The sequence below is a fragment of the Equus asinus genome, chromosome 16 (assembly GCF_041296235.1).
Source record: "Equus asinus isolate D_3611 breed Donkey chromosome 16, EquAss-T2T_v2, whole genome shotgun sequence".
NCBI classification, from domain to species: domain Eukaryota; kingdom Metazoa; phylum Chordata; class Mammalia; order Perissodactyla; family Equidae; genus Equus; species Equus asinus.
In genome coordinates this window covers 8,602,663-8,746,841 of record NC_091805.1, presented here as the reverse complement: position 1 = coordinate 8,746,841, position 144,179 = coordinate 8,602,663, and the positions used below count along the sequence as shown (strand labels likewise).

The 144,179-nt window shown below is 38.7% G+C and overlaps 2 long non-coding RNA genes and 1 pseudogene across 2 annotated transcripts; 1 reads left to right on the top strand and 2 right to left on the bottom strand.

The window, feature by feature from the left end:
• Positions 1-50,517: 50,517 nt before the first annotated feature.
• LOC123277664 (uncharacterized) lies at positions 50,518-84,377 on the top strand. The gene is made up of 4 exons (XR_011494810.1): positions 50,518-50,763; positions 50,853-51,034; positions 59,653-59,788; positions 83,536-84,377. It is a non-coding gene; the product is annotated as an uncharacterized lncRNA (long non-coding RNA).
• On the bottom strand, positions 51,029-127,411 carry LOC123277665 (uncharacterized). Its single transcript, XR_011494809.1, has 4 exons — positions 127,197-127,411; positions 125,360-125,445; positions 53,251-53,336; positions 51,029-51,955 (listed from the first exon to the last, which is right to left on the bottom strand). It is a non-coding gene; the product is annotated as an uncharacterized lncRNA (long non-coding RNA).
• A 3,519-nt stretch (positions 127,412-130,930) lies between these two features.
• LOC123277563 (nucleosome assembly protein 1-like 4 pseudogene) lies at positions 130,931-131,965 on the bottom strand (annotated as a pseudogene).
• Between the last annotated feature and the right edge of the window lie 12,214 nt (positions 131,966-144,179).

Sequence of the window (144,179 nt, the reverse complement as noted above, 5' to 3'; positions counted from 1 at the left end):
GAGGAGCTAACAGTTTCTGAGTAGTTTCTGTGTGCCTGGTACTGTTCAAAGTGACTTACGTGTGTTAACTTTTTGCAACAATCCGATAAGCACTATTATTATTACCATGCTGTAGAGAATGATATTGAGGCATAGAGAAATAAGGATACACGGCTTTAGTAATCAACAGAGTGTTTGTCACATTAAATTATAATTGCAATTGTAATTATCTGTTTCTCCTACTAGACTAGAACCTCTGTGAGGGCAAGGAGAGATCTGTCTTACTTACTGTGGTGTTCCTAGTACCTAACACGCTGCCTTATTGGTAGCTGCCTAATAAACACTTTTCTTCCACTGAATTGATTTGAGTTGAATTGTCACTCTGTGCTCTGTTCTCTTCCTCCCGTTTGGGAACTTCTCTTCTAAACACTTTGTTGACTCTTTTTCCTCTTTACACCCTATAAATGTGGATTATTTTTATCCTCACAGCTCTATATCCTTCTTTTTCTCTCTACATACACTCTCTCAAAAGGATTTCATCTTCTGACAGTGTCAACCATCATATCTATTCAAATTACTCCCAACATGTAATTCTGACCACTCTCTCAAAGGCAGGTGCCTTTCCACCTGCCTACATGCTAACTTTAGGGGGATGTCATATTACATCCATGCCTCAGTTACAATGTCCAAACTGAAATCTTCATACTCTCCAAGGCACCTTCTTAAAGGCAGCAGTACTCTCTCATTCACCCAACTTAATACCTGAAAATTAATCTGAATTCTTCTTGGTAGCCTCCTCTAGCCAACCAGCTGCTTGTCGTATAGGTTCTTCCTCTGCAACACCTCTTCCGTTCATGCCTATTTTCACTGTCTAGTCAGAACTTCATTACTTCAAGTCCAGACTTTCCCATTGGCTTCCTAACTGGACTTTCCCCCTCCAATTCACCCTCGCAATGCTGCCAGATTCCTTCTTCCTAAAGTATCAGTCTGATTACGTCACACCTTTACTCAAAGCATTTACTGACCCTCTACTCAGATGAATTACAGATTACTTTTTCAACCTGGCATCCACAGCCTTCCTTGTCAAACGTCTCTGCTCATTGGAACCTTTTACATTCTCTATCCTGCAGTCATTCAGACCCACTCTTTGCTCCCAGGATACCCCATACTTTCTCACTTCTGCTCTCCTGCAGCCTAGAACAGACTCTATCCCCATCTCCACCGGTCAAATTCTATTACGCCTTCAGACCTTAAATGCAAGCTCCTCAGTGATATCAACTGAATATGCTTTCTCCTTCTGTTTAAGTTTTGAACTGAAATACCTCTGGGTCACTGTCATGTAAGATACTAAATTTTGCTTTATACTGTATTAGATTTTCTTACATATTTGTCTTGTCTGCCTATTTATTGTAGGCTCCTTATGGGAAAGAATTTTATCTTGCTCAACTATAGGAATGAGCACAATGCTTTGCGTGTGTGAGATACTCAAAAAATAATTGTTAAATTGAATGATCATAGAGCTAGTGTAGGAAGCAGGAACCATCAGCTTCTACAAAGAAGCTGACTTACTTTCTGCAATCCTGTTTATACTAACACTTACTAAAAGAATCATAAGCAATCAACCTACGATTCTTCCGGATCCTCTACTTACAGGACTGATCAGTACAGTTGACTTTACTTTATGTGTGTGCAGGGGCAAGAGTAGGAGGAGGGCCAGAGTCATAAGCATTTTTTGAAAAGATTCTCTCATGTAGGGAGAGTTTGTATTTTAATTTCCTGTATAGGATTCAGCATTAAACACCCAAAGCAGAACTTCTTTCAGCCAGAAGGTAGCCATTTTTCAGAAGAGCCCAAGGACCAGTGTCCCTGGAGCGTCCTGGTGTTTGATTCAGTTCTATTTCTGAAAGACCGCAAAATCGATCTGATGTGAGGGACTCTGAAAACAGCATAATGAGATTTAACCTTTTGTTGCCTGGTAACGAGAGAAATGATCTAAGCCAAGCTTCAACTAACTCTTCCAAAACAAAAAAAAAAAAACCCAGAGAACAAAAGTGACTATTAAATAGAAGTGTTTTGCCTGAAGAGCCCCTTTTGGCGGTACTTATGAAACCCTGGCCTGCCACAGCTTCCTGACCCCCTGCACTCAAGACCTAACCTCCATCTCACTCCTCACTCCTTCATTAGAATCATCAATGGTTGTACAAGGGCTTTGAAGCCTGCTTAATTCTCTAGTATAAGATAATTTCGTAAGAATTAACAATTGATATCTAGACCTCTTGGGGAATATGAGAGGAGAACATGCTGCTCACACTTACCCCACCCCAGGAAACTCACAGTCTCAACCCCCAGGCCTGCTCCCACTCCACGTAACTGGTTCCTCAAATATGCAGACCTATAAAATGCTTGCTTTAATCATAGCCTTAGTTCCAAATCGTTTGTCCTGATCCAATTCCCCCATGATTTTTACTTATGCAAAATAAATCAGAGTTGCTATGGTTGGATCAAATGCTGATTGGCCAATGGTCTTCTCTTCCTTAATGTCTAGATATCCAGGGAGATCAGGGTCTTTGGAGGGTCTGACCCCCTCAGAGTCAAGGGATCAAGACCACAGCGGGACACAGCTGCCTTTGAGGGACTCCCAAGCTCAGAGAGCTCTGGTCAGCACCCTTAATTTGATAACAACTATGCTGACCAAATGCATGTTTGCCTTCAAATATATTCCTTGTCCTTCCTCTTGCCATGCTCCATTCAATGGGCCCCCTTGTCTTTTGGTTTCCTGGTAAATTCATCCAGTGGGAGGAATTAACAGAGAATTGGAGGGCAGCAATAGAGGAAAAGTCAGGCTAGCTCTCCCCTCCTCCTCTCCTTCCTGTGGGTCTCTGGTAGCAGCCATGTCTCCTTCATAACTCCAGCAGCCCTTCCCTTGACAGCTCAAGCCTTACGAGGCAGCCTCCACTATGGTTCTACTTCCAGCAGAATCATCTTGGGTTCCGCCATTGACACTCCAACCCCACATGTGGTAGTGGCTCTCTGCTTTGCAAATCTCTGGATTGCCTCATTATCCACTTGCCTTCTCATTCAACTATGACCTGGACAACTCCTTCTTTGTCTGAATTTCCTTTGCTTTGAAAGATATAGCGTGGTTTCTGTTTTCCTACATGGACTATGACTAATACAGGTAGCATTCCAGTGGTGTAAGATAGATTAGGTTGCTTTGAATGATGATGGCTTTACAGTGGACTGGAGTCATTGCTACTCCCAGATCTAAGATTCCTAACCTGGGATGAACATCCAAATCACCTGAAGAACATTCTCAATATCTAGATTCCTGGCCCTTGTTTAAGATCTCTGGAGGAGGAACCCCAGACATATACGATATTTTAAATCCCCACAGGTGCATCTGAAGGGCACACCCTGGTTAGGAATCACTCTTCTAAGGATATGGTAACAATTTAAAAAAACCCAAAAAACAATCTTCATCATGTTGATAGAATAGAAGATAGAACCAAACTACTGAAATGGCTTATGCTAGATAATTGCACTTGCCATCTCCCCTCCATATGCCCATTGTTTGCGCTTCTGTGTTCTGCTCTGTGCTTAGGTTGGATGATTTCTATGAGCTCATCACTTAGGATCCCTTGTCCTCTGGCTTCTGGTTTAGTTTGGTTGATGGGAGGGACTGGCTGGAAGTCAGAGGTGAGAAGAGAGAGAAATGGGGGTATTTGTTCACTGCATGCCCTCCCTGCCTGGCCTGGATTCTGGCCACAGTTGCAGTCTATGCTTGTAGTTCCTCTCTTTCATTGCTCCAAACAGTCTTTGGGTTCCATAACCCTGTTGATTTCCCTTGCCCTTTCGGGCCTAGTGGTGGTAAATAGCTTCCGCTAATCCCTGGGCATTTTGCCACCCCTGTGGGTTCTCTTCTCTCCATCTCAGGCTGTAAACAGATCCTTCATTAACCTCTGCTTAGCTAACCCCTCTGAGTATACATTCTTTCCTCAGGGATTCTGGCAGGGATTCTGCTAACCCAGAAATCTTTATTTTTTTGGTGAGGGAGAGTGGCCCTGGGCTAACATCTGTTGCCAATCTTCCTTTCTTTTTTTCCCTCCTCAAAGCCCCAGTACATAGTTGTATATCCTAGTTGTAAGTCTTTCTAGATCTTTTGTACGGGATGCCACCACAGCATGGCTTGATGAGCAATGTGTAGGTCCAAGTCCAGGATGCGAACCAGTGAACCCCGGGCCGCTGAAGCAGAGTGTGTGAATTTAACCTCTACGCCATGGGGCCAGCCCCTATAAATCTTGATTAATATAATTTTAAATTGTTTTAAAAATCACCACTCTCTATAATATTGCAAAGGGGTTAAATAAATGCCAATATCACTGGATGATCCTTTATATCCTCTTCTAAAGTGTACATGGAAGGAATTTCATTTGGTTCATAGTATTAGAAAATTCATTAATTAATACAAAATGTCAAAATGGGATCTCTACAATATTTCATGTATTTCCGACAATGTTTTAAAAAATCTTCTATATACATAACAAAGCTTCTTTTATGAGAGTTATTTTAATAATGGTGACAAAGAGATTTGTCGTCTGTCTGAGCTCATTTGGTAGACTTCAAGCCATTCTGTTCCCTCCTTGCACTAATTGTACATTTTGGATCCATCTTGATCCATTTGCACTTCCCCACGGCAACCTGCTGTTCCTCTGAAGCCTGCGACCAGCTTATCTGATCTTTCTCTCCACTGTCTGTGCGAAAGTACTTCATCTCTTTCTAGCCCACGCTAAAGTGATTTCAACAAAGTGCTATGCCAAGAGCTATGCTGACTAGATGGTGAAAGAAGTGGAAAGAAGAAACAGAGGGTACAGACCATAGATGGATAATCACACAAAAAGAGAAGAGAGATAACAGAGAAGAGAGAACAAATGCCCTGGCATGCTACCATTTCATTGCAAATGGTTTTACTTGCCTAGAACTTCCATACAGAGCCCTTGCTGAACAAGCTGCCAACTGCAGTGCGATCTTGGAATCTTCAAAACTGCTGGACTTCTTTCCAATGACCCTTCACAAGGTAGTGGTCATAAGCAGTCTCACTGAAGATGGAAAGAAGAAAGATGGTGTAGGAAAAGAAAAGATATGTGCAATAATGTACTAATCATTAAGGCGCATATATAAGTGATGCTGAATTCAGAACAAATATAAAGAACTGGCATGAGTTTGGACTCTTCATTTGATTACCTTGGACTACCTCTTTCCATCACATTTCCAACGTTCTCCTCAGATCTAAGTGTCATCAGCAGTTGAAGTTTACTTGACATTCTATTTGGTTTCTTTGTCTAAACTAATCGGTAATTCTATATAGTTACTTACTTGAGTCATATATTTTCACGCTTTATTTTCTTCTTTGAAATCTAATCATTTCAAGCCTATGTCTAACAATTTCCTTATCCGAAGTCCTTTCTCGTCTGTTTCTAGGGCTTGTTGGTTTTTGCTGGGTTTTGTTGTCTTTTTCCTTGTATGCTTACTTCCTCTTTACTTCAAACCACTTGTGGGAACTTTTGAGGGCTTGGGTAAGAGTGGGTTCCTTGCAGAGGATTTGTATTTACTTGTGCCAAGCTACGGAGGCACTAAAAGTTTACAATCAATTTTCATTTAATTTTCAGCATGACATTTTCTAGAAGCCTCATAAGCAATGTGATTTTGTCCTACAAACCAAATAGGGCCAACTCATGGTTCCAAATTCCCAACAGTGTATTTTCCCCACTCTGTTCAAAGCCAAGATTTGAGATAGTCGACTAGCCTTACAAGTTGCCTGAGAGACAGTTCTTGCTATTTCATCATGTTATTGAGAGTGAAGACCTTTGGTGTCCTAACTTTATGCAAGTATAATTTTCAATTACACTCCTCATCTTGAGAAACCCTGGGTTTTTCTCTTGTTCCCTGTACCCTATAAGGGCATATAAAATCAAGCCCAAGTCCAAGTTGCAAATGTTCTCAAGGCGAAAGCCAGCTCTGGGCTCAGTTTACTTCTCTCAGTGTCTATCCTTACAAGGTCACCCATTTGACAATTCACTTACTTCCTTACTGGTGCATCTATGCTCTTTAGAAGATGTTTTATACCCTTTCCCATGAGTTTCAGTTATTTTCACGGTGGGATCCAAACACTTAGACCACCAGCATTCCAATAGGAATCTAGGAGGAGCATTTTTATGAATCTGGGCTCTGAGAAGACTTTTTGAATGAGTGTTTTTGCAAACAGTACATTGAGTGACTAACCAATTTCTTCAAATGCAGTTGTATCTTTGAAAAAGCAAAGGCATTCTTCAGGTGAGTATTTCCAATGTTACGACTCGGTAAAAGCTAAGAGCATGAAGTTTTCAGCACACCTTTGTGAAGGAAGTCCCCTAAGGAGCCAGAGGAAAGTTATACAAGGATGTTGTTTTAGGGAAATGAAGTTTTGTATTCTGGATAATTAGCCCCTCAATATGTCACAATGAAAAGAATTTTGATTAACTAAGTCTGAAGAACATTGCACACTGTATTATCCATACTATATTATCTCAGAGATTGGTAAGATACATTAACATAGGAAGGCTGCAAAGAGTTCTGAATAAAGAAATCTGTTTTTCGGAAACTTATGTGAACTTGAAATTCTTCCCTTTTCTACAGAAGCGGAAACTAGCATGCCATATAAAATACTTTGTGAACCTTGCCTAAAGATGAGTTCTGGCATTATATTATATATTATTATATTATATATATATATTATATATTATATGCTAAAGCTTGGAGAATTTTCATAACAGAATACGTAATATTTCCCTCGCACTACATTTCTCAATAAATTTTTTAGCAGATGAATGGCAGAGAAATAAAGATTAAAAGTTTCTAGCAAGACTCAAAATATCAAGTATTCTATGCTTCCTCTTTCCTTCTTGAAACACCGTTTTCACTTAATTTCCTGAATAGTATACTCTCCAGTTTTCCTTCTGCCTTACTGGCTGAACATTCCCAGGTTCCTTTGCTAGTTACTTCTATCTACCTAATGTCCTAATTGTCAGGCCTTAGATATCTTCTCTACTTATGTTCACAAACATGGTAAACTCCTCCAGTCCTATAACTTAATTTCTATATGCTGAAGATTCCCAAATATATATCTCCAAACCAGGCTTCTCTCCAGAACGCAAACTTCCTATGTCCAGTTGTCCACTTGATATCGACCCTGATAGCGGTTTCCCTACATTAAACCCAGCATATAGGAGGTTAAAAGCAAAGCACTCTTTCCCCTCTTACTCCCTGGCTTCCTGGCTCCAGAACCCACTATCCTCCATGGAGACAGACACCACCAAGGATAAGCACCTGGATTCATTATCTCCTTCCCACAAAGAGATACAGGCTGGTGGGAAAGCTGCTGACTAGCAAGGTCATGGGCTCCCTCCTCTCTGCAAGTAGTCTCAAGGCCAAAGACAGGCTGGTGGGAAAGTTCCGACCAGCAAGGCCATATGCTCCCCCTCCCCTACCTAAAACCCCCCAAAAAACCCTTCCTTTTATCTTTTCAGGGAGTTTGGGATTTCAGCATTAGCTGCCCCTTTCCTTGCTCAGTGCTATGGAAAAATAAAATTCCTACTTTCTTCCCCTACACCCAGTGTGAAAGTTTGGCTTGCTGCACAACGAGTGAGCAAACTCACTTCAGGTTCCATGTCACACTTGACATCTCCCTTGGATGTCTCAGACTAAACATGTCAGAAACGGAATTCCTGAGCCCAAAACCTGCTTCTCCCACACTATTTCCTGTCTTAGCATTCTTTAAGTCATCATATTTGATTGCTCTCTTTTTCTTACAAATCCAATCCATCAACAAATCCCATTGATTCTACCTTTAAAATATATCCAAAATAAATCACTTTTCTCCTCTCGCAGAGCTCCATCCCTGGTCCAGGCCTCCATCAACTCTTACCTAGATTATTACAATAGCTCCTCACTAATCTCCAAGTTTCCATCCTTCTTTGCCCATTGTACTAGTCAGGCCTCTCCAGAGAAAAAGGACCAGTTGGAAATACAGATATAGACATATACATAGATATAAACATAGATTTAGATATATAGACAGAGAGAAAGAAGGATTTATTATAAGAAATTGGCTCATGCAATTATGGAGGCTGACAAGTCCCAAGATTTACTTTCAGCAAGCTGGAGACCCAGGAGAGCCAACGGTTTGGTTCCAGTCCAAGTCCAAAGGCCTGAAAACCAGGAGAACTGATGACACAGTTCCAGTCGGAAGGCCAGCAGGCTCGAAATCAAGGAAAAGCCAACGTTTTCGTGAGAAAAAAACAGTGCTGCTGCTCAAAGACAGTCAAGCATTGGAAATTACCTCTTATTTGGAAGAGAGTCAGCCTTTGGATCTATTCAGGCCTTTAACTGATTGGATGAGGCCCACTCACATAAGGGAGGGCAATCCACTTTATTCAGTCTATTGATTTAAATGTTAAGTTCACCCAAAAATATCTTCACAGAGACACTCAGAATAATGTTTGGGCAAATATCTGGGCACCCTGTGGCCCATTCAAGTTGACACATAAAATTAACCATCATACCCCCTATGACCAATGCTCATCATAACAAAGGTCATTCTGTTAAAACAAAATTCAGATCACGTCATGCTCCAAATTCTTCATTGCCTTCCCATCTCCTTATAACGATTTGTAAGCCCCTCCCCAATGTATATCTCACTACTCCTCATTTCTTCTCTGATTTCACTTCCTTCAACTCTTCCTTTTTCTCCTTCAACTCTAAGCACACAGATATCCTTCCACTTCCTCCTGCTCCCCACTCAGGGGCTTTGCACTTGCATTTCCCTCTGCCTGGATTATATCTATCTGCCTCACTAATCTCCATCAAATGTTTGCTCCAATATTATTTTCTCACTAATACCTTCTCTGGCCATGCTATCTAAAATTGAGCTTCTGTCTCCCATAATCTTTATTTCCCTCCCTGCTTGAAACTTTTCCCCATGGTGTTTATCATCATCAAACTCACTAGTTAATTCACTTCTTTATTTTATTTTCTTGTTTCCATCATTGGAAGATAAGCTCCAAGAGAGCAGGGAATTTCGTCAGCTTTATTCACTGTCAGATCCCTGGTGCCTAGAAAATTCCTGGAATGTAGAAAATGTTTAATAAATATTTTTGAATGAAGGAATGCTTTCCATCTTCACATTTACTTGTGAAAGCAATGTTTCATTTGGAACATCTTAAAAATCTGATGCTTTTTCTCACTTTAAATAAAGACTTTCCCAGCTGTACACAGAAAGGCTGCAAAAGTATCTGTAGGTTGAATTTCTCAAAGAGGAGCTCCTGCTTTGTTCGTGTTCTTAGATCAGTGGAAGCCTTGTAATTTTTATAAGAAATGCCTAGAAAACATTCTCAAATCATCTGGAACAGAGAACCCTAGGTCTGGGGTCTCAAAACATTTCTTATAGTCTCCAAGAGGCTTTATCCATGTTAATTTTTCTCAACCTTTTGATCACCATCATTTTCCTAATATACATGAAAATCAACTGCAGAGCAGTGATATCCAGAGACTGGATTCTCCATTTGAGGGTAATATGATCACTTTTAATCTGCCCCCAAAGTTAAATCCAACATGGAGATATACAGGGTAGATCTAGTTATTAAAACATCAATAATGCTGGTTCCTTAGTCAGACACATAAGGGAAATTCCTTCTCCATTTAGTCCATTGGATAACATGGAAAAATAATATTTTACGAGGCCAGCCGGATGGCATAGTGGTTAAATCTGGTAGGCTCTGCTTTGGCAGCCTGGGTTCGTGGGTTCAGATCCCAGTCACAGACCTACAACACTCATCAGTCATGCTGTGGCAGTGACCCACATATAAAGTGGAAGAAGATTGGCACAGACGTTAGCTCAGGGCTAATCTTCCCCAGCAAAAAAATAAAAAATTATGATTGTGGATAAGTTTGCTCAGCTTTTGCTTTTCTGTGTGAGCTGACCTTCCATAGAGGCTTAGCACACACAGTAATTGTCTTAACCTAGATCATCTATAATTAAAATTATCTATGATAGTCATTCTTAATCCAGGTATTTCAGTTACCTGTAGTTATTAAGTCAGCCAAGTTTCAAAAGGTCAACAAAGATGGAAAGAAATTAATACTTATTGCCTGCCTACTTTGTATCAGTCACTAAGCTGGGCAATTGTGTGTGTGCGTGTGTGTGTGTGGTTGATTCGTCATAACAGACACATGAGATGGACAATGTTCTATCCATCCCCACAGGTGAAATAATTTGATCAAGGTATCAGCTAGTAAATGAAAAAAGATTATAGGCATTTATAATTCAAAACAAAATTCCATTTGTGACCCTTTCTTGATGTCATGTTTTTACATGAGGTTTATAAGATTTACGGCAAGTAAGTATAAGACTAACTGTGTCAATGGCTTTAAGCTGAACCATTGCTTTCATGTCCCGTGAACTTGGAGAGATCCATACTGGTACATAAGGTGGGAGGAGTGGTGTCTTTCCTCAGCCAACCGGTTGCACAGCTGCCAGTTTCTCTGAAACCTATGGAAATTAATAATCACATAGATCTTGGAAGAGAAAACTTCAGCTGTAGGTTGCAATCTATTCTCAACACAGCAGCCCAAGTAATCTTTCTTAAAATATAAGAAGGTAGATCCTGTAGCTCCTCTGTCCAAACTCTCCGGTGCCTTCTCAGATAGAAGCAGCAGCCCTTGCAATGTTCTACAGGCCCCACGTGGCCCGTTGCCTCTCCAACCCACTCTCCTATTATTCTCCTCCATGCTTCTCTAGATTTTTCCCACCATGCATGCTCCCACCTTTCACTTGCTGCTCTATCTGGAAAGCTCTTCCCCAAATAATGACATAGCTCACTCCATCACTTTCTTCAGGACTTTACTCAAATGTCACCTTGGGAGAACCTCCTTGACTCTCTACCTTAGCCATGTCCACCATCACCCAGTGCATCCACCATCTCCCACCATTTCTACACCTGGCACCCATCACACTCCCAGCACTCCCTACCCTGCTTCCTTTCTTCAGTTTGACATGCTATATATTTTACATATCTATATTGATTATTTTCTGTCCCTCCCCTCCCCACATGAGAATGTGACATTCACAAGGGAAGGATTTTGTGTGTTTTGTTAATGATATATGCAATGTCTATACCAGTATTTGTGTATACAGTACATGCTCCATAAATACTGGTTTAGTCAATGGATGAATTTAAAAGTTGAGGATGCAAAATTTTCTTGACTTCTGAAAATAACCAATTTGGTTCCAATCAGTCCTTTTACACAAGTTCAGATAGTACCTGATGAATTTTCACTAGAAGGTGTAGCATGTTGGACAGTAAGTGAGTTTTAAGCTATAAGAACCCAAAGCCTTTATCATTTTGCAACTAAGACCCTGCACTATCAGCCTGCCAGGAAAAGGCGCCTCAGACACAACATTCTTCAGATTTAATTCTCTATCACTTGTTTTCTGAACACTGGAGATTCCAACATCTGAGCTAGGACTCCCTGATGTTTGGCCTGTCACTGAGAGCAGTAGCAAGAATTTCCCAGACATTCTTAAGCAAAATCCAATTTGACAAGATGACAACAGCTATATGAATATTAGGTCCTTCAATTGCTAGCATAGCTGAGAAATTAGACCTAGAAACCTCCAAAATTATCAGATTGTGATTTATTAGGAATGAATTGAAATATATTTTTAAAAAGGTACTAATCCTGAGGCCGATCCGGTGGTGCAGTAGTTAAGTTTGCACGTTCTGCTTCGGCGGCCCGGGGTTCACAGGTTCGGAATCCCGGGTGTGAACATGGCACTGCTTGACAAACCATGCTGTGGTAGGCATCCCGCATATAAAGCAGAGGAAGATGAGCATGGATGTTAGCCCAGGGCCAGTCTTCCTCAGCAAAAAGAGGAGCATTGGCAGCAGATGTTAGCTCAGGGCTAGTCTTCCTCAAAAAAAAATTTTTTTTCAAAAAAAAGGTACTAATCCAGTTTTATATGTTTTATATTTTTTCCTTAGACTTTTATACCATCCTCTCTTCTGCCTTCCCTAAAAATAGACATATATTTAATTCCACCTAAATGAATCTTTAAATCAAAAAGTTTAAAGTAGGAATGTTTCCTTCAATTTTGATTTGATTTTAAAGGCAAAGAAAAGAACAATGCTATTCTGCACAGCCCCCACCTCACAGATCTGAATTTAACACTGTGAGAATTCAGGAGAAGCCCGCGGCCTTTCAACTCCTATTTAACACCAAATTCAACAGTCATGACTCTTGCACTGAGCAAAAGCATTTTAAGCCTCCTAAATGAAGAACATACCAACCACCAGCCTCAGGTATAAAGACGCCAGCTCTCAGGGAGAAGAAGGAGAAGGAAGAACTACAGAAAAAAGTTCAATGGTAGCAAATACAATACCTTTTCTAACGAAGAACTCTTCCCTGTTTCTGTCTCTTTCTAAAATCAGCCCCCATCAGGCACAGCACCAGTCACACCATAACACCAGATTTCAGCTTCAGACATTGAGACGATTTTGCTGCTTTTCTTTTCCCAGTTCTTAGTAGATACACAATCTTTTTTCCCATACACCCCAATAAAGAGAGTTGACCCAAGTCATTATATGTATGGCTTGCTTATATTGAATTATAGGTCTTTATATTCCTCAAAAAGGTGTGAAACTAGAGTCATGCCCTAATTTCTAAAGCCTATTTAATGCAGTCCTGCATCACTTAGCAACAGGGGTATGTTCTGAGAAATGCATTGTCAAGCGATTTCATCGTTGTGGAAACATCACAGAGTGAACTTACACAAACTTACTACACACCTAGGCTATGCGGTGCAGTCTCTTGCTCCCAGGCTACAAACCTGCAAGGCATGTTACTGTACTGAATACTCTAGGCAACTGTAACACAAAGGTAAGGATTTGTGTATCTAAACATATCTAGAAATAGAAAAATATAGTATAAAAGATAAAAAATAGTATACCTGTATAGTGCCCTTATCATGAGCAGATCTTGCAGGACTGGAAGTTGCTCTGGGTGAGTCAGTAGGTGAGAGGTGTGTGGATGTGAGGGCCTAGGGCATTACTGGACATCCTGTAGGCTACGAACGCTGGGCACTGAGGCTACACTAAATTTATACAAAATATTTTTCTTTCTTCAATAATAAATTAACCTTAGCTTATCATAACTTTTTTACTTTATAAACTTTTTAGTTTTTTTTAACATTTTGATTCTTTTGTAATATCATTTAGCTTAAAACACAACCACATTGTACAGCTGTACAAAAATATTTTCTTTCTTTATATCCTGATTCTATAAGCTTTTCTCTATTTACATTTTTTTTTTTTACTTTTTAAATTTGTTTGTTAAAAACTAAGACAGACACATATTAGCCTAGGCCTATGCAGAGTCAGGATCATCAATATGACTGTCTTCCACTGGAAGGTCTTCAGGGACAATAGCATGCATGGAGCTGCCATCTCCTATGATAATAATGCCCTCTTCTGGAACACCTCCTGAAGGACCTGCCTGAGCCTCCTCTTGAGAAGGTTTCACTCTTTTCAGAAATATGTCCATGGTGGTTTCCTTGGTTTGCATCTTTTTTTTTTCATCATAGATTTGCTTGTAACTAGATAAAGCACCATGAACATTCCTCTCTATTAGTGAAAACCTTTCAGTGTTGGAGTCCATGTTCTCAAGCTTTATAAGGAGCTGACTGAGGTCTGCAAAAGGTACTGCTAAATTTGTTCACTGTGAATTTTCTTGGGGGTTCTTCTTCTTTGTCTTCTCCTGCAGTTTCCTTTTCTCTTGCCTCTTCTTCAGCTAAGTGTTCCTATTTCAGTTCCAACATCTCCTCACTCATGAGTTCCTCAAGAACCACTTCTAGGAGCTCCTCAATGTCACTCTCCTCCACAGCTAGGGTAAAGGTGTCCGCCATCTCAAAACAATTTAAGTGACTTTTGCAGCCTCCTCATTCTTATCCAATCCTTTGAAGCTATGGGCGAACCTCCTCAGTGTCTTCTCCCAGATGCCATCCATATCCTCCTTAGTGACAGCACCCAAGCCCAAGCAAGGTTCTTGATGCAGTCATAGATGTCATAATCCTTCTACAACTGCCTCAGTGTCTTCTCAGTGTCTTCCTTAGTTGCAACAATAGCCCGGGGAAAGGTCCTCCTCAGATGGTAGGTCTTAGAAGCTGCTATCACTCCTTGATCCATTGGTTGGATCAAAGAGGTGGTGTTTGGAGGGAGAAATGCTGTTTTGATATTGGGAGGAAGACCGCCAATAAAAGGAGGATGTCCAGGAGCTTTATCAACAATAAGCAAAATCTTGAAAGGTATCTTATTCTCCACACAGTACTTCTCCATTCCACTGGCATAGGAATTCAGGAGGGCATTTTGGAAGAGGAGCTGGGTCATCCATGGCTTCCTATTGCTCCTGTAGTACACTGGCAGTGTGTGCTTATTACTCTGATAACAAAATTTTCCTGCATAATCAGCTTATTTAGAATTTCTAAAAATTCCTCAGCTGCTTTTGCATCAGCGCTTGCAGACTCACCACTCATTTTCACAGTATGTAATGAATAATGATTCTTGAATTGTTTAAATGACCTGAGCTACCAGAAAATTCAACATAATAGTTGGATCCAGCCTTTTCTTTCAACATTGCAAACAAACTTTTTGCTTTGGCCGTGACTGTCATGGTACTGAAAGGGACACACCTCTCTGTCTGGTCTTCAATTCAGATCATTAGCAGTTTCTCCATGTCTCATATAGGCCCTTCTCAAATTTTTGTTAATCTCATTGCCTTCAAAGAAGCAGATCCTTTAACAGCTTTTGTCACTTTGTTCTTATACTTTAAGATTGTAGATATGGTGGAAGGGGACGTGCCTGACAGGTGAGCAATCACCATCACTTATTTTCCACCTTTGTAGTCCTTAATCACTTTTAATTCCATTTCCAGGTCAATCACTTGACACAGTCTCTTGTTGGCAACATTAACAGTGGATTTGTGTGCTTAAGGGCCATGATGAACAAGACAATATGAGATTAAATTGAACATGACAGATTCAATCAAGACGTGGTAAACACAGGATGTATGAGGCTGCTGCTGGCATAACACAACATACTGTTTTACAGTAAACTTTTTTTAAGTAGAAAGAGTGCACACAAACAATAAAAAGTGTAGCATAGTAAATACACAAACCAGTAACATAGTCATTTATTATCGTTATCCAGTATTACACACTGCACATACTGCATCCGCTATATTTTTATGACTGGCAGTGCAGTAGGTTTGTTTACACCAGCCTCACCACAAACACGTGAGTAATGCATTGCACTATGATGCTACAATGGCCATGACATCACTAAGCGATAGGAATTTTTCAGCTCCATTATAATGCTATGGGACCACTCTCGTATTGACGGGATGCACGCAAAAGAAATCTTTATGAGTATAAAAGAGAAGAGTGTATTGATGTCAAGATCACATAAATAAACTTAGACAGGTAAACTCTTCATTCAAAAGGGAAACAGCTCTCTGGCCTAAACACTGTGATATTCACTTGCCATCACCTGCTAGCACACATCTGGAAGAACAGGAGTCTGGATTGATAACATCGTTGGAGGCATTTATTCCTTGCTTAACATTTTATTAATCTGTCCATGCAAGCAAATCTACTTAGGCCGTCGAAATTGTTTTTGCTTTCTTCTGAATTTCTGTGAAATGGTTCTTATTTTCTTCTGAACTGTCAAGGATTTTCTCACGACTTTTTCATAACTATTTGCCTGGATCAGAAAGTAATATTTTGTATAGAAAATGCTCAAAGTAACAAAAAGAAGAAATACTCTCTTTTCTTATGACAGCCTAACTCTACACATATAGAGAGAAATATATTGGGCTCCTGTGGCATGTTGGCTTGCTGAGCAGAAGCTAATTTATTATTTCTATGAGGTCTTCCAGTCTATTTCAACTGCATCTCAAAACTACATCACCTGAATTTTTCATTTCTACCTTTTTCCTTTCTGAGATGTATTGGTTTTCATTTTTACAAAAGAGATTTTATTTTGCCTTATTTACAGTCACATAGTGTTTGCAGAGCCTTAACATTAGTCTATAGTCCTAAAACTGATATGGCTTTGGGGATGGGGTTGTTGTGTGAGGGGGGAAAATTCATTACCAACCTGGTGCATATTATGACTCCGGTCGCCACAAAGTATGATGTAAATAACTGGATTTGAGCCAGCGTGAGAAGATAGAATACATTTCAGTAGATGTCAGGGAAATCACATCCTTGTGAGAAAATATTTCCATCAAGAACATAAATCACAGGTAGAAGTGTATGGACCAACTAATAGATGTTTCCAGACAAAAAGGAAGTCCCTTAGGCAATTAGATTTTTATTCCCTTTAGGGAATGCAGTTTAATGTCCAAATTTGCAGCAATGCCCTGAATATTCCCCTCCTCATCCTTGATTCTAATGATTTATTCTGTTTAGTTCTGTTACCTGTATACACGGCAAATTTACTTTCGCACATAAAATTCCATGAAAAGATGCATAAAGTACCTTTGAAAGTCTCTGGTATTTGTCTCATATTGTTTGTACAAGTAAAATAATTTAATATTGATTATGCTGAAATGGTCACTTTTTATACTATGTGCTTGTATGGATATTTGAAGCTATTAAGCATTTTTATTAATAATTATGATCAAGTGTATCATTCTAATGTTCTCTTGAATGACTTCTTTGGAGTGGACTGATTTTTTAAAGCATTTTGCTCATTTGCATCTTTTTTTGAAATTCTTATGAAAACTTATAAGCTTCAATGATTCATGTGAGGAATATATTAGAGGACTGACAAGGCAAAATTTCTAATTCTTGCACCTGCTCTTAAAATGACAACTGCAACTCAATAGGCCTTAAAAGGCCACCACTGAATGAGTGCTCACATCACACTGTATGCTTTTTAGCTTTTTTATACTCTCTCTAATGCTAGCAATGATCTTGCAAGGTAAGTATGAATTACAGCCTATTTTACAAGCGGAGAAACTAAGGCTTGAAGAAATGAAATAAGTTGCTGAAGGTGACCCTGCTACTAAATGGCAAAGCAGGAATGTGGAACTCAGTTCCCACACTTGCCATGTACCTCATGGCAAGCTTTTGCAAAAGCTATCTCGATAAATATAACCAATTACTTCTACAGAGGTCATGCCTCATCTTGAATTTGTCCCCAAGTGAGTTCCTAGCTTTTCTAGAATTTTACATTATGGTCAGTATTTAATTTCCCAGCAGCATCCTTTTTACCCTCATTCACCTCTAAATGTCATCTGGCATAATGTTTTAGTTTAAATAAATTTACTTTTTATACTTTTTCAAAAATTTCACGAAAGTATCATTAAGAAATTGAAGACACTTTGGTGTGCTACAAACAGGACTAAAATTGCTGACAAACAAATTCACATTTTTAAGACTTTAGTTTCTTTCATTTCAGAAATCATCATTTGGATTGTCTACACTTTTTGATTTATTAATAAAAACAATTTATCTTCCCTTTAATATTTCTCTCTCTGTCTCAGATAACAATATCTTTTTAATTTCAGCTAATCAATGTAGTAATAATTTTTTATTCATGCTGTGCATTGCACATACAATGTATTCATAAACAGCAAATAATACAGATTCATAGTAATTATTGGTAAATTATGTATATTATGTTAGTTTTTAAGGTTATAAATGATATTATACTATAATGTGCTTCCTTCTATGACTTTTTAGTTTTATTTAAATGTTTTTACTTGAAGTTACAATTCTTTAAATTATGCTGGATGCTTCTCCCCTTAGAATCTTCTAGGGGAAAGTGTCATCATTTGTACAAATGATTTGTTGAGCATCTAAAATAAGCTTTAGAAAATTCAAACTGGTCCTTGACCTTTGAGAGTTTATAATAGAAGACAACATGACTTGCTTTTTATTCATCGTACCTATAGCACTGAAATACATAATCAAGAGGTCATTTATTTCAGCACAACAACTCTCTGAAACAGAGCTGAAAACTAAAAGCAGAAAGAAAGAAAGAAACCAAAAAATCCTTAGAGTATGTTATTGCTTGGGAAGACCAAATTGATGGCACAAGCCTGCAGCCCATGCTCTGGGTCACTGTTCTCTAATTATGGGAGACCCTCAGGCCTTAGAGCCGATTGAATCTGACAGTAGACATAATTCTAACTAGCTTGCCTCAACCCTCTCGCTGTCCTATGTCTCTCTCCTCCCCAATACATTCATTTGGGATCTTTCAGTTTTACCCCCTTGCATATCTTGGCATCTGCAGTGCCTCTGCCTAAGCTCAGGTCTTCGTTCTATTTCTCTTGGCCATGGATCCACCTCTCCAGTAGCTCCAGGCGTACCTCTCCTCTCAGATGGCCTTCACCAAGGTGGTCCCGCTCTGAAGCTAATGGAGTTGTATCATCCTTCAGTTTAAATCTTTAATGGACTCCCAATTACCTACAGAATGACTATGAGCTCCTTAGCAGGGCGTACAAGGCCCTTCATTCGCTGCCCCTGATGCCTGGAGACCGAGTGAAGAAGAGCAGCCCAAGGGCTGGGAGCCACCCCTTAGACTTGTTCACCAGTACTGTCCAGTCAGGGGCTTTGCACAAGGTCTAACGTGGTGATGGCCTTCAGGGACTCCTGGATCTCTGGTCTCAGACTTTCGAGAAGGTGAAGAGTCAGCAAGATTAGGAAGAGCTGTTCTTTCTTGGCCTAGCGTGGTCCTTTAATTGATTCAGTTGAATTGATTGAATGTCTATTATTTTTAAAGTGTGAACTTTTTTCTATTAAGTGTAAATTCATGAGAATCTTTTCAGTCTCCAAAATTCAATAATTTTCATTGCTTTAGTAGAAAAAATATTGCATATGAGTATTTTGAAAATCGTATTCTGGTACCTTAAACTAAGGATCCTATTGAGTTTTCTTAGGCTTTTATTGAGACTTTATTAGAAGGATTTTTAAACATTTTATTACATGAGTTTTAATACAGGTAATTTTCAAAATGACAGCATAGAACATTTAAAAGCTCAGAAACAATTTGAATCAAGGTTTAAGCAAAGAAAATCATTTGGTAATATCATTTTAGCCGAATTGTTGTATTTTTCTCCAAAAGTACAATGTCATTCCTTCTATTTTTCATTGTTTATTTTTAAGTAGACAGATGCAAGAAAGATAAGCATCTGAAGGTGATATTCTGAAGATTCTCTGTTGTTCTAGGACATGTTCCTGATTAGATTAGGGGCTTATTTTATCATATTTCTAAGGCAGATATCTTATGTCAACTGGAGATTTTTCATGGACTGCAAAATAGGTGAAAAAAAAAAAGATATATGGCAGCTCCATCTTCTTGCAAGTCACATAGAAGGCAGTGTGAGAGGAGTCAATAGCCTGTGGGTAAACTTGTACTTTAGGGATCGACAAAGGGATTAGCAGTGACTTAAATTTTATGGAAATTCTGTGTAAGAGTAAAATAAAAGTCAGATTCTTGTTTTGAGGTGGGTCGTGGGGCTGAGGGACTCAGCAGCTGCCCGATGGAATTTTCTCTCTGATTTTTCTAGTCCTTCCTTCAGTCTGGTCCAAGATGGACTTTGCACCATGATTACAGTATAACCATAACTTAACACAATACAATACAATCATTATATTGTCGCAGAAAAGATGTCACACATATAAAATCACAATCACAGGGGTCTTGCCCCGGGCAGATAGTAGGAGCACCTGTCCTTCCCTGTCAGGCACTTCAGCTCCAAGGGGCAGAATAACAGTGAAAGTGGTTCAACAACAGGGATTTATGGTCATACAAAGGAAGCCTGGTGGTACAAGTTCTCAGGGAAAGGTCAGCAGCTTCAAAGACGCAATCGGGGACCCAGGCTTGTTCTCTCTTTTTCCTCCACCATCACTGGAATATCTGCAATGTTTCCTTCCATGATTGCAAAATTAACGTTATGCTTTTAATTCACACGTGACAGTACACAAAGAAAAGAAAGAACAATTCTCTCTCTCTCTCTCTCACATACTATCTCTCTCTCAGTAGGGTGCATGGCCTAAAATTAAGGCCAAATGCTGTGTACCAACTCGACATCTGGTGAAATTAGGAAGCCCTCCTATGGTTGGCCTACTTAAAACTCCCCTCCCCAAGTTGTTCCCACAGATAAAGCCCCAGAGCTAAACAACCTTCCTTTTCAAGGTGACTCATACAGTTCCTGCTTATCCTTAAGTAGCAGGTTTCAGTTCTCTGACAGCCCATGGAATTATTCAAACAAGCCAATTGCATCCTCCGACAGGAACCAGGGTACAGCCCCCACTCTCTTGATACTACAAAGCCTGCCCCCCACAGCTCCTGGCTGTTCACTCTGTTCCCAGGTGTAACCCCCGTGTGGCCCTGAAGGCACGGTGTCCTCCTCCTGGGGCTGTGAGCGTGTGTGATTAATAAACTGCTGTCAGTCTCATCTGTCCAGTGTCACTGCCATGTGTTCAGCCATCCCCACAGCCCTAGGCTGGGAATTCCTCCCTCCCTGGCCAAAGGAGTGAATTGGAGGCAATTAAAACAATCAGGGGAGGAAATCTTTCCCCAAATTTCCTCAGAAAATTTCATGTCGCATCCACTAGAAATAAATCTCACAGCCACCCCTGAACCCTGGTAAAGAGGACTGTAACAGCCGTGCCTGGCCTGGACTAGTCAGGCACCATCCTCTGCGGCTGTACAGAGCTGCCTAATTTCGGGACAAAACTGGAGTTCTGTTAGCCAGGAAGAGGAGGCTAACGGCATTGGGGAATCAATCACAGCATCCCCACAAATATTTTGTCAAAACCGTCTAACCCCAGGGTCAGTGTTACCAGGATTGTCTCTACAAAGGGGCAGCACTCTCAGATCTGCTTCTAAAAGCGGAATATCCGGTACTTTTTATTCTGCCTGTCCCTCCACGAGGTGTAGCAATAGGTCAAAAGGCTAGTGGCTGCCAAGCAAATTTAATCCAGCCAAACTCTGTGTGCGAAAGATATTATTATCCACATCCCACTGACGGAGGGTTAAGGCTTCACAACAAGTTCAGAGACCACATACCAAGAGGTGGGTTTGGGAGTCAAATGTGGGTCTGTCTGACCACACAGCTGAAGCTCCTTTGTCACTGCACAGTTCAGCCTGGCTGAGGCGTGACTCTCAATGTCACAGGAGGCTGCTAAAGTGAAGAGAATAAGCTGCTGACACCATAAAACTTGCTCTGTGGGCATGAGATCTGAGTAAATGAGGCCCTGGGGGGCTTCTTCAGGACAGGGAAATAAAGACCCGCAAGGGCAAAGCGAGTTTTCCCAGATAGACGCATTGGATTTACGGTCAGCTCTCAGGCATCTGGGAACTGATTAAACAGCCTGAGGCCTCGAGTTCATCTCTGCTTCCTTTCCCACTGGAGTCCTACATGTTGATTGTTCTCCTAAATAGAAGGGAAGCAAATGAAAATATGATACTCAAATCAGTCACCTTTGTAGTTCATTAATAGATTTGATAAATCGCCCTGAGAGAAAAGCCTTAATGTAAGAGCTTTGAGGGTGTCTGTGGATTCTGAATCATAATGTTTTGAGAGCAGTTGTAATGTGTTTATTGTAATTCAACAATTCCAGGTCTTATGTTCCAATATTTCAAAACATTTCCTGTTCAAGGTTCTTACTTGAATCTATTTTATAATAGAATTAACAAGGTAAATGAGAAAGCAAAGAAGCATGCTGTATAATCAAACTAAATGATGTATCATGAAAAACAAAACAAAAAAAAAACAAATCTGAGTGTGGTCGACTAAAGAATGGACCCCAAAAGTACGCCCATCCTACCCCCCGGAACTCGTGAATGTTACTTTATTAGCTAAAGAGACTGCAGATGTGACTAAGGTAAGGATCTCGAGATGAGAGATTATCCTGGATCTTCCAGGTGAGCCCTAATGTCATCACGTGTCCTCCTCAGTGGGAGGCCGAGGGATACTTGACTACTGACGAGGGAAGGGAAGTGGATGATGGAAGCAGAGACTGGAGCGACGTGCTTCAAAGATGGAGAAAAAGGTCACGAGCCGAGGAATTCAGGCAGCCACTAGAAGCTGAAAAGCCCAAGGAATCAAATTTTTCCCCCAGAGTCTCCAGCAAGCCCTGCCGACACCCTGTCTTCAGCCCAGTGAAACCCGTTTCAGACTTACGACCGCCACAACTGTCAGAGAATAAGTTTGTGCTGTTTTACGCCACCAAGTTTGCGGTAATTTGTTAGAGCAGCCATAGAAACAAACATACTGAATTTTACTATGTATTAATTTTTAAAGAATAATTTCTAAGAAGATAGAAAAAGAAATAGACTTGAAGATGAGCAAACTGATGTTGAGTACCAGGTCCTCCAACTGTTAACGGTGTGATCCTGGATAGTTCACTGTTTAGGAGGCAAATTGTTAAACCTCTCTGAACCTGTTTACTCGTCACAAAAGGGATAATAACTACTGCATTCGAGTTCTTCAGAAAAACAGAACCAACAGAATCTACATATACAGATATATATACACACAGAGAGAGACACAATTTGAGGAATTGGCTCACGTGATTGTGGAGGCTTGGCAAGTCCAAAATCTCCAGGGTAGGTCGGCAGACTGGAGACCCAAGGAAGAGATGCAGTTCAAGTCCAAAGGTAGGCTGCTGGCAGAATTCTCCCTTCCCCTGGGGAGATCAGTGTTTTTCTATTAAGGCCTTCAACTGATTTGATGAAGCCTACCCACATTACGGAGAGTAACCTGCTTTACTCCAACGCAACTGATTTAAATGTTAATCTCATCTAAAAAATACCTTCATAGAATCATCTAAAATAAAATTTGACCAAATATCTGGGTACTGTGGCCTAGCCAAGTTGACATAAAATTAACCATCACAACTATATTATGGGATTATATGAAATTAAATGAGAGGGTATGTGCAAAATATAAAGCAGGACACAAATGTGATACTATTGAAATTACTGCTCATGAAGAGGTAACATAATGGACTACAAGGGGCATGAATTTTGGAATCAGATAACTCTGAATTCAAATTTTAACTCCATCATTTTCTGCCTCTATGTCTTTGTCAAGCCTAACTTCTTTGACAATCAGCTTCTCCATTTATAAAACATGATTAATAAAACTTAGTTCATTAGGGCACGTGAAGGTTAAATAAAAAATTCAAAGAAATAATAAATTCTGCTGGGTGGAAATATATGTAAATGTTCCTACCATCTCTCTTTTTCTTCCATCGTCGTCCTTCCTGCCCCTCTGCCTTCTCTATACCCTGCACCTCTATGGTTTCCAATGATGCTGCTGCTCATCTGAAGGGACCTGAGAAGTAGGTGAGCAGAGAGGTGAGCAAGGTCTAAATGTTTCCATTGAGTGTTTTCATGAAAACACCACCCTCTGGAAAATCCTATTTTAGTAAACAGCATTTTGACATAAGATTCCACTTCATGAAGTGATTCTCATATCCTGGCCAATGACCCACACTAGCAAGGATTGGCTGATCTGGTTTCAACAAATTCTACTAAGAAAAAATGCTATAAGGAGATGGATTCCCAAGACTGTGCATGCTGAAGCCAGCCAATTTGACAATTACATTGTAATTTTCCTTCCATGTTTATACTTTCTACTGTAACTAAATGTGTCCAGCAAGATTTCAGTGAAGTTGAAGAACAGACGAAGTGGAAAGAACACTGGCTCTAGGGTCATTCTGAGCCTGGTTTGGATCCAAGCTCAGCCACTTTTGAACTCTGTGACCTTGGGCAAGGTTCCAGGCCTTGATTTCCTCTTTTTAAAATGGAGATAATAATAGTGCTACTGTTCCAGGGGTTGGAAATAATGGCTATAAAATATCTGGCACATAAAAAATAAACGTTTGGACAATATACTATTGTCATTATAGGGAGTTTTCTAGAGTCTGGAAAAGACCCTAAGCAATAAGCTCGAGTTATGGGGTATCAGAAAGTCTCAGTGAGCTAAAGAGTGAAGAATTAGAGACGGAGCTCAGTGGACAGAGCAGCAAATGAAAATGAAACAAGCAATATCTCTCCCACCGAGAGAGAGTCATCTAACTTAAAACCAAATTAGCAAAGCATGTGCGACACTCTCTCAAGTTTATTATGCTACAAAGTCCTTGATATGTAAAGAACTGAAAGAAAACTTCAGCACTTCCTGGGTTTTCCAAGTTTGCTAGAAAAGAACGTCTTCCCTCTACATCCAGGGAATCTGTGTCATGGGGAGAGACGGATCCAGACTGGGATTGAGGACTTTTCGCTTATGCTCTGCCAGAGAGTTACCGTGGGATGGGACAGACAACCTTCCAAGAAAAGAGAGTAAACAAAAGATAATCGGAATCGCTTTCCCAAGGATACATGTATCAGAATTAGTTTAACTATAAATAACAGGAAATGCAAAGTATTGTTGGTTTAAGCAAGATAGAAGAAGTGGTCAGTTCAGGACTTGTTTCATGACTCCCCAGTCAGCATCCTTTCCATTTTTTATGTATTTATTAAAATTATCCATTTTATGTATTTCATTCTCAAGATTGCTCATGGCCTGGGATGTCTACTGGAGAGCCCATCATTGTGTTCACGTTCCAAAGAGCCGAAAGGAGGAAAGGGCAGGTGTGTGTAAAGAGTGCACCTTCTGTTGAGCCAGTGGCCTCCCAGAACTTCATCATGTGGCCAAATCAACCTCAAAGAGACATAATATATGAGCTTTTAGACAGACACATTGCCTTTACAAATAATATTGGAGTATAATTACTAAGTAAAAGGGGATAAAGAGACATTTGATGGCGGTCCAAGAAAGAGATAGGAAATAGGCTTACAGCTTTTTTTACTCCATGCTTAAGTGGTGTGGTGGTTTTAAAATGTGTCCAAAACTTATCTGACACTCCTCTTTTTGAAAATTGGAGCCTAATTCCCCTTTCCTTGAGTATGGACAGTACCCAGTGATTCTAATGAATAGAATGTGATGGAAGTGGTAGTCTTAGACCTCTGAGTCTAGCTCATAAAAGGCATTGTGGTTTTCTCTTTCTCCTTCTCTCTTTTGCTTAGAGGAATAAGCCAGCAGCCATGTCATGAGGACACTCAAGCAACCTACAGAAAGGCTCACCTGGTAAGGAAATGAGATTTCCTGCCAACAGCTCTGTGAGTAAGCCATCTTGGAAGGAAACCCTGGGGACCCAGTCAAGCCTTCAGACAACTGCAGCCCCTGCCAATATGTTGATGGCAACCTCATGAGAAACCCTGAGCTAGAACCACTCAGCTGAGCCACTCCCAGATTCACGACCCATAGTAACTCTATGAGATAGTAAATACTTGCTGTTTTAAGCTTCTAAGATTTGGGGTAATCATGCAACAAGGATAACCAATACCAATGACTAGAATATCTAGAGACCAAAAGAGATCCTCTCATGTTTAGTCCATTTTTCTATCATTGAATATTTATTGAATGCCTACTATGGACCAGGCACTATCCTAGATACTGAGAATACATTCTAGTAGACAATAAGCAAACAATCAAGTAAATAATATGTGAGACACCAAGAAAAAAAATAAATGCATGCTATCAGTCAGAGTCTTAAATGCAAACAGTAGAATCCACTAGTTGTCTCAGTAGGAAGGAATTTAAGGGCTAATAGAAAGCTCACACAACAACCACCCACAGAACTATATTACAAAACTGACCTCATAGGAAGCTGCTGCTGCTACTGATCTTTGCAACATGCTGCCTTCGCCATAGTCGGGAGGGCTACTTTTCCTCCTGCCAAGCCAGGAGCCCATGGCTTCGGCTACACTTGCATTAACACAATCAATGCCCATGTTCAGCCTATGTGGCACGCAGCTGCCTTCCAAGTCAAAGCCTTCCATCTGATTGGTGGTATCTGCATTCCACTGTCAAGAGAGGCTGGAGATTCCAGATTTTAAAAAAATTCTATGTCAGAAAAATTAGAGTCCATATTGGATTCACAAGAGAGAAACTATTAAAAAGAGAAGAGGATGTGCAAAACATTTGGGGGAATCACGAATGACATGTAGCCACCTGCAGAGTAAGAGGGACTGGAGAGTAAGGGGTGCTACTTTAGAGAATGTGGTCAGGGAAGACTCCCCTGAGAAGGCGATACTTGAACAGGGACCTGAAGAAAATAAAAGAGCAGGTGCAAAGGCCTTGAGTATGAAATAGATATTTGTTATTTGAGGAACAAAAGTATTTTTTCTATGTTATTAAATCTTAAATTACATAAGCTGTATGTCAGAGTGGAGAATTTCCAGAGGTGCTAGAGTTGGCAGGTGGCCACTACAGAAGCTCCCCTGCCTGCTTGGGGAGAAACTCTCCCATGCCCCTTTGCCCTGTGAAGCCACAGAGAAATGACCTCAAGACTACAGCAGGGTCGAGCTGTGTAGATTAGCTAATTGGCAGATTTCACTTAGAGATGAGACTTGAGGATCAACCCAAGCCAGGGAATTGGGTGCCGAGTGCCCTCAGCATTCAACCCCTAGGCTGTTGGGTCCATGGTAAAGGGAGACTTGCAGCCCCCAAAGCTTCTCATTCATACTCAGGCCTGGCAGGAAGGGCCTGAGGCCAAGCAGCTCCTGTCCCTAAGGAGGGAAGGGACACCAGAGGTCTATTTACAGAAGATGCCAAGGAGTCTCTAGCAGAAGAATTCATTCTAAGGAAAGAGAGTCAAGGCACACTAGATAGATTCAGAAAAAAGTAAGCAAGGTGGGAGGGAGAGGATGACTTAGATACCATCTTGACAAGCGCACAGATTCTTCTTAGATTGAACCACTCAAGACTTATCTGTACTCTAAGGCAAACCACTAAAAAAGAGTGAAAAGCTCAAAGATCTGCGCTGGTACAGGATGGCAGCATGCTGGTCTCAGCAACTTATGCAGTGGTGAGCAAGGACAGGAATGACCACTGAAGAGCGAGAAGATGAGTGTTCCAGAAATGGACATTGGCAGTTACTAAGAACAGGTTCATTTTTAGCATGCCATATTAGAGCTGCCTCTTTTGATATTGTTAAAAACAGAAGAAATCAAAGGACCTAGTGCAAAAAATGAAAAACTTGGCTAATGGGAGGTAGCAAATAAGACCAGACTATGAGTCAGAAACATGATCTGTGTTTCCAAGTTCTACTTGGAAAAAATATAAAAACTGTTGGTTTTCAATGAATGGGAAGGAGTGAAGCCAGAAAAGTGACAATGATCTTCAACCATTAAACATTAGAATCATTCCTAAATATTGGAACTTAGAGCAATTCCTTTGTGATTTAACAGTATGTTTTGGATATGCTTTTTTTTGAGGAAGATTAGCCCTGAGCTAACATCTGCCACCAATCCTCCTTGTTTTGCTGAGGAAGACTGGCCCTGAGCCAACATCCGTGTCCATCTTCCTCTACTTTATATGTGGGATGCCTGCCACCACATGGCTTGACAATGGTGCGTAGGTCCACACCTGGGATCCAAACGGGCAAACCCTGGGCCACCAAAGCAGAACGTGTGGACTTAACCACTGCTCCACCGGGCTGGCCTCTGTTTTGGATATTTTTGTGGGAAGAAGAGGCTAGTGTAAAAATAAAGTTGGGGGTAGGGATGGGGATTGGAATGGTGTTATTAATATCCTGTAGCTAACCTCAGTTGCCTTGCTTCTTTCTCAAAGGAAAGTTATTCAGTTCCCAAATCTATTAACAACTATGTAGACAGGTAAAGGCTCCATAAATAGTTGTTGATGTTGTGCATTATGTAAAGACACCACATCTAAGAAATACACTTCATGCCAGTCCCAGCATTAAGAATTTGTGTTTTGTAACTCTTTCTGCTATAGTTAACACATTGCTCGGAGGTAAAAGTCATTTTTTCCTATGTCTAAGAATTTGGTTTGTATATGGGATAAAGAAGTGTAAACTAAAGCCAAATAGCTATCAGGCTACCTTTATACTGAGTAATGGTCTTTCGGGGCTTTCTTTGTTCCAAGGTAAAGAGTGTATTTGGCTCAACTTTCCCCTTTCATGTCACAGAGGCAGGGGGCAACTTAACACATCAAAAATGATGAATTTATGTCAGTGGTCTCTATTCTATCCAGTAGGCTTCCATCAGAAAAACCTCCTTTTCCAGTGCTCACCACTTTTACTACTCAAAGTACCAGAATCCCCAGGGCACAACACCTGCTGGGAAAACACTGGGAGCTAAGAAAACAGGAATCCAGTGAATCCTCTGAATCATAAGGGACAAGTCTGTCAAGGGGCACTCCTTCCCAGAGTCTTTATATTTTTTCTGTGATTCCAAGTGAAGCCTTGACCCCATAGAACATCATGTCCCAGTAAATACACTGAGCATGAGGCACTGGAATGCTTATTATTTAGTCTCCTAATGCTTGGAGTTTCAAGACTCCAGGTCCGTTGCTCAGAAACATACCATTTGAACACTAAACAAATATGTAGTATGTTGACCTTCTCAGGCCTGTGACGTTATTGGATCTCATCCTGGTCAAGCCCCTTGAATCAAAAATAATCAATTCAATTATGCCCTTTGTCTGTGTCATCTTCAGACAGTGGGATAAAGCCAACATTCCAGACTATTATCCTCTTGTTCATTCTTGCTTTGTTTTCCTTATTCTTCTTCCCAAAGTCTTCCAACCTCAATTCACAGGCAATTTCATCATCTTCTACATTTAACAACCTAACTTCAAAGTTCTGTCTATTCTTAACTCCAGTAAGATTTATCCACACCCCTCCTCATCTGCCTAAATTTCTTGACTTCACTGCATCCACATTTTATAAATAACTCCTTTTCTAAATTTCCTTCAGATACCCAGTTTGAATATATTATCCATAGTCCACTGAAATTCTTTCATTCTATGCACTATGCATCTTAAATTCTCCCTCATATTTTCTATCTCCTTATTTTTCCATGTTGTAGTCTGAGTACTTTCTTCAGATACATCATCCAGTTTCTTAATTCTTTCTTCTGCTATGTCTAATCTCTGATTTAATCCATTTGATGAATTCAAAATTATACATAGTTTAATGCTAGAATTTGTTTATTTTTAAAATATACCTGGTAATTGATAATCTATCATTGTTTATTCATCTATGTGATTATATTTTCTTTGTACTGCGTAGGATAAGCCTGGAACTATATTTCTCAGGATCCCCTTCTTCATATAGTTCTGGTTTGGAGTCTACAAATGGGAAGCCCTCACACTAAATTTTGAAGGTGGGACAGAAGGAGAAGGTTCCATTCTCTGAACTCAGCTGAAGCTAATGACTCCTCAGTGACTCTGAGATTGACAGTAATTTCCCAGATGACTCTTAAGAGTCACCTACTTCACTGCTGTGGGTGGGATAGTTGATAGGAGCTCCCTAGACATTGTGAAAAGTTATAATGGCTTCCCAATGAACTCCAGAAAACCACACACTCTGCTGATTCAGACTGAGAGCATTAGTGGCAGTTTTAATAAATTATAATTCCTCTTTTCTTCCAAAGATATAAAGCCCCTAATTCCTTGACTTGATTTTTCAAAACTGGAATATGTGGACTAGCTTTTGTTGTTCTGACTGAACCTTAACTGATAAACCCAGGAAAAAGTGACCACTCCCATCTTTATGCCTATACTTTAGCATACACAGACATTGATCATATTATTTAAAAGAGTTTATTGTATTTATTTATTAATGCATCTATATACCTCCCTTCAACCTCTACTCAGCACACTTTAAACCAGCGGGTGCTTTTTAAACTTTTGTATCCCCAGTGTCTAGCATGATCCCCGGAATAACAGGATTAAAAAGAAACAGTTTATTTTTAATCCATGATCCATAATTATAATGGTCAGGAACCATCATTGTAAATCAGGTCAAAGATGTTTTTCTTTGAGATATTGAGGAAACAAAGTACAGGACATTGCCCACTTCCCACAATAGTTAATTTTTAAAACTTCTCATGCCTAGTAGCTCCTCTTTCCAGGGTTTGTCCTGGCCTCTAATCAACAGCAAAGGGAAAAGTAGACTGACATTCTATGCAATGCCTGGGGAGTCTGTCCTCTTCTACACACATACAAACACACACAAACACACTTTTGTTATTCATATTTAGCAATCATGTTTCATCAGTCACTCAGGCTACTGTCTCAGTTCGCTACTTCGCCTATCACCAGAAAATTCAAAATTTGCTATCTTTCCATAGCAATTGTATAGAAATTTGTTATATAGATATTTACATAACATTTTTTAAATGTTAAAAACTCAGACTCAGAGGATTACTTCAGTGTATAAGCATTCCTGATCATTCAGTCTTGCCTAAAATAAAAATATTAGTTGTCCTAATTTGGCAGACAGCAATGTTCAGCTTCTGTTTGGCTATGCTGGCTGGCATTGATCCTTCCAACTTCTGAGGAACTTGTCAGCCCTGATGGGAGTCACATTGCTTGAGGAGGGTAGGTATCTCTGCAGTGAGGCCATTCAAATATTCACAATACCTACCTCACTGGGGTTACTCAATAATTGCCTGTTGAATGAATGAACAAATGAATGGGAAAACATCAAACACATCAGCAACTTCATGCGGTCATAAGACACACTGCTGAGAGGTAAATAAGCCACCCATTTAACAGTACTGGCTATGATTTTTATCATATTTTTGTACATGTACAAACATTACATATACGTAATTATCCAAATATACACAGACAGACACTTACAAAGTGTGTGTGTGTGCATATATGTATATACACGTACTTTAAAAGTCTATCTTGCTGTGCCAAGAAGAGCAGAAGAGAAATGAGCATTTATTGATCTCTACTCAGTGGTAGTTGTTTAATCTACCTTATTTCATCCAACAGCATGAAACAGATATCATCCTCGTCATTTTAGCAATGAGGAAGGCGAAGTTCAGAGAGGCTATTTACACAGCTAATAAACAACAGAATTGGAATTTTGACCTAGATCTATCTGGCTCAAAACTCCAACTTTTCCCATGATAACTGCTTCATTTTTTAGAATTTCTTTTTCAGAATTTTTTAGAATTCTCAAATTTTTAGAATTTTTTAGAATTTCTTTTGAAGAATGACCTGCCAAATAAGGCATGTTACTTGTGACTTCCAGGTTGTAAAGGTATCAGATATACCCTATTTGTCAGATGATGCTCAGAGTTTTCAATGAGAGAATGGCCCATACTAGGCATTCTAAATACTTATCAAATATATTAAATAAATAAGAAAGTAAGTCTCATTTTTATACGTAAACTAGAAGTAAAGATCACAAAATGGAAAGATAAAGCACATGGGATACATATCACCATTTTTTTAGATCATTTTAGTCATTGATATAAACTGCATTTCATACATATTATAGTTCCTGGTCCAAAGGCCACAGGTTATCATAGTAACAGAGTGCCAGTGACTTCATGCAGGCATAAGGCACACAGAGAAGAGCTCATTAAGCTAGCCAGATAACAAAACTGGCTATGGTTTTTATACAGTCTCCCTTAAGTTATCAAATAACCAAAGTGAAGTCCATTGCAGTCCATTTGACCCATGAGTAACTATAAAGCCAAAACAGATATTCTGAACTTCGCCTGCAACAAAATTCTCTTATGAGTCAGCAACCAGTAAGCATATAAAACAGAAGGTGCCAACGTCCTTCTCATTATGCCAGCTACAACATCCTATTATCTTTGTTCCTGGGCATAAATAAAAAGATACTAATGTTTAACGATGATGGTAATGGTAGCTAAGATTCCTAACCAAGTTGTACTTGACCTGCACTATCTCATTTAACCATCGTTTATAAGGTTCTCTCATCTCAATTTTACAGACAGAGAAAAGTGAGCTTCAGATTTTACCAAAGTCAGACACACAATAAATGTCATTCCCAGTGAGCCCAAACTGAAGCAGTCTTATTCTCACGGAACTAGCCTTCACAGTTTCATCAGCAAGTTGAGTGATTTTCAAAGTCTTGTGAACAACTACAGAGAGAACATTAGAGTTAGAAGAGCTGAGTTATGGACCTCACTGGCCAAGTATTATTGTGCAAGTAACTTGATGGAATAATAATAATACATTAAATACAATTTTTTTGTTCATTGTCTATCTCTTACACTGGCGTATCTGTTCCATAAGGGTAGAGATCTGGTCTTTCTTGCTCAGAGCTGAATTAGGCACCTACCATTGTGCCAGCCATAGAGAACGTGATTGATAGTTGTTGAATAAGAGAGTGAGTAATTGAACAAATGTTGTACTATTAGGAATTATAAATTTATGGAACTACATTTGAATTTTTATTTTAACTCATTAATGATACTCTTTGTAAATGTATGGCTTTTTAAACGTTAGAGAATATTAAATATATCTTAAAATGAAAATTTGCTTTTATTTATGTGAAGGTAACATTATGTAGAACTTCATTTATCATAAGGAAAATATTCTTATCAATGGTTAGCATAATTTTACATTTCAGTAAAATTCCAAAAATGTTACATTTTTAATATTCATATGACAGGCATATAATTGCTAACATCTTATTTATAAAGTATAGACATTATTTTTAAGACCAACCAGTCAACCAGCCATCTGCTTAATCAGCCTTTCATAAAAGAAAGTTCATTTTATAGCCAAAGAACTAGGCAGGACTTAATCTCAGAATAAAAGATAAAGCTTTCCAGAAAAGAATAATAAGTAATCATATTCACAAAACTATGTGACATTATTCTTATTTTTCTCAATTTCCTGAAAATGAATGGAATCTCTGACATGGACTGGCACTGATCCACCAATAACTTTTTATACTAAGCCCTTAAAAATTACTAATCATTTGCAATGCAAAATCCATTAGTTCATTTTCTTACAAGTGTAGTTGAGATTCAGGAACTCATACTGAACACGGGGTGCCAGGTACTTTCACAAACATTCAGCCCTACTCAAAATGCTTCGAGGCATGTATTAGCTCCATTGTGTGAATGGGAAAAATAGCACTGAAATAAAAAAGAATTATACAAAGTCACACATAGACATCAACTGTGCCTACTGCTCTGTCTACGTCACATCTGCCTCACCTTTCAAGACGTACATGTCAATGAGATCTTTTCTAGCTACCTTTCTCCTCACTTCTCCCTCTACAAAAAGGGAAACATCACTCTCTTCCTCTCTTCTGCCTTCGTGCTACCTGGTACTTACTTCTACCCTACCATCTCTTACTGGCCTTGCATTTACCATGTCTGTCTCCCAGGACCAGACTGTGAATTCCTTGAAAGGTAGAGACAATCTTATAGTCATTTAGTATCTCCAAAAGCAAACATAGTCATACCTGGAAAGCATCTCAGTAAATTTTGATTGAATAAATAAATGTCTCATTTTTCAGGAAAAATGAAGCTTAAATCATAAACGGCCAAATTGATGTTTAAGTGTATACTTGCCAGGAACCAGCCCACACAGTTTTCCAACCATGGCAAAGTATACAACCTCATTTTAGCAGATTCTTTATCATCTAATAAATGTATATTTTCAGTATAAGGCAAAGGAGGGTTAGCTTTAAAGAATTTTAGAAATTAAAGAGTCAAACAACATTCATTTACAGTTGGAGAAATGGAGCCCAGAATGGTCAGGTGACTCAACCACTCATGTAACTGAATGGACCATCAGAGGCCACACCCTTATCTCCAAACTCCCAGGCTAGTCGTCTCCCTTCTACATCATGCCATTTAAGTAATACTCACATTCCTAGATGATTATCCCCAACTAGAACTAATTCAGCCTTGATATTTATAATTAATTAAATACACTCTGCCTGGATTAAAACTCTTTGGTATTATGCTCTTAAATTTTAGTTATACAGAGCATAGATGCCTCTTCTGACAGTCTCCCTGTGAATAAATAACACACATGAAAAATCTACCCCTGAAAAGACCTATTGCAAGTATCTTACAATGCAGTCCTGAGGGAAAGGAGATCTCCATTTTCAAATTTAGTTAGTTGTCAACATTTGAGCGCCTACTGTGTAAAAAAGATTGGTTTTCATCTCGGTGATGACTACTGATAGTTAACAAATATTAGACAGTTTGGCCTTATTCCAGGTTAATAGTTCATTAATTCATAGGATTGCCAGATAAAATGTGGGCAGCATTTGGGATATACTTATACTAAAAAAATTATTTGCTTTTATCTAAAATTCATATTAAACTAGACATCTGGTATTTTTATTTGCTAAATCTAGTAACTCTATTAGTTCAAAAATATTTACTGGGAGGGCTGGCCCCGTGGCCAAGTGGTTAAGTTCACGCGCTCCGCTGCAGGCGGCCCAGTGTTTCATTGGCTCAAATCCTGGGCGCAGACATGGCACTGCTCATCAAACCACGCTGAGGCAGCGTCCCATGTGCCACAACTAGAAGGACCCACAATGAAGAATATACAACTATGTACCGGGGGGCTTTGGGGAGAAAAAGGAAAAAAAAATTTTTTTTTTTTTTAAATATTTATTGGAGCCTTACTATGTACCAGGTCCTTAGAATATGAACTAAATGAACTAAACAAAACAAGCCCTTGCTCACATGGAGCTTAGATTCTAGGTGGGGTGTTTTATTACTGATAAATAATGCATCGGGTGGAGACAAGTAATATGAATATGCAGAAGTGAGACATGCAAAGAGGGCAGCTGCTTATCATAAAGGTAGGAGACATCATTCACATTCCACGCAGGCAGTATGGCAGCCATACAGGCAAATAACTGAGGAAAGAGTGTTCCCGAGAGATGAAATAGCAAGGGTGAAATTCCTGGGGTGTATATAATCTTGAGGTATTTAAGAATCATGACGTAGATAAACAATTGAGAGGAGAACTGTTAAGAAATCAGGTTGGAAGAGTAGTCAGGAGACAGATCATGTGGGTATTTGTAGGTGATGGCAAAGTCTTTAGATTTTAGTCTAAATGTTATGGGGAGCCATTGGATGATTAAAGCAGGAAAGTGACACAATCTGGCTATAGAAGTAGGAAGACAAGTCAGGAGGTAGGCGTTCAATCAGGAGATGGTGGTGGCTCGGACTCTAAGAAGTAAGAAATGGTCAGCTTTGGAGAATCATTTTCTAACTGAGTTTGCAGCATCAAAAGAAAGAGAACTGAGATGATTCCAAGATTTTTGAGCAATGCAGTGATTCAAATGCCATTTACTACAATGGGGAATCCTATAGGAGAGTAGGATTGAAGGAGGGTGAGCAATCAGTTCACTTTTTAGACACTAAATTTGAGATGCCTGAGAGACATCCTATCAAGGAAGGAGAAAGTGAAAAACTATATCATGTGCTCTTGAAATGAGGACTGAATGTTGACATTGACTTCAGCCACATGGAGGTCTTGGGCAACCTTAATAAGAGCTGTCTGAGTGGAATGATGGGGATGAAAGCTCGATTGGAGTGATTACAATAGAGAATGGGATAGCATCTACACTTTAGATAGAGTCTACAAAAAACTTCTTCAGGAAATTTTTTATAAAAGGAGAAACCATGGGATAATTGCTAGAAGGATAAATGGCATCTTGGAATGGTTTTTTATTTAAGATAGAAGATGTTATATTACGTTTTTATGCTGATGGGGAAAATTGATTATGTGGGAAGGACCGCGGATAATTATAGAAGCAAACTCCATGAACAAGCAGAGGGAATTGGATACAGTGTTCAAGGGGATGGACTGACCTCAGATGAGTACATTGACAGCTCCTGAAACACAACAGGAAGGGAGGCACTGGATAGGAGGCGGAAGCATGCAAGTTAGTGGGATTGTGGTAGGATAAGGAAGTTTTCTTCAGATTGCTTCTATTTTCTCAGTGAAATCAGAAGCAAAGTCACCTACAGAGAATATAGGAGGAAAGACAAAGGATGAAGGACAGGAAAAGTCTTCTCTGGAAGTTGAAGAGAATCATCTAGAAAAATGTGGTAGGATTCACATTTCAATGTTTTATGCAAATCAATAACTTTTCATGGGAAGGTATATATTTAGCAAAAAGATGAAAACACCTGGGAATGAGCTAAACTCTATCTGTTCCAGTTTCTGAATAACCTAGAATGTGAGCTCCATGAGCGAGGAGACTGCTGTCTATTTGTTCACAACTGTCACTGCGCATAGAACATTGCCCATACAAACCAGGTGCTCAAGCAACATTGGGTGACTGAATTAGTAAGGGAGGAGCCGCTCTATCTTTAGCATTTTTGTTGTTACAGATGATCTTCTCACCCGCATATAATTTACCTTCTTACCTCCTCCTGGCACATTTTTAGTAGCACTTTCTCAATTGACTTTTTTTTTAAATGTGGCCATTTTTGAGAAAACCTTCTGTGGTTTACATTCACCTATTTTTAATTCTCCAAAAAGCTGTTCCACAGTATCTAATGGGAGTGAGAGTTTAAAATCTTCATGAACTAAAAGGCACGTAGTGCCAAAATTAAATGAACTAAAAAGAATGAAAAATTTGGACAGAGTTTCGAAATTTTAAGCTGTCAAAGAAAAAGAATGCACAAAACGAGGTTTTAGTTTCTCATATTCTGATATTAGACACATAAAATTCAATGGTCCAGACTGGATTAAAGGAACAAAAATTTTAGGACGAACTTTCAAGTGTGAAATGTTCTAAAAGACTCTTAAAACAAAATCTCACTAAATAGCCCACCTGGCAACCATATATTTTTATTTCAATGTGTTTATTTATGTATAGAAACAATAGTAGCAATTTTAGCTATTTCTAATCATGTCACAGTGATGGCTGGCTTTGTGTGCTTATTGAGAGAGAATAGAGGACTGACATTCTTCAACCACTGGAGGGTATTACTCTTATTCTTTCACACAAAACTGGTTAATAAACATGTGGAAAATATACAATTTGCTAGCAAACCTAGAAATGCACATAAAAGCACTAAAACAGCATTTCACCTACTGAAACACTGATAAATATCTCTATGCATGTAGGTTTCCCATATTTGCAATGATCTTCTTAGGATAAATTCTCCAGTATGGGATTATTGAACAAAAAGCTATGAGCAATTTTATGGCTTTGAAAATGTATAGCAAAATTACTTCAGAAAAATGTGACAAATTACTATACTGAAAGTACAAATTTTACAACTTTCTGCCAGCATTGGTTTCTTGGAATTTAAAAAGAATTTTTTACTTAATATACAGCAAAATTCGCTCTTCTTGGTATATGTTCTCTGAGTATTGACAAATGTATAGGGTCATGTAACCACACCACAATCAAGACACAAGACAGGTCCATCACCCCTAAAAGTGCCTGTTTGTAGTCAATCCTGTCCCCACTCCAGCTCCTGGAAACATCAATTTGTTCACCAGAATGTCATACACTGTAGCATATACACCATGAAGTCTTTTGAATCTGGCTTATTTCACCTAACAGAAGGCATTTGAGAGTCTTCCCTATTGTTGGGCGAAAATGTCTGTTACTTTTATTGCTGAGTAGTGATCTGTCGTGTGGACGCACCACAGTTTGCTTATTCATTGATCAGTTGGGTTGTTTACAGTTTTTGGTGCCTATAAATGAAGCTGGTATGAGCATTTCTGCACAAGTTTTTATATGGATTTAATATTTATTTCTGTTGAGTTCATTGACTTTTTTGTCTTTTTAATAATTATTTATCCTATATTTATTCTGTGACTTTTAAGTTCCCTTGGTACAAATTCAAGTTCTCTCGGGAGAAACTGGTACCCTAGTTTGAGTAACATGGCTTTAAGTAAAGCCATATCCAGGACAATGTACTTAGCACTTAGCTAAAAAAGCTAAGTAAAGCTCTTAGCACTTAGTTGAAATTCAGAAAATACTAGATACTTTCATAAATAAAATTGTGAACCTTTAAAACATTCAGACTACATAACGTGGGGTTTTTTTTTTTCATTTTAAATAATGTTTTCAACTTTCAAAACTTACTTTGAATGCTTCTGCTGGTTATGTGGAAGTGTAAGAAGATGCTAAAACTTCTCAAATTTCAAGTTCCCTGAATAACTTGAAATCTGAATGATCTGCGTCAATTTCCAACAATCTTTTTAATTCTAAAAATAGTAATAATTGTTCTTGCCCAGGAGGAGTTTACAGATTCACTAGAGAAGAGTATCTTGTGTCTGGAGAGATACGTAACAATCCGGGACAAAGGTGAAGGATATCAAAGGAGTACAATAGCCCGTAAGTACCGACAGAGTTCAGGGTTGGGAGCTGGGGACAGACTTGTGGGGGGAAAAGGTAAGGGTGACATTTGCTGTGCCTTGAAGGAGGGATAGGACATTTCATTTGAAGTTGTAACCTTCTTCTATAACTGGTACACCTTGGAGTGTGAAGGCAATTTAGATAGGCTCTTGGCACTGATTCTTCCCCCTGTCCTTGTACAGAGCTATAATGAGTCACAATACCACCCAAAATAATTAGAAACCCCTGTGGCACCCAAATAGCAAAATATTGTTGTCTGTGTATCCAGAACACATCGTTAAATGTCCTCTTATAAATCTGATATCATATGATAGATTACATAACTATTACATTTAGAGAACATTAACAAAGAAGGACAAAAGACTAATGAGTCATCCCCAAATAAAGCCATCTGATTCCATTTGTGCAACAAACTAATCAAAGTCAGATGTAGCTAAGCCTCAATTCACATATAATTTTGCAGGCAGGAAATAGTAGTGTCTTTCTGTAACACCAAGGAGAATACACTTGAGCAAGTTTCCCAAAATGCGCCCACTTAGAGCACCATATAAAAAAAATTATGAGTTCATATAAAAATATTTTTTTCACAAAAAAGTACATGAACAAGCACATATCCCTTTCCATTTTCCACCTCTTTCTCTCTTTCACAGTTTTCTTCCTTTCTGCCACTTCATCCCCACCCCTCTCACTCTTCCCTTCCTAGAGACACATACCACAAATGCGCACAGTCATTGGGGAAGCATATTTACTTTTAAACTTAGAATATTTGGTTCCCAGACATCTAATTACCAAGAAGTACAAAACTATTTGTTATTAATTACTATATTTTACGTATGAATAAAGTGCATATGTACAAATATATGTATATATAATTAAGCCATGAATGTACTCATTAATAAATATGGCAAATGGTAATTACATGTCTACCATGCACTAGGCACTAAGAACACAGAGATGAAATATGCAAGCCTGCCTCCATTGGGCTCAGAGTCTAATAGTGGAGACAAAGAGATAAAACACAGCTGTAATATATTGCAATGTGCAATGACAGAGGAGAAGTATTGCCCAGTGTGCTGTGTGAGCACAGGGACAGATCACTCAACCCAGACTGAGTTAGTAAAATCTCTGCAGGTGATAATCCTTGACCTAAGCCTTGAAAAAGCAAGTAGAAGGAAGCCAGATAAGAAACCCTACCTTCTCTGAGGGGTCCTGGCCTTGCTGTATGGTGCCAGTCAGGGATCCCTCCCCCAGGAGGCCTTCTCAGCAGAGCCTGCCAGTGCTCCCCAACACACCTTTTCTCCTCTTTGTCCTGGACACACAGCTAAATTGTATCCCGTAGCCTCCTTGCCAATAGGTTAACATCGTGAAACTAAGTTCTGGGAAAGTGGAACGTGGACAAAAGTGAAGTAGTCTGCTTCCAAACCTGGCCTGTAAAAATCCCCCACACTCAAAACTCCATTCTCCCTCTCGTCATTCTACAGTGATCTAAGATATTGAAGGTGGCAGGACCATGGAAGGAGCCTGTGTTCCCCAACAGCTGTTTGGAGCAGAATCCCTCCACCCATCTACACTGGATTGTGACATGAGTACAAAATAAACCTTTGTTGTGTTAAGCCACAAGGTTTTAGGATGGTGTCATTATAGCAGTTAACCTGATCTCAGAGTGTCTGTTCCATCCTCTAACCCTATACTCTCCAGTATATGTATTGTTGACTTGGCTTTTCATCATTAGAGTACATCAGTATACTGAACAACGTGACTAGTTTTTACCACTTTCTTTATAGGTGCCTGCTAGACTCATCAGCTCTATACTGACTGATTTGAACACTGAAGTGCTCTGTCATACTATACACCTGCTCCGGACAAGAAACTCTCTTACTTTCAAGTCCTAGGCCCTTTCAGGAAGGAAAAAATATCTCCTAAAAGTGTATTTACAACTTATTCAGACTGCTAGAAATTTCTTCCTGGATGTCGTTTATTATTTTTTTTAGTCATTTGGATATTTTTTCCCCATCTTTCTTTTCCTCTTCATTTCTTTATGATGATCTCATACTGTGGCTTCCTTCCATCAGAAAGCAACTTTTCATTACACATTTAGCACAGTAATCAGCCACTTACAATTTGTCAGGCTACAGTTTAATACAGGTTAATTATTTTTAACCAGAAAATAAGCATCTTAAACTTCTATATTTAAATTGTTTCTATAAGAATAAATTTAATAATGAAAATATCAATGCTTGTTGTAAAACATGAAAAAAACACAATGGCATTTATGAAAAAATAAATAATATCATCTCTATTCCATCAAATTCCTACCAGGCACACCAACTTAAACATATTAGTTTTACCTTCAAAGTTCACTTTCCTAGATTTTTTATTACAAAAGTTATAAATGCTTGCTGAAAGAAGTGAAGCAATACAACAGTATATAAATATAATCATCTTTCTTTTATCCGCCTTCCAATTATATCTCCTGGGATTAGCTGTGTTAATAGCATACTGTTTATCCTCTCAAAGTTTTCCAAGATCAAACAACAAAATACAAACTTTTAAAAAATTTTTTATAAAACATGGTCCATATTTTTCTCTATAACTTGCTTTTGTTACTTACTTTAGATCCTAGATACCCCTCAAGGACAGGAAATATAGATCTAATTCATCCCTGAAATAGTGATGTCATATTCCACAGTAGGAACGAAACAAATGCTTTCAACCATTCCCCTATTGATAGATAGTCACTTTTTCTACAGTTCCCCGTGCGTGTGTGTGTGTGTGTGTGTGTGTGTGTCTGTGTGTGTAGAGAGGAGTGTAGGAAAAAGGATCACCACTACAAACAATACGGCCATAAGCACACTTATACATAGAAATTACATTAACAATATTTAATGTCTGGAGTGGCAAAGAAACTAATTAGAATTGATATGCAATCAATCAGCTGGTACACTAAGCCATAATGTGACTATCAGCTCTGCTTTTGCATTCTTTCTTTTATACTGCTGCTTGCATTTCTATAGTTTGTTTCCTCAGAGATTATTGTCCAGGTTCCAGTTGTCTATTGCTGCATGATAAATCACCTCAAAACTTAGCTGCTTAAAATAACAGCAATTATTATCTCACAGAGTGCCCATGCTCTGGAATTCTGAGAGGGTTCAGCTGAGAGGTCCTGACTTTGATGTCTCAGGCAGTTAGAGTTAGACCGTGACGGGCACCAAAACAAGAGGCTAGAACTGCTGAGGGCTGGTCAGACCTCTTTCTCTCTTCACGTAGTCTCAGGGCCTGTCCATGTGGTCTCTAGTATGGGCAGGTTTATACTTGCTCAGAGCATAATGTTCTTAAAACAGTTGAGTTGTATATGGGGTAGCTGAAGTCTTCAAAAGCAAGTATTTTAGTGAACAAGGAAGAAGATGGATGGCGTTCTATGACCTAGCCATGGAAGTCATGCGGCTGCACTTCTGCCACATTCTCTTGGTTACTAGTGAGTCACAAGCCAGTCTCGATTCAAAGGGAGACTCCATGTCCTGATGGGGGAGTGGGAAGGTTCTGGAAGAACATTTGGGGACAGGAAATATTATTACACCCATCTTTGGAAAATAAAAAGTACCACAGCTTGCCTTCTGGCCACAACAACTCACATCCCTTCCACACACAAAATATGTTCAAGCTCTCCAAAAACTCTTCAAAAGTTTCATCCCATTATGACATCAGGCTCCAGATCTAGAATCTCACCACCTAAATTAGATCCAGGAGCAAATGAGGTTACCTGTGTGTGACTCCTCCTGCGTAGATTGTTTAGTATTCTTCCTTTCTATCTGAAGACCTGTGACCTGAAGAGAAAAGCCATCTGCCCCACATGCTCCCAACATCCAAAGGTGGGAGAGTCAGAGGATAACCACTGGAGCTAACGCATTCCAACAGGGCGGAGTGGGAGGCACACAGCAGGCACTGGTGAGCACCAGCTTTGAAAGCCATACAGGTGCCCTGCTGCCAGTTTCCTGATTAAGACCCAGTACTCCTCCTCGAGACAAATTGTCTGCAGCTCTAGGCTGTGCCCTCTACTCTCTGGGGTCTTAGTTCTGCCCTCTGAGTCATCTTTTTTATTTCCTTCCCATAAAAAGTAGCCTATATTTTCAGCTAAGCTGAATAGTTTTCTACTAGTTTATCTAATTTCTATTAGTTTATCTAATAGTTTCTATTAGTCTATCAGCTAAGCTAATAGTTTTCATGTCAGCTATTGTTATCTTTATTGTCATGTAGTCTAGCTGGCTTTAGAAGATAAAATATTTAGAAAGCATTTCATCACAAGTGGCTAAAATATACATCAATTGGGGATGAAAGAAGTACCCTGCAGTTATTTGAAAAATGTACTTATGTGGAATTTCTCATTCCAGCGAAGCGGGACTAATGATAAGTTAATGCCCCCATTTCAGAGACAAGGAAGCAGACACAGCTGAAATGAGGAGCTGAAAGCCCCTCAAGGGTCAGTCCTGAGTTCCAGAACTCCTGCTCACTAATCCGGGGAAGGATTTTATTGTTTTGTTTTGTTTTCCCCCTTCTGCAACATCCTTTCTTGAATGGTGTCTTTGAGTACCACTTCCCCAGCTGCTCTTTCTGTTGCTGTCTTCTTACATCCCTGGAGCAGGCAAAATCTCCCTCAGTTTGTGATTCACGGTGTTCTGACATTTCTTCCACTTACTTGGGGGACATTAAAATCAAAAAGCTTACAATCCAAAGATCAGAACAACTTTCCAAATAATCATTTGGAGCAGTTTCTCAAACTTTGAAGATCCTAAATCTCTTTAACAATCTATTGAAACTATTGCCTTTTTCTCCATTAAAAAAAAAAATGCATGTATGCACTTGTGCGTAATTTCAGGGGATTCATGTGGATTTCCCGTAAGCTATTAATATATCAGTTAGAGTTTAGGAACTTTTGACATCAATGCCTCAGTAAGGCGTGACTTCCTAGAGAAGCAGAGTGTATTTTTTCCTAATAGGGTCGTCTTCTTCCTAAAAATCATAAGCAGAAATGATTGCTAATGTAACATATCCAGTTTATTTCCCCTGGAGCTGAGCCAGAATCATCATCATATGCATCTATTTTCCCTAATCTATGTGTTTCTATAACTATTCTTGAATTATCAAGGCATTCTTAAATTTGACCCTCATGTTACCGCAAAAAGGGCATGATCTGCTGGCGCAGGACAAAAGCCCGTCATCAAGCGGCAAGATGGTGGCAGAGAAAGGGCATTCATTAAGCAATAAGATAGCAAATTGGAAGATGGGGGACTAGCATCCTAAAGAACCATCTTAAGGGGGACACAGACTCTTGAAGGAGTTATATAGGCCAGTGGGTTATGGGGAGAGGGTTAGGAATGTCGACCCTGTGGTGTTACAGACGGGGAGTCACCACACTAGATCTTTCAGTTGTCGTTGATGACGGCTATCAGCATAGACTCTCTGTCCAGGGGTCACCACATTTCCAAGAAACTCAAAAGGACAAAGCCATCATCTTATCACAGGAGGGAGGCAGATACACAAACAGGAGTCATAAAATCTACAGAGCGGGTAGATCTGCTGGAGGGTGCATATCCAGCTGGGTTAGTTAGTCAGAGGTCATTCAAAGTTACAATATGGTCTCTTTTCTACAATATGGTTCCCCTATGTCAACCTTGTGTTGAGCCAGTATCACTCAGGTAATTGCAGAATCTCTCTTCCAGGATTATTTTCCAAAATTTAATCTCTGTTTGAAATTTGGTTTTAGCCAACAGTTCAAATATTCAAGATATTTTATAATACTATCAAGAAATTTTCTCAGATTATTTCAATCCTGCTTTTAGCTTTTCCTTCTCCATAGTGTTGCTGAGGAATGAAATGCCCTCAGCTTGAATGTAATTCTTCTTTTTCGTTGCCTTGGAAGAGTGGGTGGTTGCCTACCATACATCAGAAGAGGAAATGCAGCATGTCTTATAAATTGTTAGACTTTAATTTATTCATTAAAAAGATGTCAGTTATACTTCTCCACATAAACTAAATTTATATTCCCCATTCTTAAGTTTTATAAGTTTGCCAAAAAATATGTTCATTTATTTTATTTATTTAATATATTTTATTGATAAAATATTTTATTGATTGATTTTATTTACTCTAAAAAGTTGAAGAAATGGCTTAAGAGATAGAAAAGGAGAAAAGTATTACACATAAATGTTAGAGCTAAAAGAGACAGTAGAAATGGTTAGTCAAACATCCTTATTTCATAGAAAAGGAAATTGGAGGCTAAGGCATTTCAACAACTTACCTAACATAAAGACCTTCTGGAGGAGTGGGGATGCACAGAATTGGTGCAAATACAGATGCAATGAAATGCTTGATTTTGCCAGTTCTTCTTTGATGATAAACGTAAAAGTTTTTCACATCTAAATTTTTTTTTTTTTTTTTTGCTAGGAAAGATTTGCCCTGAGCTAACATCTGTTGCCAATCTTCCTCTCTCTTTCGTTTTTTCACTCCCCAAAGCCCCAGTACATAGATGAATGTTCTAGTTGTAGGTCTTTCTAGTTCTGTGTGAGCCACCACCATAGCATGGCTACTGACAGATGAATGGTGTGGTTCTACTCCCAGGAACCAGACCTGGGCTATCAAAATGAGCATGCTGAACTTTAACCACTAGGCCATCAGAGCTGGTTCTGCATCTAAACTTTTTTTTTTGAGGAAGATTCACCCTGAGCTAACATCTGCCACCAATCCTCCTCTTTTTGCTGATGAAGACTGGCCCTGAGCTAACATTCATACCCATCTTCCTCTACTTTATACGTGGGATGCCTGCCACAGCATGGCTTGACAAGCCGTGCCATGTCCGCACCCAGGATCTGAACCAGCGAACCCCGGGCCACTGAAGTAGAATGTGAGAACTTAACCACTGTGCCACTGGGCCAGCCCTGCATTTAAACTTTTAATGTGACAAATAGTTTCTTCCTAAATTCAATGTCCCAAAGTCCACTTACTTTACCCTTGGGAGCACGTGGGTGAATATGCCTGAAATTTCCCTGTCTATATAGACCTTACTGTATTCTCTATTAATATCTCTTTTCAAGTATCTTAATATCCTAACAGCAACCTGAAAATAAGCATAAATATAGTCACTCCTTGGAGAGAGTCACAGGGCTGATTTTTCTCTATGTAGAAAAATCTACATAGATTTTTTTCTATAAAAATTCAGCTTTCCTGACTGTGTTAAAATCAGGGATAGAGATGGGAGTTTTATACTCCAATATGACTGAAAATTCCTGCTGATTTAAGCCCAAACCCTTATTTTTTACTTCCTCTATCTTCTTTTCAAGCATCACCAGAACCCTTGAAGAATTCAATGAAACTTTTCTTTCTTCCCTAAGCCTGTGTCAGCTGCTGCTGGGATAGTGACGCAGCGTGCTAAGTCAAGGGGAAGGCTCGGCAAAAGCTGTTTTAGCAGAAAGCTGTTTTTATCCAGCACAATAAACTAGCCCAGTGTCTGGAACCACCAGGCCTCGAACACACTAAATTACTGCAAACCTTAGACCTGCCATCCCATGCCTCCTCCGTGTGGCCATATATAAATACACTTGCTTAGTTTCTTGATGGTAGTTGCAGAGTAGTAAATTTTTATCAGAATCTTGTTTTTTAAGATTCAAAACGTGCATGTTGCAGGTTAAACAGCTTAGATATAAACAGAACTTGCATGAGACTTTACCCTGCAGTGGTGGACGTCACTCAGCAGTTTCTCTCCCAGGAAGATAGGAATGGTGCTGCTTCTGCTCTCATGTTGACAAACTCTAAGTCAGGGTCATTATTACTTTCTCCTGGAGTAACTATGACTTTACCTTCCCTACAGTATCCAGGACAAGTGAACAGGCTTCTCTAATGATAGCAGCTTGTAAACCCTGAGTTGCTATGAACTTGAAGATCCCACTGTTCAAGGGTTGCGCTCCTATTATGTCTTACTATCAGCCAAAAAAAAAAAATCTGTAGCATCGATAATAAACTTTAATGGGTATCATCTATCCCCCTAATTTCCAAGAAGCACTTCCAAGAATCTTCTTAATTAGTACCATTCTGTACCTTTTCTCTGTGTATTTCACACAAAATCCATACAATATTTGCCCCTATCCATCTATAATCATCTTAAATAAGGCCATTTAACACCTGGTTGCTGGGGGAGGTAGAAACAGCCTGCCTGGCACCTGGCTGGAACAAAAAATCATTACAAATTATCAGATATGTGATTAACTGGGAAGCGCTATCCGACCTTAGGTAAATGGCAGGGAGCCATCAATTGCACAGCAACGAATTCAGGTGAGCAAGACAGGGACCAGAACTGAGGAATATTTAGGTACAATGGCAGCCTCCACAGGCTTGGGGCTGGGCCAGATGAGCAATCAGTACTCCAAGGACCATTTGCAACCTGAAAGGAGTACAAATGACCATCTCCTGTCAATAGCAAGAAAGGACATTTTTGAAGGTCAGCCATCATTGCAGCTCTGAAAATCTTAGACAATGCAAGGGCTGCATATCAAGCTTGGCTCTCCCTGAGGCTGCAGTGTTTTCAGCTTTTATTTATTTATTTTTTAAACTTTGGTGGGAAATTGGTCATTTGAATGTCTTCAGAAAAACATATATCCTAGCTTAGGACCAAGTATTTGAAGATATTTACTTCTTTTACACCTGGTAATGCAGTCATTTTAAGGAAGAGATTTTATAAATAAAAATTAAAAGGGAAAATAAGTGTTTAGTTCAAAAAAGTTTTTCTATGTCATAATTTATGCATAAGTAGAATGAATGAATGGAATAAGGCAGTGGTTTGTTGGATCCCAAAATCCCAACCATTGCTCACAGAGGATCTAAAAGACAGCTGTGAAAACCGCAGGCAATGAGCAGTGCGGGACTGGCACCAATCCTAGGTCCGTTCGTGGAGTAGGCACAATCCTCGCCTTTACTGTCTGAACACTGTTGGCTTTTGCTCTTATCTGAGCACCTGTTGCTGCCCCCTGGTGGCCCAGGGATTCCCACAACAGAGCCTTCCCTTCCCAGATAAAAACTCACCTGACCTGTGTCCCCAGGGCACTGCCTTCTTCATTTCAAAATTACAAGAGAAGATTTTTAAAGATTTAAGACTAATTTATATATAACATGCTTCTTTAAACTAAAACAACTATAACAAACGTTAATAGAATGTGATCATTTTAAGTAACAAAATCTTATATTTATGGATGATATTCATATACATATATTCACATATATATAATATCACAATACGAGCTGCCATTCTTGAGCACGTACTAGGTACTAGATGTACCCATGGCATCACTTAATCACAACGATCCCGTAATTTTATTTTACAGATGACGATACAGGCTAAAGCGCATGCCTCTAGATCTGGATCCCGAGAAAGAGAGATATATAAGGGACAGGAAGATGAAAGAAGGAAAGGAATGCAAAGAAATAAGAGGAGGGCAGGACGAAGGGTGTTTTTCTCTATAGGATCTGGACAACTTTCTTAGATAGGGATTTTCTTTATCCCCTTAACTTTCAGAGAGGTCAAGTCCAACGTCATACAATAAGTGCAAAACCCAAAGCTGAACCCAGATTTATCTAAATGCAAAGCTTTTATGATGGTGATTATAACGGAATTTGGCCAGAGGACCCAAGAACCTCCAAATCCTGTCCTCAACAAACCACCTCTTCTCCCAGGAGGTCCCTTAGAGAATTTTACAAATAGACAAAAATGACTGGCAAGAGAACTATGGAATGCAAGCTGAAGTTTTCTAGCTGACTGAGCTAGGCTGGGTGACATGGAGGGTTTTTGTGCTCAGGTTCAAGGTAGCCTACAGCTAGACATAGCAGACTCCAGAGCATCATTCTGGGTACTAAGGGAAAAGGAAATGTGAGGTGCAGGAAAAGCAAAGAGGGAAGAGATAGCAAAGAAATGAGCTGCTGCAGGAGGAAGAGCTGTTCTCCACATCACGGATGCAGGCACCAGACAACTTTTTTAAGTACGAAATTTCTTTTATCTACTTCCTCTCACCCTTTTGTCCTTCATTTGGCACCCCTTTTCTTGGGTTCCCATCTGCTGTTTTTAAGACCTTGACTATACAGCTGACCCAAACTTTAATCCCTACGCTTCCTCCCATTTGAGGGTCTATGCTCCAAAATTACCTAACTCTTTCCCCGTGTCTAGTTAGAACCTAGGCTTTAGTTTAGTCTGTTGGTTTGATGTTGGAGGAAAACACCTTGAGTGAGAGAGGCCGGGTGGTATGGTGATTCAGAGTGTGTCCTCTGAGCTGAAATCAAAGCTCTCTAATTTACTAGCCGTCTAAACGGGGACAAGGTCCCAAACATCTCTGGGCCTGAGGTTCAATATCCGTAAAACGGGGATGATAATTATAGCGTCAATCTCATTTACTTGTCACAAGGATTAAACAAGTTCATAGATAAAATGGACTATAACAGTAGTTGGCACAAAGTGAACCTATGTAAGTATTTGGTATCATTTAACTGGTTCACAAGGAGGTTAAAACATCTATGTCCTCTTAACACTCCCGCAGTGATCCAAATTTATTTTAAGAGAGCATATATATTAACTCCAATTAATCATAAATAGTAAATATTCAGTTGCTGTAATAAATGAAATAGAAAAAGCCAGGTCCTGCGTAGGGGAAATATTCTTTGTGTAAGTGATAGTGGGAGAGGGGATATAGAAGCAGATATTTTAAGGATGAGCGATAACATGTGACAAGCATCGGGTATAAGTTAAATGCTTAGTTTGTGAAATGCAAAAACACTTGTAAAGTTTTTTCATTTTTCTGATCCTACCTTTTTTCTACTTCTAACCTTATTTTCTCTAAAAATTCGTTAGTATTTTTTTTCCCAACAGCTTCCAGGCGAACTGAGGGACTGTGTTGCCGGCTGTAGTGGGGTTCAGAATCTGTGGAGGCACTTACATTCTCTGCTAGGTATAAGTGGACCCCAAGTGAAGAGAGGTCAGGGGCTGTAAGCCATTGGGCCACTTCAGCCTTGTGTTCAGCGGTAAGCAAAACAACTCTAATATAAATAAAGCAAACAAAAATGATGGTTTCTATAAACACTGACCACTGTGAGGAGAGGGGCCACGCACCGGAGCTGATGTCTAGAACAGAGATCACACAGCCAGCCTGAAATGACATCTTGTAACAGTGCAGTGAAGAGCATTCAGCAAGTTAACAATAATCTGGATAAAATAACCAGCTTCAGCAATGACCATAACTTGTCAGATTTCACTTAAATCAGGATTAGCCACCTATCTTTATTCTGAAAAGTTTCTCCAGACTTCCCTGTGATATTTCCTGAAAGACAGTAAAATGAAAAAAATCTTACATACTCTCAACTTAGCTTATAATCATCATTTCCCTTATGCACAAGAAACACAAATGGTTTTTTCTCTCCACAATCATGCCCACTGATGGGTATCTCCCTTGTGAAGCATGCTGTGTGTCCTTCCATTTCTGCATAATTTTTATTTAATTTGATTCAGTAATGAACCCTATCAATGTGAGCCATTTTTCCTACACTAAAGATTCGAGATTCCCTCAGTCAAATGTTTTCTTCATTTTGTTGAAAATATATGCCATCTATATCACTAATCTGAATGACTTTAGGAGAATTAGTGTGTAGTTTTCTATTAAAATTCAGAAGAAAAATAAATGTAATGGGACCCAGAGGATCAATTTAGCATATAAATTAATATTTTATCAATCCTAGTCTAACTGTAATCAAAACATCTACCCTCATTTTACATCCTTCTTATTTTTGTCCTTGGATTTTGCATATCAATCAGTAAGTGATGAATAATGGTGCTAGTGGTACTTACAATAGCATTATAATTCCACCAAAAAGAAGAGGAATACAGTTTAATTATAGTATAACAGAAATTCATCTCACCATTCTAATTACTATCAAATCTAGCAAAAATCTCAAGTCTGCGGCTAGTCAGTACAAAGCAAGCTGGAGTTCTGGTATTAGAGAGTTACATAAAATAAAAAGTCAAATCCAGATCAGACTGCCAAAGTCTATTTTGATTTGGGCTTGAATTATCCTGTTGTTTATCTATACTGATCAAATTAACAGGACCCATGCCAAATTTCTACTTGACTTAGTGCCAGGTACACACAGCCTATGACCCTGAAAACATAGCTTTGTTATATCTAGTCATGTTTTAGTGAAAGTTGCCCTGGTCAGCAACACTGGGGACCTGAGCAGGAAATCAAAAGGTCCCCACTGTGAATCCAGGGAGCTTGCTCTCCCCACTGCTCATTCCAGTCCTGGAAGCTTGAACTGTGGCTGGATCAGGACGCAGAAGAACCCCAAAGTTCCAGGAATCATTTCAAGGACAGTCAGAAGACCCTTGGAAAATTCCTCTTCTGAGGCTTTTATAAGCTTGACCACGATATTTTCTCTCTCTTGAGAAAGAGGTGAGATTGATTATAAAGTTGTTTTAAAGCCCCTTGTGGAAGTAAACAAAGACCAACCAAATGAGAATAAACAATGTTTATTTATCCAGAGCTTGCTGTAGCAAGGGAGCCAGCCACCACCGCTTCTGTGCTGGTAGAGACTCAAAGGGAGGCAGAGAAGTCGGAAAGGTTTACAGCGAGAGCGCCGGGAGTCGTGGGCTGCGCCCTGACTGCAGGTGTCGGCCCAGGGAAGCTGGGGGCGGCTGCCTAGCAGCGAAGCGGGGCGTGCCAGGTGAGTGGTCAGGGGGGCCCATTTGGCTTTCTCTGCTTGTGTCACCAGTGTTTAAGCAGCTCGAAGGGAGTTTTAAAAGTGCTTCACACTTCCTCAAGGGTGTTTTTCAGAGCTCTCTCAGGAAGAGATCCCATGTCAACCCGCCTGAACCAGACCGAGCCCTGCGGCCAAGGCAGCGCCTGCGCAGACAGCCAGGAGATGACCTAAAGTCACTGTTGGCTTCATTTTAATACTAACATCTCTGCCCCAGGAGCTTAAGCCTTATCAGCATAACGTAAGGGAATATGTAATTCTACAAAATTTCATCAAAATTCTATGTCCAAAATTCTCCTCACTGGTCATTTTAATGTTTCTATTAGAGAATAAGGAAGGTGCATGTTCCCTGGGATCTCAAGTCAGGTAAAAAAAAAAAAAAAAAAATGAATGATATTTATATTAGTTTTATTATTGCTAAGCTGCAGCAAAAAAGAGAACCAAAAACACAGTAGCCCAAACAAAATAGGAGTGTCTCTATCGCATAACAATCCAGAGATTGGTAGGTGATCCAAGAGAGATCATCATCATCATCATCATCATCACCCATCTTTCTAATTACCCATTGAAGGCAGGACTGCTGCTTTCAAAGCCATTCCTGACTCAGGTTCATTCATTTTTATTGTTCATTCCATGTTTTGTCCTTAAATGTTCTTGTAGGCTGTTGCCCTCAATTATGTGGTCGTGGCTGGCTCCCCATGTCTGTTCCAGCCCATGGAAACGGGGAAAAAGAGGTAGAAGGAAAGCAGCTTTCTTTAAGAATATGATGTGGAAGTTCCACTCATACTCACATCCCACTGGACATGACATGACCACATGTACATGAAGGAGAGCTTCAGAAATATTGTGTCTAGCTGCACTGCCGACTTGACTGAGGAGCATCTATAACTAAAGGTACAAGAGAAAATAAATATGAGAAAAATTAGCATTCTCTGCCACAGATATCACAATGGCTATGCATTTCATAACTGTGCTGAGAAAGTTATGAGAGAATACAGAACACCTCCCCTTCTTTGAAGCATTATCCTGGCAAACCCATGAGGCTTGGTAATAGGTTGCAAGCAAAATCACATCTACCTCCTTCTTCATTTGAGAATTCCAAAATTTCTCAGGCATTTGATATAGAAAGCTTACCAAGAGAAGGCTGAGAAGTGGTACAGATTCTATCTAAACATTGTTTAATGCTTTATTGAGTTGTATAAAGAAAACAGTAGAAAATCTTACTTGTTCTTTGTCTTTGGTGTCCTTAAAATTGTTTCAGAGTTAGCAAAGAGAAGAGAGGCAAGCCAGATTTACAAGATCCTAAATAATACCTTTCTTGGGTATTCTAACTTTTTTGTTTCTCCTTGATATCTAAAAATCAAATAATCTGTCTCATAAATTTTGGAGCACCTTAAAAATGCAAATATAAAAGAAACAAAGCACTACTCCTAGTGACATCAAAGAATTTGGATGGTTTCAATCTGACTAATGAATTATTTGGTTCCCACTTGAACATCAGACCTCTAGAATTATGGCCGTGCCAGGATTAAGAATGTTATACCTGGATAGTTTACATTTGCCTGCCCGTCAAGTATAACCGCCTTGATGGGCAAGTATAGTCTTAGAGTGGTTTTCACCTTTCTGTTAGGTGACATATGGAATATATCTCCTTGTAGTGTGCCTGTGGACAGGGGTGAGAGACCCAAATGCCAACGTGTAGAGTGAAACTCTGACCCTCAGTGCTTCAGGAAAGAATCTATCATGAGCGGGAGAGCAACAAGAGGGTCTGTACTCTGGGCCTTACATGGATAAGGGGCCTCAAATTTAGACTTTTGAAATTATCTCCAAATGAAATCATGCATATAGATATTTTATTTGTATATGTGTTTTAGACTTGTAAATTTGTTCAAAGAAAACACAATTTTTATAACTTTGTCCGTGGGAACCACAAATGTTTATGGGTGGAAGATCATAAGATCTCATAAGTATAATGGGCCCGCACCCATGAAGGGTGAAGTATGCAGAGGCAATGTGATTTATCATATCTCTTCTAAAGCATTCTCTCTAAACCACTTTCAAATAATAGAGGGAGAAATTACATGTGTTTGGAGAAAAGCTCAAGGTGGAAAAAGATCTCATAATGCCATATTAGAAGGAAAGGATTTACATGAAATTTTAAAAATAATTTTTAAAATGTGCACCTTTGAGATGGCTTAAAGCATCACATTGCCTTTATCCTTTGTAGCTCATACGAAGTATATTGATTCTTGTCTTCTTTCAAATTACTCTGGAAAACAGAAGGGCCATAAATATTGGCATTAACGAGAATATTCTGAGCTGAGGGCAGAGATTTGAAATCTTTCAAAAGAGGATTTGTTGACCTGGAGAATGCCTGTAGGGAGAACCCATTATCTACCACACAGAGCAAGCACACTCCCAGTGCACACATAATTCAGGAACATGTCACTTCTCTGATTTAACTCTTTCTCCTCTGTGTTCTCTCAGAGATCTGCCAGGCCTGCTTTGGGAACCAAAACCTTATTCTTGCATCCCTTTTTTCAGAATAGAGTACTTCCTATTCCAATACAAGACCATTGACTCCTAGGACAGTCTTTCTTGCAAGAAGAGTGAAGTGATATCAATAATGATTAATGAATTTTAAGACAAAATTAAGACAAACAAGTAAACAATATAACAAGGAAATCTGAAATCTGGACAGAAGTAAAGCAATACTATCTCAAATTCTTGTGTAGCTAACAGAACTTTTGAGTATTCCACAGGAATAATCTCAGGATAATTACATAGCAGAGGGAAGAGAAGATTTTATATTCAAGATTAGAAGTTCTGGAAACTAGATAAGGAGCATGACAAAGAAGATGGTATACATGAGAGATACAAACATGATTTTACAAAGTAAAAAGAAAGAAATCAAAAGGAATGGAAGGAGGGGGAAGAAAGCGAGGGAAGAAAAAACACAAGAAAGGAGGAAGGAAGATGCATGAAGAAGCAACACTTTCAAATAATCCTAGAAGCATACACCCAGATCAACAGCTTTCATATTTTCAAGGCTTCACATGTGAAGTCATAACCCCTGTCTTTATAGGTAGACAAAAACTCTGGCCTTGTTTGCTAGGTACCACTTTTGTGTATTCCAAAAGCGACAAATAGAGTTCATCCAACTCTCCCTGGGTTGTTGCGTTGAATAAGAGAGTAATGTTGACTTGTAGTTTGGTACAAAACAGTGAGGGTGGAGGTGGAACTGGTGGTGATGTGTGTGCCACATGGATTCCATCATCTTTTGGTTCTTTTTGTGGTGGAACATATTTGCAAGATGAGTGACTAAGGTGAAAAATTCAGACTATGGTCATGGTTGGGCAAATCTGTGTAAAGACAAATGATCTCTGTAGACATCTGTCCCTTTGTCTTCATACACTGACACTCAACTGGGATTTTCCTCCGTATAATGAAGCCATGACTGATGAGGCAGGATTAGAGAAATAATCATTTCAGAAACAAACTCCTCTTCCTTATGTGCATTGGAACAGTGATCCCCAACTTGGGACGACACCGGGGAGACAGGCCTAGGAGAATTACCTAGAGAGCTTTTTATAATTGTACGTTATCACCATTACCTACAGTTGAGAAACTGTTCCTAACCCCCTAAGCTCCTAGAGATCAAAGCTCTTCCTTTTGCATGACTCCATTAAGACAGAGAACATTAAAGAAAACTGCAAAACACAAGACTCATAAGAAAGAAGAATCCTTTTTCTTTCAGTTTTAAAAATACAAAAAGAAAAAAAGGAAAACAAGCATTAGCTACACTAGCTATTATAGAGAAAAGTGCTATAATTTAGTCAAGGAGCTCTCTGTCTAGCTTCTCATTAGAATCTCCCAGGGAACTTTTAAAATATGCTCATGCTCAGGCCCCATTCCAAACTAATTTAATCAAATCTCTGGGGAGGGGGCTCAACCCACTATAGTTTTTAAAAACGTCCAGGTCATTCTAATAACCTGGCAACAGGCAATACTGAGAACTGAATTAGACCAATTAAATAGCATAAGGAAATCATCATTTGATCATAAATGATCTAAATTTTAGTCCGAGCTCTGCTTTGAATTTGATTTGTGGCTTTTAGTAACTTATCTAAGCTCTTGGATTCTTCATTTTCCCAAAGTTACAGTGAGAGACTTGGATTAGATCATTCAACAAACATTTTCTTTCTAAAGGAATATCAGACGCACATCTTAACATGCCTTAAAGACTCCCTACCCCCTTCACTATTTCAGGTCAAGTCTGCTCCTCTCGGCTTCTCCTTCTTCACTACAGCCCTGGTGAACCTATTTTAGCTCCTTGACCACCTGCAAGCTCTCCTTTGCCTCCCAGTCTTCACACATTGTAGTCTCTCATTAGGGTTTCCACACCTCGGGCCCGCTCCCTCCTCACTCAACCCGGTCAATATTAACTGTTTAACCACAAGCGCTTTTGACTGAAGGTTGTTCTTGGGGCATACCGGTCCTTAAAAAGGGAGAAGGTGAACATTGATGGGCCCCTGTACAACAGAGTAATGCAATCACGTAGTGAAGAATACTCAAAGCTACAAGTTCCAAAGATTCGGGTTCCACCACCAGGTTCTGCTCTAATTAGAAAGCCAACCAAACACAACCCGGTAACTTCAATAATTTAATTTCTCTAAGTCTGTTACCCTCTTATCTGACTTGTAAAGTCATCTCTGGAGTGAAAGGCCATCATAGATGAGAAAGTACTTTAAAATATTTTTAAAATAGGAACCTAAAATACCATTAATACATACTGGAGGAGGTGAGATCAAATGCAGATATTTCCAAGCAATGCTTTGGAAGCAACTTTGGCAGCCACGAATTTCCCTACACGAGTGAACCTGTCATATGAAGAGGCTTTTGAAAGATGACCACGAGGTCAATTTTGAGATAGAATATGATAAAAAGTTTGAGTTGTCCATATTGTTTCCATTCTCAACAACTACTGCTTCTGAAAGTCACTTTTGGAAAGGTCAGGAAATGGAAATACATGCATCAGAAGAGACTGAGAACAGAGGCTCTTTTTTCCCGTCAACTCTACAAATGAGTATTTCAAGGTCCCAGTGAGAGAAGACCTTTAAACTCTTCTGCCTTCTGCATCAGGATAATAACTGTGGGAAGGAGTGGAAATACAGATCGTATTTTTAAAGAGACAATGTGGGCTGCAGGGGCAAGGGGAAAAATCTTGTTATACTTTCCCATAACTGCTAGACAATTTTACTAGGAAAATGTGTTATCTAACTATAATATAGATACAGGGCCAATTCGCAGAACATTTAAGAAGTGGAAGTGTATTCTCATTCCCCTTCTCTACTATCTATTTCTCCATTTATGGAGCCTCAATAGGCACAGAACAACACTGGGTTATTCCTGGCTGCTCAAGGCAACATATTGTCATGCCCCAACCAGCACCATCCTATGCTTCTCCAACTTACTCAGTCCTCTTGCTATTATACCCAGCAAGACAGGAAGCATAAGGAATTTTTTAAAAAATAAAATAAACAGTGTTTGTCCCAGCTAGAATATTATGATCCGTTTGTGGCTAAGAAGCAGAGAAACGAAGTGCATGTATGGGAATTCACAGGGTACATGTCAGGTGGCAAGTAGGAGGTTTGATAACAGTGGGGGCAGTCCATTGTCAGAAGACGAAAAGGAGAGCATCTGGGTAGGAGTGAAAGTATGGAGGAAATTTGTCCATAGAAGGTGACTCAGCTGTACTGTAGAGGGTCTGATTTCCTCAGGAAATGAGTAAGTTCACTACAGGGAATTAGAGAGGGCATCGCTGATATTGGAGGTCAATGGACAGAGAAGGTGTGAAAGCACCTCAGAGTTGGAAAGCAAATTTATTAGGAAAGTCTAGTAAGATGGCTGGATATTTCTGAGGCCTCACTACAGACCTGTGGTCATAAACACAAAGTGAGACCAGTTTGCAAAGGTAAGCCTCCAGAACTGCAGCCACGCTCCAGGCTGATCAGGTACAGGGTAGAGTGTGCAGATAATTGGCTTTGCCAGTTAAGTGAGATGGAAGGAAAGGTAACAAGGGAGTTGAGGCTGATTCCAGTGACCGTGATAGACCCTGGAGTGTAAACTGGGCAAGGAGAAACTTGAGAAGGAGGAAACACTGGAAAATAAAAAAATGTTGGAGTCAATGAGTTGGAGGTCTGCATGGGATAATAAAATGTTAGATGGACCTAGTGGAGAAAAGGAGCTAGGAAGGAAAGCAGTAGTGGGAAAAAAGTTGGCTGCTTAAAATTGAGGTTTCAGAGGTGCTGCAGTTATTAATGATGACAATGTCTACCATAGCACTTCACAAACTTTTTACATCACAACCCTCAGAAGGAAAGAAGTTTTACATAGATATTTAGTGCACATTCACATACAAATTTTCACAATGCAGTACCTATCCTTAAATGCACTCTGATATTTTAAATTCTATTTCAATCCCATTTTTAAATGATAGTTATTAAATTAATTGTCACCTCTAATAATAAGTCGCAATCTCCAGTCTGAAAAACAGCTCTCTAGGATGGGTCCAATAGGGGTGTCTAAGGCGGGATAGAATAAAATACAAAATTAAGGAAATCATGGACCTCAGAGACCAGAGTGTTGAACTAATCATTTTCATTGGTATTGAAGTTGCCAAGAATAATGATAGAAGCAGTGGTGGAAAAGAAAACAATTGGCCAGATGTGAAAACTTTCTATTAATTAATCTTTTCAATAAAAATAAAATAGTAAGTGAACAAATGAGTAAATAAACAGATAATACATTGCCCTTTATACACTTAAAATCCTTTTTGTAAGTTGGCATGAATAAATACATTAAAATTAACTAACTAATTAATTAATTTGTTGTCTATTCACTTAACAAATATATGAGAGCTTTCTATGGGCAGAGAACTGTGCTAGTCTCTGGGTGGTTATGTATTATGGTGAAAAAAGGCTTGATTTCTACCTTCATGTAGTTTGAAATCTAGTGTAGGATAAAGACATTGAATAAATAATCACAAAAATAAATATAGAGTTACAACTTGTGATAGAGCAGTAGAGTGCTAAGAGAGAGAACTCGGGTTAGGGGAAACGGTATCTGGGAAGTCCTCTTGGAAGAAAGGATGTTTTACCTGAATCCCAAGAGATGAGTAAGAGATGGCCATATGGCAAACCATTTATCCTTCTGTGCCTTACCTTCTTTATCTATGAAATGAGAGAATTAAAATAATAGCCTCTCAGGATGGGATGGAGCCTTAAAATCCATCTAGTCCAACAATTCTTCTGATTCTTGAATCCTTTCTAAAATATTTCTGCCCAAAGTCAGTATCATGACAAACTTGTTCTCTTTCATGGGTGGTTAGTGAAAAATTTTCTGGTTATTATTGTAGATATGTTCCCACACATTAATTCACTCAATTCTTACAGCCACTCTTTGAGAAGTAATGTTCTCTAATTTGTAAAGCAGAAAAATAAATGCAGCTGGCCTTGATACAGGGTCGTGCTAATAACCACCATCTCTAGAACTCGTCCTCTGAACTGTTAATAGTGGCAGGATTTTTCTCTGATGCACCAGCATATGCACAGCAGCTGGCTAGGTTGAAGGAGCAGTTACAGGGTCATGGGACAACATCTTTGAGTAACCATCTGGCCCTGATCCAGCATGAAACCACATCCACGACCTCATTTGCATCATGCTCTTGCTAAATCTAGCCAAATGTACGTTTCATTCCTAATTTACCCTCATTCTTTCTAGTCAATCAACCCCTATTGAGTGTCACCAGGCACTAAACCTGAGAATAAACAGAAAGGGTTATAAGCCTGCCTACCTTTAAGTGCTTGCAAGTTAAGCACATGAGAAGTGCAGACCAAAGCATGTAGGGGCTGCTAAGGAAGCAGAGAGGAGCATGCATGCACTTTTCTAACTCTAGGGGCAAAGACAGAATTTTACTATCTTTTAAACACATGTTGCCTTTTGATAAACATTCACATTTCAAGTCTTTCCCACAAAAAAAACCTTTCTCAGTAACTCCCGAAGGAGAGTGCCTTTGCTGAGGATGCAGTATTTTGTTTTCTTACCAGCATTTACTTTTCATAATTTGAATTACACAAGCAATAGAATTTTTGTCTTTTTCCAAATTAAAAAAAAAAAGTTGCTTATATTGAATACACTTTCTAAACTACCTAACCCACCATCATCCCATGTCTTTCACACAAAATTCCGCTAAGCTTCCTTGGCAGGAGGATCTGACGTGTCCTCTTACTAACTACACCTCCTGGAGAATCACTGAGCTGAGAGCATGTCAGAGAAATAGCACAGAAGAAAGAGCAACACTGAGCATTTAGACCAATGATTCTCAACCTTAACTGCTCCTTAGGGGTTCAGGAGCGCATTTAAGACATTCTAATATCCTGCCCCACAAATTAAATCAGAGTGGTGGGCCGAGGAGTGCCCAGGAAAGAGGCATTGGATTTTCTTTTTAACATCCTAGCTTATTTCAATGTGCAGCCTGGGTTGAAAACCACTTCTAGAAATATGGGGCTAATTTTTCTTTTCAGTTGGTTCTTGGAATTTTCCCAATGGTGCTTGGACTCTCCTGATGGGTACATCTTGGGCGAGGCTACTCATTTCGACTCACCAGTGCTCATTACCTCATTGGTAAACTACTGCAGTCACCTTTCTTCTGATCTTACGGTAAGTCTCTCTACCTGCACTTGGTTATACATTTATTCATTCATTCAGTACAGCAGTCAACAGTTCAACATCGTCGAACACCCATTCTCTATTCAAAGCAGTGCTAAGAACATATAGTGATGAAAGCCACAGCCACTGACTTTAGGGACTTTTAGTTCAGGAGGGAAGACAAACAGTCTAACAACAGGATCACACTCTGATAGAACCTGGGATGCATGTACAGTGAGGTATGGGGGTACGGGAGAGGAGCATTAACGGTACCTGGGCAAGGAATTGAAGGGACACCTTAGGCTTACCGAGGGAAATGACTCTTCAGCTGAGTATTATAAAAAGTGGGCATGAATTGTCAACTCAGCTCCCTCAAAGTCCATCAGAAAAACCTGAAGATCAAACAAAGTTAAACTTACTAGGTTTACTGCAGTAAGGAATCACACCGCCTTGACGAAAGCTAACTAGTGTCTCAGAAGAGTGAAGGCAGGGTGAGATAGAGGGTTTGACACCTGGGCTCAGTGCCTCTGGCGGGGTGTAGGAAGGCACGGAACTAGATGGGAATGGGCAGAGTTTATGATACAAGTGTGGACTGGTTTTGAAGCCAGTCTAGATGATGAAGTCTTAGAGAGGTATCAGGAAGACAATCTATCAATAAACAGATATCTATTGAGTACCTTCTAGTGTCAGGCGCTGTTCTAGGGGAGCAGACTGCCTGCACTCGAGGAACTTATCTATTTTTAGATATGTTATGGAGAAAAATATTGAGTGATGGGGTAGTGGGTGATTGTGTTGAAGACACGGCCTACTTCAGCTAGGAGAGTAAGAAAGGCCTCTATGTTCTTTGAAGAAAGGGACCATAATTATGCATTTTTTATGACACATGAAACATTCTTACACATTCTTGACACTGAAAAACAGTGAGTGAATGAACAAATAGGTACTCATGTGGTTACTGTAAAAAATGCACCTTGAGTGGTTTTTGTACAAAAGCTTGTACATGACCTTTAAAAGTCATCTTGATGGAAGTTTTAAAAGGAAAAGTTGGTTTCAGAATAAATTATTAATTTATAAACATAATTGTTAACATAATTATATAATTAATATAGTTAATATAATTGAATATAATTAAGAATAAAAATATACAGTTATAATTTTTTAGTCAAAAATTAGATGTAGAGGGGCAGGCCCAGTGACATAGTGGTTAAGTTCGCATGCTCCGCATCAGTGACCCAGGATTCACAAGTTCGATTCCAGGCACAGACCTACACACTGCTCATCAAGCCATGCTATGGTGGCATCCCACATGCAAAATAGAGGAAGATTGGCACAGATGTTAGCTCAGGACCAATCTTCCTCAAGCAAAAATAGGGAGATTGGCATTGGATGTTAGCTCAAGGCCAGTCTTCTTCACACATATCAAAAAAAATTAGATGCAGAAATAAGATTTTGTGTCTGAGAAGTCATTCTTGGGGCCTTTTACAGGAGGCTTATCTTGCTGATAGAGAGGCAAGATAAATTGTTCCTGAAAACAATTAAAAATTATACAATATTTTATATATTTCCCCCAAATTGGTGCAATTTATACCCTCTCTCTTAGGCTTACACTAAGAATTAATAGTCTCTTCTTCACAGAGCAATAACTCATTACCCCAGCTGTTTTTTCTAGCCACAGAGAAGAATGCTAGCACAACTCCATTCTCCCAAAAATAATACATGGTGAAGAATGTGTCCTTGTGTTTGCGCGGAGAAATTACCTGGACAAATGACATCAAAATAATAGAACCTGTCTTCAATTATCTGAACACTAACAATTTCCCAACACTTACAAAAAAATCAATTTAACTCTAGCAATTCTTTCTTCAACTTCTTCCTTATAATATGCTTTTAAAGAAAAGATATATAGATACAATTATTGAATAATACCTATATGCCAGGCACGATACTAAAGACTTTATGTTAATTATCTCATTTCATTCCCACAATAGCCCTAAGGAGTAGGTATTATTTCATCCCCTATCACATGTAAGAAAGCTGAAGCTCAGTGAAATTACCACTTATGCCTGCACATAAGGAAACCTAGCATATAAGGTGGTCTTCCAATATCCAAATGGAACCACAAGTACAATAAAAATGAGGGTAAGAGCCTGATTGAATATACATATATTAATAAGAATGTAAATTTAAAAAGTCAAATATGCATATTTTATTTTTTTACATATTTTATATATACCAATAAGAATGTAAATTTTAAAGTCAAATAAGCATTCTTTTTTTCTTTTTCTTTTTTTTTTAAGGAAGATTAGCCCTGAGCTAACATCTGCCACCAATCCTCCTCTTTTTGCTGAGGAAAATTGGCCCTGAGCTACCATCCGTGCCCAGCTTCCTCTATTTTATGTGGGATACCTGCCCCAGCATGGCTTGACAAGCAGTACATATGTCCGCACCCGGGATTCGAGCTAGTGAACCTCAGGCTGCCAAAGTGGAAAGTGTGAACTTAACTGCTGCACCACTGGGCCAGCCCCAAGTATGCATTCTTAATTTGGTTTTTTTACATATTTGCTTTATATCAAATGCACCCTGTAAGTTAGCGCACTATATTAAAAATATTACTTTTTTCCACCTTGAAATTTCATGAAATAATTTTATTAAACTCTTCGCTTGCCTCTTAACATCAAAATCCTACTGACCACTGGAACCACTTTTCTGAGACAAGTAATAGGTTTCCAGAAATACCATTTGTATGAATCAAAGTTCTCCAGAGAACCAATAGGGGATCGATAGAGAGATAGATAGATGATAGATAGATATTAGATAGATAGGTAGACAGATAGCCAGCTAGCTAGCTAGCTAGATAGATAGCTAGATAGCTAGATAGATGGACAGAGATTCACTGTAAGGAACTGGCTCACGCATCATGAAGGCTGGTAAATCCAAAATCTGCAGGATGGACAGATGGTGTGGGAGACCCAGGGAGAACAGGTGTTCCAGTTGGAAGGTCATCATGCAGGAAGAGCAATGTTGCAGACTAAGTCAGAAGTCAGTCAGCTGAAGAATTCTCTCTCACCTGGGGAAGGATCAGTCTTTTTGTTCTATTTAGGCTTTCAACTGCTTGGATGAAGCCCACCACATTATGAAGGACAATCTGCTTTACTCTACTGATTAAAGTGTTAATGTAATCTGATGTTAAAGTTTACCAATTTAAATGTTCATCTCATGCAAAAACACCCTTACAGAAACACCCAGAAAAATGTTTGACCAAATGTCTGCACACCCTATGGCCGAGTCAAGTTGACACATAAAATTAACCATCCCACCATCTTAACCTCTAAGTTTTTTGAGATACAGCACTTTTTGAATACATGGGTTACAAAGTCCCAATAAATTTTATTTCAAGGCATAAAACTACACTTGCATAATGATAGTAGTTTTTTCTACTTAAATGTAGATATAGGTTTGTGATCTCCACAAGGTAACTACTTAGGGTATTATTTTTAAGCAATGGTCTCAAACTTGGTTGCACAGGAAAATGGCCAGGGAAGTTTTTTAAAAATACTGATGTCTGGTTTCAGCTCCAGAGAATGTGATTCAGTTGATATGGAGTGGGGTCTGAGCCTGGGAATTTTAAAAGCCCACCATATGATTCCAATCAGTTTTAAAGGTGATTTTTAAAAGACGTTTTTTTACAACATCCACCACCTGCCATTATGAGGTCATCACCTAAGAAGAATCCAAATATGATTTGTTTCTTTACCTCCTCTTTTGCCGTTTCCATTGGGTGAACTCCATAAGCTTCCAAACCTACCATTGATTGAGATCATCTGGGATTAAATGTGCCTCAGTCCAACAGCAGCAGAAGCACTAACACTTCTGATGCTTTGCAATCTTTGGGTCCCACCAAGTTCATAGTGAGATAGATCTTTTATCTTTATTGACTCATAGACTCGCTTGGAGTCTTCTCACCCAAGGGTCTATCAGGCCAAGGGGTCAGGTAAGTGTCACAGTTTATTTATGCGTTAATCTACTGAAGGACATCTTGCTTGCATCCAAGGTTTGTCAGTTATTTATAAAGCTGGTGTAAACATCCATGTGCAGGTTTTTGTGCGGACATAAATTTTCAGCTCCTTTGGGTAAATACCAAGGAGTGTGATTCCTGAGTTATAGGTAAGAGCATGTTTAGTTTTATAAGAAAATGTCAAAATGTCTTCCAAAGTGGCTGTACCATTTTGCATTTCTATCAACAATGAAGGAAAGTTCCTGTTACTCCACGTGCTCATCAGCATTTGGTGTTGTCAGCATTTTGTATTTTGGCCATTCTAATAGGTGTGTAGTGGTATCTCATTTTAATTTGCATTTCCCTGATGACATATGATGTTGAACATCTTTTCCTATACTTATTTGCCATCTGTATATCTTCATCGGTCAGGTTTCCGTTAAGGTCTTTGTCCCATTTTTTAATTGGGTTGTTTGTTTTCTTATTTTGAGTTTTAAGAGTTCTTTGTATGTTTTGCATAATAGTCCTTTTTGGATACATATTTTGCAAATATTTTCTCCCAGGCTGTGGTTTGTCTTCTCATTCTCTTAACATTGTTTTTCACAGAGCAGAAGTTCCTAATTTTTATAAAGTTTACCTTATTTCTTTCATAGATTGTGTCTTTGATGTTGTATCTAAAAAGTCCTCGCCATACCCAAGATCATCTAGGTTGTCTGCCATGTTATCTTTGGGAGTTTTACAGTTTGCGATCATTTTGAGTTAATTTTGGTGAAGGGAAATTTTTGTGAAGTGTCTGTGTCTAGGTTATTTTTTGCATGTCGATGTCCACTTTACCATTACGATGTCCATTAGTACCATTTGTTGAAAAGACTATCTTTGCTCCATTGCGTTGCCTTTGCCTCTTTGTCAAAGATCAGGTGAGATTTATGTCAGTCTATTTCTGGGCTCTCTATTCTGTCCCATTAGTCTATTTGTCTATTCTTTCACCAATACCACACTTTCCTGATTACTACAGCTTTATGTAAGTCTTGAAGTTGAGTAGTGTTAGTCCTCTGACTTTGTTCTTCTCCTTCAATATCTTGTTGGCTATTCTGAACCTTTTACCTCTCCATATAAACTTTAGTTTGTCAATATCCATAAGACTATGTAATTTTTTTTATTGAGATATAATTGACACCTGACATGAGCTATGGAATTTTTATTGCATTTGTAAGCAATGGAACACCAATAAAATGGGTGGAAGAAAGAGTGACATGTACATAGTGGGTTTTAGAAGGTAATTTTGGAACTGAATGGATCAGGAGAGCAATACAGAAGGAGTACAAGGATGGATCCTGGTTCCCTCCCTCTCTCTCTCCTTTTCTCTGCAGTCTCTCTCCCCAGTTTTTTTTTCCCCCCTTAGCTCAGGTGTTACCTATGTTCCTTTTAAAATTAGAACTTTTAGGTCTGGAGAAACGGTGAGGGATGAGTGGGGTGAAACCATGTCTTAAACTGGATTTTCCCAGAAGCAGATGCTTGACCCGGGATTAAGGGACAAGTAATTTATTAAGCAATTCTTCCAGTAGAAATCAGTAAAAGAGTAGAAAAAGCAGATAATAGAGCTTCCATTCAGGAGTCCCACAGGACTGTAGCAAACAAAGTTCTTACCAGGCTCAGGAGCACGCCCCTGCAGCTATGCACCTGGGCCCAGCATGGAGGGAGCAGCAAAAACGTCCACCCCCAGTTTCTCTCTTGAAGGGGCCTAATTACATACTTTCCCATCTGTCGCCTGAGGGTCCTTCTCCCAACCGACTTGCATCTGGGTAATGACTGTGATCCTCCCCTTTGGGACACTCTCAACCACTAGGAGCTACTACAAATAAAGAAGGTGGCTTGGATAATCACAAAGGTTTGGGAGACTACCAGGAGCAGGGGCTGGGCTCATTGATGAGACTCATCCCCCACACGAGACCACTCTGCCAAGACTGGGAAGCGGCTGTTTTATACGATGCAGAAAAACCAACATAACGTGGGAAGAGGATTGCAGAAATGTAGGCTTTTGTATCCATTCAAAGTGAAGTTGTTATCAACTTAAAATAGACCATTATAAATTTATAAATATAAGGTGTTTTATGTAAGCCTCATGATAACCACAAACCTAGAGTAGATACACAAAAGAGAAAAGAATCAAAGCATATCACTACAGAAAATCATCAAATTACAAAGGAAGAGAAAAAGAGAAGAAAGGAACAAAGGAATCACAGAGCAATCAGAAATCTAAAAAAAAAAGAAAGAAAAGAAAGAAATTAACAAAACAGCAAGAGTAAGCCCATACCAAAAAAATACCAATAATTATTTCAAATGTAAATGGACTAAACTCTCCAATCAAAAGACATAGAGTGGCTGATTGGATACAAAAGTAAAACCAAACTATTTGCTGCCTATGAGAGACTCACTTCAATTTAAGGACACACATAGACTTAAAGTGAAGGGATGGAAAAAGATATTCCATGCAAATGGAAACCAAAAGAAAGCAGGGGTACCTATACTTATATGAGGCAAAATAGACTTTAAACCAGAACAAGGTAACAAGAGATGAAGTTCATTATATAATAATGAAGGGATTAACTCATCAAGAGGATATAACATTTGTAAATATTTATGCACCCAACATAAGAGTACCTAAATATATAAAGCAAATATTAACACATCTGAAGGGAGAACTAGGTAGGAACGTAATAATAGCAGGGGACTTCAACACCCGACCTTCAACAATGGAGAGATCATCCAAGCAGAAAATCAATACACTGGGTTTAAACTATATGTTAGAACAGATGGATTTAGCAGACATCTACAGAACATTCCAGCCCAAAGCAGCAGAATGCACTTCATTCTCAAGTGCACGTGGAACATTCTCCAAGATATATCATAAGCTAGACCACAAAATATATCTGATAAAGGGTTAACATTCAAAATATACTTTTTAAAAAACTCATACAACTCAATAGCAAAACAAATAATCTGATTAAAAAATGGGCAGAGGAATTGAATAGACATTTTTCCGAAGAAGAAATACAGATGGCCAACAGACACATGAAAAGATACTAAATGTCATTAATGATCAGGAAAATGCAAATCAAAACCATAATGAGATATTACCTCCCACTTAGAGTTATGCTAGGTTAGAATGGCTATCATCAACAAGACAAGAGATAACAAGAGTAGGCTAGGATATGGACAAAAGGGAACATTTGTGCACTTTTGGTGAAAATGTAAATTGGAATACCCACTATGAAAAACAGTATAGAGGCTCCTTGAAAAATTAAAACTAGAACTGCCATATAATCCAGGTATAGTCCTTGGTATATATCCAAAGGAAATGAAAACAGGATCTCAAAGAGATATCTGCACACCGATGTGTACTGCAGCATTTTTCACAATAATCAAGATATAAAAACAACTTTCGTGTCCATCAGTGGATGAATGGATAAAGGAGCTATTGTATATATACACAACACAATATTATTCAGACATGAGAAAAATGGAAATTCTGCCATTTGCAACAATATGGATGGTCCTTGAGGGCATTATGCTAAGTGAAATAAGTCAGATAGAGAAAGATAAATACCGTATGTATTACTTATATGTGTAATCTAAAAAAGTCAAACTCCTAGAAACAGAGCATAGAATGGTGGTTACTAGGGACTGGGAGATGGGGAAAATGGAGAAATATTGGTCAAAGAGTAAAAACTTCCAGTTATAAGATGAATAACTTCTAGGGATCTAAGGTACAGCTTGGTGATTATAGTTAATAAGGTACAGCTTGGTGATTATAGTTAATAATACTGTATTATATACTTGAAGTTGCTAAAAGGATAGATCTTAAATGTTCTCATCACAAAAAAAGAAATGGTAATTATGTCATGAGATAGAGGTGTTAATGCCATGGTGGTATCATTTGGCAATATATAAGTATATCAAATCAACACATTGTACACCTTAAACTTATACAATGTTGTATGTCAATTATATCTAAATCTGGAAAAAAATAAAATATTTTCTGGCTACTCTTCAACTTTTCTCTTTATCACTAATTTTAAGCAATTTGGTTATGATCATCCTTGGTATGGTTTTCTTCACATTTTTTTGTGATTTTCTTTCATTGAGCTTCTTGGACCAGCAAGAATTTGGAAATAACTATAACTGTTTTTTCTTCAAAATATTTTTTTTTTTGGTGAGAAAGATTGGCCCTGAGTTAATGTCTGTTGCAAATCTCCTTCCTTTTGCTTGAGGAAGATTGTTGCTGAGCTAACATCTGTGCCAATCCTCCTCTATTTTGTATGTGGGATGTCATCACAGCATGGCTTGATGAACAGTGTGTAGGTCCACACCCAGGATCTGAACTCACAAACCCCAGGCTGCTGAAGCAGAGTGTGTGAACCCAACCACTACACCACCAGGCTGGCCCCTTCTTCAAACACTTTTTGTGCTACCCCCCACTGACTGTCAGTTCAAGAATTCCAACTACAGCATGTCAAATTGTTTATTATTATCCTCTAGGCAAGACCAGGTAGATAACTGGCAGGGCCCAGGGCAAAATTAAAATGAAGGATTCCTATTCAAAAATTGTTAAGAATTTCAAGAGGCAACAGCAGAGCATCAAAACAAGTGAGGGCCCCTTCTGAATGTAGGACCTATGTGAAGGACAGGTTGCACACCTATGAGGCCTGCCCTGCTCATAGGTAATTGAGATAGTTTTCATATTATTTCAGTCTTTTTCTCATCCTTCATCTTGGATAGTTTCTGTTGCTATGTTTTTAAGATCACTTATCTTTTCTTCTTCAGTATCTACTCTACTGTCGACCTCATTCAATGAATTTCTCATTTGAGGAATTGCATTCTTACTTCTACAAGTACCATTTGGTTCTTTTGTGCTTCTTCGACTTCTCACTATGTTCATGTATATTACGTTTTTAAATCCTTGCCTAATATTTCTATCATCTCTGTCATTTCTTGATCTGCTTTTATTGACTGATTTTTCTGTTTGTCAAAGGTCACATTTTCCTGCTTCTTTGCATGTTAATAATTTTTTAGTGGATGCTGGACATCATGAATGGTACGTAATTGAGTGACTAGAGTATTCTGTCTTCCTTTAAAGGATGTTCAGTTTTGTTTTGGAAGGCAATCAATTTAACTTGATCCTCTTGAGGCTTTGTTTTAGGCTTTGTCTCAGCACATCTAGAGTAATCCTTATTCTAGGGTTGGAGTAAACTACTCCAAAAGTGTAGCCTTTCTGAAGTTTCAACTAATGAAGTTTGGAGTGTCTGGCTGGTCAGGAAACCAGTGTCTCTCAGCACCGTGCATCCTCCAGAATCTCTGTTCAGCTCAAAATAAACGCTAAAGCTGTTCTTTGCAAGACCTCGTAGAGTCATCCTGCACATGTGCAGCTTATCATTCAGCCAAAACTCAAGGGACCCCTGTGAAGATCCCTGGAGCTCCTTCTCTGCACAGAGAAGGACTCTTCTCTGGGACCCATCTTCATAAATTCTTGACACTTCAGCATTCCCAAACTCTGATCTCTGTTTCCTCTGCCCACCAAGATTATTCCTTTTTAGGTTCTGCTTTTTTATGCCATACTTTGGAAAGGTAGAAAGGCAGAAAATATGGGTGAATGTCAAGTTCACCTCTAGTGTTTCCCTTCTCTCAAGGATGGCTATTCTCTGCAGGTTTCCAGATGCCTGAAAACAATTGCTTTGAATGTTTTGTCCAATTTTATAGTTATTTATTGTAGGATAGTTAGTTCTATCTCATTGCTCCACCTAGATCAGACCATTTCTTCTTTTTATGAGCCCTCTTCCAGCCTGAGATCTCCTTCCCAACCCTTTCCTCTTTACCTCAATAGCCTAATTCTAGTCCTCTCTGTTTTTGGACATAAACATGCTCCTGCTCCTCAAGCTCACTCTGCTCTTTCCCTGAACTCCTATAGCATATATTACCTCATTTGACAATTAGTATATGTATTGGGAACAGAAATCTTGGGAGCAAGTACAATGGTTTATAGCACTAGAATTTTTTTACAATGCACTTCTCCAAAACTTTTTCTCAAAATTATCTACATCTCGCTTATACTAAATATCATTACCTGGCAAAGCAAAACACATGCTATATAGCTATGAAAATAACAGTTCAAATCAGGTAAAACGTATGCAATAATTTTCATTTTCAGGGAGTATATAATCATTTGATTAGATTTCACTTATGTATATGGTATATGCATGTATTTTTAAACTGTATCAAAGATTTAAATAAACTCCAACATGTTTGCTCAAACGCATTATGTACCAGATTTCTAACATATTGTGGAATACCAGCTTACAAGGGCTGCCAACCTGACTGCTTTTGTTTAGCAGCCAGAATACAGATCCTCCTGCCAGCTCGATGCACACGTTTAACCTTCTCTTAAGTGTGCAGTTGATTAGTCTTTGCACTGTTCTTTTTATGAATTGCATGTTTGCTTCTACAAAGCTCTACCGGTATGTAACTATTACTCACTGGGATGAATCAGAAGTTTCTTCATCCTCTTTAGTCAAAAAAAATAGAGAAATAAAACAGAAGCTGAGACTAACAGAAGATGGCAACTGTCATCCATAAAACCCAATTTTAATTATTGAATTGGTCAAATTGTCTCATCGTTCACATTAATTGGCTCATTTTAAGTAAGTGCTAAAAATTTGAATTTTTCAAATTAATTATTAATAAAATATTGCTTTTACATATTTTATAAGTTTTGTATGTTGGAAGTCCAGAGATCTCATTTTTTCATTAAAAATATTTTCCCTTCTGAAAATCATTTTTGAAAACCACTATTTAAGATGAATAAAAACTTTCAATGTTGGAAGAAATCCCAGACTGATTATGGCTTAAATACCTTGCTTTTCCCAGGGCCTTCCTGTCTTTTTCTTTCCGGCCCCATTTCCGCCTCCTGTGACATGCAGAAAAACTACTCTTAATGAAGCTTTTATACCTATCATTTCTTATAACAGCATGGATGTAACAAAATTTAATTAACATTTCCTCTATTGGTAAACAATTACTTTGTTTCCAATATTTCTTCATTATAATGAATGCTATCATAAAGATATTCAAGACTATAAAATGTTTCATATTTCAGATCATTTTCTTATGACAGACTCAAAGTGGTACAGTATTGGGTAGAAACTACTACTAAATATTTCCTAAAAGACTTTTAGCAAATCATTTCAGTGGATAATGAGAGCCACTCCAAATAGGAAAATAAATACTATCTTACGTCATCTCCAACCTAATTCACAGAATAATCTCTGCCTAAGTCATAGCCACTCACCTATCAGATATTTGTCTTGCATTCCTTGCTCCAGGAAGCTTTCCGTCACCCCCATCGCTCACCCTGAGGCTGGGGTTCTCTTCCCTCCTGTGAGCATTCAGACCCCCTCAGTTTTAGCTTTTATAGCATTTACAACTGTTTCCGAATTGCTTGTTCATATGTCTGCCTCACCCCTAGATTGAATGTACCCACCAACAAAAGCTTTACCATTTCAGATACATTCCCTAGAACCTAGAACAGTGTCTAGCACAGAGCAAGGATGCTAGAATTTACGCTGAATTGATTAGTTATCTTCATTAAGGTAGTGAATACATATCCTTTTCCATGTCCTTAAAATTCATAGTTTTGAGTTGTTTTGATTTTTGTCCTACCAAGTACAGCAATGCCTAGCACACTTCACCGCATATAGACATACAAAATAATAAGTTCTGAATGCATTAGTTAACTAGTTAGTTTATTACTTTAGAAAAGAAGACACCATGTTCCAGAACAAACCAAATCTAATCAGATTTACTGTTTCAGCACCTGGGGATTAGAAAGAGATCCAGCAGTCAGGGTGTTTATTTGCCTACTCAATGTGTCCGCTTTCCCTCTTATATCTTTTGAGAGGTGAGCAATAATCACTACAAGGCTCACAGATGCACTGGCCTGTATAGCGCTCTTTCTCCCGCGTTACTTGCTGAAGCAAGGCCTGTCAGCAGGGACAAGAGTTTAGAGGCCATCTCTCGGCCTTCTGCTCTGGATCCTGCAGTTCAAGCTGTGAGAAGTTTTGCAGAGCACGAATACTGACTGGCACTCCTTGGACTGTCAATGGCCAGCGAAGTCACAGACAACGGGGAATGAGGGTACAGGAAGCAGTAGGACGAGGAGCTGAAGGAATGCCCTTTCGGGTAACTCTCCTTTAAAATGTAGGCCTTTGACACTTCTCTTCCTTTACAGTTATGTTTAAAACATGTTTAAAACCTATTTAAAAGAACTAAAGTAAAGTCAATGACTAGCAAAATGCAAATACATTGAATGGAGAAAGCAATTGGATAAGAGCTAAATTCATTGACTTAAGTCCGGATCCTCCTCAAACCGGCTCCAGCACAATTCCTCAAGTTTATTGCCCTCTGTAACCCTAACATGCTCTGTTCTCCAGGCACTTCAGTAAGCACTCAGGATTCAAACACAAGTAAGACATGGACCCTGTGTAAAGAGAGATCTCCTAAGGGAAAAGCAGACTAATTTAGTTTACAGACTATCCTGCCCACCCCCACCCACCTCATCGCCCCTCAGGTAGGGTATTATAAAGTACACTGTGTGAGTTATGTTTTCAGAATCAGGAAGGAAAGAGTCTGGTTGGTAGATGTGTTGCAGATAAATTCTTCTTTCTGAGATTTACTCTTTATTAACTCTGTATTGGCATCAGCTCCCATTGGGGTAATCTCTTAAAAGCGAATGCATTTTGATTTTTAAAGTGGTGCTAAACCCACAAAGGCCTGTGAACACACAGTTGTGTTAAGAAAGAACTTCATCTAAGAGTTCTTATTTTTTAAGTCTGTCGGACACCTGAGGTGGCAACCTGGTTTTATAAGGAGGAAAAAAGAAAAATAGATGGCAGGAAGGAAGGAAGAAAGAAAAGAAGAATAGATTCAGGTTGAGATGCCTGTATTTTTGGGCCTGAACCTACTATTGTCTGTGTGACCTTAAGGAAATCCTTTATTCTTGTTAGTTTCAGTTTCCTCATATGAAATTATATGGTTAGACCAGATGATCAGCATGTTTTCTTCCAGTTCATTTTAACTTTACTTTGGAAGGAAATTTACTGAATTACATTTAAGACAATATGATACACAAAGCTCAATAACTCTTTGTTCTTGTTGTTCTGATTTTTGTTTTACTGTAATTTCTTAATTACAACATTTCTTTGAAAAAACCTGAACGAGTTGTGAAAGTCTGAGGTAAAGTTAATGATTGTCCACTGATAAGAGACGGTACATTTGTGTGCCCTAATGGTCATCAGAGGAGTTATCTGAGGCCATGAATGTTTCTTTGTTCAGGTGGGGGGGTTGTTATCGTGGTTGTTGTTGCATAAGCAACTGACATAAAAGTTCAATGTACCTCTTTCAAGATTCCAGTTAGCTTTTCAGGTAGAGGCAGGAAAGAAACCCCAGGCACCTCCAACCAAAATGAAGCCCATCTACTCCAAAGGCATGGTTAAGTCCTTGCTGATTGAGAATATAATTCATTTCTCAATATGGCTTTTTCTGGAATGATCCTGGAAACTTGTTTTCTACCCTTGGAAGATGCATTTGCTCTAATAGATTCTCTAGTTAAAGAGCCCCAGCGAGGGTCTTCCCCAGTGAGGAAATTCAAAAGTATGCTCAAAACTGGAGGATCCAGGGCCACTCTTCCCCATGAGACTGGAGAATCCACTCCTTCTCACCATCTCCCACTCATGGGAAGTTTGGAAGCAAAAAGCATCACATTGAAGCTTCAGATTCTTGTTCAAGACTGTGTGACACAAACATGGATGGTGTTGGGCATAGCTTTCTTATTGGAAGAGAGCAATTTCCTCAAGAGAAGGAGTGGAGTTTCAGATAGACTTGAAGTAGCTCTCCTCCCCTCACCCCACCAGACCAAAGAGAGGAGATCCAGATTAAAAGTAAGGGACTACCCATACCTAACTTCTTTTGAAGGCCCTAAATTTTTAGATGTCTTTTAGGACCTCAGGTATAACCCATATTATTTAGAAATTTAGTAATTTTGTTCCTACATTGTAATTCCTATCTGAAATTGCACTAATCCCTCAATAGTGCAATAGACATATTTGCACAATTGAATGTGCTAGTCTTGGGGATACTGAAGGAATAACCACACTCTCCCATCTTCCCCTGGTTTCTCATAGAGATAAGGCACAAACATATCTCTTGGAGTGCAAGTCAGCGATTGGTGGTGCAAAAGAGGAGCCCGTGGTAAAGTCAGGAATGGTGGGGCAGGTCCATGTACAAGGGACCACTCCAGAGAGGGCACAAGGAAGAAAGAAAGACTAAGCACTGTGTTCATCATAAGTTAGAGGATACCACCCTCTGAAAGGGGAAAAATGGGGGATCTAGAAAACTACTTATATACACATATTTTTATTGTTATCATTATTATTACTAAAATTATGTGCCTCTGGTCCAGTGGCATAAGCCTATGACTAAAATATACATAGCCTGATTAGCCAACGAGATACCTCAGCCTTCTTCCATTCCTCTCCTCCTTTACCTCTTCCTGATCATCATGCTTTTTTCCTTGCCTCTCTGGTACCTTCTGACATGAAGCTTCGCCTATTGATTTAGTTATGACTTTTGTACATTTTGTACTCAGATTAAGAGCTTTGTTCAGTATTTATGGTTTTATTTTCTTATAACTAATTGTTTTTACAATTGTATGGAGTTTTAAAATATTTTAATCTTATTTTTACCCCACATAATTTACTTAAATTTGTAATTAGGAATTCCCGTACTAAAGGAAAAAATTAAGAGCTTTCCCATATTTCAAGTAATAAATCTTAAACCCTTTCTTTCCTCCAAGTTAACTCCTCAGAAACACATAGAACATCTCAAAGCATCTCCAAGTCTGGTCTTAGATGGCGCAAATAGGAGCCCTCTGGAGAAGGCTGATGGCTTCCTACTTAAAATCTATTCTCCTGTCCACTCTGGAAATTCAGCTATGTTCCAGGTAAAATTTCTCCACTAAGAAGTCATAAGTTCAATTCTCAATTCTCACAAGCTCTAAAGCAGAATAATTTTATCCAAATCTCCTTTCTTCTGAATCTCTGTTATTGGCTTCTTCAGCGTACTGACTTCTTAATCAAAGCCTTTGTCGTGTCATACAAGTTGGTCTAGGAAGTTCTCAATTCTAAAGGAATGCTTCTCAGTATATTGGTCAGGATGAGTTAGGCCATGCTCCAGCAACAAATAACCCCATAATCTCAATTTTATAACAGACTGAAAGTTTATTTATTGCTCACATCAGTGTGGGTTGGTCAAGTCTCCTCCAAAAGATGATCCAGGGACTCTCATTAGGTACTCCATTAGGAACACATGACCCCTGTAACTGCCAAAAAGAAACAGCTGGAATATGTAGTCTTTCTTAAAGGTCAGACCTAAGGAATGGGTGGCTTACATCATTTCTGCCCACATTCCATAGCCCCAACCTAACTGCAAGGAAGCCTAAAAAATATACCTTTCAAGTGTTGCCAGAAAGAGAAAATTATGTGGCATTGTAGCTGCTACAAACTATAATCATTAATCCCAAAAACCAAACATGGAATTTCCTAACCACAAGCTCTATGAGACATTTAATTACAATTTTTTCCTAACTCCAAAAAGATTTGGACATTGATTTACCAATCAATTGGTTGATTTTCCTAGAACCTAGCAAGATAGGAAAATAAATGTATTGATCCGTATATATAGACATACCTACCTTTATTTATCCTCCTATCCATTCACTTAACAATATTTCTCTTACACAAGCAAAAACATGTGTTTTGTAATCTGGAGGGGTTTTTTCCAGGTATCTTTAATTTTAATTATAATTTTATAGATAATTAAATATATACATATTTATAAATATAAATATATGTAATATATTTTAATAATATGATGTCCCATAAAAGTATATATATTAATATATAGCATTGGACTATCTCAGTCATTTTTATACTTATAGCTACTCACCATACTTCCCTATTGAAATGTAAATTGCTTCCAAAGAACACTTAAATGAGTATATCTTTGAATACACAAGCAATCTTTTGAATAGATTCCAGGAGGCAGACAGAATTGTTGAGTTCAGAGACTGAAAACTAGAGTTACTTCATAATGATGATAATTAACTCAACCCAGATGCCTGGTATACATTTTCTAATTGGTTTTATTCTGCCTCAATTGTTTAACTTAATTATCTTTTTGTATATGTTTTATTATAAGAACATTATGTAGCTTAGCAGACAGAGTATTGCTCATAGCAATTGTCAAGTCTAGAACTAGAAATAAAAGCAAAGACTATAAGGAAAAGAAGAAAGAGAAAAAATAAGTTTAAAAAAGTGAAAGAGAGAGGGAGGGAGAGATGGAAGGAAGAAGAGGAGGAAAGGAAAAATACAGGTAGATAAGCACACATTCAGAGAGGAAGAGAAAGGACTTCATAGAAAAATTAGAAGGATGTTTTCAAATTATTTTTGAAAACTAGATTAGCATTGACATCAAAACCCAAGAAAGATAGCACAAAAATAGAAAGCTACAGACCAGTCTCATTTGGAAAATTAACCCAAAAATCCCAAGTGAAGCATTGACAAATAAAATCCAGTAATATATTAAAGAAAATTTTTCCACAACCAAGTGAGATTTATGCCACAATAAATCCAATATCTAGATTTTCTAAATACCTCAGTATCCCCAACACCTAGAACAGTGCTTTGCACTTTGAGTAAATGTGTATTGAGTTGATAAGCAAATGCATGAACAGTGAAAACCTTTTAATATAATTCACCATATTAATAGATCCAAGGAGAAAAATTATGTGATCATCTCTTTTTATGCCAAAGAGGCCTTGATAAAATTCAGCATATATTCCTGATTTAAAAAAAAAAAGTCGTGATAAAATGAGATACTTCCTTAACAAAACTTTAGATAGATAGATAGGTTGAGAATCAGCTAAACATCCATTAGAAGTAATAACAAAATTCATTAAGGTGGCTCCTGACAAATTACTATAAAAATCAATGTTTTAAAATAAATGACTAATTACAAATATAGTGGAAGAAAATGTCCAACTTACAATAGGAATAAAAAGATAAAATACTTAAGAATACACTTAATAGATAAAGTACAACATTTATATAATTGAAAATTTTAAATTTTACTAAGGAATATTTTAAAATTTTTATATATAGAAATATACATCCCATTTTTTAACAGAGAAGCTCTCAATATTATAATATTCTGTGCTAAGAAAATTACACATATAATATAGTTTATATATATATATAAAGTGATAATGGTGGTAGAAAAGAGGCTTTGGGGGGACTACAATGTTTGTAAAATGTATGTGAAAAGATAACAAGACTAATCAGAAAATTTCTGAAAGAGTAATGAGTAAGGTCTGGCCTTATCAAATATCAAAACATACCATCCAGTTCCTACTGCAGCAGAGCAAACCGCTCCAATACCCAGTGGTGTAAGATCACCATTTCATTATGTTCATGAAATCTGTGGGTCAGGAATACAGGGCACAATGAGGTGTGTTGTTTCTAGAAAGACTGGAATAACTAGAGGTGACTCAGCAGTTAGGGGTGGGAGGGAATCAGAAACAGCTTCCCTCACAATCTGCCCCCTAGGCTGGGATAACTGTAGATACAACCGCGCTGGAGTTCCTACACATGTTCTTGCCATGAGGCCCGGTGAGAACATTCCACGAAAGAGACACGAAAAATCTCATTAGATGAATTGCCTCTGGGAGGAGCAGATTAGATGGTAGAGGTGGGAAGAGGAGAAAAGGAGGCAATCAGGAATGAGAGTCTAGAATAAGAGGGAGACTCACCCTGTTTATGTATTAACTTTCAATTATTTAAAAAAAATAGCTAATATAAAAAAACTAGCTTAAATAAGGTTTTACATCTATTTATGATATATTTGATAAGTTAATTAAAACTTCAATTTGTGTTCTGCTGGATTTTTTTCAGGATAGTATGGTAAAAAATATGTATATATTTCTTGAGGATCAGAAGCTCCATTTTTTTAATAGGAGAAGAATTTTTACTTGGTTGGTTTGTTTTGGTGAGGAAGGTTGGCCCTGAGCTAACATCTGTTGCCAATCTTCCTCTTTTTTTTCCTCCTCAAAGCCTCGGAACATAGTTGTATATCCTAGTTGTAGGTCATTCTAGTTCTTATATATGGGATGCTGCCACCGTATGGCTCCATGAGCGGTATGTAGGTTCACCCTCAGGATCCAAATTTAATTAATTTAATAAAGTTAATATCACTATTTTCCTCATGTTTATTTCACGGTTGACTCTATTGCTTCTTGTTTGGCCCAAGTCAGGTTCTTAGCTCTGAGACAACTCCAATTACCGGCAACCTATGCACAGCAGTAAGTATAAGTCAAAAGTCCCTGGAAGACTGCTCTGTGAGCCTCAGGAAGGAAGCTGAGAGATCACAAAGTCTAAGCAGAAAACACGTCACCACAGATTCAGCTGTGGAGCCAAACTCACAAGATCAAGAGTTTGGTGTCTTGGTATTGTCTAGTTTTATATATGAATGACATAGTCTTGTTAAATATTAATTAAATTTATGAATATCATTCTGTAGCGAGATTCAGTCTGTATTTCAAATTTCTATAGTGATCCAAAGGAGATTATCACAATAGTGTCAACTTGGGACAAAATGATTACCTGGAAATCCTAAGTAAGCCCAGATACATCAACTACACGAGCTGGGAATGAATTTCACACCATTGAATTAGATATCAAAGTATCATGGAATTTCAATAATAATTTTGTCACTATGATGTCAAACCCTACCTTAGTCTGGGCAAATACAATTACTTCAGCCTGGAGGTCAATAAAAGCCACTTCCTCTGGGCTCTTCTTGGAATGAGGAAGAGAGTGAGCCATTCAGGAACTGTCAAAATCAGGACACCTCTCATAGCAACCTTCCTTCAATCTCCACCATTGTTGCCATCTGGGCCAAGAGCTCTCTTGTTCTGTATTGTCCACTGTTGCATCTTGAGGCTAATTAAAGCGCTTGGCACATAGTAGGCAAAATGCCAAATGTTTATCCATTGAAACTAATTGGAACATGATGAGAAAACTTTAGTTTTCTCAAGGGCAAGTCTAGTAAATCCATGATCTGCTATTGCCAGGAATTATGCTAAATACTTTACATTTACTATCACAGGTTATTCTCAAAACTCTGAAAAGCAGTACTATCATTTCCATTAGACAACTGAAAAAAATGAGACTTTGAGAGGTTAAGCAACTTGCCCAAACACACACAATGAAAAAGACAAAATTTGAATGCCTGCTCAAACCCTAGGCTGCTTCTCCACTCAGATCTGTGTAGGACAATCTACTATCTGTAATTCCACAGCCAGCCTTCCCCACTCAGGGTACACACGTTAAAGAGAAATGACAAGGTGACCAACAAAAACTACTAGATAACAAATTCATATGAAAGAAAACTTGTGAATATATATCAGGCCGTTTAGAAGCGCTAACTTTCCCAATCTAAGAACACCTGTGGCATTCTCCGGCATCATCCCACTAATGACTAACTTTTGCTCCTTAATTTCTAGACCAAGGAAATAAACATGATGTCTCTAGAACACTAGCATGAACATCACTCTCTGAAATTCTGCCCTAGAAGGAGAGGTCGGCAAGGGAAAATTGTCTTCCACAGGCTTATACACTCATCACCTCTTATTTTATGGTCATTATTATTTTTCTAAACTAGGTTATACAAGGAAAAGAAAAATACACTTTTAAAAATTAATATCAAATAACTCTGATATGCTTTTCTGCATCATTAAAGGTCAAGGGCTAAAAAACTACTTTCTAATGGGTTTGTAAGCTTCTTTAGCTTCTTTTAACAAGAAAGCCACAGAAAAAGATTTCTGTGTCAGTTCCCAGACAGAAAGCTAATAAAGTCCAGGGAGGAGACGGTCAAAAGAGACGCTCTAAGGTCTCACAGAAAGACATCTTCCCGTGGTTAGACCCAGTCTTCCTCTAAGTTGTAGTTTCACTCTTGTACTGTCTTCAGGTACACGGAAGAGTGGTCAAGGGCAAGAAGAAAAACGAGAATCTGCAGACTGGTGATTGACAAAGTCTTCTCTCACTTGACTTAGTCTATAACACCAATTAATCTTTTGCAAAAGATTATTTTGATGCTTTCAATTCATTCTGAGTGACAATATTTTTGCATACATGTGTCTTTTTGTGTAACATTTACTGATGTTGCTGTTATGGGGTTTTAGAAAGGAAATGCTGCTTGTCTCATTGTGTACTAATAAAGATCAATGCGTGTCTCAACTTTTTCCTTTTAAAATATTCCTAAAGGTGAATTTAAGTAGACAGTAAAGTTAAAGCATCCACTGCCTGCAACTGCTAAAACATCAATTATTCTGGCACCTCCTATTTACTGATAAAACGATATTAAATGGTGAAATAGAGCTCTCCTAGCATCCGCCTGCTTCCTACAATGCAATGCTGAAGCACTGTAGCCTCAGTCTGCTGCTTCCTTCTGCCAAATCCATTCTGCAGAGTTTCTGGCAGGAATGAAAGAACGTACCCGAGATGATTACTAATGTGTTAGGTTATTAAAAATTAAGTCCCCCAGAGCTGTCTTTACATTCATTCCCAGGAGGTCAGTCCAGGACACCAGAATTAAAGGCTACTCTTTGATCACCTTAACCTTAAATTGCCTCCTTCTGAAGGCTGAAGGCTGAAGGCCTGTCTCACGATCTGAGCATTTTAATGGCCGTGTAAATTACTGACTAAAGAAATAACCAACTTTACAAAGGGCAGCCAACTAAATCCATGAATAAATTAGGCTCAATGTTAATCAGATGGTGGACAACCAATATAATACAGAACTCACTCTCTGCATCACATTTATCATCAACAAATGTGTGGTTTTTTGTGGTAATTGGCCTGGGCTGGGTGAACAGATTTTAGGACAGATGGATAAAAACCATGACAAAAATAACAACAAATTGCAAAGCTTCCCTAAACACAAACATCTGACATTTAGCCCATTTGTTATGCCCTAGGAAAGGAAGAAGATCCCAGGATACATATACAAAGATGTTCGGTATTCTCCTATATTCATAGCCAGAACTGCTGATCAGATGATGTAATAGAAATCATCAAACTACTTCTATTTCAAGATGTGACATTAATTGGGGACTTTGTGGAAAATTACTTAAGCTCACTGGCATAAATCTATTTGGTTGTAAAATTAGTGGACTTTACCATATCTTCTACAAACACTTACAACTATAAAACTCCAAAATTCTATGATAATTTATTATGAAGCACATAATAGAGGACCTTTGTTTTGTTCACTGCTGAATTTGAGCACTTAGAATTGTGCCCAGCACAGAATAAATTCTCCACAACTATTTCTTGAATGAATATAGGCATAAATAAGTGCTGAATGAATGTGTACATAAAGCATGTATCCTTTCAGTTTCTTACTGACTATATTATTATTTACATACAAGGACTATGTTGTGAAGAATTTTCTTAAAACTCCCAAAGTACCATGAGCTCAAGTCCATGGTATAAGAAAAGAAGTAAAGAGTAAGGAAAATATTTCCTAACTTTTTACTGCATAAAATACTTATAGATTCGTAAATGAGCAACCGCAGGGAGGGCAACAGATCAAGATCAATGAAAACTGGTGAAGCCTTGGGCAAAAGAAAAAAGTATACAGAGACTTTCTTAAAAAAAAATCTGTGAATCTTTTGGGCAAACATTTCAGATTTCTGAGTTATCAAACATGGAATTAACAAATTTCGAGACTAGCTCATCAGGCATCCAAACTGCAAAGGAACTTACCCTGGCCTTGGGTGGGTCACTGACTCGTTTTATCCACGTGCCACATATATATCCTCCAATTGGAAACTAGGAACATATGGTGACTGTAGGAGAAATACCTCTTATTCAAGCTGACAGAATGAGTTAATTGCTAGCTAAGTGAGTTGATCTTTTAAGTGAAATCACTTGTACTTGTCTACTTGAATGTTGGAGCATGCATCCCCAATGTTGGTTTGAGTAGAGCTGATGCCAAGCTTTTGTTGCTGGCAATAGATAATCGTACACTCAACTACTTGGAGCCATTTCTTGTCTGTGATTACAAAATCTTTTCATCTGTATAAAAGAGGATTTAAGAGACAGGATGGTAGAAATAATACGAGTAAAAAAGAGATGGGGAAATCTTGTCGAATTTCAGTGTGCAAAGACCTCATAGAGATTAGAAAGGCAAATGAGGAGACAGAAAATAATATTAATAAGCTCTCATTGTTGAGTGACTACTATGTGCATATATATAACCTCATAACAAGCATAAAAACATGGATATTATCACAGTCTCATAGATGAGAAAGTGCAGGCTCAGAGAGAGAAAGTAATGGCCTAAGGGCAGACAGAAAGTCAGAATTGAAGCTAAGTTCTATTTGACTCCATGTTCTATACTCTTGACTACATCAAACTTCCAAAAAAGGATTTTTTTACATATCACTGATAGAGTCACAGTATCTTATGCTGAGAAACACTGAATTTGAGTTTGATTCATACTTTGGTTGTCAAGACTGATCATTTGGCTGTTTTATTACAGATACTACATTTATGAGGCCTTAAGTTAAAATACACTTAAATTTCCATTATTTCAGTATTCGAGAGCAGGTAAAACTTTCAAGAATGAATTCTACTTTTTAGAGCTGAGCTGAAAATGTGCCTTTGCCTTCCTTTCTCAGCCTTTTAAATAACATCAATCAGAATATTAAATCCATACTTTTCAGAGGTAATAAGCTCTCCTTTACAATATAGCACCACCGTATGTGTGTGTGTGTGTGTGTGTGTGTGGATCGCATCTCAGAAATAAAAATTGACTACATTCTTTTGAAGAATCCATAGTTTTTATTTCTAATTTTTCTGCTTTAATCTTATTTCCTTCCTTTCAACAGAATTGAGGTCCCTGGACCTTTCTAAGGGTTTTCTCTGCATTTCTTGCATCTCCAGTGTCTTACCTGTGGCCCCTGCAACCTCCTCACTCAGCTGCAGCAACTCGGCTGCCATGCCCTTCCTCGGACCCACCAGGGTGCTCACACCTTGTGGTTTTGCATTTATTATTTGGCTTTTGCTTCCGCCTGGAATACTCTTCTCTCTCTCCCCAGAGGCCCACAGCACTAACTCCCTGACGTCCTTTCAGCCTCTCCTCAAATGCAAGTGCTCAATGGGCCTCAGCTAAAAACTCTGTTTACTTTTGCAAATTGTTCCCCATACCCCACCCTTCCGCTGCTCTACTCCCTTTTTTAGCATCTATCACCTTCTAACATACTCAATAATTTACTTTTTATCTTCTTTATTGTTTATTGGCTGTCCACCCCTCTACAATGAAAGCTCCATGCAGGCCGGGAGCTTTGTTTTATTTACTGATATATCCCCAAAGCCTAAAACAGTGCCTGATGCATGACAGGCTCTCAGTAAATATTAGTTAAATGAATGAGGATCTCATTGATATAAATTCTTCTACTGAAATTTCTTTGTCAAAGAGTGGCCAGATTTTAGAATTCAGATGCTTTTAGTAAATTAAAGAGTTTATACTTACCGTAAAGATTACCTAAACCAAGAAAAATTACCGCCTTAAAATAAAAGTGCTTAAAACTCCACAGGCTTTCCAGAAGACTCACTTCCTCTCAACTGTTACTCCTCCTATAAGCACCAGCCACAATCCTCTACAAGACCTCATCGCTGAGGAGCAGCAGACATCTTCCAGCTCGGATCGGATCCCTCACAAAGGTGTTTAAAACCAAAGTCAAGGGCAGACAATCACTGTCCTAGATGCGATGGTCATAAACCAGGTGTTTGGGTTAATGGACCTTCTCATATACGCAAAACCCGGAGAGACTGTGCTCGCTTTCCCATTCTGGATTTTTTTTTCTTTGCTCTTTAGACACATCTGGATCCAACTTAGGATCTTAATTTTTATCCTGGAGCTACACCTCTGCTAAGCCATCTGCCTGATCCTGAGTCTTCTCGTCTATTTCATCCGTTTTTCTCTGATACTCAAGAGATGGGCTTTTAAATTGAAAGTACCCATGCTCTCCTCCCTTCCTGTAGAATACACACCACATAATCCTTCATGCTAGCTGCACCTATCCTCAATGAATGAGCACAATGATTGTACCCTATATTCAAACAAATATAAATCAAATATAAATGGAAAAATTGATATACAGAATATATAATTATAATTTATTTCTATACATATACAAACCCTAATGTGCATGTGTTCTTACTCTTCTTCCCAGTCAGGGTCCTTAACATGCCTGTTAACGCATATCTCCATATCTCCTTCTCCTTGTTTTTCCTAAGCTGGTTACCATGTGATGCTCAGTGCACATTTCAGAGAGTACTTTCTCTCCTTTCACATCTCTCTTACTACTGAGAAAAGCAAAGCTTGCTCTGAGTTGTTGTTTATTTGTTTTGACCCTTTGAATAAACGGAGGAGTGAAGCTACAACCTTAGTCTCTTTTTCATGTGCCCTGCGGTGTTCTACTCCATACTATGGCGTGATACTCCACCTCTGTAAGCCTCCATACACCTCGTGCTCCATTGTGCAAGTGGAAGCTCAAAGTGAGACCCACGTTCATCCCTCAAATTCTCTAATGACACTGTCAGCAGAAGCGCCACATGACTCCACCTAGATGCGAATAGATTCAGGTTTACTTTAACTCCTTTGAGTGCTACAATCCAGGACGTGTGTGTTTTTCTCAAAGCGTGTTTGCACACATAGAGTTCTCGCCTTCACAGCCTCGTACTGACTCTGTCTCCGCAAGGTCCCTCCCGGAGTCCCCTGTCCTCAGCGGGAAGCACAGACTGCTGCAATTTAATGGGTTCTCGTAGATTCCCTGGCTATTTTCACTTCTAATTCTTCCAGTACTTAAGTCTTTTTTTTTTTTTTGTCTTATACCTGTGGTGACCCCATTTCCTGTTAATTCTTGATCACCTTTCCAGAAAGTTTCCACAGCCAAGCCTAAAAGGAGAAGGAGCTCGTTTCACTGTTCCCTTTTCTCCTCTGGCTTCCGGGCTGGACCCAGCTCTCTCATTTGACCCACTATTCCAGACCCCACTCACTCCTCCCACAGCCACTATGGGTGCATATTGTCTACTTTAAAACATAATGCAACTACAGTAAAAGCCTTAGGTCAAAGACCTCTGTCTACGCTGCCACCACCATCAACCTGCGACCTGGAGCTCCTTTACTCGACTAAAGGTTAGAAACCTCAGACCAGGGAAAAGGTAAAGATCCCACATCATGAAACCCACAGAGGCCTATTTGGAATGGGTGGATAAGCCATGTTCTGCAAATCACATTAGAAACAGAGCCTCTGACTTGACAATATTCAAATTTGGCTATTTATTTTTCTTTTCAGATATATTCTAAGTCTCCACACTCTCATCATTATATCTGAAACCTGAGATTTTGAGTGCCAATTAATTATCTTTTCAAACTTTTCTCCCAGTTCACAGTGGCAATTGTGGTCATCCAGACTTGATACCATTTACTTCGCACTGGCCTGGCGTCACCTGGATGCGAGTCCTAGTTCCACAGTTAGTTAGTTCCACAGCCCACCAGCTGCGAGAACTTGTGCAGTGACTTAGGCTCTCTTAGCCTTAGATTCCTAATCTATAAAATGTAAATAATAATTGTAGCTTTTAGGGGTCCAGCAAGGTTCAATGAAAAAGCTATTTACAAATATGTGGGCAGAGTTTAAAGAACACAACAAGAAATGATGTGGTGCCCAGGGTTATTAATGGCAGGGCTCCTTGCCATCCCTGAGCCTGAGAGGCAAAAGATGGAGCAGTTCCTAGAACCAGAGAGCTCTAACCTGGTTAGAGGAAAGCAGCCAACCCTCTGCAACACAGCAGGCAGAGAGCTGGGCAATAACTACATTGACATCACTCACCTCCTTCTTCCCCAAATCCCACCAGTACTCCCACTGGCTGAACACAACTGGAAGCCAGAGGCAAAAAAATCCAGTAGACACTGTCCATAAAAGTCAGCCTCCTGGAACACCCAAGCAAGAGACAAAGGGTGAGGAGTAGATCTGGAGGGGCACCAGAAGATATCCAGCACAGTTTACACATTCTGCTCCTCAGCATCGACTCTGATAATTTATCTGGGTGAAAAAATCCATGTCCCTAACATAGATAACAAACCAACCATTAGCTATTACATAATCGCAGAATGAGGCCATACTCCCACCTAAAGTATAAAACATGAGCTATTACCAACACGCTAAATACAAGGGAGCGGGGGGCGGGGGGCAGCAAAAGTAACAATTAATTAACATGAAATTAGGTGAATTAACATGACATTTAGGTGTTATGGTCACTGCCTTTGTAAATAGTCATGAAGCCTCAGTTGATAATCACAACATCTTTATTCCACTATCAATTTTCTTTTTACTCTACTGTCTGCAGCACCCAAGGATGGAAGGTGTGACACAAACCTTCATTTCTGTAGAAACTGTTGGTTCAGTCTCTATTGAGTTGCCACAGTTTTCCACTAACCATGACTATTGGGAGAGTACTAAAGGATGTCCTGGCACATCCTTTAGGTTCCAGACATAGTGCTCTTTGCCCTAATGATGGAGCAGCAAGCCAGTTTGTCCTTGGTATTTGGGCTCAGTCACCCTGGCAAAGACAGTGACCCCTTTCTCTGTCTATTGCTTCAGGGGTATAAGAAGCCCAGAGTAGCCAGGGAGCAGGCTGAGCTTTCAGTTACTCAGAACCATGACTGGGTTCCCTGAGGGAAGCCTTTCTCTCTAGGGCATTTCTCTCTTGGGCTTCCAAATCCACCAAGCTCAAGCTTAGGATACTACTTGGTATAAAAGTGAGAAATGCCACTCCAACCTCCAACTCTGGCATCCCAGCGCCCCATATTCCAACTAAGGGGTAGACTAACATACGTAAGCTGATGGTTTAAGCCATGCATCACAATCTGCATGACCCCTTACAGGGTGTTATCACAGAGCTGGGACCGGGACCACTTCTGGGTCATTAGGGTAAGTGGTAGAATCAGTGAATGCTGTGGGCATGAACCCATTCCTGCCCTTTCTGTGCTGTAAAACATGCTTCAATGGTGGAGGAAACATTTTGTGGAACAGCATGGTGATGGACACAGCACTCTGTACGTCAATAACTGGTGGCGCAGGCAGAAGCTCTGTGGGCAGGGAGGCAAATCCGTACCCAGAATCTGTGTCTATTCTGATGGGAGCAGAGCACTGCCTCTGCAATGTTGAAAAGAGGATCACTACAGTCAATGTACCACCATGCGACTGTCAGGTAGCCCTGGGAAATGATACCATGTCAGGGATCAGCCTTAGCAAGGGGAAGGACATGTTTTTGAGCTCATGCAGAGATTCCAACTCTGCTGCCATAGCCCTATTTGAGCATAGGTCTAACATACACACTGGAGAAAGAAGCATGTGGACAGCCATCTTGCCAATCTGATTACTAAGGGCCTCCTCCATAGTGGATGCCCTCTGGTGGCATGTAAGTGAGGCACAGACGTCTCCCCACCTGGTACCCACCGTGAAAGGACCAGCACATACCTCTCTCCCACACCTCCTGGCTATTAGACTCCAGCCCTGGCCCTGAGCCATATCTGTCCTGTGACTATAGGAGATGAGGAACTCTTCAAAGCTGCCAGTCTTTCTGGTTTTCCACTCATTTCAAAGTTGAACATTCAAGAACTTCATTTTTCCCTTTTCCCATTTCCCTGACAAGGAGTTTATCTGTGAATGTCCAATCTCAGAATCTCACTTTAGGAGTGGAAATTCTGAGGCCATTTTGGAACCAATACATTATTAGTCAGGGTGCGATCAAACTGGGTAACTAAGGAGAATTAAAGAGTGAAAGTTGTGGGCAGGGTTTAAGGAGAGCAACAAGGAATGAATAAATATTAATATAATCAAAGGAGGTAGGAGCCAGGAGGGAGAAGTCTCAGGGAGAGACAGGAACACATTGAAACTTACTGTGTGCCAGGCTCTTTATTTATATCACCTTACATAATCCTCACAATCACTTTACAAAGTGGACATTATTATTGTTTTACAGGTAGGAGGCTCAGAGCGTCAAGGAGCTTGCCCAGAGTCACACAGCTATTCAGCAGGAAAGCCAGACCTGGAGTTGAGGAATTTCTCACACCCTAATTCTTATCCTTTGCACCGCCTCATAAGACACCAGAAGTGCTGGAAGTCTCTTCTCTCCTGGCACACACCCACTTCACTCCCCTCTCCTTCCTCTATCTGGCCCCTTTTCTGACCCTGTCCCAGCTGGTCCAATTTAAACCATTCAGCTAAGCACTGAGTCAGCTCACTTCCATTCCTGTCTCCAGGTGCTCTGCTCTGGCCCAGGCTTTGAGAAGACATGCAAAATAAAAGTCTCAGGAAAAGGCTTTGCTCATAAACATCTAAAAATCTTATTAACACAACACGTAACAATCTTTTAAAGATCACAATCACACACACACACATTTATTTTGTCATTCATTGACCCAATATTTCTTGAGGTCCTACTATGTCATGTGTGTTTTTGGCAAAGGAGAATAAAATAGTTAATACAATATATTAAAATCTCTGCCTTCATAGAGTTTACATTTTATTAAGTGAAGAAAATGTTAGGGAGGAGGCAGAAAATAAATAAAATAAACACAAGCAAATATATAGTGTGTTAGATGGTGATAAGGGAGATAGGCAGTGGGTGGGGGCATAAGGAGAGCGGCAGGCTGTGACTTTAAATAGAATGGTCAGGGAAGGCCTCATGGAGAAGGTGACATTTCAACAATACTGGAAGGAAAGAGGAGATCTTTTTATATTTAGGTGAGAAGAGAATTTCAAGCAGTTGGAACAGCAAGTGCAAAGGCCCTGAAGGAGGAGCACGCCAGACATCAATGAGAAACAGCAAGGAAGCCAGTGTGGCTGGACCAGAGTGACTCGGGGAGGGTCATAGGAGGCAAAGTCAGAGAGGGAACAAAAGCCAGACTGTGTAATACCTTATAGCTTTAGGAGTCTGGTTTTTACTCTGAGATGGGCAGCCATAAAGGGTTTAAACCACAAGGGACATGATCTCTCTTCTTTTTAACAGGATCATTCTAGCTGCTTATTTAGAATGGATTGTAGGAGGACAAAGGCAGAAATAGAAAGACTAGTTAAGAAGCTATTGAAAATACACACACACACACACACACACATACTCCAACCTAATTACAGGAGTTTCATTCATTCTTTCTTTTTCTCATTTAATAAACATTTATTGAGAATCCACTATGTACAAAGAACTGTAGGTGATATTAAATAAACCCTGTAGCCTACTGCCTACTCTTAACCAAGAACTTGAAATGGGGACTGCTGTAGACTGTTTGCCTTCCTCCAGAATTCATTTGTTGGAACCTAATCCCCAAGGTGAGGGTATTTAGACATGGGGCCTTTGAGAGATGATTGAGTTGTGAGGACAGAGCCCTCATGAATAGGATTTGCGCCTTTATAAAAGAGGCCCCAGAGAGGTCCCTCGCCCCTTTCACCACTTGAGGACACAGCAAAAGGACAGCTCCCTATGAACCAGGAAGCAGGCCCTCACCAGACGCCAAATCTGCCAGAGCCTTGATCTTGGACTTCCAGCCTCCAGAACTGTGAGAAACAGATTTCTGTTGTTTATAAGCCACGGAGTCTGTGGTATTCTCTTACAGCAGCCCAAAGGGTTAAAACTGGGACTCTTTGCAAGTATTATAAAGGTGTCCTGTCTTCCAGGAAGACCTGACAAAGCCTTGAAAGAATTTTTGTATCTTTCATGCTTAAGTAAAGTAAAGACACACAACAAATGAGACAACTTTTTGGATTTCCACACAATCAGCTTACTGCATTTGATATTGTTCTCAGAAATGCTGCACGTTCCCAAAGAAAAACTGTAGTGTTCATAGAAATATGACAGCTACTCTTAAAAAAGACACAGATAATATCGGCAATTATTTTTACTGAAAGAGGAGATTTCCATGGAATTCAAGAAAGTACTGCAATTGTTTTTACTATTAGAAAATATACATAAATATTATTCAAAGGTTCTACATCCTCAGATTCCAAGACAAGGACCCTTGTGTTTAAATACCACTGAGATGAGCTGAAGGCCCAAAGCTCCACGTAATGTTGATGCTTCCCAGGATGGAGGTTACATGACAAGAATCTCTAATCAGAAGGCAAGCAGATCAGAGACGCATGGGGCAGAGTCACCGGACTTCTTAGCTTTATCAGATTTCTTGTATTAAGGCATCATCCTAGAAATGCATTGACCATAGAAATTGTGTATATGCTCACTGTTCCTGGGATCTTAGGAAAATGAAACAGGTCATCATTTCCATTATGGTGTCCTCTGGCTTGAGGTAAGAGGTTGTATGAAGGGAAGAAATAAACAAAATTTTGGGAAAAAGTATGATGTTGGAGGTTGAATATCATCTGTTTCGCACCTTGATGCCTTGTTAATACAGTTACCTTTCACATCTCTGCTCACTTGGCTCACCCTTCTTCATCCCTCAAGACTCCTCTTGGGCACATATCCTACAGAAGTCTTCACTGAACACTGAACTCCCCTGAACCTCTCTAGCATCTCGTGTGTGTCTATCTTATCACTTACAATGAATTGTGTTGTCTTGTCCATGAGAGTACAAGCCCGTTGATGAAAGAAACCCCGTTCCTCATCTTTGTACCCGTAGAACCCAGGATAGTACTTAACAAATAATGTGTTCAATAAGTGTTGATTGTTTGAAATGGATTAAAGACTTAAACATAAGACCTGATACCATAAAACTCCTAGAAGAAAACATAGGAGAGAAGCTCTTTAACATTGGTCTTTGCAATTATTTTTCAGATATGATACCAAAACCACAAGGAACAAAGGAAAAAATCAACAAGTAGCACTACGTGAAACTAAAAAGGTTTTACACAGCAAAAGAAACAATCAACAAAATAAAAGGGCAACCTATAAAATGGGAGAAAATGTTTGCAAACCATATATCGGATAAGGGGTTAATATCCAAAATATACAAAGAAACCATACAACTCAATAACAAAAAAGCAAACAGTCTAATTTAAAAACGGACAGAGCAACCAAATAGATATTTTTCCAAGGAAGACATCTAAATGGCCAACAGGTACACAAAAAGATTTTCAAATCACTAATCATCAGGGAAATGCAAATCCAAACCACAGTGAGATATCACCACACGCTTGTTAGAATGGCTGTCATCAAAGTTTGGAGAGGGTGTGAAAAAAAGGAAACTCTCATACACTGTTGGTGAAAATGCAAATTAGTTCAGCCACTATGGAAAACAGTATGGAGGTCCTCAAAAGATTAAAACTAAAACTACCATATGATCCAGAAGTTCCATTCCTAGGTATATATCCAATGGAAATGAAAACAGGATGTTGAAGAGATTTATGCCCTCTCTCGTTTGTTGCAGCATTATTCACAATAGCCAAGATATGGAAACAACCTAAGAGTCCATCAATGGATGAATGGATAAAGACGATGTGGTATAGATAGATAGATAGATAGATATAGATAGATATAGATATATACACACACACACAATTGAAAATTACTCAACCATAGGAAAGAAGGAAATTGTGTCATTTGTAAGAACATGGATGGACTTTCAGGGCATTATGCTAAATGAAATAAGTCAGAGAAAGACATATACCGTATGATATCACTTATACATAAAATCTAAAAAAGCTGAACTTATAAAAACAGAGAGTAGAATGGTGGTTTCCAGGGGCTGGGGGTTGGGAGAAGTGAGGAGATATGGTTTAAGGGTACAAGCTTACCACCAGTAGATACATAAGTCTTGGAGATCTAATGCACAGCATAGTGATTAGAGGCAACAATACTGTACCATAAACTTGAAAGTTGCTAAGAGACTAGATCTCAATTGTTCCTACTACACAAAAAAAGAGATAAGAGGAAAGAAGATGCCGCTTCAGATGCCAATCACACATCCAAGTTGTCACTTGTACTTCTGACCAACTGGCCAGTTGGTTCCAATGACATCCACCTTGGGTTCGATTAATTTGCTAGAGTGGCTCATAGAACTCACAGAAACATTTTATTTACTAAATTACCAGTTTATTATATAAGGATATAATTTAGAAACAGCAAAATAGAAGAGTTACATTGGGCCAGGTATGGGGAAAGGGACACTGAGCTTTCATGCTCTCTCTGGACACACCACTCTCCCCAAGACTCCAGATGTTCACCAGCCCAGAAGATCTCCAAATCCCCCTCCTTTTGGGTATTTATGGAGGCATTGTTACATATGCATTATTGATTGAATCATTGATCATGGTGATCAATTCAACCTCCAGTTCCTCTCCCCTCCCCAAAGGTCAGGGCAGTGGGACTGAAAATTCCAACCTTCTAATCATGTGGTCAGTTCTCCTGGCAACTAGCCCCCATTCTTAGGTGTGGTCCCAAGGTCACCTCCATAACATAACAAAAGACACCTTTATTTCTCTCAGCACTTAGGAAATTCCAAGGGATTTAGGAGCTCTGTGTCAGAAACAAGGACAAATAACAAATATATATTTCTTACTATAATCACAATATCACAGCCTCTAACCCATTTTTTACCCTGCAGGCAGAGTGAACTTCACAAAATGCCTATGTTGCTCTCTTGTATAACACATGCTGATGGCTTCTCATTTGTCTTAGGATAACATACCGAGTACTCACATGGTCTACAAGGCCCTCATGATCTGCCCTGTCTTCTCTCCAGTTTCATCGTACGCTACTCTCTCTTTCACTCTCTGAGTACCAGCCCCACATCTTTCATTTCTTCTGATGTGCCATATCCCTTCCAACATTGGGACTTTTGCACATGTTGTTTCCCTCTGGAATATTTCCCCAGGTCGATTCCCCCTCCACATTCTTTGCCTATGAACTTTCTTCCCTGCCCTCTTTGACTAGGTGACATTCTCATAATTTAGTCCTCTAACACCACGTTTCTTTTTCAAAGCACTCATCCAAATTATTATTAAATTATGAATCCTCTCTCTATATATTTAATCTGTATACACTCTTCTGGAATATATGCTCAACAAAGGCAGGAACTATATCTTTCTGGTTCTTTGTTATGCCCCAACACCTATGTTTTGTACAATGTGCCAAGTCCAAGCTCCTGAGACTTGGATATGATTTTTCATGGTATCCTCTCTACTTAGGGCATCTTCCCCCTACTCTGTACCTTGTGCACTTTTTCCACCTGGGACACTCCAGTGTACTTCTCAAGGTGAAACTCAAATATCGCCTTATCATTGTAATACCTTTACCCTATCACCCGTAGGAAGAAATAACAAATTCCACTTCATCAATCAACAACTTTCTATGTATCTTATTACAACATGTGACAAATTCTAATGCAGGTATTTCTGTGGGCCCAACTTTCCATATGAAACTAAAATTCTCAAGCTCATTAATCATTGTTGAAGTCATTCGTTCTGTTCTTCAAATATGTGGCTTTCCTCTTTCTGAGTATTTAGTTAGATTACATTTCCCCACTCCCTCAAAGCTAACTGTGATCATGTCACTTGCTTCAGGCAATGAAATGTAGGTGAAAGTGATCTGTGTTGTTTCCAGGCAGATGTTTTCAGAGGTAGTGCACGGTTTGCCACATGCTCGCTCCCTCTACCATGGTGACTTGCAACACTCCAGTAGTGGCTGCCCCACTGGCCTGGGTCCTAGAGTAAGGACTATGTGGAGCATAGCTCCAAGACAAATCATAGTGGACAAGTCATGTGAGCAAGAAATAAACCTTGCTTTAAGTCACTGAGATTTGGAGGTTGTTCGTACCATGGTATAATCTAGCCTATCCTGACAGTACACTTTGTTTTTTACATCATTATGTATCCAGCACTTGGTCCAATACTTGACATGTAGTAAGTACCCAATATAGGGTTGATGAATTGACTTGAAATTGATCACGTATATACAGCATAAATTACTCACATGCATTATGATTGATTCTTTTTTCTGTTCGCAACACTGCCAGTAGTGGCATTTGCTTAGCAGATGCAACTCTAAATAGTCAGACTAAACTAATTTACGTAAAAAGAAAACCATTTAGCCAAATTTGAGTTGATTGGTCAGTGGTCTTATTCATTCATTCTCAAACTTTGATGTGCATTAGAAACACCCTGTGGTGAATTTTCAAAACGTAGATGCTTCAGCTCCATCCTCAGAGCGTCTGAATTGGCATGCTTGGATTGAGGGCTGGCCCTTTAAATGGAGAAAAATCTCCACAGGTGATTCATATGCACCTAGTGATTGAGAATCACAGATATTATCTTTTGTTTAAAATCTGTCTGAACATAATGCAGACTCAGTCTTTTTTCCACTTCTTCAGTAGCAGACAAAAACCATTCTTAAGAAAACGCAAAAGAATAGATGAAACAGGAAGAACGGTAGTGGAAAAACCCTTGGCCAAAACTTCTGGTTAAAATCTCTGCTTTATATGTTAACCGGACAATATTTCCTCATAATCCATTTCCAAACTTTCCTTTAAAATCTCTCTGAGTACTTTAAATATAGACAATTTTTATTAAAATATAAAAATTAAGAAAATTAAAAATAAATTCTCTTGAGGAAAAATGACAACTGTTGGAAAGGACATGGAGCAAGTGGAGTTCTCATACACTGTTAGCAGTTGTGTAAACTAGTACAACCACTTTGGAAAATGATTTGGTGGTATTTACAAAGCTGAATATGTGCAAGTCCTATGACTCAATAATCACACTCCTGGATATATAGCAAAAATATATGCAAACCTATATTTGCAATAAGACGTGTTATAGAATGTTCATAGCAGCACTGTTCATAATAGCCAAACACTAGAAGCCATTCAAATACTTATCAAGAATGGATAATGAGTAAATTGTAGTATATTTGTATAAAGGAACACTATACAGCAAGGTGAATAAACAGTCTGCAACCACACACAACAATACACCTGAAACTCGCAAATGATATTAAGCAAGAGAATTAAAATACACAAAAAGAGCATACTATAAGGCTGCTTTTAGATAAAGTACAAAAATGGGGAAACATGCTGATAAAAGTCAGCATGGACTTCTAGGATGATGACTAGAAGGATGCACACTATTGTTCTGTTTCTTGATCTGAATGCTAGTTACATAGGAGTGCTCACTTTGCAAAAATTCACTGATTGTAATAATTGATTTATGTGCAATTTTCTGTATGTAAATCATACTTCAACAAAAAACCTTTTTTTTAAATCCTACAATTGACAAAACAATAATTAAAAGAGCTCTAAAGACAAAAATAGTGGACAAAAAAATTACACAAGTCTAGGAGAAATTTTGCTTTGGAAAACATTGGACTAAGAAATTAATCCATTAGACCGTATACACTTCGACCTCTGAAACAGAGCTCTACCAGCCAAGAAGTAGATACAAAATCAACTCTGCTGCTTCCCATCAACTCAGAAACACATACTGTTCAAACCAGAAAACTGGAAATTCAGAAAACTGATAGTGGTGAGTCATAGTCAGCCTTCTCCCTTCCTATCAACGGTCTTTCTGCATCTATTCTGAGACTACTGTCCTGGCAATCTCTTCTCCCAAAAAGATGCTGAGGGCACTATAGAATGTGTAATTGTTTTTCATAAAATGTAATGAGCAGCATTGGGTACAGAAGGCCATGTGAGCACTGAATCTTATTTGCGATGCTAGAGATTTCTTCAGAATCCTTAGAATATAACTTCTCCTTCACTTGATTTAAAAACCAGGGAGTCAAGGCAGAAGATCCCTTCTGTCAGTACTTTCTATATTTCAACTGATAGAAACCCAGCTCAAATAAGACTGGTACAAATGGGGAGTTTATTGGAAGGATTCTAGGTTGTCCCATTCAATTGAAATACACTTTGAATAACCCCTCAGCAAAATGGGCAGAGATCCTGTTGGACTCCAGGACCAGTTGAGGAGGCAATATCAGGAACATTTTCTAAGCACAAACTCTGGATCTAGACTGTGGGGGGTTTGCAGCTGGCTCTTCCCCTTGCCTTTCCTTATTTAACCTCTGAATATTTCATTCTGTTTTCTCATATGCAAAATGAAAAAAAATAGGACCAACCAGGAACTGTAATGATAAAACCTAATAATGCATTTAACATACATGAAATAGTATGTAAACACAAAGTAAACATTCTATAAACAAATTTTAGCTGCTATTATTAATAATTGGAGCCAGGGATTTGCTGGGAACTATGTTTCCCAGAATGCCCTTCCCTATAGGTTTCTGAGTTGGAATTGGCCAAAAGAAGCACTTGCATGAGATTCAGAAGGTGGAAATGAAGCATGACTATTATGCTTGAAAAGTCTTTTCAAAATTGGATGGAAAGACATAAAGATGTCCAGTAGGCACTAGTTTGTCCTTTCTCCCCTCTGTTCCATGTCCAGCTCTTTTTCCTAATTGATGGATCTGATGAGCATCAACAGCCCTAGGGCTACCCCCAGACACTCTGCTGTTGAACACACAAGGGTGAAAGCTACAAAGATGTAAAGCCTCTCCTAAAGCTCTTCGTGAGCTCCCCCTTCACAGTCCCACTTCAGCAGTTGGACGTGCTGGGCTTTCAGATCCCGCTACAAGCTCTGTCTTGTCCACCTACAGCACTGCTTCAGGAAGATTGACTAGAGACCTGTCTTCTGATCCACCAACTTCTCATTCTGGAATTTTACTTCCCACTTGTGTAGAGTCTAACTCTGATAATAAATCTTTTATCTCATGACGTTCATAGTGGCTCTGCTTTCTTTATTAAACCTGACTGATACAATTGTCGGTACTGGTTGTGGTTCCAAAACAGAACCTTAAGAATGGGAACTTATCATTTATTTTTAAACTAAAATTTCTATTTTAAATTTCACATGCAGTTGTAAGAAATAATACAGAGATCCCATGTACCCTTTACCCAGTTTCCCTCAACAGTAATATCTTGCAAACCTATAACTCAATATCATAACCAAGATATGGGCATTGGCATAGTCAATACACAGAACATTTTCATCACCACAAAGATGCATCATGATGCCCTTTTATAGCCAAGGTCTTTGTCAAAAATCAATTGGGTATATTTGTATGTTTATTTCTGGATCCTCTGTTCTGTTCCATTGATCTATATGCCCATCCCTCATCATGCAGTCATATACCTATATAATAAGTTGAAATGGGTGGACTGATTCCTCTCACTGTATCTTTTTAATAAAAGTTATTTCAGCTATTCGAGTTACTTTCCCTTTCATATGAATTTTAAAATAATATTATCTATATCTAAAAAAATCTTGCTGGGGTTTTGATAGGAAATGTGTTAAACCTGTGTATCTTTTTAGGAGGAATTGATATCTTTACTATTTTGAGTCTTCTAATCCATGAACATGGTGTGTCTCTCCATTAATTTAGATCTTGCTTGATTTCTTTCATCAGCATTGTGTAGTTTTAATATACAATTCCTCTACATTCTTTGTTATATTTACCCCAAAGTATTTAATTTTTTTGAGTGATTGTAAATGGGATTGTAGTTTTAATTTTGGTGTCCATGTGCTCATTTTTGGTATATAGAATGTAATTAATTTTTATATATGTTTATCTTGTATCCTGCTACCTTGCTGAACTCACTTATTAGCTCTAGGATATTGTTTGTAGATTTTGGGGGATCTTCTACGAAAACTATTATGTCATCTGCAAGCAGGAACAATTTTATTTCTTCTTTTCCAATCTATTTGCCTTTTATTTCCTTTTCTTGCCTTGGTGCACTGATTAGAACCTGTGTCAGGAGGCTGATTAGGAACCTCTTCTCTGATCCTTCAATTGCTTCCACACTTTCGAGGCTTCTCCTACGAATGTGTGAGTTTCAGTTCTTACAGTAAGTCCCTGATCTCATAACTTCACGGAGACCCCGACTTGCATGCTGCTAAGACTCTCTCCGTCTCTTTTCTACTTCTCTCTACATATTGACTAAATTCTTTTTAAAATATATTTTATTTGAAACAATCACAGACCTATAGGAAAATTTCTAGTACAAAATTCTTTTTTTCCTGAACTATTTGAGATTATTTTGTAGGCTTAACGCCCCATCTCCCACAAAAAAATACTTTAGTGTATATTTTATACATATAGCATATATTTTATACAAACAGGACTTTTACATAAGCACATTACAATTATCAAAATTAGGAAATCAACATTGAGGCATTACTATTCAAATTTTGCCAATTGTCCAAATAGTGTCCCTCATAGCAAACAGAACTAATTCTGAATCTGATGTTGCATATAATTGTCTCTTCCACATGTACACTTCATTCTTTAAGTACGTCCTTCCTTTCTGGCACAAGATGATCTGGACACATTTTGTCCTTTTTCTGTCCCAAACTTGGAATCAGCCATTTCCTCAAAGAGCCCCGTTTTTTTTCTGTGGAGAATAGCACTTAGAAGATAAGATCTGAGCCCTTCTTTCTCACTACCTCTAAAGTTATCTCCCAGGAGAGCCATTTATAATGGACTGAATGTTGACATTCCTCCAAAATGTACACGCTGAAGCCCTAACCCCCAGTGTGATGGTATTCGAAGGTAGAACACTTGAGATGTAATTACTTTTAGATGAGATCATGTGGGTAGGGGACCCATAATGAGATTACTGTCCTTATAAGGAGAGGAAGAGAAATCAGAGCTCTGATTCTCCCTGCATATGAGCAACACAGCAAGAAAATGGTCATCTGCAAGCCAGGAAGTGGGCCCTCACCAGGAATAGAATCTGCCAGCACTTTGATCATGGACCTTCCAGCCTTCATAACTATGAGAAATAAATGTCTGCTGTTGAAGCCATCCAGTCTATGATATTTTGTTACACCATTCTAAGTTGACTAATACAGAAAATTGGTACCAAGAGTGGAGATGCTGCTATAACAAATACCTAAAAATGTAGAAGCAGCTTTGGAACTGGGTAATTGGTAGAGGTTAAAAGAGTTTTGAGATGCATTCTAGAAAAAGCCAAGTTTGCCATGAAGTGACTTTTAAAGGTGGTTCTGCTAAGGACTCAAAAAAAAAAAAAGAGGAGAGCTGTAGAAAAAGCATTCATCTTCTTAAAGAATACATAAATAGTCCTGAACAGAACGTTGTAGAAATACGGGCATTAAAAGCCATTCTGGGGGGCCAGCCCCATGGCCTAGTGGTTAAGTTCAGTGCACTTGGTAGCCATGCTGTGGCAGCAACCCACATACAAAATAGAGGAAGACTGGCACAAGACGTTAGCTCAGGATGAATCTTCCTTAGCAAAAAAAAAAAAAAAAAAAAGATAACAACAAAAGCCATTCTGATGAAATCTCAAATGGAAATGAGGAACATGTTATTGGAAACTGGAGGAAAGATGATCCTTGTTGTAAAGTGGCAAAGAACTTGGCTGAATTTTGTTCATGTTCTACTGTTGTGTGCAAGGTGGAACTTGCAAGTGATGAAATTGGATATTTAGCTGAGGAGATTTCCAAGTAAAGTGTTGAAGGAGTGGTTTGGTTCCTCCTGCCTGCTTATAGTAAAATGTGAGAAGAGGAAAATGAATCGAAGAAGAAATTGTTAAGCAAAAAGGAATCAGAACTTAAAGATCTGGAATATTCTCAGCCTGCCCATATTGTGAAAAATGAGAAAATAAGTTCAAAAGAGAACACTAAGGCTGTGGCCAAACAGCCATTTAATAAGGAGATTAGCACCGGTATGAGCCACCAACCTAATCAAGTACCCCAGCAGAAACACTGCCAGTAGGAACTGAAGGCCACATAGACAGGATGAAGTGAAAGGAGGCTGTCAGACTTCTCAGATCCTACAGGCCCAGATCATAGAGCTATTTAGCCGCTAATGTGTGGTATTCTTCAACACCACAGGGAAGAAGGACCCTGAAGGCAATTCAGAGATCATCAGGGCTGCTTCCTAGGTATCAAAGGGCGGGGGTGGGAGGCATCACCTCAGTTTCAGCAGGCCAGATAGCAGCCTCCCAGAGCCATGGAGGTGAAGTGCCTGGCGTCACAAGGGGAGGGCCACCCAGAGACTTGGTAACATGGCTCCCACCTGGCAGAATCTTGGGTGTAAGACTCACACCAAGGAGAGGAAGAAGGAAAAAAGGAAACAAGGAAAAAATTTTGTCCATATCAGGCTCTGGAGTCCAGCCCATCATCTCCCTGCCCTCATCCTCCCGACAAATTCAAAATTAGTCATTCAGGATTCATCATTTAAGGTTCACTCCTGCATCACTTCTAAGAAGTATTCTCTGCCATCTAACTCTGCCACAACCAGACTGATTCCTTCTATAATACTTGATGCACTTCTTCTCTAATGAAATTACTGCACTGATTTTTATTATGTATATATCTTCTCCACTAGACTACAAACATCTGAAAGCACGGACCACATTTTATTCATTTTGTAACCTTAGGATCTATAAATATTATGAATTATTCCAAACATATTAACATGCTATCAATGATTATTTTGGGGTTGTGTGATACTGTGCCATATTTATTCTCTATATTTTGATGTATTTTCACTTGTTTTATAATGTTTATTTTATAATTAAAAAAAATCCCATGACCTGAATTTGTTGCATTTCCCTCATTGAGCAGTGTTATCACCTAGGATAAAAAGACAATCTTAACTGTTGAAGGCCCCTGTCTGTGTAAAAATAGAATATCTTACCACTAACTTCCCTTTTGGTTATTTTCTGGAAAAGAAAAAAACTACAGTCATGCACTGCATAACGTTTGGGTTTGTGATAGATTGCATATATGACAGTGGCCCCATAAGACTATAATGGAGCTGAAAAATTCCTGTCACCTAATGATGTCGTAGCCATCACAATGTCATAACACAATGCATTACTCACGTGTTTGTGGTGATACTGGTGTAAACAAACGTCTACACTGCCAGTCGTATAAAAGTATAGCACATACAATTATGTACAGTAAGTAATACTTGATGATGATAATAAACAACTATGTTACTTGTTTATGTATTTACTATGTTATACTTTTTATTATTACTTTAGTGTGTACTCTTTCTACTTATAAAAAATGTTTACTATGAAAGAGTATGTCATGATGCACCAGCAGCAGCCTCATACTTCTCATTTACTGCATCTCTTGATGGCATCATTCTCTCTGCTTGATTTAATTTCATGTTGTTTTGTTCATCATGATCCCTAAGCATACAAAATCCACTGCTAATGTTGCCAGTAAGAGGCCACGTCTAGAAACAAAATTAAAAGTGATTAAGGATTATTAAGGTGAAAAGTCAATGGTGATTATTGCACCAGTCAGGCATGTCCCCTTCTTGATCTTGAAGAACAAGCACAAAGTGACAGAAGCTGTTAAAGGATCTGCTTCATTGAAGGCAACAAGACTAACGAAATTCGAGAACAGCCTATCTCAGACATGGAGAAACTTCTAATGACCTGCATTGTTGAACAGACAAAAGTGTATCCCTCTCAGCACTACGACAATCACAGCCAAAGCAAAAAGTGTATGATGTTGAAAGAAAAGGCTGGACCTGACCATGATCTTGAATTTCCTGCTAGCTCTGGGGGGTTTAAACAATTCAAGAATCATTATTCATTACTATTATAAAAGTGAGTGGTGAGTCTGTGAGTGCTTGTGTGAAGGTAGCTGAAGAATTTTTGGAAACTTTAGTAAGCTGGCTGTGGAAGAAAATTACTTGCCAGAGCAAATATTCAGTATGGGTGAAATCTCCCCATCCTGGAAATGGATGCCTGAAAAGACTTTCATCCATATGGAAATCAAGTCAATGCCAGGTTTCAAGGCTCTTAAGAACAGGGTAGGGGCCAGCCCCATGGTGGAGTGATTAAGTTCGCGCACTCCACTTCCACAGCCCAGGGTTTCACTGGTTCGGATCGTAGGTAGGGACATGGCACTGCTCATCAAGCCATGCTGAGGTGGCATCCCACATGCCACAACTAGAAGGACCCACAACTAAAAATACACAACTATGTACCAGGGGGCTTTGAGAGAAAAAGGAAAAATAAAATCTTTTAAAAAAAAAATTTAAGAACAGGTTAACAGTCTTGCTTAGGGGCAAGATTGCAGGATACAAATTGAAACCCTTTGTGATCTGGCATGGTGAGAACTCCAGGGACTTCAAACATATCAATAAACACACACTACCAGTGTACTACAGAAGCAATAAGAAGCTATGGATGACCCAGCTCCTCTTCCAAGATGCCATCTGAATTGCTATGCCAGTGAAATGGAGAAACACTGTTTGGAGAACAACATACCTGTCAGGATTTTGCTTACTGTTGATAAAGCTCCTGGACATCCTCCTTTTATTGGCAGTCTTCACCCCAATATCAAAGCAGTGTTTCTCCCTCCAAATACCACCTCTTTGATCCAACCAATGGATCAAGGAGTGATAGCAGTTTTTAATACCTACTACCAGAGGAGGACCTATGCCTAGGCTATTGCTACAATGAAGGAAGACACTGATGTAATTCTGAAAGGATTATGACATCTATGACTGCATCAAGAACCTTGCTTGGGCTTGAGGCGATGTCACCAAGGAGGGTATGGATGGCATCTGGGAGAAGACACTCAAGAGGTTCACTCATGACTTCAAAGGATTTGCCAAGGATGAGGAGGTTGCAAAACTCAACAAAGTTGTTGTTGCGATGGCAGACACCTTTAACAAGGGTGTGGATGAGGATGACATTGAGGAGCTCCTAGAGGTGGTTCCTGAGGAACTGGCTGATGAGGAGTTGATGGCACTGGAACAGGAACACTTAGCTGAAGAAGAGACAAGAGAAAAGGAAACTGCAGAAGAAAAAGAAGAAGAACCCCCAAAAACATTCACAGTCAAGAGTTGAGCAGAAAAGCTTCTGCAGACTTCAACAAGCTCCTTAAAAAATTTGAAAACATAGACTCAAACACCAAAAGGTTTTCATTAATAGAGAGGAATTTTCATGGTGCATTATCCGCTTACAAACAAATCTATGATGAAAAAAAGAAACAAACAAAGCAAATCACCATGGACATATTTCTAAAAAGAGTGAAACCTCCTCAAGAAGAGCCTCAGGCAGGTCCTTCAGGAGGTGTTCCAGAAAAAGGCATTGTTATCATAGGAGATGGCAGCTCTATGCATGCTATTGTCCCTGAAGACCTTCCAGTGGGACAAGATGTGGAGGTGGAAGACAGTGATATTGATGATCCTGACCCTGCATAGGCCTAGGCTAATGTGTGTGTGTCTTAGTTTTCAACAAAAATGTTTAAAAAATTTTAAAAATAGAAAAAAACATATAAAATTAAAAGATAAGGAAAAATTATTTTTGTACAGCTGTAAAAAGTGTTTTAAGCTAAGCATTGTTACAAAAGAGTCAAAAAGTTTTAAACAATTTAAAAGTTTATAAAGTAAAACAGTTATAGTAAGCTAAGGCTAATTTATTATTGAAGAAAGAGAAATATTTTTTACAAAGCTAGTGTAGCCTCAGTGGACAGTGTTTATAAAGCCCACAGTCGTGTACAGTAATGTTCCAGGCCTTCTCGTTCACTCCCCACTCACTCACTGACTCACCCAGAGCAACTGCCAGTCCTGCAAGTTCCACTCATGGTAAATGTCCTATACGTGTGTACCATTTTTTAACTTTTATACTATATTTTTGCTGCACCTTTTCTAAGTTTAGATCCTCAAATACTTATCATTGTGTTATAACTGCCTACAATATTCAGTACAGTAACGTGCCGTACAGGTTTGTAGCCTGGGAACAATAGGCTACACCATATAGCCTAGGTGCGTAGTAGGCTCTACCATCTAGGTTTGTGAAAGTTCACTCCAGGATGTTCACACAATGACGGAATCATCTAACGACACATTTCTTAGAATGTACCCTGGTCGTTAAGTGACGCATGACTGTATTGAGATACTCAACACTTTCAGCTTAATTTTTTCACTTGATATTTCTTTCTCCCTCCTCAAATGAAGGCAATTTGCCATCTTAAAGAATGATGGAATCATAAAAAGGCCTGTAAGCTCTACAAACAAAGAATACTCAATAAAACCTCCAAATAAAAATGGTACTGAGAGGATAATGCCAGGAAACCAGTCAGAAAATATTAGGCCTCCGTAGATATCTCACAGAAGTCATAATGCATCTAGTTTTGATTTAAAGGCCTTGCCAAGAGAGAAACTTTCTAGTTCTTTTAGTTTTTCCCCAAAGATCTCACAGAGCATTCTAAAGAATAACATTCAGTTCTAAAAGCTAGGTGCTGAAAATTAAGAAAATTAAGCAAATTTTAAAACTCGTGTCATAAAAATGGACACCAAATACGTATACTTGTGTAAAGCTATTACAATTACTCCCTCATTTTATCATTCCACTACTTTATTTCCTAGACATATTTGAAATACTGATTTTAATAACCTTTTTTAGAATAAGAATAGACCTTTCAAAACGTGCTGATAAGTATTCTCTGTTAGAGATAAGGTATCTGAGGCCCATGGAATTTAAGTAGACTCCTCAATTAATGGCAGAGCCCAGATGAGCACCCATGTCTGTAGTCTGATAGTCAAAGTTTCTTTCAGTGTATTAAGAGGCAAAGTTCTTGAAAGGGGAAAACAGTCCTGATATGAATGTAAATTTTGAACCGAGGATAAATCTGTAAATTAGCTAAATATTTATCCTAAATACTCTGCGTCTTATACTGGTAGTGACTGAGTTACCTGCAAGTGGCAAGATTGCAAATATCCCACTATACGCAGAAATGAAGACTGAGGAGCAAAATTGAGTTCAGTTACGAAAAAGTAAAATGACATTTATGAATTCTTGAGTTGTGACTGTAAATTTTAAACCCCTTACACTTATAATTATTTCTTTGTTGTAATATCTCTAGTCTCTACTCAGAATAAGCCTCAGAAGGACAGGAATCCTCTGCTGTTCACTGTTATAGTCCTTGCTCCTATCACATGATTTGTGACCTAATGGAAGCTTAGTAAGAATTAACACATGAATGAATGAATGAATAGAAATACCTGCTAATTGGCAGTCACAGGGATCATCACGATAAAGTTCTATCATCAATCAGTAAGCAATTTTAACAAGTATTAATCTCTTGTTCACAATCACAAACATTTTATTTTCTCCAAATTACTTTAATCTTAGTTCTGAACTCCCTAGCTATTAGGCTATCAGAAATGTCATCCCGATCATTACCAGCGTCCTCTCTCCCTTACAGTGTCACACTAGTATTCAGGAGGCTTATTTTCTGTCCTGAAAGCAAGAGCAGGATCTCTAGTCTCTGACCCTCATCATGGCCACTGCCTTCCTCATAGTCCAAGCTCACAGCGGTCCCTTGAAATCTGTCAGCTCTTTGCTGCCTTCATACCTCACTGTGAGCATGGGAGTCTTAGGTGGACTGTGAGTGCATCTCCCTACATGCATTGTGCAGCCATTTCTCTCTGGATGCTGTCGTTATGATGAAACTAAATGAACTACTGGTCCTTTGACAAGGATCCTCAAGAGTCTCCTCAGAGGCATGAGTTATAGAGGATGAAGTGTAAGTGGATGAAAGCATTCAGGCTGGTACCTCGGAGGGATTTACAATGAGATGGGTCCGGGCTACTTTCCCAAGATGCCTCAGTACTAATTACCACAATACTTCTCAATTGAGGCCAAAATATCCAGCACTTTTGCAATAAAGACAAAAGTACATAAAGACTATAAATCCTCCCACAGCAGCCAGATTACATCTTAGAGCAATTTTCCAGAGATAATAAGTACATTTTGCAAAACTATTGTACTATCTCTGCACAAAAAAGAAACTCTATCCTGTATAAGCTGCTCCAGCAGGTGAAGGGACATGCCACCAACCATGCATGTCACAGTGGCCAGGATGGCTCGTTCAAGGTCTTCATTTTTAGTGCTGCTAAAGTAGTAGGGCCTATGATTTAGCAGGTGTCAGTGAATACAGACCCCACGTCCTACTGGGTTGGGAACAAAGCTATCAAGTATATCAATTAGTGGAGTTCACTCCAGATGCCATGTACATTACTAGCCAACAGGATCCCATTGAGTCTTAATTTAATTACTTGAAAAATATGATATTTATCACTCTAATGGTAGCTTAAATGGAATGGTTTATTACTTTTATTATTAAAAATATTGTGAAAGTAAAACAATACTACCAGCTTCCATAAGTATCTCACATAGATTCTCCTTTACAGTTGTTAACTATGGTAAATATAATTGACAGGCTTTAATTTCCTCCATCTTCACCAGTAACTAAATCATACCAGAATTTTTTTAATAAGAATCAAAGGGGAATCCGAAGAATCGCCTTTCAGAGGAGGAGTTTTCCTCAGGTTTCTTATTCTAGATTAATCTTCATGAGACTAAACATCATAGAAAGAGAAAAACTCAGTTGCTTCTCCATCTAAAACTGACTATGTTTTTTTCCCCTGTTATGCATTTATTTGGCTCATACATTTACTCTAGAAGCTGCTCTTTTTTTTTTTTCTTTTTTTTGGAGGAAGATTAGCCCTCAGCTAACTACTGCCAGTCCTCCTCTTTTTGCTGAGGAAGCCTGGCTCTGAGCTAACATCCGTGCCCATCTTCCTCTAGTTTATACGTGGGACGCCTACCACAGCATGGCTGCCAAGCAGTGCCATGTCCGCACCCGGGATCCGAACCAGTGAACCCCGGGCCGCCGAGAAGCAGAACGTGCAAACTTAACCGCTGCGCCACCAGGCCGGCCCCCTAGAAGCTGCTCTTTGAATATGAAAACTGGACTTAAAAAAATCGATCTTAGGCTGAGGGAGAGTTAACACGACCTCCCTCTATTTTCCTAGTCTCCAGTCTCAGTACAGTGTTTTAAATGTATTCCAAAACGGATCACACTAATCTTTGTAAAAACATTACCACCTATTTTTAAACGAACTAATAAATAAGTGAATAAATGAGGAGTTCCCCATGGGCAACATCCATCAGAAAGCAGCGAGTGTGGGCAGTTTTGAGGGGCTGGGACTGAGGGAGCAGAAAGGTTTGGATAGGAATGTCTCGTAAAATAACATTAATTACTACTCTACAGTATTACCATCATCACATAAAGGACTGTGTACTGGGTCACTTGCTTATCACCTTTGTCATTGTAGTGTATTCTCAGCACTCAAATGTTCAAATCATGATTTCAGTGGGCAATGGACAGCAAATAGACTTCAAACTCTTGCATAGTGAACGAACCCTAAAATCACTGAATTAACTGATTTAATCTTCACCAACAGGCAGAATAAGGGTTCAAAATAAAAATAGTTATGCAAAATGAGTGGCTTTTTGAAATTTGTTTTTGTATTCTGTTTGTGGCCTGAAATTTGTACCTGCTAGTCTTGCACTCCTAAAACAGATTTTAACAATTACATTTACTATGATTCATCATTTAGGAGAAAAAAAGGGGAAACCACGTTTTCTTTTATATTCTTGGCCAGAGTCTCCTGAATTGTCCAGTTTTCATTATTTATGGGTTCCCTGACACTATTTCTACAGCAAAGGGATATTTTAAAACTACCTCCAGCTAAACAACTAGGAGTCATATAAACAGTGGAAAGTGTTCCCACCTCAACCTACCCCGCTCTGACTATTACTACTTTGCAGACACAGAGAATTGGCAATTTCAACTTGATATGCATTTCCTCTGTATAAGGAGAGAAAAGAAATTTTATTTACAAGAGTCTTAATTTCACATATAAAATTAATACCTATATTGTATTATTCAGAGTCAAGAGCTTTAAGAGCATGTGCATTTTCTGAATCTCTCTGCATTTTTTCAAAATCCTACCATAAGGGGTCGGTTTTTATCTCAATATATTTTGAAAACAAGAATGTTAAATGAAGTTGGAACACTAGATAAATATGCAATCCTCTGTAAAGCTTTTTTTCCAGAGGATTTAATCAGTACTTATAACAATCAAGCAGCAATTCCAAAGGCTGAATTTTGTTTTAAGTTTCTACCAAATCAAGACTTGCTAAAGATGTTACTTATTTAGCTATGTTCACAAAGGAACTCAAGGGGATAGGAGCAAAAGAGAGAAAAGATAGACGATTTAACAAGGGCACTTGACTGAAAGCAATCATCAATCCCAGGTAACCGTTATGTTTAAAAGACATAAAGAGAGAGAGAGAATAACATTGTACTTCCCCAACACAAACCTTCCCCAAACCTACCTGTACATGAACCTCTTGCCCCAATATCCGGGATATTCCTGCAACATACTGATGTTGTAACTCTCTGTGAAATGCTCCCTACACTTACTGCCCCCCAACTCTGGCTTTCTTCTCAAGCATAGATAAATCTTAGTAATCTCTTAAGGCCTAACCCAAAGCATACACCCACATTTCACAGGGCTTCTGGCCCTCACTGACTTCTCCCCACCGAAAAACCCAAAACACCCCTATAGCTCTCATGGCCAGAGCAGTAACACCTTTTTGATCCTCCAATCTGTCACCTATTTCTCACCCATCCAAGGGACCTTGATGTCCTCTGAAGGTTGAGAATGTGACTAATTTAATTTCCGTATTCCCACAAGAGCCCAGCCCCTTGTTGGTACTTAATAAATTGTTGAATTGAAGTAACTCTGAAAGCTCTCAGTGTATAAAAATTAAATTCCTTGACTATGCCAAGAAAGTATCTTGCAATCTTCCACAGAGAAGAATTCACCAGAAGGATGACCCCAGTTTAAGTTGTTGACTATGGGTATCAGCTTTATATAGTAGCTAACTTGAAGAGATACCACTAGATACCAATTAGAACTTTTCTTTATGGCTTTTGAATTCTGATTTCCAATGTTTTTCATTATGAGAAGTAAAAGAAAATTGAATTTCACCATTCCTGAAGCCCTCTATTTCAGAGATTATGTTGTAAATAAAATGGTAAGTTGATGAGCAAAGGGAAGTGAATCAGAAACATATGGATGATATTTCCCTCAAATCAGACATGATTTAAAAGTCTAAGACAAAGGTGATTGGCAAAAAATCATGATCCTGAGTATAATACTTTCCAGAAACTTGTACAAGATATCTTGATAGTACAAAATTATTTAGATTCATCCATCCCTGACAAAGGGTGCATAAACATAGCCCTGATATCTTTCTTCTTTATTAGCCTTCAAGATATGTTTCTCTTTGAGTAAACGCACATCCTCCCTTCTAACTTAATCTCTCCAATTCTTTCCCAATGTACATTTCTTGTGCTTAGCATCATGACATCTTGGTAACCAGTTTCACAGAACAAAGAAATAAAAGTTTTTAAAAGCCAGAGATTTATTTTTCCCGCTTTATAATTTTATTTCAATTGGAGTTCTGCACCAAAAAAAAAAAAAAAAAACCATGCATGAAGATCAAGTCAACATACCTGACCTTATTCTGACTCCAGCCTTCAGGTAAAAAAACTTACTTGTTCTCTAACATTTTTTTAAATATTAAATACAAGTAAAAACAAGTATTTATGTTCACCAAAAGTTATGTTAACAATTATTCTCATCTTGGTGAAAGTTGAAACACTTCTGGTGCAAACATGTTAATGAAACAAAAAAAATAATGCTAGACCTATAATGATGGTGATGATGACGTGGGATGTCAAAGACCAGGTTTTGTATGCAAATTCCTCCATATACTATAGCTGTGTAACCCTAGGTTACTTAATTAAATTGAATCCCAGTTTCTTCATCTTTAAAGTGTTACGAAGATTAAATGAAATAATGTATGCGAAGCTCCTAATAAGAATGATTGATAAATGTTAGTTTCAGTGAGAGATTGCTTGTAGTCATATGTCACAATTATCATGTTTACCCAAGAAGGAGTTTATTTTTATCATATAACAAGAAGACTGGAGGCAACAAGTCCAGGGCTGATACAGCGCTTAAGGAAGTCTCCTTGCTGGACCCAGGCTCCTTGTGAATCTCAGGTCTACCCACCTTAGCAAGTGGCTTCATCGTTATGGTCACAAGAGGGCTGCTGTACCTCTAGATGTCAGGTTTGAGTCATGTTAGCACATATCTTTTTCCATCCTTTTACTTTCCACCTTTCTGTGTAATGCAGGTTTCTAGTAGACAATATGCAATTGGGACGATTCTTTTGAAAACATATTTAGAATTAGGATTGCTGAATCATATAGTAAATCTATTTTTAGTTTTTTGAGGAATTTCCATACTGTTTTCCATAGTGATTGCACCAATTTACATTCTCAGCAACAGTGTAAAAGGGTGCCAATTTCTCCAGGTGCTCACCAACACTTACCTTTTGTTTTTTGGTAATAATCCTTCTAACAGACGTGAGGAATATCTCATTGTGGTTTTGATTTCATTTCCCTGATGATCAGTGTTGTTGAGCATCTTTTCATATACCTGTTGGCCATTTGTATGTCTTCAATAGAAAAATGTCTATTCAATTCTTTTTGCCCATTTCTTAATCAGGTTATTTGTGGGGGGTTTTGATGGAACGGGTTGTGTTCAGGGGTTTTTTTGCTATTGAGTTGTAGGAGTTCCTCGAATACTTTGGATATTAACCCCTTATCACATACATGGTTTGCAAATATTTTCTCCCATTCCATTGGTTGCCTTTTCACTTTGTTGATTCTTCCTTTGCTGTGCAGAAGCATTTTAGTTTGAGGTAATCCCACTTTATTTTTGCTTTGTTTACTTGTATTTTTGATGTCACATTCAAGAAATCATTGCCAAGACCAATGTCATGAAGCTTGTCTCTTATGTTTTCTTCTAGGAGCTTTATACTTTCTGGTCTTTAAATCTTCATTCCATTCTCAGTTATGCATGTTGTAAAATAGGGTCCAATTTCATTCCTTTAGGTGTGGAGATCCAGTTTTCCCAGGACCATTTGTTGAAGAGACTGTCCTTTGCCCATTGTATATTCTTTTTTTTTTTTAAAGATTGGCACCAGAGCTAACAACTGTTGCCCACCTTTTTCTTTTCTTTTTTTTTTCTTCTTCATCTCCCCAAAGCCCCCCAGTACATGGTTGTATATTCTAGTTGTGATTGTGCTATGTAGGACACCCCCCTCAGCATGGCCTGATGAACGGTGCCATGTCTGTGCCCAGGATCCAAACCGGCGAAACCCTGGGCAGCCAAAGTGGAGAGCATGAACTTAACCACTCGGCCATGGGGCCAGTCCCTCCCTATTGCATCCTCTTGACACCTTTGTAGAAGATCAGTTGACTATATATGGATGGATTTATTTCTGGGCAATGTTTTGTAGTTGTCAGTGTACAAGTCTTTTACCGCCTTGGTTAAGTTTATTTCTAAGTGGGGATTTTTGTGTGGGTTTTTTTGATGTTATTGTAAGTGGATTGTTTTATTTTTTTTGTGAAGAAGATTGTCCCTGAGCTAACATTTGTGCCCATCTTCCTCTAGTTTGTACATGGGACACTGCCACAGCATGGCTTGATGAGCAGTGTGTGGGTCCGTGCCTGGAATCTGAACCCACGAACCCTGGGGTGCCAAAGTGGAGCAGGCAAACCTAACCACTATGCCACTGGGCCAGCCCCAATGGATTATTTTCTTAATTTCCTTTTTGGATAGCTCATTACTGGTGTATACAAATGAAATTGATTTTTGTATGTTGATTTTGTACCTTGCAACTTTACTGAATTTGTTTACTTGTCAACACCTTTTCTTGTGGAGTCTTTAGTGTTTTCTACATATGAAGATCATATTACATGCAAACAAATAATTGTACTTCTTCCTTTTTGATTTGGATGCCTTTTATATGTTTTTCTTGCCTAATTGCTCTGGCTACAACTTCCAGTACTATATTGAATTGAAGTGGTAGAGAGGGCATCTTTGTCTTTCTGATTTTAGAGGAAAAGTTTTCAGTTTTTCATCATTGAGTGTGTTGTTAGCTATGGGCTTTCTGTATATGACTCTTATAATGTTGAGGCAAATTTCTTCTATAACTAGATTGTCGGGAGTTTTTATCATGGAAGGGTGTTGAATTTTGTTAAATGATTTTTCTGCATCTATTGAGATGATCAGGAGATTTTTATCCTTCATTCTATTAATGTGGTATACGAAATTAACTGATTTTCATGTGTTGAACCAAACTTTCATTCCAAGGATAAATCCCACTTTATCATGGTGCACAATTCTTTTAAAGTGCTGTTGAATTCCATTTTCTAGTATTTTGTTGAGAATTTTTTCATCTATATTCATCAAGGATATTGGCCTGTAGTTTTCTTTTTTTGTAGTGTCTTTATCCAGCTTTGGGATCAGGATAATGCTGGCCTTATAAAATGAGTTTGGAAGTGTACTTTCTCCAGCCTTTTGCAAGAGTTTAAGAAGAATTAATGTTAATCCTTTAAATGTTTAGTAGAATTTACCAGTGAAATTATCTTGTCCTGGTCTTTTCTTTGTTGGGAGGTTTTTGGTCACTGATTCATTCTCCTATTCATTATTAGTCAGTTCAGGTTTTCTATTTCTTCACGATCCATACAACCTTAGTAGGTTGTATGTTTCTAGGAACTTATTCATTTCTTTTAGGTTATCCAATTTATCAGTATATAATTGTACATAATAGTCTTTGATGATCTTTTTTATGTGACATCAATTATAATGTCTCCTTTTTCATTTCTGACTTTATGTGAGTCTTCTTTCTTTTTTTCTTAGTATTGCTTAGAGTTTGTCAATTTTGTTTATCTTTTAAAAAAATTAACTTAGTTTTCTTGATTTTTTTCTATTTTTCCATTCTCTGTTTCACTTATTTCCATTCTAATCTTTATTATTTCCTTCCTTCTGCTAACTTTGTGCTTAGTTTGTTCTTCTTTTTCTGGTTCCTTGTGGTGTAAAGTTATATTGTTTATTTGAGGTCTTTCTTCTTTTTAAAGTAGGCATTTATCACTATAAAATTCCCTCTTAGTACTGTTTTTGCTGCATCCTATAAGTTTTCACATGTTGTGCTTTTATTTTCATTTGTCTTGAGATATTTTCTAATTTCTCTTTTGATTTCTTCTTTGATCCAATGGAAAACTCAAGAGTGTGTCATTTAATTTTCACATATTTGTGAATTTTCCAGTTTTCCCTCTTTTATTGATTTCAGAAATTAATTTCCCTCTTTTATTGATTTCATTGTGGTCAGAAAAGATACTTGGTATAATTTCAATCTTCTCGAATTTATTAGGACTTGTTTTGTGACCTATCCTGGGATATGTTCTGTATGCACTTGAAAAGAATGTGTATTCTGCTGTTGGTTTGGTTTACAGTGTTGTTCAAGTCCACTGTTTCCACATTGATTTTCTGTCTGGATGTTCTACCCACTATTAAAGTGGGATATTGAAGTCTCCTACTATTATTGTATTGCTGTCACTTCTCCCTTCAGATCTGTCAATATTTGTTTTTTTAGGTGATCCGATGTTGGATGCATAAATGTTTATGATTGCCATATCTTCCTGATGAATTGACCTTTTTATCATTATATAATCACCTTTTTTTTGGACAATTTTTGGCTTGAAATCTATTTTGTCTAATATAAATGTAAACCACCTTTGCTTTCTTTTGGTTACCATTTGCATTTCCATCTTTTCACTTTCAGCCTATGTGCATCCTTAAATCTAAAGTGAGTTTCTTATAGACAGCGTATAATTGGATCTTGTTTCTTTATCCAACACCCACTCTATTGTTTTTTTATTGAGGTGTATTTGTATCCCCCTCAAAATTTATATGCTGAAATCCTAGCCCCCAAAAGTATTTGTAGGTGGGGACTTCAGGAAGTGATTATGTCATAAGGGTGAAGCCCTCATGTATGAGATAAGTGCTCTTACAAAAGACATCCTACAGAACTCCTTAGCCCCTTCCACATGATACACAATGATCATCCACATGATGATACAATGAGAAGTGTGAGACCTGGCAAAGAGCCCTCACCTGAACATACTGACCCCCTGATCTCGGACTTCTAGCCTCTAGAACTGTGAGAAATAGATTTTTTTGTTTATAAGCTGCCCAGTTTGTGGCATTTTGTCATAGCAGCCCAAAAGGACTAAGACGGCTTCTTTAAGATGATTATTTTGAATTCTTTGTCAGCAAATTCATATCTCTCCATTTCTTTAGGATCAGTTACTAGAAATTTATTTTATTCCTTTGATTGTGTCATGTTTTCCTGATTCTTCGTGTTCCTGTAGCTTTACATATGAGGAAGCAGCCACCTCTCCCAGACTTTACGGACTGTCTTTGACTGGGAAAGACCTTCACTGATCAGCCTGGCTAGATTCTGGGCCTTTGTACCAGCTGCCCCAGGCGTCCAGTCCGGTTTTTACTTCAGGAGCCCGTGATCTCTTGCTCCCTCTAGTGTCTGACTATGCTGGTTCCTTTGGCATTTGGTGGGAGGTGAGACAGAATCTGGCCTCTCAGGGAGGCTCTGAATCCAGCCAGAACCACTGGAGACGCTGAAGAGATAAAACATCCGAGATGTTGGGGACAGGTTCTGCTTCTCCACTGAAACCCCAGAAATGTTTCAGACACGTTCCACTCCTCTCCCTCCCTCCTAGGGGAGAGGCCTCAGTTCTGTGCCTTTTCCCAATCTTGCAGAGCCAGGCCAGATGTTGGAAGCCACCGGCCTATTTTTCTTTCTTTGTTCTTAGCTGCCCCAAGAGTCCAGACTATGCCAGTTCCTTCAGCTCTTCAAGTGAGGCAAGACAGAAACCAGCCCTTCAGAGAGTACACTGAAAGAGCAGGGACATCAGAGGCCTCACACCACTCCTCTCCATCCCTCCTGGGGAAGAAGCCACAGTTCTGTGCCTTTTCTCAGTCTTGCAGATCTGTGTTGGCTTCAGGGAGCTTCCCTCCTCTTCTCCTCTGTTCCTACCTGTCCAAGGCATCCAGTCAATGCTGATTCCTTCAGCACTCAGTGTAAGGCAAGCCAGAAACCAGGCCCATGGGGAGCACAGTGAAAGGCAGGGGGGGCCAGGCACATGCTCCACTCTCCCCCACACACAGCTGTACAAGTCGCAGCCTGAGCTGATCTCTCTTGGCCCTGAGCTGTGCCACTTTGGGGAGGGGACTGATGCAGATAAAGTGAAATTGCTCTTCTAACTCATTTCAATGCAGCTGTTTTCAGTTCTATATTTGTCTGGGATACTGCAACTTCTTAACTGGAACCTGGACTTCTCATGAAGATAGTCTGGGACTGCCTATTCTGCCATCTTTCTGACCATCACTCAGAAACTAAGGTGAAATTAACTTTAGTATTACATTTTATTTAACCCAATATACTCAGAATCTTATTTCAACTTATAATCAACGTGGAAAAAGTATTAATTAGAAATTTCATCTTCTTTTTCCACGCTAGGTCTTTGGATTCTAGTGTGTATCTGACATTTACAGTACCTCTCAGTGTGGAATAGCCACATTTAAAGTCCTCAATAGCCACATGTAGCTACTGGCTATAGCCACTTTATAGACAGTGCAGCTCCAGATCATCTCTCTACACATTGCCATCCACACATCTCAATTCTGCTCCCAGGGGAATTCTCTTTGTCTACTGCCCTTTAGGGCTATTAGTGAGGTGAACATCAAGGAGAGTGTCTTACTTGGAGGTTCCATGGTTTTCACAGGCCACTCATGCTTGGCTGTATGTTTGGAGGGTACACTGATAACGTTAGGGGTTGAATATCACAGACCATTGCTTGCTAAGTTCACATATCTTTGGCAATAAAACTCCCTCAAAAAATAAGTTCAATTCTTTCTGTTCATTTCCTTGTAGAAGAATTACAATCCAAGGTCTTGTGCAGACCTTCTCTTAGGATGTCTTGGGAGAGACCTAAGCTTAGGAGAGATGTGGGGCTCCAGTACAATTTCTTGCTAAGGGTACAACTTTGCTTGCATTGGCTTTGGTGACAGATACGAAACCAGTTGGCATTTTTATCCTTGCAAAGCTCCCAGTCAATATAGATCGCAGGCTGAAGAAGAGAGTACCTCCTTTATTAAAAATGCTCTTCCTTCTACCCCTGCTTTTAATAAGGTAGTCAACCATCTGGTTTGCTCAGTAGTGAGAGTGTTCTCAGGATGTACAACTTTTGATTTTAAGACTAGAATAGTCCCAGACAAACAGGGACAAGTTTGCCACACACCAGTTTACAAATGGCCAGATCTAGGCTTCAGTTCTCGCTCTCGGGATTTTGCTTTACAAAGTTCCAGCCCCTCTATATTTTAGGATCTGTTTTCTGTAGCAACCCACTTTCAGATTCTAGATGCTTTATTAGTTATGGGTTGAACTTGGCTGCATACATCAGAAACCTGACCACAGAAGCTTAACTAAAGAGAGCAATATTTTCCTCAAGTAACGAGAACTATGAAAGTAAGTAACCAAAGTCTGGCATGACAACTCCATAAAAGCTTAAGGGACTCAGGTTTCATCTAACTTTCTTCTACTCAGCTTGAGCACGTAGCTTTTATCCTTATGGTCACAAAATGACTGCTCCATCTTCAGGAACTGCATATGCATTTTAGGCAGGAAGAAGGTTAAGGATAAAGTACAAAAAAAGGAGTATGCCAACTGAGATTGTGCTTAATATTATCCAAAAAGTGGCTTTCTCAGAAGCTCCATCCAGTGGAATTCCACATATATCTCATTGTCTGGGCCATATAGCTACTCCCAAGCTGCAAAGGCATCTGGGATACGAGAATTTTTCATGGTTTCATTGATGCTTCAAAGCAATAAGGCTTCTGTTAGTAAAGGAGAAGGGAGGGAGGGATATTGACTAGGTAACTAAGTGATTTATAACTGAATGCTCTCTAATATAGGTAAAATTTATTTTATTGAATTTAAAAGAAGAAAATATATAAACTTTTCAAGATAAAGTAAACATAATTCTTCACAAATGAATTTGCTCAGTGATTCAATTAAGTTTATGGCTTATATGTTAAAACTTCAAAGACATGTGGGTGACCCTAAAGGAATTATACTGTGAATCAAAGAGTATTTTGCTAACTCTAGTCCTTGTTCCTTTTTGTCAGTTCTTCAGTCTTTGCATATTTAGGCATGCTCTAAAAGCCAAAGTCATAAACTCTGTCACCCAAGAGGTAACATAAATTAGTGGGAAATATTGGTATAATACACATATTTTGATTGCATATTAAAGATTGCTAAATATACTTCACATCTAGAGAGAAATGTACTTTCTTTCATTTTTCTTGAAGTACATTGACCTTTGGGTCTATTTTTTGTTTTCCCACTTTTAAGACATAATATGGAGAAATAGTTCTCTACGTGAGAAAACAGTGTGGCACGATGAGAAATGGTAACTGGCATTGGCCTAGAACTGGAAATCCAATTGCGAGTTCTTGTGTCCACGGCAAAGAGGAGAGAACTCACCCTGCATAAAGGGAAGCATTTATTACCATGCAGAAGTGCAGATCCAGTGTTGCCAGATTATGTTTAGGATCCAGATATTTTATATGAAATTTTCTGAGTTTCAACTGTTGGGTCAAAAAAACTTAAATACAGTGTACAAGGTAGACATACCAGTCTGTAAGTCTGATTTGGGCTAAAGACCATTAGTTGGATACTTTTGCTCTGGGGAAAAATGCAAAAAATTTCCAAAACGCCAAGCCATTGGAAAGCAGTACATGAGCATTAGACGTCTGAACATGGGGCAGAAAGAAAATAAAACTGGTAGGCCAGGTTTGGGGAGAAGAAAAACAGATATCACACATGATGTGCCCTGATATCAAAAAGGTGCAATAGGTGCTTTAATTGTATTTTGCAAGGACCCTTTGTATAGACTTCAGACGTATTTTAAATTCTTTTCGAGTAATGGTAGCTATCCATGCACATCAATAAAATCAGGGCTAGCTAGAGGCGTTGGCACCCATAAATGCTAATGAGAGCCAGTAAATGGTTTGTGGACAAATTACTAGGCCTTAACTTTGATCTGCAGAAGTCTTCAAGGCTATGTATTAAATAGGAGCAAAAATGTTTGGGGGAAAAAAGAGAATCACAAGCTGGATAAATAAAACTTTAAACCATATACAGGATAAACCATATACCTATTTAAAAGATAGGCTTTGGAATCGGGCAGATCTGGTTTCAAAGCCAGGACTTGCCACTTAATAGCTCTATGAAATTTAATAAGTTATTTTACTTCTTTAAGCATCAATTTTCTTGTCTGCAAAATCTGACTGATGATAGCCCTTATCTTAAGGATTGCTGTAATGCTTGAATTAATGCTTAGAGAACATATGTAAAGTAACTGACACAGAATAAGATCTTCAATATCTAACATATAAAAAGATTCTCTGAAGATATGCTCATTTTTATGTATATTTACATATACAATATTCAAAAAAACTACCACATGAAAGGAAATTCCACTGGTTTTACCAATTCAAATTATTTTTCCTTGAAGATTTGAAATATTTATAGTGTACACATTTTGTAGCACTTAGTTTGACAGCAGGATATTGATTTAATATAAGCTTTCCCTGGCTACGCAAGCATGGTTTTTAACTAAAGAAGAAAAATACATGCCCTAAGGAGCAGCATAAACTTTACTGGCTTGTAACCAAAATCTCATTTTTGCATGGATTTAACAAGCCCAGTGTATTTTTCTTTCAAGCAAGAGGCGAGAATTTGAAAGGAAGCATTTGACAAATGTGGTGTCAAATGCCCGCTGAAGCCTGGAAATCAATCATGTTTCTCTCACTGAGCAACGCAGACAAGATAGAGCATGCTTGTGGGCACAGGTCACCCCTTGGGGCTCTTTTGAGCACAGAGGAAAACAGTACCACGTTAGTCATCACTTTTTGAAATCTTAGAAATTGCCTTTTAGTAGAAGACTATGATCCCTACAAAATCCTTTGCTAAGATTTTCCCAGCATCATACAGGCAGGGCCTACCTCTCCCTCTGTGTTGTTCACAGTTATGTTCCACTATATATGGCAAGTGCTCACCAAGCATTTGTTGTGTGAATGAAGCAAAGTCTAACCTTTTTATGTTGATAATCCCCCTTGTAGACAAGATAAAAGATGAAATGTCCAAAACGACATTTAAAGTCTGCACCAATAATTTGAACAATTCATTTGAACTGACTCATGTCAGTTTTGAGTGAAATAAGCAAAATCATGCCTTATAGTTCTTTTTCCCTCCCAACAATGAGTATATATTAGATGTTCAATAAATATCTACTAAACTAAACTTAATTTCTCTAATCTTTTCCATTTCCTTTTGGCAATAACTAGCAAAGCCAATTTTACCCTAATGTAATCTAAAGAGTACATAGCTTGCTCTTGAAAATAAAATGACAATGTAATGAATTCACAAGACAGGAAATCTACAAAGCAGGAGAGCAGAGCTAATTCTGACAAAAGAGGCAGAGTACAAGTTCTGAGTTGAGAAAGAATAAAACATTCTTATCTGGATAAATACTAATTTTTCCTTAACTACGAAGCATGTTGAAGAGAGAAGATAATGAGCCCATCTGGTTTAATGTTGAAAATGATTGCATTAAATAAGGGCACCAGGATATGCTATGTCTGCAAAACTCATTTTGGTACCTATTTTGCAGCAGTCAATGGCGACCTATTTTGAGCAATTTGAACAAGGGAATTAAGGTTTTATACAGGAGAAAATGACAGCAATTCCAGTTACATAAATGTACCTAATTCAATAAAATACAATTGTTCCCCTAGAACTCATTAGCACATCAACTAGATGAAATAAGTCTATACAAAGACAGTTCCCGTTAGTAACCTCCCTAAGAATACAAGAGATGGCATCATTCTGGATAATGCAGAAGGCTTGACTCTAAAAAGAGCAGATCTAGCTGCAAAATATTAAGGTGCAACTAAGCAAACCTGAACCCTGGAATTTAAAGCAAACGCTTTTTGATTTATTAAGTACATTCCACCAATTCTTGCATGTATGTCTGAAACATTCCACAAACACTTCAACTCACATTAAGCAGGAATTTGGTTTTTGTCTTGTGTACTTTCTACTTCACATCTCTGTGAGGAATGTGTAACTATTTTTGTCTTAAATGTGTATATTTACGTTTATATTGAAGTTCGTCTTAAATATTTTGCTTTGAATTTGTAGTAGGACTGGCACACTTGAGAAGATGTATTAGGAGATTTGCTTCCTAAACTATGGGAATTCTAAAAGAGAAAACGTTTTCTTATGTCTCAGAATGTAAAGTAACTAATGTGATGTAACTAATAGAAAGTAAAGGAAGGAAGATGTCTGTGTGATTAGATAACACGATAACAGAGATCAAAATTCATGAAAAATTCTGAAATTCTCTTTGAAGGCGTACCTTCCTTCCTCATCTCCAGGACAGAGCAATCATGAGATAATATTTCACATGTAACACATTTTATAAATACAGCTAAGATCTTAATAAAGAAACAGCTTTTGCTTTTGTTGATTCCATTTCTGTTACCTATTTCATTCATTTCTCCTCTTATCTTATATCCTTTCATCAATTTTCTCTAGCTTTCTGAGCTGATGCTTAAATTTGAATTTTCAAATTGAGCTATACATGAACCTCTATAAACTTTTTTTAGCAGCTTTCATGAGTAGAACTTTCATTGTCATTTAATTCCAAATAGATTATAATTTTGATTGTGATTATCTGTTATGTAGTAGTGCTTTTTCAGTTTACAAATTAATGGAGTCTTTCTAAATAATTTTTTATTCTTGACTCCTAACTTAACGTTCTGTGTTCACAGGACACGCTCTGACCTTCACTCGGGCTTCTTTTGAGAACTAACGCCTGGCCAATGTTTATAACTACCATGTAGCCTTAAAAAGAATGCATATTTTCTATTTTGAGGTGCAGATCAAGCTGTCAGTCTTGTTCAAAATCGCTACTTTATTTTTGAATATAGTTGGTCTATCAATTTCTGATAAAATCTCCCAGCATGTTTGTGGATTTGTCAAATTTATCTTATAATTGTGTCAGTTTGGGTTTTACATATTTGAGACAATATTTGCTGCATAGAAGTTCATAATTTTTTTATCTTTTTAGTGAATTCTTCCTTTCTTTTTATTAGGCGGTGATCTTTACCTCCACTAACATTTTTTGCCTTAGTTTCTACTTTGCGTTATTTTGCTTTTTTGATTATAATTTTACTGATATATATTTTAATCATCCCTTCATTTTTTAACTTTCTGCATAGTTTAGTTTCAGATTCGGCTCTTGGATACATCATATAGCAGGATTTTGTAATGTTTTCCGAATCTGTCTGTGTTTTAATAGTGAAGATTAATCAATATACATTTAGTCATGGGCTGCAATACACAGCATAGGAAATATCGTCCATAATATTGTAATAACTTTGTGTGGTGACAAGCAGCTACTAGACTTACCTTGATGATCAATTCACAATGTATACAAATGTCAAATCACTGTGTTGTGCACCTGAAACTAGCATATTATTGTATGTCAACTACACTTCAATTTAAAAAATCAGTACACATTTATTGACTCTTCATATGTACTATCACATTGGTCATATTTCTACTATCTTCTTTTTTTGTTTTTATTTTTTCTCCTTTGCTTCATTCTATTGGATTGATAGTTTTATGTAATAATAATAATCATAGCTAGGATTTGTTGAGCATTTAGTATAGGCTAGATATTATAAAGGCTTTATACATGTGAATTCATTTAACCTTCACAACAACTTTGTACAAGGGACACTGTTAATGTCTTCACTTCACATTTGAGGAACCTGAGGCACTGAGGAGCTAAGTAACTTGCTCTAAGTCGTATGGCCACTAAGAGATGGAGCTGGATTTGAACTGGCAGCCATGTTTCAAAAATTCTACTCTTGATCACCATATTGTACTCTTCTTAAAGTATCTTTTACAATGCTTTTAAAATAACTTTTTGTTTTCAGAAAGATCTGCACTTATATCCATAAGAATTTCTGAACTGTGAATATCTTAGAGTCTAACACCAACAATGGATAATAAGCAAAAACTTTCTAAAACATTCCTATAATGTTACTCTTCTTTTCATTGCCTAAAACTGAAGAGAAATGATTTGGAGGAAAAAAATCAACACTCGACCTCATGATTCTTTTAAGTTGATTTTCAAAGTCCAAACCATTTACAAATTAAATCCATTCAAAGGAAAACTACTTTGACCTATATAATATAGAACAAACGATGTTCTAGGACTTCCTAGCCTAGGTATTAAGAAGGTCTGGCAGCTCCTGCTCCATCGTCTTTGGACCCTAAACTCGCATGTAAAAAGTTGAGTAACTGCTAGAGAGAGAGGCCATGAAGAGGGACCCTGAAGGATGGGATGCAATACAGAGCGAAGGCCACAGGAAGAAGCACCCAGTGCCAGAGATCTGAGTGAAGAAGCTGCCCTCATTTTTTCAGCCCCAGCATTCTAAACATTCTAGCTGAGGCCCCGGGCATCATGGAGCTGAGACAAACTGTCCTCGTTCTGCACTGCCCAAACTCTTGACAAAATCATAAGAACTGTTTGAATGATTGTCGTTAAACACTCTTTCGTCCTCTCTCATTTCCACGTCAAAGTCTCACACTGGTATATATGATTGCTGAAGCCTGCGCCACATGCCTGTGGCAGCTGCAAGGATGTCCACTAATCTGCATCCTGACTCCTCCTCCATTAAGGGGGACATAACACAGAAATTTCTCTTAATATATGAAAAGATAGTGGAGCCCCTGAATTAGACAGATGAGCACTACACATACTTAATAGGCACGATTTAGAAAAAGTAAGCAATTAACTGTGGATCGTGCAATAAATTTAGATGCTACCTGAGAGCAGGAATTTTATCTGCTGACTTCACTTAAAATAGAGTCTGGCAGATACATAACAGACACTATTTGTTAAATTAATGACAGAATTATGGAATGCTGGTCATATTTTGCGTATCTCTCATTCCAACAGATATTAATATGTCTTTCATGTTGAGAAAAGAAAGTTTCCCATATATTTTTTCTTTTTTAATGACTATCATGGGATGGAGATGGGAAAAGTAGAAATAGCTTCTGGGGACTATTGATGAAATTGTTTAAATGAAAGTGGATGCAGAATAATTAATATAACCTGGTTAAGTTATTTAATTTCAAGGACAAAGAAATAATACTTCAGCTACCCAAATGAGAAAACACGTGTGATGGCTAATTTTATATGTCAACTTAACTGGGCAATGAGATGCCCAGACATTTGCTCAAACGTTATTCCGGGTGTGTCAGTCAAAGTTTTTCTGGATGAGATTAACATCTGAGTCTGTAGACTGAGTAAAATAGAGTGTGCTTTCTAATGTGGGTGGGCCTCATCCAATCAATTGAAGACCTGAATAGAAGAAAAAAATGAATAAGAGGAAACTTTACCTGTCTAACTGATGGAGCTGGGACATCGGTTTTCTCCTGCTCTCAAATCAGAACTTGGACCAATTGGATGTCTTGGTTCTCAGGCCTTTGGATTTGGACTGGAGCTATAGTACCAGCTCTCTCGTGCCTCCAGCTTAATGACTGTGGATCTGGGAACTTCTCAGTCTCCACAATCATGTGAGCCAATAGGAGATAGATGGATAGACAGATAGATAGATAGATAGATAGATAGATAGATAGATAGATAGATGGATGGATAGATAGATAGATAGATAATCTGCTAGTGGATCTGTTTCTCTGGAGATCTCTAACTAATACAAGTCACCTACAAGGAAAACATCAAGCTGGCCTGACATCTCCATGATATTCATTCCTAAAAAACAATGGAGCAAGTTTCTGAAGAAACCCAATATCTATAGACTTTTGAGGAAATGTAACCCAAGAAGTTCACATGCTGCCAAATTATACTTCAAACATAAAAGTAATAGATAAATCCACATGTGCAAGACCTCAGGAACACAATATCTATGCACATTTTTGGGACAGAAAATCTACTTGACAGTGAAATCTAACCAACCAAGAGGTGAATCAAAATAAAGATACTCTTAAGTAGAAAATTGGTGAAACAATTGATGACAAGTTTGTGGGTACAGAACAGCATTGCAATGTCATATGCTTGAAAACATGAAAATGACAACTTACCCAGAAAATCAGCAGGAGGAAGGAAGAGATAGGGGATAAACATAAGAGTAGAAATATTCTCATTTATCATAATAGGGCAATAATACATAATATAAAATAAAACACGCAGGATGGCCCAGTGGGGTAGTGGTTAGGTTCATGCACTCCACTTCAGAGGCCTGGGGTTGGCCAGTTCAGATCCAGAGCACAGACCTACACACCACTCAACGAGCTACGGTGTGGCAGGGTCCCATATGCAAAATGGAGGAAGATTAGCACAGATGTGTTGCTCAGGGACAATCTTCTTCAAACAAAAAAGGGAAGATTGGCAACAGAGGTTAGCTCAGCGCAAATCTTCTTCACCAAAAAAATAGGTAAATAAATAAATTAAATTAATAAAACACATCATGGAAAATGTGGCTCCAAAGACTTAATTTTTTTCATAACCTTTCATTGTTAACCATAGAACACTATAATCTTCTTTGTAAAGTAATATCTCTTTTGGTGGAGAAATATTCACTTAAATTTAGCAATTCCTTCAATTTCATCCATTTCTTTTTCTTCCTTTAAAATTACATGAATTTAAATTTTAAACTTTAATATAAAAAGCAGTGGATGTAATCTTACTAGTAGAAATTATTTCTAGCTTCTATATCCAAATGTACATAGGAAAAATGTTACAAAACATTTTTTTGTGTTTCTTTCTGAGGGAAACAAAGTGTTCCCTAAGAACATTATATCCCACCAAAATGTTTCCACATTAAAAAAGCAACATTCATCTCAATTATCTCAAGCATAAAAGAACCCAGGGAATACAACGAATTTCAGACATTCTGGGGAAAAAAAATTATGCTTTAATTTGAAACAGTAAAATTAAACCTATAAAGAAATGAATGAAAAATAGGTAAAATTTGAATCATTTTTAGCTCTTAAAAGTGAAAACCAAAACCATCTTCAGCCACACAGCTTCCTGTCTACATTTACAGGACTTTATTATTCCACTGCCATCATCAATATAACTTTATATTCCAGGAAACTCTTGCCCAGGAAGATAAAAGTTACAAATAACTTTTTTTGGTCATACCAAGAATTTCAAGAAAGACCCAAACTCTTCAATAGAAATCATAAATGACAGTTTGCATCTTCAGACTCTGAACCCATCACCTCAAAATCCACCTGTTTTAAATTATTACACTGTGACTCTTACCCAATTCTAATCCAGTCGCTGTATTGAAAGATCAGGCTTAAACTGGACTTTGAAATTATCATAAATACCCCAATTTTGTCCTCTTCCCGCTAAGATGGTACGATGATGTCAATGCAGTGCTCTCCCTTACCATGGCAAGAATAAATTCAGCTCTGTCTTCTCAATGAGTTGGTTGGATAATATTTTGGGGGAGCCAGCATTCAACAAAAGTCATGACTGAAAAAGAGAAAAACAACATAAATCAAGGCAAGCATGTAATTACAACAAGAAAACCCAAGCACACCTCAGAAGGTCAGGATGGGGTGAGAACGGGGGTGCATAATAGCTGGAGGCAAATCAGACCATGAAGACCAAGATTCTGTAACAAAGGTCTGAAGTGGCTTTAACATCCTTAAAAGTAGGGTCTTAAAAGTAGCTGATGCATTCCTTCTTGGGGACTCAGGGAACAAAGACCCATATAACACCTTTGTCTTCTGTCTTCAGCAATATTTACCAAATGTGTGGATCATGGACTTCCTATTTCAGAGTCATCTGGAGCACTTGGTAGAAATGCATTTTCCTAGGCTCCATCAGAAATCTCTGGACTTGGAACTGGCATATTTAATAAGCTCTGCACTTTAATAAGCTGTTTTATCAAATTAGAGAATCACTGAGCTAAAGGGTACAACCATCATATTAAAATTACCCTTCCCAATAGGACCTTTTATTATAGGAGCTTTGACTCTTTAATTAAAACCCCTGAGAACTTCCAGATAGAATAGGTAGTTGTAAGGTCTCCATCAGTAAATCACGTGGCCAAAACTCTCTCTCTCTTAATCCAAGCTCCTTTCTCAACTCCATGGACTGCACCTCCCTCCCTCACCCCGACTCTAAGTGTTGACTGATGGGATAGGAGTAATTTACTAGTAACTCATCAGCAATCTGACTTCTCCTTTGGAGCAAATACTACAACTCCCATTCCTTTCATTGTTCAATTCTCTGTTTAAAGTTTGTTTCCTAGAGAGTAATCTCTGAAAGAACAAGGAACAAATCTGTCTTATACCTAGGGATTTTTAAAGAAAAATGTATTCATGACACTCGTTAAAGAACAGTAAGGCAGACTTAACTCAAGGGAACTATTGAGAGAGCAATAAGGAACACAGCAATGGGGTTAGTTTTGTAGTGGGGGAGAAAGGTTGGACTCAAATACGGCATGGGCAAGTCGGAAGTTACGGTAAAGGAATGGGGTGCAGCGGGCGGGGGGGAGGTCAGTAAATGGAAAGTTACTAACAGGAAATATTGGGCTTAAACTAGGTTAGGCTGAACCTAACAGGTTCTTGCTGAAGGCAACCACGGTGATTAGATATCACCTGGGGTATGATGGAGCATGAGGGACCTGATCAGGTATTGAGTGTGGTCAGATATCAAAGACAGGAGATTTTGGCTAATTTAGCAGGATTCTTGCTAAAATTGGACAATGCAGAGACCAACATGGAAATCCAAAAGTTGAGACCAAGTTGAAAAGGAGCTCAGAGGAGCCTGATTAGAATTTGATCAAGGAGAGTGTTTGTCACCATATCTGCAGTTCCTATCACAGTGCTTTGCATCTACTAGACCTGCAATGAATATCTGTTAAATTAATTAGTACAATACTGGCAAATGTTGGTCAAATGCAATGATTTCAGTCTTATGACCACTTATCTCAATGGTGAGATAGTCTTTCTAACATTAAACATTGACCACAACAAGTTAATTTTTACATAGGATCCCTGTTCATCAGTGATGATAAAATAAAACTGTCAGCATAAAAGATAAAATCAGAAAAAAAAATTAGTACAAGGAAAGATTAAAAGGTTTAGACTCTTAAGGAAACTTTTTAAAATCCAAGATAATACATTTACTCTCTGGGGAAACTTAGGCAAGCTGTTAAAACTTTCTGAGATTCCAGTTATCTGTAAATTGGTGGTTATATTAGCTACTTGACTTACCTGTGGGCTAGAAGAGTTGACAAACTATGACCCATGGGCCAAATCCGGGCTTTCACTCTGTTTTCATACAGCCTGAGAACAAAGAATCATTTTCACATTTTTAGCTAGTTGAAAATAAGAGGAAGTAGAGGGGAGAGAAGGAACACGGGGAGAAGAGACTGCGTGTGGCCCAGAAAGCCTGAAATATTTACTCTCTGGCCCTTTACAGAAACAACTTGCTAATCCCTCTGTGATGGTTAAATTTAGGTGTCAACTTGACTGGACCAAGGAGTGCCCAGATTAAACATTATTTTTAGTGTGGCTGTGAGAGTGTTTCTGGATGAGATTAACATTTGACCCAGTGGACCCCGTAAAGTAGACTGCCCTCCCCAATGCAAGTGGGTCACATCCAATCCGTTGACAGCCTTGAAAAAGAACAAAATAGAGCAAAAAGGCAGAGGGAAGAGGAATTCTCTCTTTTTGTCTTTTTGCTTCCTGCCTGCCAGCCTATTTGATCTGGGACATCAGTCTTCTTCTGCCCTTGGACTGGAACTTACTGATTCTCAGGCCTTCAGATCTAGACTGGAATTATGCCACCACCTTTCCTGGGTCTCCAGCTTTTGCAAGTGCCAGCTCGTGGGCCTTCTCAGTCTCCATAATCACCTGAGCCAATTCCTCATAACAAATAAATTTATATATATTTTCTATTGGTTCTGTTTCTCTGAAGAACCCTGACTGATACACCCTGACAATGGTAAAATGCCGGAGAGTTGACACAGGAAGTTGAGGCAGGATAGTAAAGGTACCAACTAAAAGCAAACTTTTCATTAATAACGTTATTAACAAGTGTAGATAAAAAGAACTATTCACTAGCCACTAATTACCAGGAGCTAGAGGATATGTTGACTTTCTCCAGGAACAAAATCTCATCTGGAAAAGTGCCAGCAACTGGAGTCACCACCAGATTAAGTTTAGAGTAATCCGCTTTCATACTCCAAAATCTGTCTGTCTTCCAAACAGCCCAAAAAGATAGGTAGAATGGAGCTGTGGTAGAAATCATCATTCCTGCACCTTCCAAGTCCTTGAAGGCACTAATTTCTGCCATCAAGTAATTGCTGTCACAGAACATTTTAGTGAATATAGACTCACCCTGGTCTGCCTGGGACTTTTCCAGTTTGGGCATTCCAGGAGCCCTCTCAGTTCTGGACAAATCAGGATGCTTGCTCATTCCAATATAAGGAGCATAATGGAGTGATCTGCTTGCTTCCAAGTGAGCTCAGGGTTTCAAGTTCCCCACTCAAAGTCTGGGTTAGGACCATCCATGACTGCCCTAAAAGGAAACTTTGACCTTGCGTAGGGATTGGGTTATAAGTGTCTACAGATAATTTACGTAACTGTTTTGCCACTGCATGCCATGAGCAAGTGTCCATTCTACCAATGGAAAAACGGTTACTACTGCCTTTAAATCTTTAAAGCACATCCAAAAGTCAATTCCAGATCATCCAGAACCAATTCAGAACGCTATCCTAAAGTTTTGTTCCTCCGGAACCAGGACCAACATCAATTTCTATAACATGGCTGAAATAGAGAAATAGAACTGCCCTCAGCGACAAAGAACAAGGGATTTATTAAGGGATTAGACCTTACGCTTTTCTGGGTGTTGGCGGTGCTGCGATGTATTTGAAAGCAGAAAACAAAATTGTACTAGTTTCAGAGTAAACTCAGTCATTCCAAGTTAAACCAATTTAGAGTTTGTCGGTTTCTCCTTTCCTAGAGAAATGGCACATGAGTTCCTGAAGAAGGACCATCATAAGGAGCAGTGGTAGGGCATGGGTTTGGGGGTGATGGGAAGGTATCTGATTCTCCTTTCATATCCTGGGCCCTACACTCTGCTGCCATCTAGTGAGAATTTGATCCCACTCAGTGCTCAGAAGATGGACTCACTGGTCCACAGTGGATTCACTGAGGCAGCCCACCCGGTCTCTGGCCTTATGGCCCATACCTCTTTCTTCTGTGGTGTCCCTCAACAAGAATGTGACACTTCCTCAGGTCCAACATGTCACTCTCTCTCAGCTAACAGCTGTGCCTTCCTCAGGGACATGAGAAAAATGAGCAACTTTTCCATGCCACCCCAGGGCCACCAGAGCTCCGTTAGACCCTCTACCATTGATGTTCTATTTTATGGCTCTCCTGACATGGTGGCATGGGGACCTCATCATACTGTGAGATGGCTTCCTTGTGTGGTTGCAAGACAGGGAATGAGAGAGGACAGATGCTCATACTTCGTGGGGAGTCCATCCCCCCTCCTTTAGAGAACAGACAAGGCTCCTTCTCAGGGACCTTCACGCATTGTCCAGCTCTATCATTACCTCCCAACTTCTCTCCATTTTCTAGCTCTCAGAAGGTTTACCACTTGTGTCTTGTCTGGTTTTATCTTTGTTTGTTTGTGCTGGATTCATGTCTCACAACTTTGATAAGATATTCTAACTATTCTGTACACATTGAACACTGTACTACATTACATTACAAATGTGAATTATAAGGCAAGGCTGGAGCATTCTCTACCTGCCTGGTCACGATGTTGACCTTCTGCTAGTGCCCTGCTGACAGAGGCTGCTGTCAAACACTTTGACATCCTGCACATCAATCAAGAAACAGGCTGCACCGAATCTAGGGCTTTTAAAACAAAGCAGAATAGTGGAGCCGAGAAATGAGAGCATTACTGATAAAGAGGACTTTAAATTTATATGACAAAATTGGAAATTTATACTTTCCACTCTAAGCTTCTCAACACTAGTTGAGAAATCAAAAAACTTACAAATCTTGTCTCTTTTGGTTACAGTCCATTTAATTTTTAACTGCAAAATTTGGATTGTATATTATGAAAACAGTTCCTTTCCTTCAAAAGCTACAGGCAAGAAGATGCAGTTTTTTCTGTCAAGGCCTCTAGGAAGGATTAGGAGCTATCATTCCTTTCTGGGCTAAGTTACTAGAACTTTAGTGACAAACATAGCATCAGAAAACTTGGAAATGAGCAAGAACATCAGTCAAAGTACCTAAAAACAAGGCTTAAAGACCTGTGAAGAAGAACTCTCAAGGCAACACCTGAGAACCAGTGTGCCCACTTTCCCCCACCCATTCTCTGGAAAAGCAAAACGGAAAAAAAAAACAGAATGTAAAACTGTGAGGAAAGCATAACCTTACTCACCTTGGCTTTTCTGAGATGATCAGCATAAATACACATTTGACGCTTCCACATAAAGCAGATTTTAGTTGCTGGAAACAAAACGTGTGGATTTCTTCTAAAGAAAGGAAAAATAAATCCTTTTACTGGAACATTACAAGATTCTAAGAGCCTTTGAACTACACTATCATATTATCTTCCCTATGTGTCTAGTGGCCACTCCAATACCGCTCTCCCAGCCCAGGCCCAACCCCAATGTGGTCTCTATTAGGGCTTCTCTCAGTGCAGGGCCTAGAAAGATTGCCCAGATCTGGTACCCAAGGTTGTAGAAAGGGCTGTAAGAGCTTTATTCTTATTTCTGATGACACTTAAGCATCAAGTTAAGCAAAATTTTAAAAGAAAGAAAAGTTAAAACGAAAATCATTCACTTGAAAACAAGCTGTCTGTAAACACTGTCAATAAGAATTTGCTGCAGCAATGACTGACTCCCCTCGTGAGCCTGGTGTTCTGACATAGCCATTACGTGTTCAAGCCCCATGGAAGAGTACGCACTTCTTACTGCTACATGCATTCAGCAGGTCAGGTGGCTTCTTTCTAGAAATGTATGAAAGATAGCCAAACAAAAAATTACAACTGAGGCCAACTTCAGCATCGTCCAACTTTTTCCTCCTTTCACTTCCTCTTCCTATTCTTCCTCTTCCTTGCCTTCTTCAAAATTCTCATCATCTCTATGGCTTCTCCAATAAAGTAATATACAGTATGTGGAATCATATTTTCCAGAATTTCTGAGTTTCAAAATCTGATACTAAAGTGAATTCTGAACTTTCATCCAATGACTTCATCTTCAGGTGTTATCAGCAGACTGAAGAAGTTAATTTTAAAAAAATGAACCACTCCACACTTGCTCAGTAATTGTTCTAACAGGGCCAGGAATCAGTGTTTCTGTTTTTCTTGATTGGTTGAACTGTAATTTCTTTCCTTTTTTCCAATCAATACTATAGCCATTATAATCAACTATTCCAGGGCCTTCAAAGCAAAAATGATCTGCCTTATCTGGCTCAGATTTTATCCTGCAAGTTTTTGGCAGAACTTTGTTGGTAAAGTAGTCATTGGGTTCAACGTGGACATCTAAAACAAAAGACATCAGCAGTCAGGATCTGAAAATTTTACTTTAAGAGCCTGAAGGTATTTCGAGATGGTTTCATCGTATTTCTGGACTAATTCACTTTCCTATTTAGAGGTTGGGGACATTTCTAGAGCAGAGGAACCAGAACTCTGGAATTCAATTGGGGTCTGACTTTCCTATGATTGCTGCTTTTTCTTCTGCTCTGACTCTTATTTCTCAGGGCTGTTTTAGTCTGTTTGGGCTGCTATAACAAAATAACACAGACTGAGTGGCTTATAAACTAACATTTATTTCTTACAGTTCTTGAGGCTGGGGAGTCCAAGATCTGGGGGCCAGCATGGCTGGGCTCTGGCGAAGGCCATCTTCTGGGTTGGAGACTGCCGGCTTCTCACTCTGTCCTCGCATGGTGAATGGGTGAGTTGGCTCTCTGGAGTCTCTTTTAAAAGGATACTGATCTCCTTCATGAGGGTTCCCCCTCATGACCTAATCACCTCCCAAAGGCCTCACCTCCCAATACCATCAGTTTAGGTGTTGAGAAGTCAACATACAAATTTTGGGAGGACACAAACACTCAGGCCATAGCAAGGACTCCAGCCAGTTTATGTGCTGCTTCATTCACACTGGAAGTTTAACACTACCACAGAAAATTCCTTCCCTCATCAAAAAGACTGGTATAATGCTGCACACTTTATTTCCGAGAATGAATGTCCCCATAGATCTTGGCTTCCAAAGGAGTACATTTCACCTGAAGTTATTTCAGTGCATTGGCTCATCTTTTTACTGCTTAGGTGAAGTGTCAATGTAGCTTGAAGGTGTGTAAAACACAGTTTTAAGTCATTCCTGTAAAGATACCAAAACTTGAGGATTCTGCATCACCAGGTGTATGAGAATTTCTTCATTTACTTGCACTGTTAGTAACTTCTAAGAGGTCTGAGAGGACATCATCAAACAGCTGTCATCGGGATGCTTTCAGCCCTCACGTCTCCCGTGAGGAGGCAGCACAGCACTGTCTCTCACCCTTTGGGCATGGTCCCCACTCACTACCTCTTGTGCCAGGGAGAGGTTTTAAACACCTCCCTCCCGCATTAGCCTGGCTTAGTTGTCTCTCAGATTCTCCTTTATACCCATGCTAGGTGCTGTCTCTCATGTAAGTAATAGTCGTACACATGTTTTCATGTGTACTGTGTTCTCTGTTTTCAGGGAGCAATGGAGTTCTCAAGGGCCCTGAGTCTAGTAGCACAGAGGGAAGAACCACGGTGTAGAGGAGCGGTTTGGGTGAAGAGGGGAACATGTGTCTAAATGCTTCACAGTGTCATCCCACCTAGGACCTATCGCCCAGTGCTCTTTGTCCAAAAGGCTGTCCGTATTCTGACTGCTGCCAATGATTCCAGCCCCTTCTCCTCTTACTCCCAATTCTTTCCTTCGCACATGTGCAAACCTGTGCCCCTGCACTACATCAGCTGTGCCGTCAACATCACACTCGAAGGCCAGGACGTATTCTGGCTTCCTTCCTCTCCTCAAGCACACGTCAGAGGAAGGGCGATAAAGCAATACCCCTCTATCTGATAGTACATATAGCAAGTACTCGGTGGATATTGATTGAATTCACAACACCTTCTCTGGTTGGCTTTTGCAATTGCATTAAATGGATACGACTTCTCTTCCTCATAACAGGCTTTAAAATGCCTTTTACAACCTTCTCACCTAATTTCACAAGATTTACCACAAAGTGAAGTCACTGTGAGTGACTTGTCACATCATCAAACTATTATCAAGATTTCAAGATGTTTTAAAATTGATTGTCAGTTAAATGCTTCTCCATTGTTCTTTGGAGAAGCTCTAGAAATCTTCCTCATTTCCTTCTCCCTGTAACATTATTTTATTTTCATTTATAAACATTTTTGCAAGACCTTGAAATAAACCACTTAGACAAATCTATGAGGCAATTTAAATGAACTGGAATTTGTAAGAAGTTTCCTTTTTAATCTGGGACCTCCTGGGCATACTAAAGGCAACATTTTGCTCTTGGAATTAAATTTATTCCATCTTTTTCTTTAGAAGTAATAGAGATTTTAATATCAAGGCTTATTATTTCAGCTTCCATACGAAGCTAAACACATCTAAAAAGACAACTAGCACTGTGAGAAATGAGGTATGAGGAACTGGGAATCCACACCATACAGTTCGAGTTGAAGATAGACATGTGATAGCCAGAACATACCTTTGTTGGGAATCGAGTGAAATTCTGTCAATGATAGGGTCCAGTGTTACAGTGAAGACACAATTGTTGTACAAAGGACAAAAACTACTGCCCTTTGCTTTTTGTCCTCTCCTCCAACTTGTCAATTTCCTCACGTGAAATCTAAGTCCATTATCAAATTATACCATGTTGTGAGTGGGCTTCCAGAACCTTCTCACAACCAACAGTGGCAATGAGATATTTCACTTAAAAATGCCCCAAGAAATCAAATAATTTTAATTTGATATTAAGAACTTTAGATTCTTAATCTATAAGAGCATTTCAATGCTCTATGCAGAGTACTATATTGTAAATTTAGTGCAGACGCTTTCTTTTTCCTGAAGTAAAAAAAGTATAGTGTTAAAAAAGAAGTGCTGAGAAAAAATAAAGCAAGTTTAACTTGTATGTCCTACAGAAAAAAATCTCACTGTATAATAAAAATTAAAGCTCCCTCTTATACAACTGAGTCACATCTCATAATCGGAATTTGATAGTCAAACAATATGAAAAATCAGATCGTCAAATTGTGTTGGAGAAATAAGCATTAAAAATATAACTGAAGTATTTTGATTAAATTAAGGCAGAAAGTTCTACTGTCTTAAATTTATTTATCAAATATATCATATATTAAGCCTTGTTTGGGAATTACTTCTCAAGTTAAGCAAACATAAAACTTCTAACATAAACACAGAATTCTCATGAAGAGATTCCAGCAGAATTAGACAGATCCTGGTACCATTACTTAACTAAAAGGAAGAGGAAATTGCAGGAGTCAAAAATGTTTGAGACATCCAATATTTGAAGCCAATGTAAACTATTTCTTCCTTGCTCACCATAGTTAACCATTCACCTCACTCCCAAAGGCTTGGGAGAATCAGAGTTAACACAGGCCTCTCAGCAACATCCTTCAGGGAGATCAACGAAAACAAACACTAAACTTTTATCATTCTTTCAAAGGAAAGATGATTAACTTCTCCAACTGGTTTTCCATTTTGCTGTTTGGTTTTGTTTTAGGGGGTGGAAAATGCGACCTCACCTTTAGGATCTAGATTTCTTCAAGTACAGAGTCTTAGAGACAGGAGTTCACCTGGAATACCCACTGCTTTGTATCCTCCCATATTTGTATTCCGTGTTTATTTCCATCTTGTGCAAAAAATAAAAAATAAAAATAAAGTTTATCATTCCATAAACTAACTTATTAAGTCAGAGACAATCAGCCACAGAAGATCATAAAATTAACTTTCCCTAAAGGAGATCATTCATTTTTATATCAATCAGACAAAAAGTGGTGCTGAAATATATAGCACATTTGGGAGGACCCAGATCAAGCCTGAAACAGCAGTTCAGGACCAAAAACTAAAAGGAAGTTTGCAAACTCAAGGTGAGCAAAAGTGAGCAACAAATTTCACGTTTATGCTGTTCCTGAATCTCTCTGTTACTCTAGTCATCTATATCCCCCAGACTTGAAATATAACTCAGTAAAGTTCCCAAGCATAAGAACCTGAAAAATATAATCAAGCTCTTCTGTAAATATTCAATTAATATTCATTTCATCATTTTGATATTTTTGTGACCAAATAAGGATCCTTATCTTGCAACAATTCTCTTTGGGTTATCCTTTTCTTTCTTCAAGAGAAGGATATCATAGTTTGCTTTTAAAAAAAAAAAAAATGCAATTTCACAGAGTGAAAATACCAAAAAGAACTTCTTTTGGAGAATGTTATAACAGACGTGAAATTCTCTCAATTTACCATTTTCTCTCAAATTCTCTCAAATTAGATACTCTCAATTTACCATTTTTCTCCTCTTATTCACTGGAAGAGATCCTCAGTCTCCTAAGAATCAGGTTTTGTTTACCAAGCAGATAAACAAAAGAATCCACCATTTATAACGCAAGAATGATAATAAATTAAAAAGCCATCATGTATATTCCCTGTGGCATTTTTTATCAAGCAGCTGGCTCCTCCATCTGCTAATTCTCAAAAACAAAACTAAATCTAGATAGTCCTTTTATAAATTATAATATTTTTCTGGGAACATGGGACAATCTTCAGCAACAGTACCATTGGTGTCACTATATATAGTGAGAAAATAATATTTTTGTTAACTTTCTGATAACTTTTGGAATTAAGTCAGGCTTTTATGAAAATCGCCCCCCAAAAAGTCTAATTATAGAGTTACCAATTGGGTAACTGATCATAGATTCTAATTTTTTTCTAGTATTAGACTAATATTTAAAAATTATTAATACCTTGTTGCTGGGCATCAATAGAGGCATTTCACAGGGTTTAGGAAAGTATCTGATACACAGTGGGCATTCAGTAAATATTTTTTTTAATAAATGATAAAAAGATACTCCAGACTTGTCCTTGTTACTTATCTCCATGTGAGCCAAAGTTGTGTTTTCCCCTGTTACCCTAATACAGTATCTGAATTTTAAACTATTCCACCTGATTCGAACCATTGGCCCTACCTTAAAATAATCTGAATCTTTAAATGTAACCAGTGTAATTTACCCAGATCCACTAGGTATTTATTGAACACCGACCATGCAGAAAATACTAGAGGGATAAAACGGTCACTCCCTGCACCCCGAAGAGCTTACAAAACAGGAGGGACAACAAGGGCATTAATAGTTATAAGTTAAAGGAAAACGTAAGCATCAGAAAACAAGAGAATACACAAGCGTTAACTTGGAAGGTCAGCCAAAGGTCATGGAAGAGGTGACATTTGAGATAAACTGTGAAAAAAGGGTAACAAGTCTCTGATGGACGACATTAGAGAAAGAGGGCATCCCAAGCAAACAAAACACAATGTACATTTTTAGGTCTATTCAGGGAACTATGACTAACCCAGTTCTACTGGAGCAAAGGATCCATGCAGGGATGAAGCGGAAGAGCGGCCTGAAAGCCGACGTTCAGGCTGGGGCTCAGGAGTCTATACTGACTTTAACACGTGTAAGAGCAAGGCATTTAAGGTTTCTATTAGTCAAATAGCACAGGCAGATGGGATCAACAAGCGGAGTTTCACGAAGAGACTATTTACAAAATGTCGGCTGAGTAAGGTACATCGACCAAGGATGTGAACAACATCCGGCCAGCAACAGCGAGAAGGGTTACCGCGAGTAGGCCTGAAGGGGGAAGGTAAAGGAGAGATTCCTGGAACCTAAAGAGAGATGCTACAGGTGTGAGAAATTGTCCCCTGACATGAGGTAAGGCCCTCTGTGGAGAACAAGCAACCTACGGCCCAGGAAGGAGAGAGCGGGAGGAATACATACTCAACCTATCTCCTGCTAGTGCCCCCTGCTGGCTGAATCCAGCTGGAAGCCAGAAGGCAAGGAAGCCCCTTGATTCCATACAGGTCTGCCTCCCAAGCCGAGAGCAGGGCAGAGACAGGGAGAGAATGGAACCAGAGGGAAGAAAGGAAGATAGCCAGCACAAGCCTTCTGAGTAAAAGAGAGACTTACCTCTTCTTAGGAAAATTAATCCAACAGGTATGGACAGAATCAAGAGATGTGCAGATGCAAAATCTAAGAATATAATAGAAAAGATAGTGAAGAAGGGCAGAAACAGGACCCTGGCAGTGGGAAAAAGAAGAGAAAATTGTGAGAAACAGTACAGCATTAAATCCTGGGGTGTCTCAAGGATTAGATTTAAGGGAAAAGGAAAATTAGAAGTCCAAAATTGTAAATCTCGGTTCCTGGGAGAACAAGGCCATTTTAGAAACAGAAAAATGAATTTGGGAGTCAAGTATGTTGAATTCCTCAGTTTGGCTCAGAGGAATGGGCTAGACCTGGGGAAGGTGTGCTGGAGCAGTCTCCTAGAAGTCAGGCACAGCCCAGGACCAGTGTCCCCCCCGGGTCAGAGCAAAAGGCACAGCAAGAGAAAGAGTCCAGGTCAGTTTCAGGCCCCGTATCACCCGTATACCCATCCTGAAAAATCTGCTTTAAAAAATAAGACTGCCAGGCCGGCAGGTGGTGTAGGGGTTAAGATGGCGCACTCTGCTTCGGCAACCCAGGGGTTCACCGTTTCAGATCCTGGGTACGGACCTACACGCGGCTCATCAAGCTGTGCTCTGGTGGCGTCCCACATAGAAGAACTAGAAGGACTTACAACTAGGATATACAACTATGTACTGGGGCTTGGGGGAGAAAAAAAAAGAGGAAGATTGGCAACAGATGTTAGCTCAGGGCCAATCTTCCTCACCACAAAAAAGCCTACCTTGAAAACATAATAATAATACTAATACTATCGGACCCCTACCAAAAAATATCATCCAAAATAACGTGTAAATGGGTAAGTCATGAGGAAGGACTTACCTCATGTCAGGGGAAATGTCTAACACAGAATACAAACTGTAGTAATTGTGCTTACAAAATACACTGCACACTTGTACATTCTCTTGAAAGAAAGTAATTTGGCAATAAAAATCCAAGCACGTGCCAACCAAAGCAGGGCGTGGTGGGAGAGGGAGGAGGAAAGAAGTGCTGCTGTCAGCCATTAAAACAGTGTGGTGGTGTCACAAGACTAAACACATTGATGAGGAGAAAAGAGCCATGTGTCTGGAGAAGGTGCGTGTGGATAGGAATTAGGACACAATAAAAATACTTACAATTAGAGGGGGTGTATGGATTACTCAACAAATTGTTTGGAAACAGTTGACTAATCTTTTGGAAAATATTGACTTGAGATTTGATATCATTTAGGAAAGACTTCATCTACAAGTAGCAGAAACCCAACTAACAGCTGCTTAAATAATGTGGGGCTTTATATGGCTCACCAACAAGAGCTCTGGGGACAGCCGTTCAGGACTGACAATGGCTCACCAATGGCATCCAAGACCCAGGCTTGTTTCTCTCTTTTTACTCCGCCATCATTACTTGGCTGGCTTGTGGCCTCATCCTCATGGCCTCAGGACACAGCTGCCAGCTGCACCCTGTGACCTCAGGCATGTGTTCCAGGAAGGGAGAAAGGCCAACGGCCAAGTGCAAAATGGGCACACCAGTCCCACATCCGCCAAATCTTAACAGGGGTGGAGTCTGTAACTGGATTACTTTTCTCTTTAGTTTTTTGTGTGATCTGAATTTTTCCAATGTTTGTGCATTGGATTTTGTCAGAAATAAATTATGAAACTATTTGCATTTTGTAGAAAGATTGATTAACCAAGAAAATCATAAATCTCTTCCTAAATCAGTAAGCTCACCTCACTCTGTGATTCTCACTGTTTTGAAACATCTTAAGTTTTATTTTTACCACAGACCACTTACTAGCTTTCTTCTTGTGGAAAATGAGCTACAAAGAAAACTTACTTTTAAGTTCCAAACCCCTGGGGACACAAAAATTATGGTTTGTCTTAGCAATAATGCTCAGTCTGTAAGAACTTTATTTAACGCAGTTAGGTAAGCCATGTATTTCCAAGCATCTAATTGCAACTGTTAAAAATCATCCCCAGCATGAGCTTCCCAGAAGGAGAAGATGTGGGAATGAGAAGAAAGAAAACAACCTACAATGAACTTTTCGATAGTAATCCCTATTTTCAGATTTTGCTTAAATATTATATTCTACCCTAGAATATTTCCATTTTTACCATACAGATGAATATAATTTGTAAGAATCCAGTAGTATTGTAGAGTACTAAAAAAGTTGCTGGATTTTGGAAAGAACAGAAATGTCTGTGCTTGGGTCAGAAATAAATGCTCAGTGTTTCCTAAACTAAAATGGTTTCTATGATTAACCTATGTGATATACTGAAGATTGTAATCAGGTTAATTGCCTCATAATGTGTAGGCTAATCATACTACATTAATGTCAGAAAAGCAGTTAAATGAAAGCGTACAAGAAGAAAATGGTATTTAATTTTGGGCGACAGATTTTCTTTCATTCCTGGTCTTCAAAGAACTCAGGAAAGCCATTTTCCACAGGTCATTTCCTAATGAGTTAATATGCAGCCTTTGAATAACCACTCTGGACATCCTCTCAATTCCTAAGAAGGATGGAGGGAAAGGGCATCCAAACGGGCTGCTCTCTGGTCCCTCGTGGACCACTCAAAGTCATAGCTTACAAATAGAAAGAGGTTGAAAAGTGTCATTGCATTTTCTTCCCCACCTGTGGATCATGTGCAATTCATGAAAAGAGCAATTTCCTACATTACTCAAAACCAGTTCTGTTATCACTAAGATTAGCCTCATTCCTAGCTGTCTACTCAGGAGGTTTGCGATCTTTAGCAAGTCATTTAACATATTTGGCCTTTGGTTTTTTCACCGGTAAAATTGGTGCCATTGTGAAGCTGAAGAAAGATCAAGTTTTTTTAGTGCCTTGCACATAATAACCATTTAATATATTTTAGCTTATGTTATATTTATATTTATTATGTTATATTATGTTATATTTATGTTTATATATATATTTAATATATATAATATAATTATGTTATATTATTAAAGTCCTATCCGTTTTTCAAGACTCATACATTCTTGTCCAGCTCTCTCAATGAAACCATCACCCCAATAAGGTAGTCTAAGCAATCTGCCCTTGCTGATTCCTGTAAGATCTGTTATCTCTATTATTTGAGAATTTAATTACGTCTTGTCTTATAAGTCACTCCCTAGCTTTCCCATGTTCTCCCAAAAGGAAACTTTGCTCCCACAGGGTCTGAAGTCTTGCCCTAATCCTGACCAATGTAGGAGAAATACATGCTGTAATCCAATAGCCCCCATGGTCTGGAATGATTCATCCATTTGTATAAACAGATGAGTTTCATCCAACTTGCTTATCCAGTAAGCAGATTTTTTTTTCCCCTCTGGTTCAGGCCTCGGTTTCTTTGCATGTTAATCTAGGTGTCCAGACCCTAGCATCCTTCCCTGACCCAGCCTCCTTGGTTTGCTTCTCTCACTATCTCCTGCCAGTCTTTTCCCCAAAAAGAGATGAGCTTATTCCTGCCTCGTGCCCCCAAGCCCAGTCGCATGTAAGGATTATGTTAAAAACGTACTGATCACATAAGATCAGAATATATATCCTAGCAATGTCTATTCAAGCTTTCCTTGGTTTCTATCTTCCCTGTGTCATACCCCATCCTCCAGATTGGACCTCCCTTAATATAGATGCCCTAGGATTTCATCATTGTGGGTACTACCTATTTAATTTGCCCACAAGCCCACACGAAGCCAGGCCTGCAGCCTGACAAGAAACTGTGAGGAAAAGATGGAGATTAGACAGACACTTACAGAGAAGTAACAAAGTTTATACTTTATCATAATGAGAAGCCCTTGAGGGTTTTAAAACAGGGAAGTGACATGATAAGATCTGCCTTTTAGGAAGATAGCTCTGAGTGCAGTGTGAAGACATCTGGATAATATCTTTTCATCACAAAGCTCAAACCAGTTATGAAAGGAAGGAAAAACCTTAAGGGCAGGAAGGCCCAAAGAGGGAGAGAGAAAGGTCTGATGTTGGAAAGTGACGTGCAGGTGCAGAGAAAGGGATGGAAAATGTGACAGAGGTAGAATCAACAGGATTTGACGATTAGTTGAATATCGTGGGGTAAGAGAAATGAGGAGTTAAATGAATTGCTTAAGGTCAAACATGACATGCATGTTTCTGGCTCATCAACTTGATTGCACATCTTTTGATGGTAGGAACGATCTCAAATGTTTTCATGCACACTTGGTGTTCAATAAATACGTGTTCAATTAACCAACAAAGAATCAATAAATCTGCCATGATATCTGCCACAAGCCTTGTCTATAAGGAATTCTCTTATCAAAATCTAGAACCTAAGCTGTGAGGCAATTTAGGTGGTTTTCCCAGATTTGCTTGGAAAGCAGCAGTGACAAAAATTGCACTGATGCCTGGAAACTAGATTACCAATTCACTCCCAGTTTTAGAAGGTAATATGCTGACCTGATCCTTCTCTATGTTATTAATAATCATTAGAGTTAATTTGTCTAGGTACTAACTCAGCTTATCTAATTTAAACCAAACTTAGATTATCTAATTTAACACATAGCGGTGGTTCTCAAACTTGAAAGGGTATCGATGTTACCTGCAGGGTTTTTCAATTAGATTTCTAGCCCCAGGGCTTCTGATTCAGTTGGTTAGATTGGAGTCTAAGAAACCACTTTGAGAATCACTGCCTTAGAACGATGTTTCCAAAACTTTGGTTATAAAAAATCACCTACAGTACTTACTAAAACAGAGTCCCAGGCCTCACCTCTTACTGCCTCTGAATCAGAGAGTTCAGGGGGTTGTGCAGAAATCTGTGTTTTTTTAAAAGTGCTTCATGTGACTCTTAGAATCAGCCAAGTTTGGGAAACACTGCTTTAAAGCAATCTATGAAGTAGGTGCTGTTATTATCCTTATTCTACGCTGGGAAAAACAGAAGCTTAGCAAGCTTTACTACTAATAAATGGCAAAGCTCTCAACCCTTCCACTGGAGAGCTAAGGCATTGTTCATGCTCAAATAGAAGATGCTTCTTATATGGAAGTGCTATGAGCGTCTTAGTGACAAGGGCTTTATCTTATTTATCACAGTGTCTCTAAAACATAGCAAGATGCATATTGAATGGATGGTTAGAACCAAAGTCTGTAAAATAATGCTACACTGCAGAAAATCTAAAAAACAAAGCTGCTGACAAGCAAAAAGACTCAGTCAATTCAAACAAACATTTAACTGAATTGACTAAAGCATTCAATCAAAATTCTCAACTCAGTAACTCTTGGTAAGCGGGGAAAAAATGTAGATGTTCACTTTGATGCCAGAAAAGGAATTTGACTATGTGTTTTATAACCAGTTTGATATTTATAACAAAAAAATATATATTACCCAGATGCCAAAAGCCTTAAAAGCGCCTTACAAACCGTTTTACTAGATTATTCCAGGATTTTCAGAAAATGATATATCACTGTTTGCAGCAGAGGTATTACAAACACAAACTGTCCTTAAAATTGTTTCTTCTGAAATGTTCCACAATTAGATTGAGTGACTTTTTAAATATATAGTATTTAGAATTATTTGATTGTAAACCTGTGTAAATAATAATGGCTAACATTTATTAAATGCTGTATATCTTTCAACACATTTATTCCTCACAACAAACATTTGAGACAGGTACCATTAATCTCATCACATACAGATGAAGAAACATGGGCCCAGAGAGCTATGAACCTCCCCGGGGTTCACTCAGCCAGCAAGTGGAGGAGGCAGGCAATAAACCAGACCGTCTGGGTCTAGAGCTCACAGCCAAACCACAATGCTATGGCATCTCCTGTATTTTGAATAAAAACAGATATGCTTATTTCACTTCCTTATTTGAATTTGCATCTCTAGTTGTTCTTATTTGCAATAATAGAAGTAGATTCTAGATAGAACAGGGACAATAAGGAAGAAATAATAAAGAATGATCTCTCAAAGGAAGAGCTATCAATTTGGGCCATGCCTGAGCAGATGAAGCAGGAAGAGGTGGCCATTAGTTATAGGCGACAGAAAACTGGATGCCTGTTATTTTTGAAAGAGCAGTTCTACAGGGACAAGCAAATCTGCCAAACCGTTTTGAAAATCTTCTCAATATGAGGCTTGCTACAGTGCTTTCCTTGAGGATCTAGTCAAAGGATCATGCTCCAGGTAGTTGGATGGATATTGATTTTTTGATATTTAGCCTCACGTTCACCCTTGGGGTTGCAGAATTGCAATATAAATTGAAATTAGTGCTTCTCAGGATTGGAGTGGAAAATTTGCATGGATTCAGATGAATCTGAGAAATTTAAATCTCCAAATCACTGTGCCTCTCTTGCCGGTGAAAGCAGACCTTCCTGCCACCTAAGAAAGCAGCCTTCTCTTGCTTGAATATCCTGAAATGACCCCACCCAGAGGATGCTAATTCTCCTCAGTTTCTGATTTCCTCACTGGAAACACATTGACAGAGGCAGAACAACATTTTAATAGTAATAAATTTCATTAGTTTTCCAATACCAGGTACACAATATTCATAATAAATATTTGTTGACTGAAGAGTTAGACAAAGCCTTAGAAGATTCCAGACTGTGGGGAGGCATTTTACAGCAGGAATCTAGCAGGCCACAATATTTTCTTCTGAAGTTTATTTTTCTAAGTCCACCGTAATGAAGGAGAAGATAATTACACTAAATTTATAAATGTTGAATCTCCTTCTTTCTGAGCAAAAGAACTCTCCACTTCCAATTAATAAAAATAAGAATGAAGAGAGAGATTGATCCAAGATGGCGCCGTGAGTAGTCCTCTTTGTTTCTCCCCCTTCGAGTCTACAACTATTTGGACACTTATCGCTTGACAAAGGATATCCAGACAGCATCTCAGGACGTCTGAGATACCCACGCGACTATCCATCGGAAGGCGGACAGACTTTCCTCCGGGAGGATGTGGAAATAGGTGAAAACTCTCCGACCCCGACGAGCAGCCTAGTACCCGCAAGTGGCTTTCTTCCAA